This window comes from Haliotis rubra, unplaced genomic scaffold (assembly GCF_003918875.1).
Source record: "Haliotis rubra isolate DU_JTF1 unplaced genomic scaffold, ASM391887v1 Scf178, whole genome shotgun sequence".
NCBI lineage: Eukaryota > Metazoa > Mollusca > Gastropoda > Lepetellida > Haliotidae > Haliotis > Haliotis rubra.
The window spans coordinates 891445-1035623 of NW_025765758.1; the positions used below are offsets into that span (position 1 = coordinate 891445).

General features: G+C 38.7%; 2 protein-coding genes across 2 annotated transcripts; one reads left to right on the plus strand and one right to left on the minus strand.

Annotated features, from left to right (window-relative positions):
* Nucleotides 1-656: 656 nt before the first annotated feature.
* Nucleotides 657-9873, minus strand: LOC124273212 (myoneurin-like). The gene is given in 10 exon segments (XM_046708427.1): nt 657-1729; nt 3316-3461; nt 4313-4448; nt 4777-4952; nt 5251-5545; nt 5547-6064; nt 6620-6688; nt 6904-7159; nt 8269-8475; nt 9783-9873. Coding segments are annotated over 9 exon segments (2073 nt in total). The 5' UTR covers nt 8407-8475; nt 9783-9873; the 3' UTR covers nt 657-1390.
* A 366-nt stretch (nt 9874-10239) lies between these two features.
* Nucleotides 10240-118344, plus strand: LOC124273213 (EH domain-binding protein 1-like). Its single transcript, XM_046708428.1, is given in 26 exon segments — nt 10240-10368; nt 45686-45885; nt 47779-47836; nt 48237-48386; nt 50439-50617; nt 53806-53990; nt 58067-58475; nt 59305-59377; nt 59696-59856; nt 59994-60042; nt 60515-60847; nt 60850-61397; nt 62031-62094; nt 63020-63115; nt 65032-65166; nt 67425-67596; nt 69742-69786; nt 71999-72150; nt 72859-72919; nt 74689-74777; nt 76258-76377; nt 78863-78883; nt 78886-78962; nt 95214-95287; nt 107949-108063; nt 112943-118344. Coding segments are annotated over 25 exon segments (3552 nt in total). The 5' UTR covers nt 10240-10368; nt 45686-45784; the 3' UTR covers nt 113028-118344.
* Nucleotides 118345-144179: the final 25835 nt, after the last annotated feature.

Genomic DNA, 144179 nt, shown 5'->3' on the forward strand with positions numbered 1-144179 from the left:
AGGGCCATGACAATAATAGATCCCATAATTAAACTGACTGACTGACTGAGTTTGGTTTTACGCCGCTTTTAGCAATATTCCAGCAACATCACGGCAGGGGACACCACAAATGGGCTTCACACATTGTGCCCATGTGGGGATTCGAACCCGGGTCTTCGGCGTGACGAGCAAACGCTTTAACCATTATGCTACCCCACCGCCCCCCCATAATTAAAGACAGATTTATAATAGTAATAGTATGAAGGTGGAACAGACCCCTACAGCAAGCAGTTGGTTCTCTTACAGGTATGTGTTTCTTTCTTACAAAATGAATCAAGATCATCTAAATAAAGGCATGGTATGTGTAGCACAGTACCTGAAAACCCTCAGTTCTGATGAGACTTTTATATTGCAATATGTATCATAACCTAAGCTGCCATTGTCAGACCCTGACAGTTTGGGTCACAAAGCTGGATTTGTTCTTGTTTGTCCTTGGTCTCCTTATTTCAGATCTACTTCAGATCTCACTCTTAGAGCCACAACGATCCACCTTGTGGATCCATCAACAGTATCAGGTTTGCCAGAATACTGATGCTACTGCATAACACAACACCATGATATGTGTTGTGGCATGCATTTCACCTCTTTGAGGTCAACAGGTAGCTCATGCTCATTTCTCACAGAACATAACATTCAACTGCCCTAAATTGAGAAGACTGCTCCAATGAAAAATGACATCATTATCAACATACACATAACAGTCATGTTCTCTCTGTTGGTTAAATAACCAGAATTAGCACTGGATATAATAACAGTCTTGGTATACACACAGTCTTGGATGGATGAGCTGTTCAGTCACAATCACAAATCCACCAGCTATTGTTAATCTCCTCATAAAGCATATACTTGGATATTCATACCATACAGCTGCTATAGTTGGGGATAAAGCGATGTGAGAAAAACAAGATTATGCAACTGCGAAGAACAGATCCATGGATTGACAAGCAAGACTTAATACTACCACCTATTGAAAACTCATGTTTCATCATCCATGAACATAGTCCCTTTGCTTTTGTGCTAAAATTTCAATGACTTACCTTCAACTGATATGCAAAAGCCTAACATTTATAAGTAAATTACAAGAAGTTACTGTAGACTGAGTACTTGCTTGGTTCCCAAATAAATAGAAGGGTATATTTGGAGAAGGGCCAATCTCAAATATTTGTCTCATGCTTCTTCATGTGTATTTCAGTGTGGAAAGTACAAACCTTTTCCAGAAAGGCTAACAGATGGCAGAGCAAATCCTGGCAGTCTTTGATTTTGTTTGTTAACTGTCACAGTATATATGTATAAATGAATGCACCACATTGTTCCTTGTCACTGTCATCAACCCATCCACCCTCCCTGAAAACTAGGAGTTAACAACGATGCCGAGTGGAACATACAGGGATGCTTCATCTCCAACATCAGCAAAGTCTGTGGAGTCTTCACAAGGGGAGAGAGAGCCAGACTCTGACCCTTCCTGCTTTGAGTTGCTGTCATCTTGATCATCGTCTCCAGACAACTTCTTGTAAGGCTTGGTCCGTACCTTGAGAAATTCCTCTTTGCTAAGCATACGTATACCTGTGGCTGTGAGTAGCTTTCCGTGTCGAGTTTTCAAGTGACGCTTGTACGTGTTGCGTGTTTTGAACTTAAGAGGACAGTCCATGCATTCAAAGGGTGTTTCACCTGTGTGTCTCCGCAAATGTTCCTAGAAATGCAAGAGGCACATCGGTTGCGTTACACTGCTCTTATTGAAAACAGAAAGGACAATCAATCCCAGTCCAGCAGGGATAAGTAGCAACAAACATGAAGCACTCATAAAAGAGTCTCAAGATGTTTATATATTTTCTTCAAACCAGATAATGTGATGGTTTTACACCATAGGGATTCATCACAGGCTATAAAACAAGAGTGCCTTTGGCAGGTAAAGGGGAAACTAATTGTTAGATTCTTCAAATTTGGGATATTGTTAATTTGATTATGCATCAGATAATGAAACTGCAACCTCCTTTACTCTATTTATTGCAGTGAAATACAAGTCACCCCTACACTGTCATGTTATCAGTTATAACTTTCACAACAAGAACAGGGAAATAATAATTTTTGACATTCTACTGACATTGGCTGCAGACTTGGAGCCAAATATATGCCTCTGAAGGTGTCTAGATATTTCCTGTGCCAGTCGATAACTGCACTGACTGATGCATATGTACAGACTGTTGTTCTTCTGTTGGTTGTGAAATTTTATTGACCTCACAAATCCAGGTCTACCAAAGAAAACTTTCCCACTGTGCAGAAAACGCAGAAAAGCCCACATTAATCGTGGAAATAGCAACATAAACACATTACCTCGCTACTGAAACAGTAAAAGGCAACGAAAAACTATGAAACTGCAACATTTTTATATCAGCTAACTTTGACCTCTACTGCGCAAATGGCGTTACCATGAAGGGCTTACGCCCCGGATGCTAGTCGATCCTTCTTTCCAATTTCGAAAGCAACCGTGAATCACCTCTTGAGATCCAAGCATTAGGAAAAGTATTAAACATGTCGAAATAGACACTGTCAATGCGTTTCATCTGAATGGAAAGTAAAGTAAACAAGTGTGCACACAAATATCATGATGATAAATCATAAATGCCAAATAACACAACAGAAATACTTAAAAAGGAATGTAACTTTTGTCCAAGCTCGAAAATGTCAACATGCGGTCGAGGGCGTCCCTCTTCCATAATGCGCATCATAAAATCGAAGTTCTTGGATTAATTCGGGCTCCTCGCTTTTATGATGCAGTGTTAATGCGATTTAAAGTTGCCATTTTACTGTTTCAGTAGCGAGGTATTATGTTTATGTTGCTATTTCCACGATTAATGTGGGCTTTTCTGCGTTTTTCTGCACAGTGGGAAAGTTTTCTTTGGTAGGCCTGATGACGAAGGCCCTTGGACGGTATGTAGATAGGTAATAATCGGTTTCTGCTATCCTCTCGGGGGCTGATGCTATTCCTCAATGGGGAGTACTTTTCCACTGGTAATGTAACCCGCTCTAGCTTAAACCGGAAGGTATTCCTGATTCGATGTATTGGGATGTGCAGATAAGCATCTTGTAGATTCATACTGCCCATGTAGTCCATAGCCAACTCATTCGTCAGAAGGCGGTAGATGTAATCATAGTCGAAGAAGCTCATGTTGTAAAATGAGTCTGTATTTCTCCTTGGAGTTCTCTTGGGTACTAGGAAAAACTGGGGAGTAGAACCAACTATAATGGAATAACTATAATGGAATAACATTTACTGACCTTGAAATGACTGGGGTGTCTGAATTTGCGTCCACAGTCCTTACAAGTGAAGCGACTCTGGTTGTTGTGGATGAGCATGTGGTAGTTAAGGCTGTGTTGGCGGGTGAAAGTTGTGTTGCAGATAAGGCACACAAACGGTTTGATTCCTGGAACAGACAGAACAGAAATGTAGTAATACATCAAATACATCAGTTTTCTGAGAAAGAAGCAGTATCCCTACTGTCTATTTCTGATGTCAAAACATGTGAAATTTGGCTGTTGAGTGAGTGAATTGGATTAAACAATGCTTTGAACAGTAATCCAGTTATATCACAGCATGTCTGGTTCAAGTGACAAAGAAAGCACATAAATGCAGGTCTCAGTCATTTATCATTTTAGTTAAACCCATGAGCACCAGTATGGTTCTGACAAACCTAAGAGAACATAATTGGGTCCAACCGAAATTTGAACCCATTGTCATATGTTCTTGGCATGCCCAAGGGGCACAACTCTGTACAGCAAATGGCAGCTCCATAAGCAACTGGGCTACCCATGCCTTCTTTTGTGGAACAGGCTAACCATACCAGTTATTAATCATATTATAACATGTGCCACAGCTATTGTCATATACAGGCCTGCATGTACCGGTGCATTTTAGTGTACATTATGTGTAGTTCAGTAACAACACTTGGACTGTATCATGCATGCTTATAGATGAACTTACAAGACTGCAAAGAATTTTCCTAGACTCACTGAGATAGCAGCAAAAGTCACAGCTTGGCATAAATGATAAAAGATGAGGTAATGGTTACTTCCAAGTTACAAAACACCTATTCCATGTCATTCCCAACAAAGTCAGCACCCACTGATACGTTTCCACCACATAGAGACAGGTTGTCATCTTTGCAAACACCACATCAGTCACTACTTCAGAGGGGTAGTTCAACTTCCCCTGACTTCTCACCAAGGTCAAAGGACATTTAGTAGTTGTTTGAATGAATATCAAAGTGAGTGGTACCTGCATGGCTTCGGTAGTGATACATAAGGGTAGCACTGGCAGTAAATGTCTTGTCCTTGCAGATCTTACAGATTAAGGGCACTTTATCATCCTTCCTCCTGTTCTTTAGCTCACGAATACATTTCAAAGCCATTCTCTGAAACAGACAAATAATAGAATTCTTACAACAAATATAAAGTAATATCTTTGTAATACAGCTGCATGTTCACATTTTCCAACATGATATCAGATATTGTACAGAAGTATCCTCCTGCATAAGCAGAAGAGATTCTCTGATCTAAGTCCATATGATTCATTCTCATATGTGGTGTCTGATATAGTAAATTATGCACTCTGCATACTTTTTCCAAAGCAATTTCTCTTCAAACCATTAACATAGCAAATATTACAATTTAATTTAGAATTGCCCCAATGTTTTTAAATTAAAAGAATTAATGCAAAGGTTGACATGTTTGTAAACTTACCCGTTCCCATTCAGGTGTTATCTCTGCCTGCTCCCCTTTCTCCACGGCAGCAATTTTCCTCCGCTTCCTTGGACTGATGATATCGTCCTCATGGTCACTGTACAGGGCATTCTCCTCTGGCACAATCAGACGCCCCTTCTTTGCCAGGTTTGACTTTGGCATTGGTGGGTATGGCTCTAGTCAACCAAGACATTCATCTCAATCAGTTTAGTAAAACACTGTACCTAACATCACATCATTATTTATAAATAAATTAACACATAGAGGAAGCAATTCAAACAATTACTTCCAATAATTATTATGCTTGGTCTGGATTTACTTGCAGCATACTTTAATGGATGCATCCCTTAGCATTGTCATGGGTTTGGCCTTATGTATCAATCTTAGATTTGTACTGAACATGCTGAGTGTAGTTGGCAGACCATTACAGAACTCAGAACCTACTCGCTCTCTTAATACAAGCAATACACTTACTTTCACCATTGTGTCCTTCGCCATCCTCGTCTTCATCATCAGTGTTGCTGGCTTCAGACTCGTTCACCACCTCTTCCATGCTCACCATTGGGAGCTCAGCGACTGCAGGAAGCTGAAGCAACATGATAGGTTTGGTAGACTTCCTCTTTTCACTGTCCTCAGACGCATTGTCACATACATCTATCACTCCATTCTCCTCCTCTCCTGAGGACTCCAGATCAAAGTGCATAGTTTCAATGCCACGTTTCTTACCAAATATGGTGGTGTAACAGTGGTCATGATGAGGCTGAGTCCGGGCTCAGCAAATCAATAATAAACTGTTCGTTTTCTTCAATACGCCGTTCAGTCTCTTCATGTAAGTTATCATCACTTTCATTATCAGATCCTTCTCCCTTCTCTCCACTGTTTCCATGTTTGCCTTTCAATTTGTCCTTCTTCACTTTTGTAGCACCACTTTTAGTGTCTTTTTGATTGCCACTGTCAGCACCAACAGTTTGCAATGTTGACTTTTTGTGGGCATACCGTCTTGCCATGTCTTTTTTGTTTGGAGAGATGGCTCTATTGGTTTTCTTACGTTTCAATGAATTCTCTTTCACTTCCTCCTCTTCTGAGTTTCTGTTGAAATTGTCAGTTTTGGAATGTGACTTGGCCTTCGATGCAGGGCTATTAGTTGGCTTTCCTTTTGGGTCTGACACTGTCTTTCTACTTGGCTTAAGTGCAGTGAACTTGGCAATCGGACTGGTGCATTTTTTAGCCTTCCCAGGACTTGATGATGTGGTGTTCTGACTGGGAGTTTTCCTTTTTTTGGCAGCTTCTACAAAAAGAACCATGGTATCAAAGTCAGTGCAACAATCATTCTAGTGTAACATGTTATATTTGACATTACACATTCTGTCAATAACTCAGCTGCCGAATCTTCAACATAACTGAAAGTCACACTACTTTGTTTATGCATTTGACCTCTTCCTAAAAGTCATGTGTATTCACAACAGTTCTGGGGCAGTGGGGTAGCCAAGTGGTTAAAGGGTTCACTCATCATGCTGATGACCCGGGTTCAATTCCCCACATGGGTACAATGTGTGAAGCCCATATCTGGTGTCTCCCACTGTGATAGTGCTGTAATATTGCTAAAAGCTCATCCACTCACAACAGTTCAAGTCATTTTAGTGGTGCTTCAAACTGAAACTCTGGGCCTAATGGTCTTATTATAAAGCAAAGGGACAGATATTCTTGACAGATTGTTCTCAGTTTAACTTCCTATATCTTGTACCTGTGTCATCTTAACATTCATGTTTGTCATACTTTTAACTGACAAACATTTAAGATTCTAAATGATTAACTTTGGATCAATGAGAAGTGTCATTCCCACCTGCTAACTTCTTTTTTCGGACTGTAACAGGTACAGCAGAGAAAACAAACAACTCTGTTAGATCAGGATCTGAAAAAAGAAGGGATTTGTAAGTATACACCATAACACAACACAAACGAGAAACCATTCGTCTATCTTCCAGTGATAATATGACATCATTACCAGTCTTACTGAAACCTTTTAAGTCCAGGATTAAAGGCACTTTACAACATTTTAGCATTGTCTCTAAAGAAAAGGTATTGGGACAAGGTTCACAGAAGATAACTGCTCACTCAAATTCATACCATTTGCATCGTCAATCAGCTGTTCAATGTGACTCAGCAAGTGTGTCCTCATCTTCATACGTGCACGTGTCTCATTGCCGAAGCTAGTGAACTTCTCCTTGCACTTGTCTGGCATGAGATAGCAAGTGTATGTGTAGTTACGAGTCATCTCGTTTGACGTCATATCGCTGAACAGGCTGAGCAAGGCCTTGTCGGAAAGTGCTTGTATCTGATCAAGGTTCAGAACGTCCAAAGACTGTATGCTACGCTTGGTCAGCTGTTGAAAAAATGTGAAAATAAACTGGACTGTTAAACAATGTACTCCCCGCAACAGAAGATTATGTCAACTAAATATGGGAATTAGTATGCACTCTAACAAAACAGAGTCGCGCTGAAAATCATCAAGTTTCATCATCCTTGAACAGTGTACTATCAGTCACGCATTGTGGTCAGACTGACTGACTGAGTTTGGTTTTACGCCGCTTTTAGCAATATTCCAGCAACATCATGGCGGGGGACACCAGAAATGGGCTTCACACATTGTGCCCATGTGGGGATTCGAACCCGGGTCTTCGGCGTGACGAGCCAACGCTTTAACCACTAGGCTACCCCACCGCCCCATTGTGGTCAGAAAGGAGCACAACCTGCAACAAGGTCTTTTATCACAGGGCTGGATTTAACAAAAAGAAACCTGCTTGCAAAATATATATAATACTTAAGTTTGGGTAATGATTTTGATTGTTTGTTTGTTTGTTTGATGTCTAATGCAGTAATTTTCCAGCTATGTGGCGGCAGTCTGTAAATAATCGAGTCTGAACCAGACAATCCAGTGATCAACAGCATGAGCATCAATCTATGCAAATGGGATACAAAAACGTGTGTCAACCAAGTCAGCGAGCCTGACCACCCGATCCTGTTAGTCACCTCTTATGACCAGCATGGGCTGCTGAAGACCAATTCTAACCCACATCTTCAAGGGTAGTTTGGGTAATGATGATTTAGAAGTAGAACATCATAATTTTATAACAAAATTATTCTGGATCTGATAGGATCATTATCTTACTTAAAAAATGTCATGACAAAAGCAGAAACATTCAATCACTGGCTGTGTAGTCATCAGAGTCACTGCTCCAAGTCAGTTCCGCATCATTCTGTTTCCCAGCCAAAGTCTGGTACAAGTTCATAGCACTATGAGGTTTGCAGTTTCAGGTTGCACGTTCTAAATGCTTAAATCAAGACTTGTATCACAATTCATCTCTGAATAAATTCATTTGAAAAACCACTATGTGAAAACAAAGCTATTGCCTTCTAATGAACTTGTTTATTAAAATAAAAGAAATCATTGTCATAAATATGATAATGAAAGGATTACCAAATGATTTTTACCTTTTTAGGTGTGAGTGATTTCTCATTAAACTTGGGTTCTTTTTCCAAAGTGGCAGATGCCACCTGTGCCAAAACATCCAGTGACATGTACGAGGTCTGTTCTTCTGGCTTCACTGTCACTTGTCTCAGCATCACCATTGTCAGTGGTTGATGTTGTTAATCGGTTGGATGATCGTCGAGTTTCTCTTTGTGATACCTGTGGTCCAGCTGACAAGAAAATGCACAAAACAGAGATGAAATCAGCCACTGATATGACAATAACTGCATTATTGTAAAAACTTTTACTTGTATTAAAAGCTTCTATTTTATAATTAGAGAAATGTTCAGAAACAATATTTGCTATTTTTCCCAATAACATAATGCATCTAATCATTGTTCGACCATATATTTTTACCATTTACCACAATAAAAACAGTTTTCACATGATTTCCTCATACTAGGACTGTCTGACTTAATTTTTTAACACTGAGTTAGCAGTCCACAAAAGTTTATTAAATGAACTATCAACTTAATTCATGCTAGAATATTTGTGTATGCTTCAGTGAAAGTCAATATTAAAATGCCATGTTATGTTAATTGCTCTGTGATAGGGTTCTGTGTCCATTGTAATCTTGAAGTGCCTATTCAGGAAATGTAGATATGTGAGGTTTTAACCAACAGTCATGTTAATATCTTTTAAAATCTGATATATTTTTTTCATTAACATTTCATGAATACAGTGGAGGTGGTCTTCTTTGACAGTTCCAGGAGAGGCACACTGTCATATTGCCATACCTGATGATGTGAGCTTTTTTCTTTTAAGACAGTACCTGCTTCAAGATCTACTGTAGTATTATTTTAAACATTTAAATGCCTTTGCAAAATGAAGAGAGCATGTTGTCTGTGTCAGTTCGCTCATGTTTTCTAATTCTGACAACTAAGACACTGAACAATTTAATGTTAATCAAATAATTGTATACCTGGAAGAGCAGCCAAGAACTTGAAAGTCTACTAACACAACCATGTTCCTAGAAGAGGACTTATAATGCTTTTAACAGCATGTTTAAGGTTGGCTTCTCAGCAGATCCAGGTGTATTGGCATGTAAGAAATGAACGGACCGGAGCAACTGTTGTGACGAACTATGCACAGTAATTGGAGAATAAGCTGAATCTTTCGCGCCGAAAAGTTGTAATTCTTTCATCCGCCATTTTGGATTCGTCTGTCACAACACGCCGCTCTTCGTCTCGGAACATTGTAGCTTTTAATAGACGCATCGCCTGTGAGCGACTGTTTCCTATTGTAAACACGGTTATATTTTGTGTAAATATCACAATACTTGTCCTTGATTAAGATTTGAAACATTGTTACCAATGCGAGAAACAAATGACAACAAAGTAACAAATTACAACATGGCCCCGTAGCAGCCGACGCCTTGCTCCATATGTCTTAAGTCGCAAACAACAGCATTAATGCGTTGCGAATTTCACTCAAACGTGTTAATGGTAACTCGATTAAAATGTTTAAATTGTTATACCGCTCTTTTGACGGTCCCTTAAACTTCTTTTGGCAGCCTTTTCCTTCAGTCTCGTCGTCGCCATTTTCGCGTCTTCTGCTATCACAATTTGGGCTGTACCCTAGTCATAAATGTACGGCAAACACGAACAATATTTTACAATAAAAATCCCATTAATCTAAAATGTTTATATCGTTTTCCCTTTCGTTTCAATCATAAAAGTATATTTATGTGATGTGAGATGAATAAGTTCAAAATGAATTACTTGCAGACGATAAGATAGTTTTACTTTTTACTTCCCCGTCGAACCCAACAGACTGAGGTACATTGCTGACCTCAAAAGAAAAGCAGACGATAATCATCAATATTTCTGATATTTTTCTCAGTTCTCCAATAATTATGATTATGTGGCAAATCTATATGGCCAAGTATAGTGTACGCATTTTATAAATATAATATCATGTTTGGCATTTAATTCGATTTATCACGTGACAAAAATAACAAAATGGCGGCTCTCATTAGGGCCTAGAGGGCAAGAGCCCGAGCATTGGTGTTACCGAATTATTTGACAGCACAAGTAAGGTTTTCATGCGCCGAGTTATCTGAGGTAGGTTAAATTGCATATCTGTAGAAGTGCTTGTTCTTTGCTTTGTCGCATGTATTTTTAGTGTTATTCTTAATATCTGTTTAGCCCAGGTTGGATACTGATATGACTGTCAGTGACAACCACATTCTCCACATGATAACAGACATTCATGTGTATCATGTCACGATTGTCCAGCTAATTAATATTTACCACTTATCATGTACTTTTACACTATTCAAGGAGGCTCGTGAAGTAAACACGAAAACACATGGGAACTTAGCATGGACTGACAAGATGACTATGACCGACATTTATGGTGCAGAATTGAGAGTAATTGTGATCTGTTGTCACTTATCGAATTTGCAGATCCAGCTCAAATTTACTCCAAGTGAACAGGTGAATGGCGTAATTTACTTCAGCGGTTCGTCATCATGTTAGTTTCCATTCTTTCAATACAATTTTCAATGAAAACAAACATGTTAACGCATAATACAAGAAATAGTACTCTGACTGGCATGAATGTCAGAGACAGGCATTGGGATTTCTGAATAAAATCACTGGTATGGATGACAACATTTTTGTGAATTAACAGTGTTACAACATTTCGATTCAGATATTTGCATCTTCATCAAGTGTATGAACCGCAAGAATAATATATATCCCTCAAGTCACACAAGTTTGATCGTCATGTAACTTCGATCGCCCATTTTGAATGGTAATTGTCGCAATACGTAGCGATAACTTACGGTATCTGCAGCTTTGATCTTCTAGTGACACCACTTTCATTCGTTTGGACCGGAAAATTTTTCGTGTCAAGTTATCAAATGTAAGTTATAGCTCATTTTCAGCAAACAACTACTTTTTAACCCTAGATCAATAATGTAACTTTATCAGCTCAAATAAAATGTAAACAGTATAAATTTCACATGTTGTAAATTGACAGCACCCCAGTCTTCTGTTTGTTTACGTTGCTGGTCTAATTGTGACATGTCCAGACATGTAATATCCTTGTCAAAATTTAAAACTTTGGAAACAAGTAAGGGCCATTTCTTATAGAAAACGTAATGCTTTTTGAGAATTTCCGTGAATTTGTACCTGATGAAGTTCGAGCTATTGCCTCATTGATAAATACACCCTGGGCACAATGTACCCACCCTACATGTCAGTACAGAACACATTTACGTTTCTGCAAGCCAGTTCGTGGTGTTTGTCGACATTCTGAGGTTTGTTGCCCATCAGGATGAGCCTGAAGAATAACTCCCTGCATAATAGTTATATATAAGCTGAATAGTTGTGACTTTTCATTCTTTTTCGAAATATTGAAACATAAAATGAATGTTTCATGGACATAAATACCATAAAATTACTTGGGACTGCTCTAACTCTGAATTTGACACAAGAGATCGTCCATATAAGTCATCCTGTTTACGCCACAAGCCAGCCAATCATATGATCGAACTTATGTGACGTAGCTTTCTGGGTCACTTGTGTTGACAGTGAGAGGGCGGCCATGCCGCGATTGTGAAAAGCAGTAAAAATACCTGGATTTTTGAAATGTTTGACATAAATAAACAAGTTTAGAGGTAAGAGTTTTGAAAATAAGATTATATGAATATAACTTTGAAAATTCAGCGACAGTTCTTAAGCGATCGAACTTACATGACACAAGGGTACTATATCACTACATGTTTGTGAAAACTTAAAAGTAATGACAGGTTCTTAAAACACCAATTTGATTACATTTAACAGCTTGATTGGCATTTTAGAAGTTAGTGAGTAATCTGAATGCAATTAAATTACAAGCAAGTCCGGTAATTCTGCGCGTCCGGTAATTCTGCGCAGCTGCAATGGCGTACTTCCATATCAAAGGTAAAATCGTCTGCTACCACATTTCTTCATTATTCATAATTGGGTTTAATATGAAGCACTCTTCCTTTCATTGATGTAGTTATTTTGGAAAATAATCTGGCCCTAAAATACGCTTCCATACTTCGGCTGGATGTTATGCGCATCAGCATTCTCTTCCCACAGAGGTTACTTGTTATATCTTCCTACGAACCTCTGTTCTAATACGGCCATATTTCCCGGTTCTCGTAAAATCCCCTAGCGGCAAAAGATCGCAACACGAATTATTTCCCTTCTTTCTAGGGGTGTCGCGATACGCGAATGTATCGATGCATCGATACATTTTTACTGACTTTACGATACGCGATACATGCTTGCGTGTATCGATTCCTATTTTAAAACTTTATCGATTCAATTTTTATGCTATATCCATCTCATTTAAAGTCTTGATAGTAAAATTATACGAGATCGCTCCGATAAATAGATGTAGCTAGCTTTACTTGAAAAATAGGTTGGAAACTAACAGCTTTTGTGATTGGCTAGACTATTTTGATGGACCAATCAGCGAGCGCGTACGTTGCCGGTAAGGTAATGCTATGAAAAGGCGCGAAAATTATGTATCGCGATACGTATCGTATCGTGACCTTAAAATCGTGATACGTATCGTATCGTGAGATTGGTGTATCGTGACACCCCTACTTCTTTCTATCCAATCAGAACACGTGTTACATCGACTTAGATTCGACTTGACTAACACAAGCAAATGTGGGGCTACAAATATCCCCCATCTGCCGGGGACTTGTGTTGATGTTACACACAAGACGTTTAATGGCTAGCTTGTCCGTTGTCAACGAGGGCGATGGAGACGCCACTGATCCGCCATAACATGACTGAGTTCTGTCTAGAAGAAACGTTTGCGCATCGCGCAGGGGAAGAAGTTTAGTTTTCTCGAAGCATACGGAAATTACCGAGGCCTTGCGAATGATCACTTTTGAAACAACGTCGCTGATTGCACAACTAAATCTGATTGTCTCCAATCACGAGTCTTGAATGCTCACACCATGAAAGGGCTGTATTAGAACAGAGGTTACGTAGGAAGATATGACAGGAGTAACCTCTGTGGGAAGAGAATGGCGCATCAGTTGCTGCGTAGAATTACCGAACAGCAAGCGATGTCGTCAGAACGCCGGTAAGGTCAGCCGTATGGCATAATGCAACGTTAGAATCTTATAGTTGTTAATAAAACTTATATGATACATACCAGCATGTTTAGTCACGTAAACCACAAAAAATAAGAGACTTTAGTTGCCGTGTTGCGATTGATGTGCTTAGATGCGTGGAATTACCGGACGGCATTGTACAGTTAAATTGATACAAGTTGAGTTGAGATAATATTGCTTCACGTCGCATCAGCAACTTTGCAGCTTTTCACTATATAGCTATAAATAGATGATTGACAATCAATCAATAGTTGTTGTAAGTGATTATTAGTGAGTCATTTGGAGGTATTAAAAGATGGAGGGTATATGGTTTGATTACCTAATGGGTATTGATAAGCATGAGGAATGCAATAACTAATTGTACGTATAATTTCACCAATAAGAATTTTATGCTTCATGCATCTTATGCTTTGTAAAGTTGCTAGTAGCGCAGAGAAAGGCTGCAACATGATAGTAAATAATTTCTTGAAATAAACTGAATTTTGAGGTCTTACAGTTCAGAGGAAGTTGTTACCTATTCTGTTATTTTTTTAGACTTTTAATCAGCTAGTAGTCATGAAATATTGCCTGAATGAATGTTACTTAAAATGTAAATGTAAGTTTATTAAAACTGTACCAGACTACAGACTTGTTCATGTATAGTAGTAAATGTCTGTCTTGAAAAAGGAAATGTAAGATATTAATACCATAATTGTTAAGTTAAGTTTCAAATCTCCAGAAAGTATTGTAGTAAGTTAAAGATACATACAGGCTTGTAAACACTATATTTTGTGTCGCAGACTGTTTTTAGAAGTATATTTGCCTTTTACCACCAACTGAATACCAAATGATTTCCACTGGTTGGTGCTCTTTAAAAATATTGATTCCAAGATTCTCCATTATTAATGACCATTGGTTTGTCAGCACGATACAGTAAATGCTTGAAGTTCTACATCACTTCATTTTTCATTCAGCACATAACATACACATTGAGAACTGGCAAATATTTTGTAAAAATACTAGTTTCTGTCACTGCTGTAAGATTCTAAAGATTATTTTGTCGGTGATCATTTGTACACAAGACGTAACAATATAGGATAAATGTGATTCATGACGTTATGTATTTTACAAGTAGATATAGATGACTGTTCGGTGTATTCCCAGAGTGGCGGCCCTCCCTCCGTGGTGTAGTGGTTAGAGCCCGGAAGAGCCGGAAGGTCGTGGGGTTCGATCCCCTGACGCGTCATACCAAAAGACGTTAAAATATGGTACTTGTTGGTCCCTGCCTGGCGCTCGGCATTAATGGGTACAACAAGGACTGGTCGGCTCGGAGTCAGTATACTGTGTCTGAGTGGGGTATTCATGCTTCACTGCGGCATGGTATCTCAGTGGGCTAGCACTATAAAACCAGCTTCAGTCTGGGCTAGTACAAACAGCCGCACATACACATACACACGCATACACGTCATATGAGCGAAATATTCTCAAGTACGACGTAAAACCCAATCTCACCTCACCTCACCCCCAGAGTGGCCCCTCAGTCTATTACGTAACAACCAAATTCAGGGGCCACTCTGGGACAACTCGTTAAGAAGGTGTGAACGTAGGGGCCGGTGTGGGACAACTTGTTAGTTGTCAAAACAAAGAGTTAATCTGCTACTGTGAGTAGAAGGTGATAACTTCAGAGTACAAAGTGAGAGTCTGGTTACCATTAATGGTTTGTGTAATAATTTATCTTTAATTTTAAATGTTGTTAACTGCCGATTTCTCAGATTGTTGAGGAGGAAGTTTGTGTAATAGTCTATCTTCAATTTTTGTGTGTGTGTTTATCCTTTTCTTGTATTTTGCTATAAGTAGACTTCTGGGTGAATGTTGGTCATATCAGCCATGGCTCTGAAGGGAGAGATTGTTCCTGGTAGACAAAATGGACTTGATATTTTGATGGAGGGTTTTAGGTATAACAAGAAGAAGGAAAACAAGAATGGCACAGTAGCGTGGCATTGTCGTCAGCCAGGTTGTCAGGCAACTATCGCTACTGAAAGCATCTACTTTCAAAGCATCACACTTCCCTAATTAGTCCAACACAGTTGGTAATGAAGCTGATTGAATTAAGAGAGGCCAGTGTGGGAACACATAAGTGTTCAGGGGCCACTGTGGGAAGGGCCACTCCGGGCATAAATCGACTGTTCGAACTTACCAGGTTCGCGCAGTTTTTAAGAAAGTAAACATGTTTCAACACAGTAACAAACGGGTGTGCGTTGGTGTGCCTCGAAAGCTGCATATATATTTTGAATCTGCGATGAATGAGCTTTCAGAAAATACTAAATGTAAGTTTCTGAAAAAAATGCACATAGGTGAAATTCGCTGTTCAATATTGTCAAATTTTGCTTAAATTTTGCACATTTTTGTCAAAATTTGACTATCTAATGTTTTCTTTACACGTTTTCATTCATGTCAATCAATAACTTGAACACCTATTAATGACTGTAGCAAATTTTGTTTAATTATTGTCATAAATAACACTTTTAGACGCGTTTTTGTGTGACATGCAGAACTTCCCTGTCTGTGATCAGGCAGTCAGGAAGTGTGACCTCTCAGGTAGTCACTTGTACGCGTAACGGGTACCGTCTCGTGTACATGTTACGTCCTCTACTGCTTACTCTCGAAAAACTGTACATGTTGAACATGTTGAAAGACCAGGTACAAATACATTATGCCCAACAGATGTAATGAAAATCAATCATGGCCTCATGTAATTTCAGACTAAGTGTCAATCATTGTCAGTGCTGTGGATATGGATTACCGGTACTGTATTTTCTTCATGATATGATCCTTCCTTGTATAGTATAGCTAACTGAATATCATTTGATATGGAAAACATGGGACAAAATATCCAATGTTATTTTGGACACAAAATATTGATCAGTACCAGTTTGCTTAGACTGTCTGTTGATCTGTTTTTAATTTTATAAAACTTAATTGAAATGAAAGCTATATGAATTGAAACACAGTGACATATGAATGCATGACATATTTTATGAATCACAACTTCTTTTCTCTTTGTAACACCATTTCAAGGCTTCTTCTTGAACCTTCATTATAGTAAGCAGTAACAAACATCTTTATAATCGATAGAAGTGTACAACCTGGGCCCCAGTGGGTTTCAATGATACATATCATGTATTGGTGATCCTTCACCCCATAATCGGGGCCAGTGTGGTAGCCTAGTGGTTAAAGCATTCAATTGTCACACAGACATCTAAAACCGGGTTCGATTCCACACGTTAAGTGAACACTGTAACAATGTGTGTAGTTAAGCCCATTTCTTGTGTCCCACCCCATAATCAGGGCAGTGTGGTGCCTAGTGATAATGCTGGAATATTGCTAAAAGTGATGTGAACCTAAAATCACTCACTCACCCTATAACCACCAGAAGAAAGGAACACAGGGCATCTGTTCCCTAATCTGACATGAAACAAAAAAAACATTACAACCATATTTCTTGGCAACAAACCAAGATCCTCCATACCACCGTCAATTTCTGGGAAAGGGGAAACTTGCTCAAAATTGAAATCCTTACAAACAAACCAGGGATTGACAGACCAAGGCATCTACCTACCCAGCATGTTCTCCACTGAGCTTTCACCCTATGATTAACTGCAAATGGATTTCTTGATGGCCCTATTGTTAGTGTTACCACAATCAGCTCCATGTTATTCTACACCCAGACGCATCACTGCACCTTCATGGTACCCAATTAATTGGTTTCTCTTCTGTTAATCTCATTAACTTTGTCATGATATTGTTATAGGGTACAGTGCTCCTATCATATGGAAATATATCAACTTGTATTGAGTTAATCAGTGTTAACAGATATCTGATGCAGGTTAGAATTGGTCTTCAACAACCCATTCTTGTTGTAAGAGTCAACTAAAAATATCTGGTTGTCAGCCTCGTTGACTTGGTTGTCTCATGTCATCTTAAACCAGTTGCGTACGTTGATGCTGATGGTGTTGATCACTGGATTGTCTGGTCTGGTTAAAGCATTCACTCATCCGGGTTCGATTCCCCACATGGGTACAATGTGTGAAGCCCATTTCTGGTGTCCCCTGCCATGATATTGCTGGAATATTGCTAAAAGCAGTGTAAAACCAAACTCACTCACTCACCTTAAATAGTGTCATGTATTCATGATTGTCCAACATCCCCAAACGCCTGTAAATGATGCCAATATCATGCCATAGTGATACTTGTGTCATATAACACCGATAACCGGGTTCAGTACCACCTGAGTGGTACTAGTTTATCGTTTCAGTATTATGTATTTAGTATCTATCCCCACATATATATCCAGTATTTCACTCAAATGAAATGTCACTTCATGAGGAACTGGTATCAGGCTACCACAGTGACAGTATGGTTTTCAGAGAAAGATCGTTGAAATCATGTGGGAAACTACATAATATATGTAGAACATTTATCTTTTTCTTGTGATCTTCAAAGTTCACATTTTCACTGTGGAATACTACTCATGAAAATACTAACTTGCAGGTCACATGATAAGGTAAATGTATTGTTTGACAAGAAAAGACAAATATCTTATGCATGATTGCTTGGCAGGATGTGAACCATGTATGTAACTTGGAACTATCCTGAGTCATGATGTCAGATAATCAAGGTATTCCAAGATCTAGTAGAATTTCATGCATTTTAGGAGCTGTCCATGTAAGTTATGATTAGTTGACTAAGAAAAAGTTTCAGTTCAGCTGCATCAGTGTGGAGTGTTGCTGGTGAGTGGAATGATCTGTTGAGCTGAGAATAATCTGAGTTTGAGAAAGTTATCTCCCTTGGTACTGGAATCTGTGAAATCCTGGATTGTCGTCTAAGCCTACTACGGGATCAGGTGGTCAGGCTCGCTGACTTGGTTAACACATGTCATCGGTTCCCAATTACGCAGATTGATGCTAATGCTGTTGATCACTTGATTGTCTGTTCCAGACTCGATTATTTTACAAACCCCCGCCATATAGCTGGAATATTGCTGAGTGCAGCGTAAAACTAAACTCACTCACTAATGTGTCAGTATCGGATCTTCTCCTCCAGCTGTTCTGTATGGTGTTGAATTATTTCAATTCCATTGTTTCAAGATTTAACCATATGTTAACATTCACAATGTTATGATTCAAGGGAGTAAGAGCTAGCCATTACCTAAATATGTTATATGTCATCATGACTCATGTGATCTATCTCAATCTCAGAACCATGTTTGATACCTAACAGAGCCTTGTACACTTAAAACCAGCCGTCCCCTATATCTCCAGGGCTGTTTTTATTACCAAACAGAATCTTGTTCACTGAAAACTTTCATTCTCTGTATGTCCAGGGCTAGCATTTTAGTAAACCTACACTAACCCCTGGATAGCTTCCTGTGGTTCTCACAATCTCAAATACCTGGTTTTGATTTCTATCAGCTGATTGGAATGACTGTTCCTTGGTTTAACCTACCAATAAGAATGCAAGTTACCAGAACAAGACATCCTGCAGAGCTTTCAGGCCAGTGGTTGATGCAATTAATTAGGATTGGAAAGAAAACATGTTCCTACCAGAGTTAAAAGTCTGAGGACTAAGTGATGCCGATATCTGATTTTGAAAAACACAAATCTGGTTTCAGTGGCATACATAATATTTTAAGAATACTTTCTGAAATGTTTTAATGAATACAATCAAATAGTAATCAGTGGTAATCAATGTGAGGGTTAGATTCTACAGAATGAATATTCAGAGTTGAGTTGAGTTTTACGTCACATCAGCATTATTCCAGCAATATAGCAACGAGACCAAGTCTGCATTTACACACATTTTAAGTACAAAGTCCAAATGAGTTTCTTGAAAAAATATATATTCATTACATTATTATGTACAAACAGAATATGTCATAGCACCAAATTCAAAAACAAGCAATCCTCAGAATCAGACCTCTAAACATTCAGAAGCACATTAATCATAAATTGAGTTGACAATAAGTGTGATGTGCGAGGAAGTAGTTTTCAGTTTGCTTATATAAAGCTGATGTTGATACATGTCTGAGACATGATAACAACAGCAATCTGACATTTGGAGTTATTGACTTATATTGAAGTTTCAAAATCCTGTGTATTTAGTTGTCTTGTGTAATGTTTCATATCCAAAGATTACTTGTAAAACTTCTCAACACGTTTTAAACTCAGAGGGTAATATTTCCCTTACTTGTGTGCATGTTAAGGTAACTGGTTTGTTTACAGGAAGATGTGCTACTGCCAAGTTTTGTGCTATGCTTTAGGCAAAAACTTGCATTTGATCGTGTTCGTGGGATCAAATCCTAATTTTCATGCCAATTTTCATGTTTTAAGGTTTGTCATCACCAAACCCATGCCAGGGGATTTCTTCAAAGTTGTAAACATCAGTTCGTGTTTTCCTCCTACATTAAAGGATTTTTAAAAGGTCACTTCACATTGTTTATTTTCGCTCTTAATGAATCCCTGGGTATATATAATACAGAGGCCCAGATAAGCTGCGTATCCGGGTAAAATATGCATAGAAAATTTCCATTTACGCGTTGAAAAATATTTGTTGCGTACCAATTACGCATTTAAAATGTTAGATACTCAAAAAGTTTAAAACAAATGCGTACGGAATATATTTATAAAAATTGCTTGCGTAATGAACAGACATCGATTGCTATCAAGTTGTACTGTTAGTATAGGGCAAGTATTGTACTGTCAGTATAGGATGAGTGATTTTTTATGAAATCATTTCCATTATATTTAAGTTAGTTTTGAATAGGTATGACACAAGGCAGAACATATCTGTTTAGTAAACTTACTCAATGACATAATACTTAGGTGAGTAAAATGACTGAAATACACACATATTTGAAAGCAGTGGGTAACGGAAAATGAAATACCCACTCAACATTCATAATACCCACTCCAAAAAATACAGTGGGTACAGTACCCACATAAGCTAAATCTTATCTGGAGCTCTGTAATATTCACAAAATACAGTTAAAAACGGTAATATTTCATTATACAGCTTGTATTAGGAATCTAAAACGCACCTCCATCGAAAGCATTTCGCGATTACGCAAGATAATGAGGTAGCTGGTCACGTGGTCGCGTGACGTCATACCCGAGAGTCGCTACATCAACACACGGAAAATACAGTGGTACAGAGCCTGTTCGCTTACTGAGGTCTGCTTCTAGTTTAGCAAAATCAATCCATGAAGTCAAACCTGGATTTGGATGGTATATATACTAGATACAGATAATATCACATACATGCAACATTTTCAATTTGAAAGTATTTCTAGCGGCAAGACCGAGAGCAATATTAACGACGATTCCACCAGTTGACAACATACAGCCATGGGACAAACCCGACTATGACTATGTTTTGAATAGACCTACTGCAGACTGGTATGCAAGCCACTTGCCTATCACATGTTCATGGAAAACTGATTAGATACTGAATTAATTTTTCCACGGACACGGTAACTTTTGCAGTCATGATAACGGCAATGTTCGATCAATGTGTTGAGCCTGTCTTCCGGTATACATCAGTATGGGAAGGTAAACACTGAAATAGTTACGTTCGAGGTTCATGATTTTGTGAAGGTTATTAAGTAACTTTCAGCTTTATTTCATAAAATGCGTCTTCTGCTAAATTTGTCCATAAAGGTTTAAGTATGGTGATAATCTTTTCTATGAAATATGTACCGTTACGGAAGTCGATAAGTTCGATCTCACTAGATCTACTGTATACAGTACAGAAGTACCCTAAATTCGTTAGTGTATGTTTTTCGGAGAAGTCGGTGTATCGTCTCTGATATGGTGCATCAAACATCAGTTGTATTACATTTTCGATTTCCATTCACGTGTAAAGCATCGGTTATTTGTCGTGATACTTAGTCATATAAATCTGCAAACTATACATAAAATGATAAAGACCTGTAACCTCCTTAACAGCTGATAATAGATATAATAAATATATATAGATGCAAAAAATAGAACTGACAAATCTTTATCTATCTCTTTAACTGTCAGCTAGTGAAAAAGAAAATCCTTCATTGTGTTCTAGTAGTAATGTGTAAAGTGTGATCAGTCCCAAAGAAAGACCATCAATCAAATCAAGAATCCAGCACACAAAAATTAAAGCAAATAATTTATTTGCATACAAACTGTTTATGACAAATTAATGAATACAATGTGTACACCAACATCATGAAGGCAAAGACTTGCGTGTAAATTATAATTAGCTGGATGGACTTGTAAAAGCCTAAGAAAACAAGATTTTCTTGAGGCACAACTGTTTTCAGTTCACACCCTAGACACATAACATGATTTCATTTTATATCTTAATGTCAGTGAATTCACCAGTTCCTGTTTACTAGTTATATATGAAAGTGTCTGGCAGAATATCCAGGAAAAATAGGCTGTTGTGTCCTGCAAGTCTGTAGGAAGGAAACATGTTTCTTCTCTCGAGAATGGCCCTCAGTAGGAATTCCACAAACTCTGTGAATAAATTTTACATTGAATTAGAGACATATTGTAACACAATATCAGTATATTTTGTTTTGGCAACCATAATAATAATTTTCTTTGAAATCTGCACTAAAAAAGTAAGTACTTTTGTCTTAACAAATGCTGCGAGGGAAAATAGATATGATGATTAAAAACCAGTGTCTTTGCAAACAAGACTTAGTGTTGACTCATTAGTTTGGGAAAAACATGCAGTAATAGGAACAGTGTGTGTTTTTTCAAACTGGAGTGCACCAGTTCAACAAAAGATTATTGATTGTCTGAATTATATTTACCATGTGTTGGTTTCTTGTTCACTGGCTTGGCCTCTTGGTTTAGGCTTAGGGGTAGCTGATTGCCCAGGTGGGTTCTCCAGTCTTGGTCACTTCTAGGGTATTTAGGTTGTTTTCATTGATGTGAAATGCTGCCATGTACATCCTAAAAATAGCATTAAAGTAGCATTTTTACATTTGCCAAAAACAAAACCCACAAAGAAATACATTATCTGAATGAACATATTTCCCTGATTTCCCATTTTTGAAAGTGGGTTAAAAGTTACCTATATATACAGCTGCCATGATGTTTTTACAAGGGGTCCATAGATACCTAAGTTTTATGCCAGTGCAGAGCAGTCATTTTCATTTTATTTATTGTACATTGCCTTAAAGAGAGAAAGAGTGAGATTCAACATTTTAATCATGCCCAAACACACGCCACACACACACACACAATTCACATACTATTTTAACATGGTAGGGGACCAGTCCCTGGTGGATAATTATCTGATATGACTTATTTTTGATTATGTTTTAATAATTATGTGCTCTCTCTCACCACCGCACTCATATGTTGCAAGTTCTCATTTGTCCATGCCCACCCCCATCCCATTCCCTCCACACACACTCACACCACAAAACACCCAACATTCCGTCTCGGGAAATAGATGACTTGGCCCTACTGGGTAACAGTAACAGTGGCTGTGAAAATATATCTCTGATCGAAAATAGGACATGAGCGCAAATTATGACGTACTTTTCCATCAGCTATTTCTTTATATAGCTAGCTGGTACTGGAGTGTTTATGTTGCTCCAAAACAACTACATCTTAAAACTCAGAGAAAAATAGAGTTGCCTCCCATGTCAGAATCCAATGGTTGTGGGTTTCAATCCCTTAATTTACCTGATTAGGATCATACTAGGTTGTTATGAACACATTATTTGCTTCATGTAAGTGGTAAACTTCTTGGCACTGCATCTCTTTGGGCTGGAGTAGCCTTGCGGTTAATGCTGCAATTGTTTATCATGCCATGATGGTCCATGGTTTGATTCCAAATTTAACATAGATACAATGTTTAAAGCTCATTTCTGATGTACTCTGCCATGATATTGGTGAAATATTGCTAAATTTGGCATTAAACACAAATCCATCTCTTTTGGGTTTTTCCCTCACATTAGCCAGATGCATCTTGATATGACAACTTCTTTGTTGCAATAGTTGTGATGTTTCTTTGTAGATACATACCCTGTTATCAAGCAAGTGATGTTTATATTGTTAACATCTAAGGGACTGTTCATAATTTATGGCTTTGGGGGAGGGAAGAAATGATGATGTTTTAAGGGGGGGTCACCCATTTTGTATATAAAAATATTAAATAATTATGCTTAAAAGTTTTGGGAAGGGTAGGGGGATGTCATTGAATTTGTACATGGTATGCAATTACTTTGTACATAAGTTTTAAGGGGGGGTCATTAACATTGTACATGCTTCTGCATAAAAATAATCATCATCCCCCTTGCCATAAATTATGAACGGTCCTTAAATCCACATCTATTGCAATAGAGAAGTAGTTTATCCATAAATAATTGTGCCTCTTCGTCATACCAGTTTCTGAATGCCACTCAAAGAAGTAGATATGACGGACAAACCTTGATATTACTTACGAACAAATGATGTGACTGACACACTGGGATATGACTGAAACTTATACATGAAACAACACTCGCACTTGATTGATATGGTATTGATTGATGCAACATTTCAGTCTGATTTATGTGCTTGAATGTCAATATTTGTTGCTTAGAGAATCATTTATGACCTGGCTGCGCTATGTTTACAGTCTATAGAAACATACAAGCACTGCTATAGTTTGTGCCACATCAAACATTCATTAATCTGTCAATGAGGGCAAGAACGTTGTACACAAGCAGGGATCAAGGAAGGAACCTGTATTTTGGTCAGTCAATGAAGTTTCACATGTGCAGTATTTTTAGATAAAGGAAGATGATGTCTTTTCCTTATTTCAGAGGTGAATTTACTGTTTCTCTACCTGTAGTTGGTTAAAATATTTGTTCTAAAATATAAGATAAAAATGAAGAATTTTGAGCAAGTATAGAAATCATGCAGTATGTTGAGTTTGTCATTTGAAGCCTCTGCAACATTACCTAATACCATGTGTATTGATGTATGCTGTTTTATCCAGACAAAATATTTAGAATATTATTCTGGCATCTTATGTTGTATACTTAAGAACTGTCATTTCCTGTTATGTGTTCTCAAGTTGATACTCTGAGCCACTGTAAAAGGAACTGTAACGGTACCTGATTTAAAACGTAGAGCTAGCTTTTCTGAACCTCACAAAGAGCATACGTGAGAGCTCCACAGTAAAACCAGCCCATGTGTTCATGTGTTCTTCTGAGTTGTCATCAGATGGTCATCAGTTTGTCAGGCTAGTCATCGCTTGCCAACCTTGGTTGACACAGATCTGGTTTAGAATTGGTCATCGTAACCCATGCGCGTATTGCCTGGGATCGATGCAGGCTCGCTGACTCATGCTGTTGATCACTGGATTGGCTTGTCCGGACTTGATTATTTACAGAATGCCGCCATGTAGCTGGAATATTGCTGAGTGCAGCGTTAAACAACAAACCAACCATCATCGTTTGTCACCATGTCATCAGTTGTTATCATCAGCTGGTTATCAGTTTTCATCTGCTCGTCATCAATTTTGGTCAGCTGATCATTGTTTGTCATCAGCTGGTCCTTGTTTTGTCATCAGCTGGTCATCAGTTTTCATCATCTGGTCCTTGTTGGTAATCAGCTGTTATCATCTGTCATCAGCTGGTGTCGACAGCTAGTCATCAGCTGTCATTAACTGGTCATCAACTGGTCATCAGGTGGCCATAGTTTGTCATCAGCAGATCTGCTTGGTTCAGTTGGTTAGCATAGTGGTGAGTCTGATCCTATGTCTATGTCTGGATGGAAACTGAAAGCTTTAAATCATTACTTTCTGTTTCTTCGTAGTCCTGAAATATATAAACAAATGATGCAACAACAAGCAACACAAATTCTAAGCTATTGTGAGAGGCAGTTTATAGGAAGTGACTGAAGTATGTTTCCGTGTGTTAAGTGGGACTGGGTGTGATCTACAGGTTGTGGACACATTGCACACAGTACTTTCACAGCTATGCAATGGAAGGTGGTTCATAGATGCATCTTTGTAGAAGGAAGTGGAGATTTGGAAATAGTAATCGCAAAAGATTTGCAGTCAACTGTCTCCTAAGTGCAGTATGTAAGTTTCACATGTCCAAAGCCTGTTTGGTAAAATTACTCATTTACTGATAGCAGCCCACAATGTTTAACTCTAAATTTGATGGGAATTTGAGTATTTCCATAGGACTCATATAAATCAGGGCTCCAGATAAGGGCCGGTATCGGCATATGTACGGATATAAAATAAGCACGATACGGTAGGAAATAATTTTAAAAACGTAGCAGATACGGACCACAGCAATGGTGTTCGGTTTCAGAATCATTTACAGACGTATTTATCTGAAAAAGTATTGTTTTATTGTTTACTGACCTGTTTACACAAGAGTAGCAATGATGTGGTGCATATATGAAAGGAAACACAAGATTACTGATACGCCATTAAATTCCATTCAGTACTCTAAATGTACTCTTATTGTTTTCCAGTACTCCTATATTGAAAAAATAAGGAGTACGTACTCCTGATCATGAAAAATTATCTGGAGCCCTGTAAATAATGTGTCTTAGCAAACAAATGGAATTGTTTCTTCCAGCTCTTGACCAAATAATGATATATAAGCATGAAAGGCAAACTTTTAATAATAATAAACATGATGAGAAAAAGTATCCACTGACAGAAGGATACCTTTTACATGGGAGAGAATGCCTCATGCTAGTTCTCTAAGTTTCTCCCAGGTTTACATCCATTAGCATTGATAAAACTGATGTCTGCTGTCCAGACAACTAATCATGTAGAAACATGATACTCCGCAGCAGGGGTTTAGTGAATCAAGCATCTGTTTTGACCAGTCATTGCAACACATTAACACCCATCATGGTTTAACAGATACGGGCACTGGTGGCCAGGCATCATCTGAGGTACTGAACTTTGCTGTACAGAGTTGCATCCCTTGGGCATGTGAGAGGCGTTTGATTGTGGGTTCGATTCACGTTTTGCACCTATCGTGTTTCTAGTCGTAAGCACTGCAATGAGTTCATGGGTTTCACGGACGTGGTAAACAACTCTGAGACCTGCATCAGTACGGGCATTCGTCACACATTAAGCTGTGATATAATTGGAATACTATTCAAGCAGTGGTAAAATCAGTCACTCATGGGTAGGATTTCATTGAAATGTCTTATTTTCTAGAGATTAATAGTTTATGATCACTTGAGGTAGCAGATTGCAGACAGAATGGTCATTGGTTAGGTGTATTCACAGGTTCTGAGCTGACTACCATATTCAACCCATTTGTGTCCCACTGTGTTAGACCAATTTGTAAGCAACCTATACATGTGGCCCAACTAGGGTGAATACTTACATGACTACAGTACAGATTTGTAGGCAAACAGAAACCTAAGAGGGGGTAATTTTGATGTAACAATTTTTAAAGTTTGAGTGTCCTCAACATTTGAACTCAGTTTCTGTCAGTTGATTTAGTGCATAGTGTATGATATTAATATGCATCTCTCTCTGTCTCTAAGTCATAGAAGCTTACTTCGGCTAATACAGTGTTTTCGTTGCTAACAGTGTTGGAGCATCTGGCATTGTCCTGTATCACATTGTATTTCTTGCTCAGGTTTTTTGCCTACTACATAAAGAGCAGTAGTTCATCAGTTTACCATTTTGTTGGTAATCAAACATGATCAGGCCTGATGTAGGGAACACTTTAGAAATCAAACATGATCAGGCCTGATGTAGGGAACACTTTAGAAATCAAACATGATCAGGCCTGATGTAGGGAACACTTTAGAAATCAAATATGATCAGGGCGGGTGTAGGGAACACTTTAGAAATCAAACATGATCAGGGCTGATGTAGGGAACACTTTAGAATCAAATATGATCAGGGCGGGTGTAGAGAACACTTTAGAAATCAAACATGATCGGGGCTGATGTAGGGACCACTTTAGAAATCAAACATGATCGGGACTGATGTAGGAACACTTTAGAAATCAAATATGATCTGGGCTGATGTAGGGAACACTTTAGAAATCAAACATGATCGGGACTGATGTAGGGAACACTTTAGAAATCAAATATGATCTCGGCGGGTGTAGGGAACACTTTAGAAATTAAACATGATCGGGGCTGATGAAGGGAACACTTTAGAAATCAAATATGATCAGGGCGGGTGTAGGGAACACTTTAGAAATCAAACATGATCGGGGCTGATGTAGGGAACACTTTAGAAATCAAATATGATCTGGGCTGGGTGTAGGGAACACTTTAGAAATCAAACATGATCAGGGCTGATGCAGGGAACACTTTAGAATTCAAACATGATTTAACTCTGCCCTTGACCGTGAGTTAACAGTTACTGTTCAGTTTTACCTGATGATGGGGCCAGAACAAGCCCTGAAACGTTGTACTCAAGAATAAAAAGAAGATGTAACCCAGAAAAATCTCTATGTTCATCAAATAGCATCTTCTAAGATGCCAATCAAGCATCTTATGTTTATGCCAGTTGGATGCTAATTGAGCGTGTTGTTGAGGTCAGTGCTCGGTGTGACAGCATCGTTTCAGAAGAGATTACCTGTGAAGCAGGTTTGTGACACAGCAGCACCTCTCAACACGTAAGGCCTGTATCCAGGTATGCAGTTTGGCGGACAATCCCTCATACCTACTGTAGCCCCGCAGGACATCACATACCTTACTGCCTGTTCATTGATGAAAGTGCAGGCTCACTAATTCTATTCTTGCAGTGAACCTTTATGATGAAAACATGACCCAAAGAAACATGTTTTTAACATCTCATTTAAACCATGTTTAGCCAAGCCAGCTTTGAAATGAGGCTCGGTTTTTGAAGTGAATGAAAGTCAAGGGCCCTTGTGTTATGTAAACCATTACATTTTTCATTTGTGAAAATATTCCTGTAGACGTAGATTTGCTTCGTCAGCATCATGACAGCATGATCAACTGGGAAGTCACTCATTGTTGACATGAATGTTTGTTTGTGAGTGACATACCTGTACACAATGTAAATCAATATGATCCAGTCCTATGCAGCCTGTTGAGGGAATTGAGCTGGCAACAGTTGTGAGGCATGCACTGTATATGTATGATTGGCTGATGTGGATGTTCAGGGGCTAGTTATGTAAGTCAGTATGTGTTTACAGGTATTGCTGTCAAGATGGATGGGTGAGTGAGTTCTATACCTCTTAGCAATATTCCAGCAATATCATAAGAGGACACCCAAAATGGGCTTGACAGTCATTGTGCTTATGTGGGGAATGAAACTCGGGTCATCGATGTGTCAAGTAGTGGTGGGAATCGGTTGAAATTTCATAATCGATTATCGGTGCTATCGGATTGTCCCATCCGATCAATGATTGATTGTATATTCGGTTACACTGATCAAGAATTAAATATTTTTTACAATTCCTAGGTAAACATTTGAACTCTGTTACAATACTGCAATACTGTGTATTTGTCATTTTATAATGATAATAGTGAGCATTAAATGAATTATGTCAGCTTTTGTGGTTGGTTTCTGTGTAAAACGTGACTTGAGGGTGCATCTACAAGTACAAGAACCTAAAAACTCCTGAATATTACTTATTTTTCATAAGTTTTAATTGTCATTTGAGGCAAGATTGTACAAAATCACAAACAACCCAGGTCTACATTGATCAACAAAAAATGTGTACAAAAATAAATACTGACAGGCTACCAAGATATATACTATCCATCAAAAGTTTAGACTCACTTAAAACACTCACTATATGTTATGTATGTATATATATGGTTACATCAAAGATGAATTTCTTCCCTAACTTAGGGGAACCAACTGCAAACCTTATGCAGATGAATTGCATGAGGATCATGCATCAAATTGCTGAAAAGCATGTGCAAACATCGTGCATGTGAACGGCTGCGTTTTGGTGTGAAGTGTTGTTAAGAATTCACCAATTTTCACTGAGTTTCATCATTTATTGAATTCATGACAATAATCTTTTCAATGTTACGAATTTGTTTTACAATACATCAGTTCATGTGTAAACAGTACCTCTAAACAGTATGGAATATTTTACAAAATCTAACTTAGAACAGTTGCCTGAAGTAAGTGGCTACATTTACACTATAGTGCGTTTGGCTCAAAAAGCGGACCGATGAATTGCAATCTAACTCAAAAAGTAATAAACATATAATACTCAATGAAACGCTGATCATAATCAAAACATCAAACCAACTCTGTGATATGTTTACAGAATTTATGTCCTAAAATTAAAAAAGTTGTTTAACAAACTATCATTAAAATATTGACACAGTTCACTATTTGTTACGAGGGAGGAGTGCAGAGAAAGGGACAGCCGGGTGTGCGAGAAAGGATGGAGACGGCACAGCACAGGTTAATGAATCAATAACTTTTTCGGCACTTGTGTACGTGCTTCTCTAACACCTGGCTGTCCCTTTCTCTGCACTCCTCCCTCGTAACAAATAGTGAACTGTGTCGATATTTTGATGATAGTTTGTTAAACAACTTTTTTTATTTTTAGGACATAAATTCTGCTGACCTCTCAGCGTTGGTCTGACGTTTTCATTATAATCAGTGTTTCATTGAGTATTTTATGGTTATTAGTTTTCGAGTTAGATTGCAATTCATCGGTCCGCTTTTGAGCCAAACAGACTATAGCGAGTCTAAACCTTTGATGGGTAATATAGAAAAGATGACTGTTCAGTTCACTCATTTACAGATTCTCCACAATCACAACAAATCCTCATAATATTTTCAAAATTGACCCACTTTTTACACTAATGTACCGTATATTACCGTAGATAAGCCGAATTTTTAGGACCAAAATAGCAGTCTGTAGAAGGGGGTCGGCTTATCTATGGTTTACATTTTCGTCAAACTTTTGTTCAGGGGGTAAGAAAACGACATCATATCGCTTTGTTTGAACAACAGACAAGAGGAGATGACTTTGCCAGTAAAGACGTCAAATTTGCAACTAAACATCACTAGACAAGATTATTTACCTTTTCAGTTCTAATTTGTTTTGCTAGGCATTGTATTGTATGCAGGGATTAAGATACCCGTGTGTATTTGTCTCGTATGTAAAGCCGGAAATTAGCTATCAGCTGTGCACACGCTTCCTGGTGATCTATTAAAACATACCCAATAATATAACGGGATGAATTCTGCCGCAGTGAACATCTAAAACTATTATTTTACCTAAAGAAATATATCCTAGCATTGTGTTATTTTACTTACAGGTTTTGCTCTATAAATGTAAAATATGTATAATCAATGTAAAATATGTATAATCAATACTAAGGTTATATGGACCCTCACGAACATGGTAAGCTGAAGTTGTACGCGCATGGAATGAGGTGAAATACACATGCCAGTTTGTTGTGATCGCCAGATGCAAAAAATATGTCATTTTGCAAAACGAAATATATATGCGTAACCATTTTCTGTCAACCACACTTCATTTTGAGGCGTGAGTAGACACAATATGATTGTGATTTCTGTGAATAAAGCAGATAGAAGTTATGATTATCGGTAACTACCAGTTGTCTTGTGGTCTGAGTTGGGTATTCATTAGTGGTGGTCCGATTAATTGAAATAATCAAAGATTGGTTGCAGTGACTTAACGACCAAGCAATCGATCATGTTTTCTCATAATCGAACACAAACAATTCTGGAACACTTGTTTTCATAAACAATATTTTTCACAAGGTTGGTTTTGTCTGTTACATTTCATAAGCACTACAAGCTCGTTTCAAGTCATGATTGAATTTATCTTAAGGACTCCCAAAAATAATATGTTCCTGACAAACTAGTCATCCTTTAAAGATGTGAAATTTTGCCAAAAGAACTACATGTTTATTCCTTATTTTTATGTGCATTAACAAATTTCATTAATGACGCTAACCAATTTTTTTCTATAATTGATCGGTTGTCATAAACCAATCATCAATTATGAGGTTTTAACCAATTCCCAACACTAGTATTCATTACTGTTTTTAGTAAGAATTATTAGCGACAATCGATTATGAAATTTTGCAATCGATTATCGCATCGAAAAAGGGTAACCGATCAATTATCGATTATAATGATCATCGGAACACCACTAGTGTCAAACAAACACTTTAACCACTAAACTACCCACCACCCCAATGTCAGGGTAATGTCAGGTTTGATCTAACCACATGACTTTTTAGGCTTGTTGTACCTCTGGTATTTCAATTGTGAATGTATGTTTCATGGATGCATATCTGTTTGTTGTATGTGTTGTATATGAGAGTGAGTCTGTGTGCAGGTTCAAATCCAATAGTGTTTTTGGAACGAGCATGTGTGAGTCTGTATCAGAGAGAATTGCTACTTATCATGCATGTACTCACTTATGTTTGTTTAAATAATCTGTTTTCCAGTTTCATAATAATTGGTAGTATTGATTGTTTTATGTGTGGATAGATCATGTTACTTTAATGGTTTAATGATTGTAGAAATGTTTTCCATGTCTATTGTCCCCTGTGAGCATGAAATATGTAAACTTCAATGGATGATGGATCAATATGTGGTGACATCAATTACTGATTAATTAAGGTCATCCGAAAATCTTTAGTTGACAACAGTGGTCACATGTTATGTATTTACAGTGGATGCCTCTAAAGATGTGTTTAAATAATGTGCTTTTCAGAAAAGAAAGAAATATAGCTCTTGTCAGTTTTGGAATAACCAGTGTGTACAGAAAACACCATGCAGATCCTAAACCAGTATGAGGAAGCTGTCTTATCAGTTAATTAGACCAGATGTGGTTAAAATTAGATCAGACTGATCAATGAGACAGTGATGTGCAGTTTTCTAGAAGTATTCACACAGGATTCAGTATTATCCAAGAAAAGGACCCATACAGGGACATGTGGTGCATGTGATGTCAGTTCTAAACGCATCTGTCTGGGATGGTCACTGCCTGACCACAGCTTACCAGGCAGCTCAGTAGGAGTCAGCATGGTGCAGCATCGTAGGGAAGATGTGTACACACTCACACGCATCTAGCATTGATTGATGGATGGATGTAGGTGGCGTGGTGTGCATACTTCACTGTTGACCAGTCCACATCACTTCCCTGGCCGGACCAACCACTTGGGCCACGTTCAAACAAACGCTCCCACTACATACAACACTTCATGTTTACTATGCATGTATCTTTCCCACACAATGGAAATTAGGAGAGCTTAATTCACCATCACTTGTGCTGGATTCGTGGATACTGTTTTGGATGAAACAAGATTGTCTTTGCCGGATTACAGTTAGTATGGAATTTACAAATGAGCAAGTTTGCTGTGACTGAATGTAAGTGTATATGACATAGGCATGGTGTTAGTTTTCGTTGATTATTTCTCGACTTCTATCTCTGTGTATTAACATGCTGTTCATGAGCATAAGGGATCAGTCAACAGAAAATTTGTTTCCGTTTTGATTGTTTGTGTTGGAGGTTGGTACAGTAGGATGTCTGACCATTGCCTATTCACAAATATTATCATATTAATGAAATGGTTGAAAAATAAACCATTCAAAATTTCTTTCATTTGTGGTAAAAATCTAATTTTCTGTAGATGTGTTATCCGTCAGCATATTCAGTGTTAGTGGCATTCTGTTGGAAGCCATGTTTTTATTGTTTATTACATGGGTTTATCTGGGATTCCAAACTAAAGTGCCCTGGACAGGCAAATTAGGATAAATATATGATAGCTGATTATATTAAAGTTATTATTTTTGAACATTTTGAGGAATTGGGAAATTTTTAATTCATATTCAGTATTTTTGCTATCATTTGCTCAAACTTTGGGTGGAATTAATTAGTCTATGAGCAGGTCAAAATACATCTCTTGTTGGTTTACAGTTGCCTGTCATACTGACCCTGAAACTAATATTATATGCAGCCCATGCATGTCCATAATATTTTGCAAGCCTAGATTACTGCAGTTGCAGTTCTACAACTGCAAAATATGTGAGCCAGATTCCATGGTAATTTTAAAAAGAAATTTGCATTTTTACTGTAAAATATGTTCATTTCAGGACTACTAAGATGTTAACATGATTTTGCAGCTGAATGTCTAAAACGGTTTATTGCCTCAGACTGAATGTGCACATCTTCCTGAAATGTTAAGTGACTTAAGTTCAACACATAGCCATGAAGTACCCTACTTCAGTTATTTTGAAACTTTATATGACCCTCATGCTCATATTGCTATAACAAGCATCTATTCTTCGTGTTCATAGGATAGATTTGACCAGGTTGTATTTCGTCACTGTTTTTTGCACACTTGTGTTATGAATATTACAGTGTTGATGATAGTTGACTTCCTGTGATGAAGAGTTTTGTTGATGTTGTGAGGACCACACTGTGCTGTTGCAGCCTGGTTTAAATGGCTACAGTTGTCTTTATGCAAATATGTGGAGCTAACATGGGATTGAGGAGCCCATTTTATGGATGAACATTAATTAAGCTGTGATTAGTGATTGGGTCTTCATAAAATACATCTGTAGCAACATTATTTAGTCTAATGTAGAATATGTTTTCATGCTACAGTGGAAGCTGTCTAAACCGGCACATGTTGGGACTGAATAAATAATCCGGTTTTGACAGCGTGCCGGAATGTAGAGCTGACATGGTTACCTGCGACTAGAACTAAACCAGTTTTATCACCCTCATATACATTGTTGTATAATGTGGTTCTCTCAACTCACTAATTACATGTACAAGTACACCCATACTGAACTAAGATTAAATTATCTTTGTCGCAACCCTTCAGTTTCAACACAGGATTACTGACTCCTTGCCACGCGCCGGATTAGACAACACTGATTACTGTATAAACACATATTCGGGCGGCTCATTTTATGCCGAGATCCTGAATTGACAGCTGCCGGATTGCAGAGCTTTTAGATGATGATAAATGTACTAGCCATGGACGGGACTGAGGTTTAATGCCGATGTTGACAACTTGCCGGATTGGACAGCTGTCGGTTTTGACAGCTTCCACTGTGTATTTTGGTTGGTCAAACTTCTGACAATCCTTGGTTGAAACTGAAATGAATAAATGGATAGACGAGTCTCAGTGACACACTCTATGCATAGTTTTACTTGGCAGGCATTTAATGGGTTGGTAGTTTGGTATTTGAATTTTATTTACTTGATTCTCACAGGTATAATGTATACTGATACACTCTTTGACATAGATAATCCAGATAGCCCACCATGGTACATATAACTGATATACACCATGACCCAGATAGCCCACCATGGTACATGTACCTTGACATATACACTAATGACCACAATAACCCTGTTAGCCCACCATGGTACATATTAATGATATACACTATGGCCCAGATAGCCCACCATGGTACGTGTAACTGATACATACCATGACCAAGATAGCCCACCATGGTATATGCAACTGATATACACCATGACCCAGACAACCCACCATGGTACATGTAACTGATACATACCATGACCCAGATAGCCCAACATGGTACATGTAACTGATACATACCATGACCCAGATAGCCCACCATGGTACATATAACTGGTATACACCATAACCCAGATAACCCACCATGGTACATGTAACTGATACATACCATGACCCAGATAGCCCACCATGGTACATGTAACTGATATACACCATGACCCAGATAACCCCCTAAAATGCATATTAATGATATACACCATGATCCAGATAGCCCACCATGGTACATGTAACTGATATACACCATGACCCAGATAACCCACCATGGTACATGTAACTGATATACACCATGACCCAGATAACCCACCATGGTACATGTAACTGATATACACCATGACCCAGATAACCCCCCAATATGCATATTAATGATACACACCATGACCCAGATAGCCCACCATGGTACATGTAACTGATATACACCATGACCCAGATAACCCACCATGGTACATGTAACTGATATACACCATGACCCAGATAGCGGTACATGTAACTGATATACACCATGATCCAGATAACCCCCCAATATGCATATTAATGATACACACCATGATCCAGATAGCCCACCATGGTACATGTAACTGATATACACCATGACCCAGATAACCCCCCAATATGCATATTAATGATATGCACCATGATCCAGATTACCTACCATGGTACATGTAACTGATACATACCATGACCCAGATAACCCCCCAATATGCTTATTAATGATATACACCATGATCCAGATAGCCTACCATGGTACATGTAACTGATACATACCATGATCCAGATAGCCCACCACGGTACATGTCACCTGATACACTACATGACCCAGATAACCCACCATGGTACATATAACTGGTATACACCATGACCCAGATAACCCCTCAATATGCATATTAATGATATACACCATGACCCAGATAGCCTACCATGGTACATGTAACTGATACATACCATGACCCAGATAGTCCACCACGGTACATGTAACTGATACACACCATGACCCAGATAACCCACCATGGTACATATAACTGGTATACACCATGACCCAGATAACCCATCAATATGCATATTAATGATATACACCATGACCAGATAGCCTACCATGGTACATGTAACTGATACATACCATGACCCAGATAGTCCACCATGGTACATGTAACTGATACATACCATGACCCAGATAGCCCACCATGGTACATGTAACTGATACATACCATGACCCAGATAGCCCACCATGGTACATATAACTGGTATACACCATGACCCAGATAACCCCTCAATATGCATATTAATGATATACACCATGACCCAGATAGCCTACCATGGTACATGTACCTTGTCATATACACTAATATACACCATGACCGTTTTAATATAGCCCACCTTGATAAATATATACACTATATACACTATCACCCAGATCGCACACTATGAAAATACACTGATACACACCATGATCCAGATTATAGACCATGGTATATACAATAATTGTAACTCTTTGACCCTTAGAGCCCACTGTGCTATATGTACAGGGTATACACAGTGATAGCTCTTGAACTTTACAAATGCTAATTGTAACACACAGATAGCAAAAGGATGGTACATAGACTTTACGATACCACAAAATATTTGCTGTGCAAAAAAATATGTTATTGTATTCACCTGTGTTTCCTATGAGGTCTTCGGAACTAAATGTTGGAAACTTGGGTCAATAATGTTTTTATTTTTGGTACAAACCACTGCCAGCTATGCAGGGTTAGACACCATTGGTAGTATTCAAATAATTTCGGACAAGTAATGCATGTAAAATAACCAGAAGGATAAAAGGATATCCTCTCATTGTTTACTAGTTGCAGAATACCAGAATATTGTCTGTTTATCGCTGCCATGTAGAATAGTGTGTTTATCCGTACAGTGATACACTGCTTGACACAGACAGCCCTGACGAGAGCAAGCTGTGCACTCACTCTGAAGTGAATCATATCAACGGCTCGAATCAAAACATTGAGCCATGTGATGATACAGTGAGGCCAGTGTGAGGTCTGATGAACACGATACCTGCTGCTTGACTCTGGATTCTTTCTACATCATTCCAGACAGTGTAGAGATGATTCCACGAAATAGGGGATTGTGTTACAGCATGACTGAGTTCAACCTTCATTCATAACAGCCAGCTTTGTACGCAGGAGTGTCTGCCATTACAACCTTAGCAACGCAGAAGTACTCGACCGTCTAGAACTTGGTAAATACAGATCGGTGAGCATGTGTCTGCCATGTGTATTGTTAACATACTGACAATAATATATTTGAATGATGATCATTAAGGAAGTATATTGTTTCGTGTCAGTCGTCAAAGTGCACAAATGTTCACATGATGGTACAACTGGTCTATGTTCCTGATACTGGGTTATTGCAGTAACATGTTGTGATCATCCTTCCCTTACCAGGCAAGGTACGACACGCATGTTAGACATAGAGTTTTGTCTTCACTGTATATTCATTGTGTTTGTCAGGTGGTACATGTCAAGTACAAAGAGTCAGTCGTAGTTTCGGTGCAGTCAGTGAGTGTTACAGAGTGTAGCTGTTGTATGTAGTCACAGAGGGTGTGGCCATACAGAATGTTGAGACAGAACAGCTGGGGACTGGGGAACTCCTGAGAATCTGAGTATAAGATGTTAGTGTAAAAGTCATACACATAAAGGCACATAAAGGCAAGAATTTATGGATGTCAAATTCTTCATTTTGAGGAACACAACCAGAGTTACCTTTCAGAGTATATTCTTCATCCTTCATCAGGTGAAAGAAACATTATGATGAAGGAGTAAGAATATACTCTGAAATGTCGTGTTCCACAAAATGAAACAGTGGACATCCATAAATTCTTCCCTTGAGATGTTAGTGAAGGAGGCTTTTGTATAAAAATAGTGAAACTGAAATTTGTTTTACAAACTTTTATATAAACAAATATATTATTATGTTATGTTGATTGACCATTTATATTTCTGTACTACAGCATCTAAAATCTATGCTACAGTCCAAGACATATATCCATGCATAAAACACATTAATTCTCAATAGTTATAATATTTTCAAAATATTCTTATCAGGGTCATACTTTTAAACTCGTATAAGCATGATAAATGGAGTGTTTTCTTTAAAATAGAAATATTAAAATATGTGATTGTACTCTTAAAGATTATATAATGAATGCCTTCTACTTAGAACTTTATTTGTGGTCTGCCATCCCATATGCAGCTGAGTTCACAGCATACAAAGGGAAGTAATTATTTATCAGTGATGAAAAAAGTTATAAAATTGCCGTACTTTCATCTCTCAGCCATGATAGTTTATCTAGGTCACAGTGATCCTGATTTTATTATCTCTCTTAAAAACAATAAAAGTTTGTGATCAGTTCTCAAATGCTTGTACACTGGTACCAACATAACCTTCCACAAATGTGTTAAAATCGAACAAAGGAAGTACATACACAGGGTTTTACCTTGACACACAAACATGGGAGTCCCAGGGACCCCGAATTGGTGGTTTTTAAGGGTGCTTGCAGGCAGTATGAGGGTCCGTGAAGTAATGGTGTAGAGAACTGTATGTTTTGATAATTTCTTAAATAGAGCCTCGAATTTATCATTGATCATGTGGACTGATGGGTGAAATAATGCAGGTAACCATGGTAACTGCTTTGAATGAAACAACCCAAAACTTAGCTAAGTCATAGATGTGTTGTGGTTACAATGAATAACATTGTACATCCCTCTGGATGCAGTGATTATTTTTCTGCGTCCATTCTCTACATTTGTGAGTACTGGATGCACATTTGTGCGTCCCGTAAAACCCTGTATACATCATTATCAATCACATTTGTCAGCTAAAATCCCAGGATATGTTTTCAGAAAAGAAATATTATTGATGAGAACTTTGTTGATGATCCTCTCAGACTCTGTAGAAGCGTACATATCCTGTTTATATTTCAGTGTGTACGTGATGGTGTTTACTGTTGTATTCTGACAACACCGTCACAGGCTCACATCCTTCACACTACAGCCGTGACCTTTGTGTGTCCATTTTCTCTAATTACGCAATTACTGACACAGTTGCCACCAGAAGAGTTCAAGACACTAAATAGTATGTCCGGAATATAATGGTATCTGTTCCGTATGATTTTCACATTTTGATTGTGAGCTCGCACTGAAAATGCAATGAATCGCATCCTGTATTAGAAGAAACAAACTTTACAGAATGAGCATGTTTCACTGTATTGTTGATATGAATACATAGATTTGTGATTAATATATATAAACTTGCACAAGTCTCTAGGTGATAACTGACTGACTGACTGAGTTTGGTTTTACGCCGCTTTTAGCAATATTCCAGCAACATCACGGTGGGGGACACCAGAAATGGGCTTCACACATTGTACCCATGTGGAGATTCGAACCCAGGTCTTCTGCGTGACGAGCCAACGCTTTAACCATTAGGCTACCCCACCGCCCCAGGTGATAACTAATAGTTTAAATGAAAATGTCTGAAAATTATAAATAACAGCTTATATCTACTATCTAGGCTAGAATTACTCTGCATTCATTGGCTAACTTTCAGTACAGCCTTGGAGCAAGGCTAACATATATATTATATATCCAGTAATATTACACTTTGCTCTTCCCAATACATTAATAAACAATATCATATTAACTGACAGCTGGAAAACATGTGATCACCTTTTAAAAGCTGCATTGGAAAATTTGCAATCACATTTTATTAAGCTGCATTGGAAAATTTGCAATCACATTTTATTAAGCTGCAATTATTGATCCCAACTGACAAGCAGACTGACTCCACCAAGTGTGGACAAGGCTGTTCCTCTCCAACCCATATGTACGTGGTGTACAACATACTGTACACCTGATACAGCAGAGGTTAACTGTAGTCCAGCCAGTGAATCAGATCTGTCTACTGGCTGATTGCACTTTAAATAAGCATCTCGGTGGGAATATCTGTCAGATTGTCTGTCTGATGAATCGGTAGCTGCACTTGTTAGCTGGCGTCTACTCTGACAAGTCTTTGTGTTACATTTGACAATCTGTTTTCTGTCTTGGTGTTTTTACATTACCATGACTTCAGTTTTAAATAATTATCATGGGAAGTTTTGTTAATTTCAAATAGCCATGAAATGCAAAGAAATAAGATTAATTCTATCAGCAATTCACCCATCTTGTTACAATGATGTTTGCAAGATATACTGTACCATAGCCATATAAAAGATTGTTTATTTCCAAACTCAAGAAGGATTTACCATTGGTCAATCAAACTTGGTACTTCTTTTGGTAATGCTGAGATAATTTAACATAATATTTTTAGGCAGCCCAATGTAAATAGTCATGCAATTTTTGCCACACTATATGATTAATTTTTTTAAGGGTCAACAAAGATTTGTTTACATCCTAACAGCAAATTTCTAAATGCCTCTCAAATAAGTTATTCTGAGAAGGAATTACTCTAGTGGGTATTTCTTTCGATAATACATGGCAGAATCAGAATCAGAGACTTATGAGTGACCAACATACAATGTCAACGTTGAGGTGCAGTTTGTTTTAAATGCAAGTTGTTTGTAATGTTCTCTAAACTGTCTTTTCCTGAACTGGGGCGGTGGGGTAGTCTAGTGGTTAAAGCGTTGGCTTGTCACAATGAAGACTCGGGTTCGATTCCCCACATGGGTACAATGTGTGAAGCCCATTTCTGGTGTGCCCCTGCAGTGATATTGCTGGAATAAAAGCTGTGTTAAACCATACTCACTCACTCACTTTTCCTGAAGGTATCTTTAAAGTCTTGTTATATCATTTTTATGACAAGGTCATTTTATATTGAAAGGTCACAGTGACCTACATTAAGTGAGAAGCATATATGGATATTTTGTTACATTGAATTCCACCTGGAAACCAACGTGTGGTAGATGCTGGATGGCTGTTTGGATCGTTCTTGTCTCAAGGTCATATACTCAGAATGTATTGTAACTTACCATATGTGAAATTGTGAAATCATGATGTTTACTCTACCCTTACATGACCTTACAGTGGGGGCAATGAAGTGGCAAGGGTTTAGTCATTTGAATGATCTTTGAACATAGTTTTGCTTACTTGTGTACTCAACCAATCATTGTTCATAAGCGATAATGCCCTTCTGAAAATAATTAGAAATGTGATTATCTAAAATTGAAGGTCAAGGTCATTAATGCAACTCCAACACTCTTCTAACGTTTGCTACAGACATGTAACTTTCTTGTTTGTCTTGCAGTGAAGATGTATTTTGCAAATGAGAAGTGATTTCCTTAAAACTAAAGTGTTTGTGACAGAAGCACATCTCAAGATTACTTCCTAGGATTTGTTGAATCCCATAACGGAATTAATTATGACACTTGCTCTGTGAGAACTCAAAGTTTTAACCAAAATGGTAAACATCTATGCATGTATAAAATTCCACCCTCATATTTAACTATTTATGACAGCACAAACTATCCTAGTGTATTAGCCTGTTGTCTCAAGCAATAATATTCCTCCAACATAATTTATCATGATAACTGTGCAGTATGTACGTTATGTGAGATCCTCTTTATTCCATTGACAGCAATGGTATATGTTTTTGTGAAACCAAACTAATCTGGAAAACTGGAAAAACGAGTCCAGTCAAATCATCCTTATCAAGGAAATCAGATAAGAGAAATGTACTGTGTGATGAAGTACAACACTGATTATATATGTTTATAAACTTGTTCAAAAGGTGTTAAATGTGCATAAACACTAGCATAAACATTCCCTTTGGATTATGGTAGCCTTTATTCCTGTAGTTCCACAGATACGCACAGAAATGAAAATGAAATTTTAAACAGTTACAGTCATAGCTTTTCCTAGTGGTAAGCCTAACTGATTACTGAATTATCACCCCTGACCATGATGTCATGTACAACATTGACTATATGTTAGTCTATAAACTAAAATGTGCATGTTCCCTTAGCTAGTTCCATCCTGGGGAGGATCATATGAAATGTATCTACTGGCGTTCTAACAAACTACTGCATTGACTGTTCTACAGATCCATTCATAAAAAGAATTCTTTATTGTCCCTCCTGTAATTTTCAGTGCAACCGACTATGATATTTCCTCTTAAGTTGGAGGGGCGGGGTGGGGTAGTCTAGTGGTTAAAGCGTTGGCTCGTCACGCTGAAGACCCGGGTTCGAATCCCCACATGGGTACAATCAGTGAAGCCCATTTCTGGTGTCCCCCGCCGTGATATTGCTGGAATATTGCTATGAGCGGCATAAAACCAAACTCAGTCAGTCAGTCAGTCCTCTTAATTTGGGCTGTTGGCTGTGTTCAAAGACATGGTACCAGTGAAGATCCGGGTTAGAACTTTTCCTCAGTAACCCATGCTTGTCGTAAGAAGTGGCTTAAGGGATCGGGTGGTCATGCTCGCTGACTTGGTTGACACACGTCATCATATCCTTTATCCCATGTTGTGGGTCTTTACTGTTTCTGTGCCACAGTTATCACGGTTGTGGATCTACTAGACTGACATTTAGTCCAGACAGACAGAATGACTCCAAAAGGAGCGCAGAACAAATCTTAATTTCAGGACTGAGGCTATCTAGTCTAATTCTAGACTTGAGTTTGACTCCTTTTTCAATTGATTCTTAGGCGCACTAAGATTCAGGCATAGCTGAGTGTCCCCATTATAATCTGGTGGTAAATATCAGACATTAGTTTATCTGCTCCTGGTTGAATAAATAAGTGGACAGGGATAGACACAAAAAGCCAAGTCCAGTTGCTTTACATCCCATTTTGGAATAGTTGTACCCACCATGTGTCTTCACAATGTTCTCATTCCTTATAAATGTCTGTGTGCTTGTCAAATAACTTCTTTATTCTTGTAGCAAATGTTACAAAAATGATGATACTTTCCAAGTACAGATTGTAGTGTTTGGTGGGGGGTTGAGTCCCATATGGGATTTGAATCCATACTCTCAGAGAGAGGCACCAAATCACCAGCTGTACTCCAATCTAGTCATATTCTGATGAGATGACCTTTTTTGTACCTGTTTTGTACCCTTTTTGCAACTCTGTGCAGAGTTGCACCCCTTGCTTCCATGATCTTCTGATCTGGGTTTGAGCATCAATATTTAACTCAATGAGTCTGTACTCACCATGCTTGCAGGGAGACTTAGTGTCAAAACTCAAACTTGTCTGCTCAATGTTCTAATTCTCATGATTCTCTGAAGACAGGTTACAGTAGGTGAAAATTTCTTACTTGATTTTATTATTTAGCCTATATCTGGAAAACAAGACATAGGGTTAACTCTGCTCTCACTGACCTACATTCAACTGTGGTCTGACATTTCTTGGCCCAATCATAGCCCCTAGACATATGTGGTGAGTGTGTGAACATGGTGAAAGGGGTTAACGTTAACTATAGAATGTTGGTCAGTGGTACCAGAAGTTCTGAATTCACACACATCAACCATGCCTGCAGACATAGATACACACAACATCAACCATGCCTGCAGACATAGATACTCACAACATCAACCATTTCTGTAGACATAGATACACACAACATCAACCATGTCTGCAGACAGATACACACTTCATCAACCATTTCTGCAGACAGATACACACAACATCAACCATTTCTGCAGACAGATACACACAACATCAACCATTTCTGCAGACAGATGCACACAACATCAACCATGTCTGCAGACAGATACACACATCAACCATCTCTGCAGACATCATGTACCTACGGTCAGTCCAAACATAACTAGGAGCTTTATCATATTGTTATAATAGCTAACAGCACTCCAGAAAACTGGTCTTCTGTGAATGTGTCAGTTGTAAACTATACAAAATTAATGATATAAATACTTCAAAGCATTATGAAAACCATGCTGTAGATAGGAATATGTACTATATGTAATATATACTAGCATTCAAAACTAGGACAATATCAAAGCAAGTTGTAATTTTGATCTGAAGCCTCACAGTAAATGTTTTATATTATCACTTTCAACATGTTACACGTGAATGTGACATGATTAACATACCAGCGTGACATCTCCATGAGCATGACAGTGATGAATGACACCTGTCACTCACTCACACACACATCGTCACATCACATGCGGCTTGTTCCAGGTGTAGCCTACATTCACTGATCAATGTGTACCATTGCCTTGGGGTGCTGGCTAATTAGGGCAGAGCGTTAACATGACAAACATACCAGTGTGTTGTATCAGCTATAAACTTGATTTCTTCATGCTGTGGATCGTCTTGATGTTATCTGTGGTCAGTTAATCTAATCGTATGTGGGTTGTGTAATGCCAATAACTGTCAATAAGCACCCTTTAGGATGCCTGTATATTTGTATGACAAGGTATATTATGGATAAAAATGAATTAAGTGTTAAGTATCATATACTGTGTACGGCAAAAAGTTATTTGACTAAACAAGGCTCTTACATAATTTTCGTTGATTTAAGTGTAATATATATCCGGATGACTATTAACTGAATTTACCGGACCAAACAGAATTTTACGAGAATCCAACTTTGGACTAGTGGCTAAAGCTGTAGGTTGTACGTACATGTACTTATTTTTGTTTGTGGAATAAGTCCTCTGTGTTTTCTGCTGATGACAGGTGCTTGTGTGGCAAGTCACAGGTCTGATGAATTGTAGTCTGTCTCCCAGAACCTAGACATTAGGAGTCTAAAACAGCCTTGAACAGTAAGACAAATCTGGATTGCTTCAAACCTTAATTGAAGAACTGTTTGGGCCTCCCTTTGGATGTTATATACTCATTTTTTGGTAGATGTATATTTTTCGAAAAGAAAATTATGTTTATGGAATCAAATGTAAGCCTACCTGAATGTTAACAAAGTTGACATATTATATATATACAGTCAGAACATTTAACAGAATTTTTTTCAAAAGATGATGGTTCATTTGGTATGTGTTGAGGATGATTAGAAATTCAAAGAACATGTTGAAATGAATGTTCTCTTTGTTATTTATTCAAACAGAGTAACTTTCAGGAAACTGAAACTTATGGATGTAATCTGAACATTTGTGGCATCGATTAACTATGATTGCTTGGAATTTGGATCAGGTTCCAGCCGCGGCCATCCTGGCAGCAGTATTGAAAATATCATCTTACCCGTGGCTTGCCTAATCTTGTGTAATCATGTGATTGATTTGCATTCAGCATCCGCAAATATGTCATCCTTTAATGTCTTCATCATCAGGTTTTTTTCATGTTAGCTCTTATGAAGGCATGTTCAGGTTTATCACTGTACATTAGGCCTGGGCAGGAACAAAGGACACAGGTGGTAAAGTCGGCCATGATGCAGCAGTTCGTGATTTCGAATCACAGATTTGCTGATTTTGGTTTTTCAACACCATATCCATGCACACGATTTGCCAAAGCTTTAAATATCTTTTTCAACTTGAAAGTGACAAGTTGCTATATAACCGTCAAATATCAAAGTGTGAAGCCCATTTTCTGTGTGCGGCCGTAATTATATATTGCTGAAATGTTGCTAAAAGCGGTGTAAAATTAAACCACTCACTCACTCAAATATCAAAACAAGTTACTAACAGATTAGCAATATACATTTGTTCCTTATTGCATATGTTGAAGGAATTTACTGATAAAGTGTACTTTTGTTTTACAGATTACCTGACAATGTTACAAAGTGATTTACGCCAGTTTGACTTCCACCGTTTACAAGAGTGTTGCATGATGGGTACAGTAGAGTGATATCTGTCTCACTATGAGTGTGTGGAAGAGGCTGCAGCGGGTCGGCAAGGCCGCATCCAAGTTTCAGTTCACAGCATCCTACCAAGAACTTATGGTAGAATGTACAAAAAAATGGTGAGTTTGACCGCCTTTTCTCTGACTGCATGTTACATTTTGTCCCTGATTATAGAGAATAACTCATATTATCTTATCTTACATATAATGTCTGATTTTGATTGGCTATTTATATGAAATATACACCACTAATATGTATGGTTGCTTTCTTAAGTTTGTCGCTAAAATTGCTAAACTGTAGGCATTACATTTGTTAGAATTGGTCTTCAGCAACCCATGCTTGTCTTAAGAAGCGACTAACAGGATCGGGTGGTCAGGCTCGCTGACTTGGTTGGCACATGTCATAGTATCCCAATTGTGTAGATTGATGCTCATGCTGTTGATCACTGGATTGTCTGGTCCAGACTCGATTATTTACAGACCGCTGCCATTAAGCTTGAAATTTACAAAGTGCGGCGTAAAACTAAACTCATTCACTCACTCACTCACTCACTCACACAAATTGCCGAAGTGTAGGCATTACATTTGCAACATACCAACAGCAGTGATGTATCTCAAAGTTGTTGACATAAATGACATTCTCCAGATACTTCAGATATTTTCTGAATGAAGTACATCTGAGGGATAAACTCCAAGTTTGTTTCTGCCATACGATGTGGATAAATGCCTAATGGCAGTAGTCTTACTTGAAACTGGGAGCTTGCTTGAAACATAGCAGCAGTGTAAACTGGTGTGGGCAGATATATATATACATTGTACAGCAGACCTTTGGGTGACAGTCTTACATGTACATTCATTAACGAGGGTGGTGTTGTACAGAGCGACCTTAGCACAAAGACGATCATGACCTTATCATGGACTTATGATAGTCATATTGCTGAGGTTGCTTTGTGCAAGTGCACCATGGAGGGCCCATCAACCCATGTCCCGTCAAAACTGGTGGACACCCTATGTTCCATGGCGCAAATAATCAAATAATATAAACTCATTCAATAATATAAACTTCGGGTTCTGTGCGATGACTGGTTAAATTTAAGTTTGAGTACATTTTGTAATTTAAAACTTTTTGTTGTTTAAAACTACGCAGTTTAATGTTTGCCAGTTAACTGCTTAGTGCTGATTAAATACTGACCTACCTTAACTTGTTTTTTGTTGTAATTAAACAATCACAGTTGATGTCTTGATGAAAGTTCCAAACTGAAGCTGACTCCCAAAACCGTGTCCATAGCTCCCTCTCATGACACCAGGGAGTCATGATGACTCCTAACTTTTTATTCCTTGGGCAAACACTGGCTTAGTGGTTAAGGCCTTAGCTTGTCACACCGAAGACCCAGGTTCAATTTCCCATATGGGTACAATGTGTGAAGCCCATTTCTGGTGTCCCCTGCCGTCATATTGCTGGAATATTGCTAAAAGCGGCCTAAGACCTATCTCACTCACTCCTGATGCCTTTCTGATGTTTATATCAGTCTATTCAGTCTTTGTTTATACTTGGTTCATTGGAACGTTTTGAAATCTTATTCTTCAAGGTCAGTGCCATTTGAAGTTATGTCATGATTCTTAATCTATAATCAATTCAATGATGTCGAAGTCAGAATAGTTCCCCAATAAATTATGTCGTAAGAGGCCACTGAATGGATTAGGTGTCAGACTCAGTAACATTGTTGATAGCTTGTTTTCTTACCGCTGAGTGACCGGACTAGTGCTCATGATATTGATCACTGGATTTTTGTCTTGGCTAGACTCGATGATTTACAGACTGCTGTCAAATAGCCTGATTAATTCTAGGTGCAGTGTTAAAGAAAACAGACAAATGAAATCAATTAACCTGACGACACCTTCTATCGATTTTTTAAAATGAGATTGAAACTGAGCTGTACTTTTGTCTTAAATTACTGAAAGACAACATTGACTTAGTGATTGTTCTTGTTCCTAGGCAACCTCTAGCTTTGTGCAACCTCAGAAGCTTTGTGTTATCTGGACACGCAGGAACCGGCGCAAATCTTCACAGGTAATAATACAAGAAATTGTTGTGGCATCTCAGTTAGGGGGAGATAACTCACTTCCACTTTATGGTACTTCCACATGATAAGTGAATGTTGGCATTATGATACAGGACAGTTGTAAGAATATACAGAATAGTTTACAAGTACTTATGACAAGTGTTCCTGTTCTCTGTAATAAATTCATTTATCTATTGTTTCCTGCATCATTTTTTCTCACAATTAATGAGATGAATTTTTTATTCATCAGTTCTAATTTTGCACATGCACACTTTCAAAGGACAGTTGGCTCATTGCCATTTATTGCTGATGTAACCAATGCTCTGTCTGCAATGTATTTAGTTGATAAACGATTTGTGTACTGATCTCCATGCTGCATGATGAAGGTTTTGTGTCTGTCTGTTTCAGTTGTACACCTGGAGCCCCACCATGCAGAACCCCTACAAGGGACTTGTCACCTGGACAGTACCAGAAAATGTGGAGATAATGGTCACGTTATTCAGAGACTCTCGCCAGGCAGAGTTTGAAGACAAAGAATGGACATTTGTGATAGAAGATGTAAGCCATTTTATTGAGCTTTAGCTGCTTATATCTCTAATTTTAAGTTCAAGGGGGCTTACTTACATTTTATCTGCTGGATCAAGCCATGAATGTTTCATATAACCACAAAAAACGTGCCGTTATCTACCAAACAGTAGATTGTCTGAGCTGTTGCTGTTCTGATGATAATGTTTATCAGGTTATTGTTGGGGTTATATTCACTTGTGATGGTCTGGTTTAGAATTGATATACAACAACCCATGCCTATTAAAACTTTAAAAGGTATCTTCCCATAAGACAGACCTCCCAAAAGACAGACCGCTTAAAACAACACTTTTTATGGTTGGTTGCATAAGGCTTAATTAAGCTGTACCCTTGATAATAATGGAATGTGCCCAGATAAAAAAAAGACAACATTAGGTATTAACTATATTTTTATCAATTCATGTAATGAATGATGTTGTTGTTTTTTTAATTAAGACATATTGCATGAACATATATATATGTACATCAACATATATTTGCCAGATCACATTTACTTGTGATTTACTTGTGAATATTATCAAAAACAAAAATGTATATAAACATATGAGACCAAGCCGTAAGTCCCAAAACATCAAAGTCAATTTAGCTTTACCATACTTTTAATCGTAGTATGTTTGTTATATGTTTGTTATTTTTAATATTGGCTAAAACTCAGCATAATCGCCAGCAGCTGAAGGGATGGTGTAAATAAAAAAAAAATAATAAGTAATAAAAACATCCTGTTCTCCAGTTATTTGCAAAAACTAATTCAACAACAACAAAAAAGTCATGGGAAAAATAACTATTATAAAACATCCCATTCTCCTTTTACTTTTTAAAACTGTATTTTATAAATACTATTTCACTTTCACCATCAAATAATCTTAAGTAATAAAATCATCCTGTTCTCCAGTTATTTGCAAAAACTAATTCAACAACAACAAAAAAGTCATGCGAAAAATAACTACTATAAAACATCCCATTCTCCTTTTACTTTTTTTATACTGTATTTTATAAATACTATTTCACTTTCATCATCAAATAATCTTAAGTAATATAAACATCCTGTTCTCCAGTTATTTGCAAAAACTACTTCAACAACAACTGTTATAAAAACGTCGTGTTCTCCAGTTATTTATACTTGTATTTTGCTTGAATAAATACTTTAATTTTATAAGTTAGATTCAAATGTGGTTCAGAGAAATTGATGATAATATTGTTATGACTTGTTGAATAAATACATTATCAATACTGATCTTTTTAGTTTATGACTTATTTTCCTCCCCAAATCAATGAAATTTTTCCTATGACTTTTTTTCCTACAACCTCTAGAAGTACCTGGGGCGCACCTTTCTGGGATGGGACATCCCTCAGCTAATTATTGTACTCATTGAGTCTGTCTTATGCGAGTTCTGTCTTTTGGGAGTGAACCCTTTAAAAGAGGTGACCAATGGGACTTTGTGGTTTCACTCTCTGATTTCGTTCATGCATATCATTTATCCCAGTTGCCGTCGGATTAAAACTGATATCAATCACCGGATTGTCTGGTCAAGACGAGATTACAGGATGCCATCATATATCTGGGGCATTGCTGAGTGCGCTGTTAAACAGCAACCAAACCAACAGACATGACCAGACCATTTTTGACAGCATGGGAAAGAGAAAGTATTTTGGCAAATGAAAGATTGGATTTCAATGCATATGTTTATGTTTGTTTATTTTGTTTGTTGTTAATGCCTCACTCAGCAATATTCCAGCTATATTCAGTAAATAATCAGGACCAGACAATCCAGTGATCAATGCCATGAGCATCATAGATCTGCGCAATTGGGATATGATGACATGTGTCAACCAAGTCAGTAAGCCTGACCACCCAATCCCATTAGTCACCTCTCACGACAAGCATGGGTTACTGAAGATCAGTTCTAACCCAGATCTTGATGGCTTCATGTGTTATGTAACTATGGGGAGTTTCCAAATGTCATTCTGAGCCACTGTATGAGTTTGTTCACTGACAAGCTTATGTTACCCGAATTCTATATGCAGCAGTCGAAGGGTCGCCGGAAGGTCCTGGCCACCGGCAACATCAACATGAGGGAGTATGCCAGTCATGTGCCCACACAGAAGACCATCAAGGTCAATCTGAAACCAGCCACTAAGAAAGTAGTGTCAGCGACACTGGAGCTCACCATCTCCTGCACCTTCATCAGGGAGGGCAAGGCCACGTGAGTCCACATATGTACCCTTCTTCAGTGCTGCAGCTAGACTGTGTAATTGCGGGATTCCAGCAAATTGTACTTACCTTGGCGCAAATTTGTTATTTATAATGTGTCTTATGTATCGGGTGCGTAATCCATTTCACAATATGAATATTTTCATTGAAAGCAATGTCAAACATTTGGAAATTAAAATCAAAATATTGAAACTTCCAGAATTCAAAACAAGGCTTCTTAAGCTTTGCACATTGCTAGTACGTCTATTTGCATACAAAACTGTAACATGAATCACTGTAAGGAGTTTGTTTCGCTGTACAGAGCTCAACTTGATTCACAGTTTATCATCGAATCTTTTTGGCTGTCAAAATGTCAAAGAGAAGCATTACAGATTTTTTTAGATAAAATATGACACAGGGATGGAAAAGCAATTGTTTTCAAAGAGAGCGATTGGGCACCTGACAGATAATTTATGTGTGGCTTTGTGAAAATAGGTGTGCCCATGCCTTTTAATTATCCACTTAAACTTAATACATCACAACGATTATGTCATGTCAATTTATTGTTTTTTAATCCACCAGTAAATATCATGTAAACTTTTAGACTTGAGAGCAGGATTTCCTGAACACTATCATGACTGCAAGAATAGTTCAGTTTCATTTGTCCTGGACCCATAAACCCATAAACTATGTTATCATCCAGAACATGATTTCCAGTTATGCGCACTGGCATCCAATGCATCACGCCTATGTTTAGCTGTGACATTGAGAGTGCCACAACAGTTTGATTAGGTGCAATAATAGGTTTTGAATCATTTCAGCTGGTCAAATGTATTACATTTTCCATTGAAGGAATCATGGTAGAATTTTAGTTGTGTTGCTTGGGCACACTGAAAATATTTCATTTCAATATTTACCATACCATGGCCTTCAAATTAAGCATGATTTATTTCCCTGTAGCACTATCTATACAAACCATGTAGTGTGTGAGTGAGTTAATATTTAACGTCCATCGGCAATATTTCAGCCATATCGTGACGAAAACAATTTATACAATATAAAAATGAAACCAACCATGTAGACTCTTACTGACTGTTTTATCTTAATGTGAAATATAACTCTGTATGAATGATGTAGAGCTTCAATGATTTTTCATCATAATACAAAAAATAACAGTATCAAGACCAACCATGTAGACCCTCAATGACTTTTCATCATAATGTGAAACATAACACTATCTGAACCAACCATGTAGACCCTCAAAGACTTTTCATCATAATGTGAAACATAACACTATCTGAACCAACCATTTAGACCCTCAAAGACTTTTCATCATAATGTGAAATATAACACTATCTGAACCAACCATTTAGACCCTCAAAGACTTTTCATCATAATGTGAAATATAACACTATCTGAACCAACCATGTAGACCCTCAGACTTTTCATCATAATGTGAAATATAACACTATCTGAACCAACCATGTAGACCCTCAAAGACTTTTCATCATAATGTGAAATATAACACTATCTGAACCAACCATTTAGACCCTCAATGACTTTTCATCATAATGTGAAATATAACACTATCTGAACCAACCATTTAGACCCTCAAAGACTTTTCATCATAATGTGAAACATAACACTATCTGAACCAACCATGTAGACCCTCAGACTTTTCATCATAATGTGAAATATAACACTATCTGAACCAACCATGTAGACCCTCAAAGACTTTTCATCATAATGTGAAACATAACACTATCTGAACCAACCATGTAGACCCTCAGACTTTTCATCATAATGTGAAATATAACACTATCTGAACCAACCATGTAGACCCTCAAAGACTTTTCATCATAATGTGAAATATAACACTATCTGAACCAACCATTTAGACCCTCAAAGACTTTTCATCATAATGTGAAATATAACACTATCTGAACCAACCATTTAGACCCTCAAAGACTTTTCATCATAATGTGAAATATAACACTATCTAGGCCAACCTTGTAGACCCTCAGTGACTTTTTAACATGTGAAAAATAACTACCAGGTATATGATCGATGTAGACCCTCAATGACTTTCATCATAATGTAATTAAGAAATAAAGTATCAACGTCGCATTTCTTCTACCAACCGTAAGTTTAGATCAGTATATCCAGATGAAGCGAGAGTAGTCATCACATTCCACGATTGTGATTGTGGGAATGTAAACATTCGCGAACACTATCTAGGCTGAACCTTGTAGACCCTCATAGTGACATTTTTAACATGTGAAACATAACTACCGCCAGTGATATTAACTGCATGTAGACCCTCAATGACTTTTCATCATAATGTAAAATGTATTCGATTCTGAGTATTTTTACTGTAACAGTATTTTTACTTATTCGTTAGACTTCAAATGAATTTCATCATAATGTGAAATATAACTGCATCTAGACCAACACTTCAGACCCTAAATGACTTTTCATCACAATTTGAAATATAGCAGTATCTGAATGGACCATGTAGACCCTCAATGGCTTTTCATCATAATGTAAAATGAAACTATATCTATATAGACCATGTTGAACCTCAATGACTTTCCATCAATGTAAAATGTAACATTATCTCTTCTCACCATGTAGACCCTCATTAACAGTTGATAAATCTTGGAGACATTGAGAAGAGAAGAGTTTGGATTGTTAGTCTGACCACAATGATTCTGTCTCAGTGTATGCGAGACAAACACTGTCTAGACTTCATTCGACAAATATAGATTTTCTGTTGTGGAAATAACCAGGTGTTAGGCCTGATAAGCCTTCTAGTGTGACAGGGTTTGTATCTACTTAGCATTGCATGGTAATCATGCAGACTAGTTAACAAGGCTAACCGTTCCTTGGTGACATCATGGCATCTCTGGCTGAGGGTGCAGGGTGTGGGTTACATAGAGAAGATGCCCATGCTTGTGGATCAAGTTGCACATGTTCACATACATGGTGAGGTTGCAGCAGTCAGTTCCGTGTTCTGATTCAATGTTTCAATATTTACAATCATGTGTCCACAAGGTTGTAGATCAGACAGGGTCAGACTGACAGATACATACTGCCCGTTAGCACCAACTGTAAGTGTATCAGTTATAACGAAGACTGTTGTGTTGGTATGGTCTCTGGTATCACTGTGTATTTGGGATGAAACTGAGACTTGTTTTTCAGAGATGAGGACATGCAGAGTGTAGCCAGTCTCATGAGCATGGGGAAGGCTGACATCGGCAATCTGGACGACCTAGAGGAGGAGGAAGAGGAACCTGGTGTTGCCAATCACAAGCGAGACGACAAAGCTTTGAGCACTCAGATTAAAGATATCACTTCCCAGCTAGATAATCTGGAGGCACATCATGGTAATCCGTTTGGAGATGACGAGGACGAGGACTGGGCATGTGACACAGAGGGCAATGGCGACTTCGCTTAACCCATTTGGTATTGTTGGCATGCTGTTTCTGTTTGCTGCTTCTTGTTGGAACACTATCAGTGGAACGTCTGTACCACATACAACATGGCACTTAGGGACGATGCAAGAGATGAATTGATTATGTGTTGATATTTTCCTGAACAGTTGGTTTGCATTATATTCATATTGCATATGTGGATAAGAAAAACTGAACAAAGGTCAAAAGTGATGTTAATTCTGATAATTCCCTATATATTATTGTCACATGGTACGTACATCCACTGATGGTGTTTCAGCCTGTTGTCGGTATTGTAATAATACATTGTTCAAAATGTATAACCACAATGAATAGTACTTTATTCTATCAAAAACATGAAAAGTTGCAGAAGAATAATAATGAGTAAATTTGAGATTTGCCGTGAAAAGGTTTAATCAGTATTGACAACAACGCTACCAGTTTCAACTCTTGTTTTGTTTCATACCATCTCCTTGCTAGATTTTTATTTTATTTTTTTTATTAATTTCTCCTATGCATGAATATTTTTTCTTGATCCCAACTTGAATTGTCTCTACCCATGGTGGTGTATTTTCACTACTTGATGAAGTATGTCTTTAAAGATTGTGAATGTTTTCCATCCTCTCTCCATGCTCATGTCGTGGTAGATGTTTGATGTGGCTGTGACCACTGTTTCTGATACTGCTGATGCACCTGCTGTCAATGACTGTCGACACACTGCACACATGGACAGCCTGTTGAGTGATGTATACTGACTGTTGGTGGCATGACTGTTCCATGCTAGCTGTGCCCTCTGACACTAGTATCAATTCTTCAGGCTTCATCAGCAGGCCTACCATACAAACGGTGAACAAATCATCAAAACTGAACTCATATACACCAAAACAGAACAAAAATCACCAAAACTGCAACAATATCCTCTAAAACCGAAACGAACGAAACTGAATGCGAGGCGTCGAGGCGAAGAATGCCGATGACTGACGATTTTGCGTGCCATTTCGGGATGCTATGACTGCCGTTTCGAAGGCTCGGCGACCGTTCTCGGCCGCTCTTGTAGCAGATGCACGATTTTGGTTTCCATTTCAAACGATTAGTTAGCAATTACAGAGGCGTTCATTTCAGTTTTAGAGGATATTGTTGCAATTTTGGAAGTTTATTTTCCTATTTTGGTGATATGTGGTCTGTTTTGGTGTATATGAGTTCAGTTTTGATGATTTGTTCACCGTTTGTATGGTAGGCCTGACCAGTACTAACATGTCTGTATTCTTGTTGTATGTGTTTGGTCCAGGCAGCTTGTAGATGACCTCAGGTTGATAATGAAGGATACCAGGTTCTGGACACTTTGTTGCATCCCCAGTGATACAGGGAATTGTATCTTCATTCTGTTAGTTTAAATACCCTGGATTCCTTTACCACTGTAGCTTCACTTTGGAAGTGATGTCATCTGCTTCATCTCCCTGATCAGCGACTTAAACTTAAACTTCCTCATCCAAACAGGAGTTTCAGTGTATATCTGCCTTTAATACCATAGCCTTACATGAGAGTCAGTGTATTTGATCAGAAAAATATTATAAATGATTTTGAAGATAGAAAAGATGCATATTGTGTACTAGAAAGAGAGAGAAAAAAACCTTTGCTGCAAGACATCTCACTTTGAGACCACACACGAAAAGTTGAATCAAGTGCTGGTGATATCACCACTTGTTCCAACCACCAAAAAATGGTTGTACCTTTTCTGAATATGTATTTACAGTATCATTTCAATCAAACTAACGTGTGAAGATCTGGGTTAGAATTGATCTTCAGCAACCCATGCTTGTCGTAAGAGGCGGGTGGTCATCGTAACCTAGTTGCGTATGATTGATGCTCATGCTGTTGATCACTGGATTGTCTGGTTCAGACTCAATTATTTACAGACCACCGCCATATAGCTAGAATATTGATGAGTGAGGCGTAAAACCAAACTCACTCAAATCAATCAAACTGAACTTGAAGCCCCAGTGATGAACTGGTCCAGGGTATTTATCATGACAGATGGGAGATGTAATATTCTGTATTATCTGGGGTGACATAATTGTAAAGAATAATGAAACTGTCCAGGTGTATTTCTACAGTTGAGTCCTGATTTCACACTCCCAGTAGTGATACCAGTGCTGACCCTGTCCTAAAGCTTGTGATTTGTCCACTAATAATGGCTGCTGTGTAGGAATAGTAGTTGGCAGGCAACTACAGCAAAATCCAGCATTATCTGCCAGTCTGAATCAGGGATAAATCTTGGATTCCACTTTAAGTCCCTTCAGAAGCTAATAGGGAATCAGGGCCCTGTTCCACAAAGCATTTGTAGCGCTAAAGTGATCGTAATTCCCATACTTTAACATAGACTTACGAAGGTCGTAGCACTTTGATCGATTTGTGACATGGGCCCCTGTCCTAAGTTACTTCAATGGATTTTTATACATACTTAAATTCAGAGGTCTTTTGACTTTGAATATTATTATTTCATTTTGGTAGTAATTTAAATTAAAGTTTCTTCTTCTTTATCATTTGTAGATTGGCACTGTTATCAGTGAAATACCTGTCACTTCTACAAAGCCATTACCTTAGCTATGACTTAACAATTTATTTCATCAACATAAAATTGGATATCCTTAATTTCGGAATTATTGGTTACTCTTGCTGTAGACATGGGACCGAATATCGTCCTTTAAGCATGTTTACATACTCTCCACCAGACAGTGGGGATCACAGCTGACCAGTTTGATCCCCTGTCTGGGACCTGACTATGGTAGTGTTTCTGACCATGTATGTGAGTAAGGATTCTCATTGTGTAGGTTATTATTGTCAAGGAAAACCTGTCCTTTGAGTCATATTGCTGGAACTTGGGTGGTAGTAGCAACAACAAAATAATACTCACCCACTCCTTTAGATCCCCACATGGGTACAATGTGTGAAGCTCATTTCTGGTGTCCCCCTGCCGTGATATTGCTGGAATATTGCTAAAAGCGGAGTAAAACCATACTCACTCACTCACCCTTTAGAGTAGATGCAGCTGGACAATGTTGTTGCTGGTTCTTGTGTGCCTGTTCACAGGGGCTTGTAACACTAAAACTGCCATCAAGGTATGTACTGTCACTAACAGGGTCTTATCACTATATATATAAGACCCCGTTACTGGCGTTAGTGACAGTACATACCTTGATGGCAGTTTTAAGCGTACAAGCCCCTGTGTGTCTGTTGTCACAGTTTGGTGTTTGGTCAACAGCAATCTCATCCCTGGACTAACGCTTAGTCTCTGAATATATAATTTTGATAGTAACAAACAAACCCATATAAATTGAAAAGGCGCCCCAGGGAGACCAGAGATTCAAAAGACTTGCTTCATTTAGGGCTTTAGCATTGCAGAGAGAGCTAGGCAGCAGGGAAAATAATGTAGTTCAGGGACTGTGAGACAGACTACTTTAACCCCAATGTGTCTGCAAGTAACAGTGGTTGAAGGGGAAATATCAAGTAAACTATACAAGTTTTTTTAACATTCATAGAGATGATTTATTAGGCATCTTTCATAATGATTTTTTAATGAGATGAGCGTTAGAATTCTTGAGTTCCAGAGTAAGGTTGTGGGTAATACATGAATTCTTTCATACGTTTAGTAAAATCAGTATGACGAACACGGAGTGTAGTAATTTCTTTATCATTCATTATTATTTAAACCGTTCAAGATCCCCATAGAAAAATATACTGTTCACAACTGCCATCCTAGAGAACCGTTGTTGTAGAATGACATCAATAATCTCCAGCAATAAGATAGCATCATTGTGTCAACATTTTATGTAGCTGGTCTGAGATTAAGTCACAAGTGCCTAAATAATGAGCAGGGAAATATCTGTGGTAATTTCTACTGTCATTAAGAATATGTTACCTATATCTCTTTCATTTGTCATTGTATACATATTTATTGATCTTGTCTGAGATTTCTTTTTTATTCAGTGTTAACATTTTGTTTTCTTTAGTTGAGCCAGTGTTTAAGAAAACTGAAGACAAAAAGGAGAAAAAAACTGTTAATCCATTCGAGGACTCAAGTGAAAAGTCAGAAGAAGTCAGTCACCAAACAGATGAGGACATTTTCAGGAAACTTGATAGTGCTAGTATATCCAAACAGTCTGGTGCCAGCCAGGGAGATCAGCTGAAGTACAGGACTCTCCCTGCTTCCCTGTCTCACAAGGATGCCAGCAAACATGGAGCAAAGAAGAAATCCTCAATGACTCTGAAAATGAGCAAGTCATTATCTCCTACGGATCGGCCAATATATGAAGGCACACCGCCATCTACACCAGAAGAAGAGAAGCCTCCAACAAGGGCCATAACTCCTCCACCTCCACTGGATGAATCACTCAACTCCACACTAGATGTCTCGACAAGGTAAGGTGTTGTCAGCTGGTACGGAGTAGTTGCAAGAACGTAAGATGTAATTAATTTAGTTTTTTATTGGAGTGAAAAAGATTTGGCATCAGTGGTCATTTATCTATCCTACAATCACAACCTGATGGATACACACAGTGGGTCAGTCAGTTGGGTTATATGATGCTTTGAACAATTAAATATTCTAGTTCTCTGTAGTGGTGGTCCAATTAATTGAAATAATCGAAGATTGGTCATAGTGACTAAACGACCAAGCAATCGATCATAATTTCTCATAATCGAACACAAACAATTCTGGAGCACTTGTTTTCATTAACAATATTTTTCACATGGTTGGTTTTGTCTGTTACATTTCATAAGCACTACAAGCTCATTTCAAGTCATGATTGAATTTATCTTAAAGATTCCAAGAAATTTATGTTCCTTACATACTAGTCATCCTTTAAAGATGTGAAATTTTGCCAAAAAACCCCCAAAGAACAACATTTTTCCCCTTATTTTTATGTGCATCAACAAATTTCATAAATAATACTAACCAATTATTTTCGATGATTGATCTGTAGTAATGAACCAATCATCAATTATGACATTTTAACCAATTCCCAACACTAGTTCTCTGTGTAATGTGAGAGAAAGCCCAACGTGAAACAGGTCTCAAATGTTTTCCACTTTGGTAATGGTACACAAATGGGGTTAACCACAATTCAAGCCCAAGATCGTAGGTTTCTTGCATGCCCAAGTGATGCTGCTCTGTACAGTGAAATATATCACTTTTAACTGTATACATGTAGATGGAATGCTTCTGATTGAAGTGACTTCTTTGTTGCAGGTCTTCACTTTCAGAAATATCTTCTGCCAATGTCAGCACCTTCTCACAGACTCCTGAAGGGGAGACGAGTCTGGTATGTTATTTCAAATTTACTCTGAAATTAAAATACTCTTTTGGTGTTGCAGTATGTTTGTTGATGATGAAGACATCTGAAATTGCAGTCATTAAATAAGTTTGTGTAAGATTATTTCTTTTGCACTGTTTTTATCAGTAATTCAAATTTTTCTAAGAACTAAGGGAAATAATTTTGATCCGTTTGTCTTTATGGCTGACTGTACCAATATATCCCAGTCACCTACACGTTAACCATGTGGTGCTGTAGTCGATCTTGTTGGATGAAGTTCTTTACTCCCTGGAGTGAGTGACTGAAAGGGAGATAACTGTTTTACAGATGGAGGCAACCAGCCCTGGCAACCTGTCGCAGGACCTGTTGTCATGGTGCCAGGAGGTCACCAGTGGTTATCGAGGAGTGAAGATCACCAACCTGACAACATCATGGAGAAACGGGATGGCATTTTGTGCAATAATCCACCACTTTCGACCAGATCTCATGTGAGTCCATCTCATGTTCCGTGAAAATCAGCATCTTCGTAAATTTAATTTTGCCATCTAAAACTGAACTTTATGAATTTGTATCTTCAGTCATACTAGTGTGTATGTTATTCATGATGAACACTTTCTACTTCCAGTGATTTTGCGTCTTTAGCACCGCATAATATAAAGGGTAACAACAAAATAGTAAGTATGTTGTGACATAACAATTAACTTGGTTTAAGATGCATCTTTGATGTTTCACATAAACTTTTCTGAAGTAATGAGCTGTGATTGTTTCACATATTTTGCCTGTATTTAATCATTCAGAAGCCTTCAGGTCATTCACAAAAATAAAGTGCATCTAGGAAGTTCTGAGATATTCCGTACCATGCCATGTTCTTGACCTGCTTGAGAGTTGCACAGATAATGATCGTTTGGAGTTCTGAATGTAGAGTTTTGGGGCGGTGGGCTAGCCTAGTGGTTAAAGCATTCACTCAACACCGAAGACCCGGGTTCGATTCTCCACATGGGTACAATGTGTGAAGCCCATGTCTGGTGTTCCCCGCCGTGATATTGATGGAATATTGATTAAAGTGGCGTAAAACCATACTCACTCACTCAAAGAATGTAGAGTTTTATTTTTGACTGGTTGTTAGGTAGATGTCATTTATTTCAGGCATTTGACTCAGCTGCCAAACTTGGAATCCCCAAAGTGATTGAGCCATCTGATATGGTGCTACTTGCGGTGCCAGACAAACTGTGTGTGATGACATACCTGCACCAGCTACGTGCGTACTTCACAGGTCAGACGCTTGAGGTGCAGCAGATTGGCATGAGCACCAGCGAGAGCACCTACACGTGTGGGGAACACGATGAAGTCACTGACCAGAGAATATCAGAGGAGATGTATGGCAAACATTCACCAAAGAAAATCCTTACCCTCAGTCTCCAGACAAGATCAAGGACTTTGATGTGGCTAATAGGGAGAGTGAAACAGTTACAGTTAATGGTGGTGATGTAGAGCTGAGGCATGAGCCTGTGAGCAGTGAGAATAGGACATCGAGGACCAGCATGGAGCTGAACAGAGACACTGTTCCTAAGGATGACAGCTCACGAAATTCCAACAGTTCTCGAGACTCAGCAAGTGTTGAGTCAGACCGTAGCTCAGCTTCTCCAGCAAAGGATTTGTCCCGGGAATCATCAGCCTCTCCTGCCAGTGCCAAGAAGATTCATTATAAGAAACGGCGTGCACCAGTTCCACCAAAGCAGAAGAAGCGCCGGGCACCTACTCCACCCCAGAAGTCCGATTCAGATAAACCAATGCTGATGACAAGAAAGCAGCTGTACAATCCGTTTGACTCTGATGAGGAGGATGAGGAAGAAGATGATCCATCCAACCCCTTCTCCAGCAGCTATGTTGAAACGGATCAAGCTCAGGAGGAGGAACAAGTGAATGGTGCTGAGCAGGAACCTGAGCCTGTACCAGAACCAGAACCAGAACCAGAACCAGTCTCAGTTCCAGTCCTTGTCCCAGTCTCGGTCCCTGTCCCGGCAGAGAGGTGAGTGAGGTGGGACGGGCTAAGTGAGATGGGCAGAAAGACTAAAGGGAAAACTCTGGGAACCAGAATGCATGCAAATGTAATTTTGACAGTAGGTTAGTGAGTTTGTTAAAATATAACAGCATTATTTCTGCCAAATAGCGACAAGGTAAGTAGGTTCAAGAAGGAGAGCAGGAAGAGTGATGTGCCGAGCTTTGGCAGTCTGGGAATTAGAAAGAGTGTGATGAAAGTATGTGTGATGATCTTAAAGATGTTGGGAGTCAGAGATCTGTAACTATACCATAGATGTGAGAGTAGAGGGTTGAGTGTTTGTTGGAAGGGTAGGCATATATATAACATATATTTCTAGGCTAAAGATCAGAGCTCCATCTTTTTTTTACCAGGGCTCTACTATAGACCTGGTTGGGGGCTTGCGGCTTATGCATGCCCACTCCAGGACTAACTGTCTTTTTTATCATCCCCAGTCACATGCCTGGAAGATTAAGATGAGTTGTCATAGAGTGATTGGTGGAACATGATACTGCAGAACTAGCAGAGTTAGACAATTGGTGATTAGGGACTTTTGCCCTCTTTCTTTCTACCAGGAAAGTGATATACATCATAACATTTTCTCTTTCTGCTCTCTGCTGTCAGGAAGAAGATCCCAGTGGATATTAGTGGCCTCTCAAGTCCAACACCAGAGAAACAGCCACCACCAGTAGGTTTCTGTGTTCAATAGGAAGACATCACCTATAGCTCTTAGGTGTTAGTAAAATGGATATATAATGTGAAGAATGTAAAGCAATCCTGCAGCTGGTGATAGAACAAAGTTACTGGACACTTTATGTCTAGAAGTGAATCTTATCCGGGGTTTTTCAATATTGATGGCAAATAGTGAATCTGATTGATGTGTCTCTTATCCTTTGGTATATCTTCCATCCCCGTCAGGATTTGAGAACATTATATGTCACGATTATATAGCAAGAATAGTGCTGATTCCAGCATAAAACACTCACTCACCCTATTATATACTGCTCAAAAGAACTTACTTGATCGGCATTTTAGAAGTTGAGGTGATGAAGAATGATGACAAGTTTTATTGACATACTTTTATTCTGTGAAAGGGGGCATTTCGCCATAGATTCTAATGTTGTTGTCAAGGAAGTTACACTGTGACAGTTAAAACTTGTAACTTTTGTCAGTTTACCAAGGCCCCTCATGATACTGTCAGCTAAAACATCAGGCTTCAAGTGACATTGTTGCGATGTATGTATAGTTAATTGCAGTACACATTTGTTGGTTTTAAACATTAATTAGCTGGACCTTCAACATGATTCACTCACTCATTCAAAGACTCCCATATGATGTATAATTACATAGTTACAACATTGTGCCAGTCTGATGTTGTGGAGAAGCAATCTAGTAACACCCTTAGCAAAGGAAACAACTCAAATTTCGGGTTATAAACAAATTTTTAAACAGAAAACATGTTTCCTGTCTAAATTGTTGTTTTAATGCTATTTACACTGACACTCACAAGCAGAAAGCCCCCAAATTTGTTACCAAACACAGATTATTCTTTGTTCATTCTATCCGTTAGGACCTTCCTGTTAAAAACTCCACTAAATGTTATTCTGTTTCAGGTTGTAAAGAGACGCAACCTGCCTACGTCTCCGACAGACATCACTGCCACACAGGAGGCAGGTAGCCCACCTGGTCCTGCGGTCTGTACCAGTGATGTGAGTATTGTCCTATACAGATGTCCTATATGGCCTGCAGTGTTCCTCATCCTCTTATATCCATCCTAAAGGTTCAGTGATAGTCTGAGAGTACCGATATTTGGAACAGGGTACTTTACAGGGATTTATTAAGGCTTGAACAACATCTTTTGTCATTTGAGTATTCCCAATGAGAATATTATCTATACTACTCAGAAAATGTAAGGATCAGCTGATTCTTTGATATACCTGTATTTTATCTCTCATAGTAAATTAATTACAGTAATATGAAAGAATTTGCTTATCCCCAGGCTGTGATACCATGATGAATTTTGCATCACAGAACACAAAACTGGAAATTTGATTTATATTCTTCAGTGCTTAGCAATAAAAGTTTGTAGAAGATTTGTGACATTGCCTGATTTGGCACACTATATTATCATCTTATCAAGGGTAATTCCTGAATGAGTCCCTGTTTGCCCCCCTCATACACACCTATCAGTCTTAAGCCATCATCCAGTTAATCAGATGATTTTGTATGCATGTACTGTTATCACAATTATGCATCAAATTCTGTAGACAATATGTTTTTAAAATATTGATTTTCATATGTTATGAGTAACTATGAATTAAGTATTTTATTATCTTATTTATTTTCTCTATTAGCTTAGTCTATACTCTGTTGTTGCATCATGTCCATCACATATAGTCACATTGAGACACATCCCAACAAGCTAGACTGTTTCTTTATGCTTGCACAATATGATGCTGCGTACATGCAAGTCCCCATTGACTTCAGAACTTTATCAGGGCATTGGGGTAGCCTAATGGTTAAAGCATTTGTTCACCATGCTTAAGGCTCAGGTTCAATTCTCCACAAGAGTATATTGTGGGTTTACTGTATTTTATGCCCCCAATACGATATTGATGGCATATTGCTAAATTATGCTTAAAATCCACTCTTGCACTCACTCAGAGCTCATCCTATGTGGCAGGTTAGCAGACATTTACAAATCAATCACCATTCCAAGTAATGGAGAATTTGTCAGGCCTTATAATTGTTGTAATTATCGACAAAAATGAGGGTTGCAATTTCACAGTATGTGACAGGGCGGTTTGTTTGATCTGCATCTTTACAGACGGCTGTGATCTACGGTAGCTGCAATATAGCTGACTGTGCCATGAAACAACAGTCAATTACTTACCTTAGATATATTTGGGATAATAATTTATTACACTGACATATTTTAAACTATTTATACTGTTGTGTTTGACTAGCGCACATACATACATTTGACATTTATTTGCAGTGTTTGAAATATCTTGTTTGTGTTTCACTGTCACTTTTACATGATATATGGACTTGTAAATAGCAATGTTATACTCCGACAGAATTAGTTCTTATATATCCTTCAGCTGCTTGCATTTGCATTAATGTGTGTGTGTGTGTGTGTGTGTGTGTTAGCGAGTGTGCTCTGAAAGTGTTCCCTAGATAGAAACATGTTCTGAAAATCCTATTGTTACCTTTAATATGATAAATGGAAGATCTTTCAAGGTTAAAAGAAACACACATTTTATCTGATGTTTATATGACAATTTGCCATTTGGAAACTTGGCGGATGCCAATGGTTGAGTTAAGACTATTCTGATAATTCCATGACTATTTATTTCCTGATTCAATGTATGATATTCAGATCAGATTGTTTACTTTTGGATGAAGACATTACTGTCAAAATGGTCTTCAACAGTAGTCATTTCAAAAAGCGAACTGCGTGGAGATTGTCTTTTATATTGTCTGTCAGAGTATACATTGTCATTTACAGTCTTGATTTAATCAATGATTTGAATTTCTTCTGTTAACTGTAGAGGTACTAACTTTTGTTTGGTCTGATTTTGTTTTCTGGTTTCTTTCCTTCCTTTGCCTGCATTTCCGTTAGTCTCGTCCCAAGTCTCGACACGAGGAGCTCAAAGAGCGTGCTAGACAATTACTGGAACAGGCCAGGCGTGAAGCCACCCTGAAGAAGTCAGTATCGACTGAATCAGCTCCCGGGGCGGAGCAGGAGGATGCCAAGGTGCCTAGGCATGACTTGGGCTAGGAAGGGGTTGGGGCAAGACTTGGGCTTGGGGGGGAGTGGGGCATGACTTAGCTAGGATGGGGTGTGGGGCATTTGGGCGAGGAAGGGTTGGGGCATGACTTGGTTTGGAAGGGGATGGGATAACTTAGGTTAGTGGAAGATTGGTAGCATGGATTTGGACAAATGAGAAAGGGACTAACTGGGGATAGTATGAGGGTCGGGCAGCTTTTGGGATAGGAGGAATGTGGTGGCATGGCTTGGGCTAGGGAGAAGGTGGTGGCATTGCTTGGGCTAGGGGGAATGTGGTGGCATTGCTTGGGCAAGGGGGAAGGTGGTGTCATTGCTTGGGCTAGGGGAAGGTGATAGCATTGCTTGGGCTAGGGGGAAGGTGGTGGCAGGACTTGGGCTTGGGAGAAGGTGGTGGCATGGCTTGGGCTTGGGGGAAGGTGGTGACATGACTTGGGCTAGGGAGAAGGTGGTGGCATGGCTTGGGCTAGGGGAAGGTGGTGACATGACTTGGGCTTGGGGAAGGTGGTGGCAGGACTTGGGCTTGGGGAATGACTTGGTGACATTGGGCTTGGGCTTGGGGGGAAGGTGGTGGCATTGCTTGGGCTAGGGGGGGAAGGTGGTGGCAGGACTTGGGCTTGGGGAAGGTGGTGACATGCCTTGGGCTTAGGGAAAAGGTGGTGGCATGGCTTGGGCTAGAGGGAAGGTGTTGACATGACTTGGGCTTGGGGGAAGGTGGTGACATGGCTTGGACTTGGGGGAAGGTGGTGGCATTGCTTGGGCTAGGGGGAAGGTGGTGGCAGGACTTGGGCTAGAGGGAAGGTGGTGTCATTGCTTGGGCTAGGGAGAAGGTGGTGGCATGGCTTGAGCTTGGGGGAAGGTGGTGACATGACTTGGGCTTGGGGGAAGGTGGTGACATGCCTTGGGCTTGGGGGAAGGTGGTGGCATGGCTTGGGCTAGAGGGAAGGTGTTGACATGACTTGGGCTAGAGGGAAGGTGTTGACATGACTTGGGCTTGGGGGAAGGTGGTGACATGGCTTGGGCTTGGGGGAAGGTGGTGGCATTGCTTGGGCTAGGGGGAAGGTGGTGGCAGGACTTGGGCTTGGGGGAAGGTGGTGACATGCCTTGGGCTTGGGGAAGGTGGTGGCATGGCTTGGGCTAGAGGGAAGGTGTTGACATGACTTGGGCTTGGGGGAAGGTGGTGACATGGCTTGGACTTGGGGGAAGGTGGTGGCATGGCTTGGGCTAGGGGGAAGGTGGTGGCAGGACTTGGGCTTGGGGAAAGTGGTGGCATTGCTTGGGCTTGGGGGAAGGTGGTGGCATGGCTTGGGCTAGGGGGAAGGTGGTGGCATGGCTTGGGCTTTGGGGAAGGTGGTGACATTGCTTGGGCTAGGGAGAAGGTGGTGGCATTGCTTGGGCTTGGGGGAAGGTGGTGGCATGGCTTTTGCTAGGGGGAAGGTGGTGGCGTGGCTTGAGTTAGTGGGTGGGTGAATGGGGGCATGACGTGATAGAAAGAGGGTGGTGCCATGGTATGGGTTAGTGAGTGGGTGTTGGTCATGACTTGGGAAAGTGGGTGGGTGGGTGTTGTCAGAGACAACATGTAGGTGATGATAGTTGAAAGTGTGTTGATTTATGAAGGGACCTGGATGGGATACATGTGAGGCAGGATGATAAAGGTTCAGGGCACACAGAAATTAGGGGACAGCTGTTGAGGGGTCTAATTAACCTTCCTGATATCCCCCATGAACTTGATGTAGTTGGGATGCACCAGGTATATAGGTGTATCTGTATTCAGTTTCAGTAGGTTAGAGATTTTGTATGCTGTAGAAGAGTGTCCATCATTAGCCTTCCAGTGTTTCTATCACAAATTTGGTGGCTGTTCTCATAGTCATCACATTGCACATTTGCTTTGCCAGCATCACAATGTATTTTCCCATCTCCGTCCATAAATTTCTTATATCAATTCTTTTTAGCTACAAAAATAATGTTTATGCTCATATACATTTATGTACAGTATACAATTGATATGAAATACTTATATGTAAGATTTCATGTATTCATACAATATAGAATAAATACTGCTTGTATGTTAAAAACAAATATCTGTCAAGCATGATTTGATGTGTTTCAAATGTAATCCATATAAGCATATAATGCATTTTGTATCAACAGTGAATATAACTATATTTCATATGGATCAAACCTATGTGAAACGAGTAACATTTGTGGAGAATTTTCATGATCTGCAGGATGAGGATCGACAGAAGCTCTTACGAGAACGAGCAAGGAAGTTGATTGCTGAAGCCAGAGCGGGTATTGGAAGTCCTGAGCCATCATTTGACCGCCAGAGTAGCACAGATTCAAAATCAGGGGAGCCAGACAGCACCACAAAAGTACTGAAACCATCCACAACTGAGCCAGGTAGGTTAAGCTTGCAGTGGTGGGACCCCAGGTGGGGACGGCCTCCATCATGTCAATTTGACCCTGATGTTGTAAAGCCCCTGTATACTCTGTGTGTGTGTCTGTCTAGCTCAGGCAGGTGTACAGTGAAATCCTGATTGTCCATTCCCTGATAGTCTGATATGTGAGTGAGTGAGTTCAGTTTCAGTTTCACGCCACTCAGCAATATCCCAGCTATATGGCGGCGGTCTGTAAATAATCGAGTATGGACCTGACAATCCAGTGATCAACAGCATGAGCATCAATCTGCGCAATTGGGAACCGATGACATGTGTCAACCAAGTCAGCAAAACTGACCACCCGATCCCGTTAGTCGCCTCTTACGACAAGCATAGTCGCCTTTTATGGCAAGCACATAGGTTGCTGAAAACCTATTCTACCCCGGATCTTCACGGGTCTAATCTGATATGTGGTGATACAGAAACATAAATAGTCTACAGCCGCTGTGCTGATCCAACTGGGCGACTTAATGAAATGTGGTCAGGCTATGTGACTTGGTTGATTTAGTGTCATCATTCCTTGTTACCCTTGAAGGTCCAGGTTAGAATTTGTCTTCAGTAACCCATGCTTGTCGTAAGAGGTGACTAATGAGATCAGGTGGTCAGGCTTGTTGACTTGGTTGAGTCATGTCATCGTATCCCATTTGCGTAGATTGATACTCATGCTGTTGATCACTGGTTTGTCTGTTCCAGACTTGATTATTTACTGACCGCCACCATATAGCTGGAATATTGCTGAGTGTAGTATAATACATCAAACCAAACCAAATCAAATCATTCCTTGTTTCTGTGGATTGATGCCCATGCTATCAATCGTTGCTTTACACTTTCCTATGTCGATTATTTACAGGCAGTTAACGTAGAGCTGAAATGTTTTTGATAACAGCAAAACAAAAAATATAATAAACCAGATTCAACCCATTCCAACAAATACTATTGGCAGTATCCATGTGTATTGAATGGATGAAATTTATGGATTGTTAATCAGAATGATATTTATCAGATAATGGATCATTTCTTTGGTAATGATAGTGTCTGGACAATCAGGGTTTCACAGCATATACTGCTCAAAAGAAGTTAGAGACCACACATTTTTCATATTACTATAGTTAATCATCACAGCCATGACAGACTATAGTTTCATGAAGAAATAAGGCTTCTGTGACAGTTTGTTGTGTGGTATATACATGTATGTATGTATGTATGTATGTACATATAAATGCTGATGTTGTGAAGTTGATGTTGTTGCTGTTGATGTTGTTATCTTTATATAGTACAGCATGAAGCTCTGATTTCCAGTCTTAATGCACAGTCTGCAACTGAAAGAAATATTAACAAAGGAACCATGTGATCCCTTTAATAAGGCTTTATTTATGTTGCTTATAATATCATTCACAAGCACTGAGCATGACAAGCTTGTACACCTCTCTGAGTAGCTCACCTGGTCACAGGTCTAAATTTTTCTATTGATGGATGTGGGGTCAAAAAACAAACAACATCTTTGAATGCCCATGGTCATCAGATCCTGGCATTACTAAGGGACATAGCTCTGTGATTAACAGTGCTTTATGACTGGGCCTACCTGTGAAGACCCAGGTTAGAATTGATCTTCTGTAACCCATGCATGTTGTAAAAGGCAACTAACGGGATCAGGTGGTCAGGCTCGCTGACTTGGTTGCCACATATCATCATATCCCAGTTTGGTAGATCGATGCTCATGATGTTGATCACTGGATTGTCTGGTCAAGACTTGATTATTTACAGACCGCCGCCATATAGTTTGAATATTGCTGAGTACGGCCTAAAACTAAACTCACTAACTGACTATGACGTGGCAACTCATGTTCCTTTTTAATGATAACTGACATCTACTGTTTTATGAAAGAAAGTTAAAGAGGAAAAGATTTACATTGTATTCATAAAACACACCTCAACACACATACAGTTTACTTATATTTACTGTTTCATGTGTACTTTTATTCTTAAGTTCTTTGTGTTTTTAAAGCATTCTCTTAATCACTGTACTAGTTGTTAATTTATTGCACTAATTGTTTTGCTTCTTTGTTGTACGACATGTGGCTGAACTTTGATTTTGTGTGCATGGCAGTTTCCATCAAGGCGTACCGCCTTGCTCCCAGAGTGCACTACATTGGTAGGTAGCTACGTTCTCTGCTGTAGGTGACCCTTACATCAGACACAGGCAGCACTGTTTCATGGACAAGCTCTTTCATTTGTTTGTAGCAGTTTCAGGGAAACTTTGTGCCCTGAACTGTTGTTACAAACAATGTAGAAATAATTACATATAAAAGTGCTTGACAACGACATTAGAATCTATGATGAAACGTCGCCCTTCGCAGAATAAAAGAAGTTGTATATCCATAAAAATTGTCATCATTCTTCATCAACTCAACTTCTAAAATGCCCATCAAAGAAATGTAGAAATAGTTACACATGAAAGTTGCATGTCTTCATATTCTTTGAAGAAGAACAGATCTTTGATATTTTTGTGTGTACAACTTGCACTTTGTGCACGTGTTCTGGACAGTTCTTCCAAATTTGCCTGAGTCTGATGCATGAGCAGGAAGGGTCACTCTTGTGTTCCTTCCATAGCCGTTCTTGATCAGTGTTTGAAGTAAAGCATGAAAGTCAGGGATCCTTGCTGTCTTTGAAAGAAGTGTCTGCCAATAGACCCATACCAGTAGACCTCATGGCAGGCCTGTAGTTTGTACAGGTCTTTATGGACCACAATAAGTTTATGTGTCTACTTATATTTCACAATAGGCTGCAGTTTCTTAAAAGAGGTCTTGAAGAGTTTAGTCAGTACCTGCAGTTTCTAAATTATGTGGGTCCTGATGGCAGCCTGGGAGTTTCTTTTTAAATACTGTGTCCTTGTCATAAGCTCAGTCTTGAAGATTTAGAGGGTCCCTATATTCAAATACTATAGAATACCTCAAGGACCCAATGACATCACTTAATTTCAAACACTGATGAAGCTTAATTGCTGAACAAATAAGATGTGCATTTTTCTCCTGAATGCTTTCTCTGTGATTGAGGACTGCTTTCTCTATAATGTTGGACAGTGATGTCCTGTGATAAGTTGTTGATGTATACTGACTCTATCTGCCTCGTCTCTGTTCTCACCTACATGCATGCTCCTCTCACTGTGTGCCTTACCATCAGTGTGTCATAGTTACACTTCTGGTATGACAGTTTGTGCTCTAAACCACTCCCAAGCCACCCATGAAGATCCTGGTTAGTATTGGTCTTCAGCTACCTATGCTTGTCGTAAGAGGCGATTAATGAGATCGGGTGGTCAGGATTTCTGATTTGGTTGACACATGTCATTGTATCCCAATTGTCATGTCGATGCTCACTGGATTGTCTGGCCCAGCCTCAATTATATGCCATCATATAGCTGGAATATTGCTGAGTGCGGTGTTAAACAAAACAAACCACCAACCAACATTCCCAAGCCTCAAGTCAGATACATGTTACAGATATATGTACAGTGAAGAAATGTCTTCACCCAATCTACTGTCACAAAGAATGATAGATCTGTGAGGATTGTATAGTACTGTAGTTGCTGTGGTTTGATCACTCAAGTTGCCTCAACCAGCTAGTCCTGGGCCCCATTAGTATTAGTCATGCCATTAAATGTCTGTGGAATACAGAGGGTACTGAAAAATATTGTTGGCAGTAACGTGTGTAGATAACCTTCAGGTCTTGTACGGCGGTGAGTAAGGCTTCATGCTGCTTTTAGCAATATTCCAGCTACCTCATGAAAGTGACACCAGAAATGGGCCTAACATATTGTATGGATCCATTTGGGGAATTGAACCTGCATTTTCATGACTAGCGACCACTTCAGGTCATCCCCTCAGATCTTGTTTACATCACTGGGAGTAAAACAGCCTTGAAGACTATTAGATGTATATGCAAATCATGAATTTTAATCATAACTGTGTACAATTATATTCTGTTATAAAGTGCATATTGATTGCAGTTTCAAGTTGAAAGTACTAAGAACTGAGCTGTGATGAATATTTTTGCACAATTTTGTATGAAAATGTGAATAAGTCATACATTATTTCAAAGTTAAATCGGGTCCATTGTTATGCTGGTCGGATGAGGCAACTGATCGGGCAATTAGGCTAGATGGTTTGGTTGATGGTGTGTCATCATCCCCTGACGAGTATGGTCGATCACAATATCATTCACTGAGTTATCTGGTCCAGACTCAGTTATTTAGAGGCTGGTGTCATATAACTAGGCTATTGCCAAGTGCAGCATTAAACAACACATGCACAAAGTAGCACACTCCAAACCCTTATGGCAAAGTGTGACTCTGATAATGTCCAATGCAGAACGCCGCCACTCTTCAGGGGATGAGGAAAACAAATCCACTGATGTCAAGCTGAAGAAGATCACCCTGGCCAAGCCCAACCTGTCTGTTGGTCTGTCCACGAATGGTTCTGCTGATTCTGAGGAGAGAAGACGGACACCCGAAGTGGAACAGGTAACACTAGATTCGTTAGGGGATGGCTAGGATATCTTATTGCTTCAGGGATCTATACAAGTGAAAGTTTCAACTCTAATACCTGTTCCAGAAAAGATATGTACATTCATAAAGACATTTGGCAACCCGGTAGTATCAACTATGACCCGAATATAATACGCATCATGAATACTGGTTATCGAATATGAATAGTAAGTACGATAACAAGTCATTATATTTAGTGAAATTATAACTAAATAATTATTTGATATGTTTTGACCATGTTGATAGTGTTTGTTGCCTGCCTTGGATAGATTGCATTTGCATCTCTCGTTCTGATAAATAATTCCCAATGCAAGAAAACCTACTCCTTTTTAAATTCATGAAATTCATGAATATTTGATTCTAGTGATGGCTAATAATGAATTAAATTCAGTTCACCGAATACTTGAGTGAATCATAACAGCCCAAATAATTACACAATGTAGCTTTTCCAGCTTGGTACATTTTTTGTCATGCACATCCTACTTGACAACACATATGCATGAGTTATACTGCAGTGATTAAGTATTCATGGACAATGGTCAAAGACAGCTAACTATCCTTGAAGTGGACGATAACATGGGAATAAATACTCTGTGTCTCTGGAGCCCTGTGTCTGGTTGTGACAGTAGTCACTGATAGCTATTGCTAGCTTTGTTAGTATGATTACCTGTATATGTTTTACAGAGAAGTAACCCCTTTGATCGTGAGAATGAAGTGGTGGACCGGGTATCTACTGGAGATCAAGGTAAATGCTTTACATAAGATGTTGTTTAGTTGTGGTAGTTTGTATATGAAGGTGGATGGAGGTATCTTCTTGAGTATCATTTTAGAAGTTGGGAAGTACAATACTGTAAACTTTATGAATAACGACTTCTGTTTTTTTATCCCCCTCAAGGCGTTTTGCGGGGGGTATTAAAATGGACTCAGTCCGTACATGCGTGCGTCCGTCCGTGCACATTTGTTTTTTCCGGAGCAGAACTCTAAAACCGTTCAATATTTCTTCACCAAACTTGGCACATACATGGATCTGGTGGTGTACTGGTGCCTTTTGGTAGTTTTGGAATTCTGAATAAAATATTTTTGGCATTTCCATGGCAACAAGTTGGACTAAAACTGAAATTGGTGGTAGTGCTCTTTTCCGGAGCAGAACTCTAAAACCGTTCACTATTTCTTCACCAAACTTGGCACATAGATAGATCTGGTGGTGTACTGGTGCCTTTTGGTAGTTTTGGATTTCTGAATAAAATATTTTTGGCATTTCCATGGCAACAAGTTTGACTTAGACTGAAATTGGTGATAGTGCTCCTTTCTGGAGCAGAACTTTAAAATCCTTTCAATACTCTCCTTCCACTTTTCTATATACACACCTAAATATTTGACATAATCATAACTCGTAGACATAATCATGAAGAGTATTTTGCCATTGCGGGGGATATTGATGACTTTGTCTTCTTGTATTCTTAGTGCAACATTTTGATACAGATTCTTGTACAGTTGTCAAGCAGGAATGTCCCCTGATAATATAACAGGGACCACATTGAAGTCTGTTCAGTGTGAGATTGTGAACCAACAGTTTCTCGGTTTAGTTAGGGGGTGATCACGCCACATTGGGACAGATGGTTCTCTTCAACTGGTTCGGGGTCTGTACTGAGGCTGCTTTGTCACTGTGGTATATTCACTGGCTGACTAGAGGAGGACATCCATGATGATGTGTGCAGTCATTACTGTCATGCTTTTCAAGTGATAAGAGTAACATCTGTTTGTTAGATTAAAGGTTCTGAGTTACTCATTTAGAAGATCAGAAGTGTTGGGATTTGTCTAGACTTATATATTTGAAACATGTGTTGTATCTGATCTATTACAATGAAGACATACGAATGACGATACACTATTAGTATCACTATTAGAGTCCGGTTAACTAAACTTGGATACGTAAACAATACCGCTTAACTAAACGTCTTCTCACGGTCCCTGGAAGTAAATTACTTAACAAAAGAGACTGGATAACTAAATTAGCGATCACCACATAATCCGACATGAGGGGCAGTCGTGTCAGTCTCCAGTCAAACAAACATCCTACTTACAGCTCGCTGGCGTCAAGCAGTTAACAATACACTGACAACTGGAGGCCAGCCCTGATAAGTTGTTTATTGTTACATATGCATACATGTACATGCATATGGTTGTCATTTGCAGGTTTTTATAAGTTTGGATATGTAAAATACCTGACAAGTAAACAATTTTGGCGAGTCCCTTGAAATTTTACTTATCAGGTTTCCACTGTATTTTAAAAATCAAGTTCTGAAATTTTGAAATTCAACAATATGACTGTGTACCCTATATGCAGATTATTATGATGGTTAGGAACATATATTGTAAGAAAAATCACCAATAGGCTGATATGTTACATTTGTAGGAGCCACAGGTTGTAATAGGTGGTGGTTTAAATCTTTGTCCCTCTCTCTCTCTCTATGAACCTCCTGTGTGTGTACTGACCAGTGTGTTTGGTGGCAGGAGTCGGGTATGATGCTAACCTTGGTAGTGATGGAGAGGAGGGCGACTCGGAAGGATCTGAACTCAACCTGCATCTTACTCCAGACGAGGTGAGTCTCCACTCACATACAGCAGAGCTGGCTAAAAAAGTCAATAATCGGAAATGTCAAAGAAATATCAACATTATCCAATGTGGAAATTGTACCATTGATAATATTGTGATGAAATCAAGTTTGAATTTACTCACACAATACCCAAAGTTCCACCTATATTCATGTCCACTTCCAAACTATGTTTAGAATGTTGTTTTTGTTATTAGTCCATGCCTAAATATGTCACCACTCACCATTGATGTGAAATATGTTGATACTTTTTGATTCTATTTTTATTTCATTTTTGGATTTACCTCTCCGATATATATTGATAATCAATGAATATATTATTGATGACAACAATCTGTTTTGGTAGCCAGCCCTTGCATACGGTACATGGTTTCTACCACATCTTTGAATTAAGACTTTTGTCTGTGATCATATTTTAATCAAGGGACACACTAAAGGTTTGAAGGGACGTCTTGCCCATTATTTTCGGTTTCAACAACATAAATGACCACAATGCTATATATATTGTAGTTTAGTAAATCCGGTAATCTCACATGACATTAATGTTGTGTTGTCACAAATGGTGAACATTCATAAGTTTGTTTCCCTCACATTATATTTGTGAATAAATCCAAATTACCATGATACTTGAATACTTTCTGGCTCTTAGATTGGCAAGATTCTTGTTTCTTTGACTCTTGGTATTCCATGGTTATCTCCCTTGATGTGATGCACGCCCAATATCCAGTGTGTTTGTTTAAGGCAGGTCTTTGTCAGAGCTGTACAAACATGTGGGCAAGAAAACAGTATGTCACTGCACAAGACGTGGGATACTGTTAATATCATAATATATAGCCACTAAACAATGTTGCCTTAACTTCTGTTTATATATGATAAGAATTCAGTGAGTGAGTGAGTTTTGTTTTACGCTGCTTTTAGCAATATTCCAGCAATATCATGGCGGGGGACACCAGAAATGGGCTTCACACATTGTACCCATGTGGGGAATCGAACCCAGGCCTTCGGCATGACGAGCGAACACTTTAACCACTAGACTACCCCACCGCCCCCGATAAGAAATTCAGATATTAAACTAGGCTCACTTAACTGATCACTTAGCTGTTCATGTCCTTAGATAATTAATAAAACTGGCAACCTTTAGTCATTGTGAATCTTGCTCAGTGACATGGTTGCTCATAGATCCTCGTGTTCGCATACACAAAACACATAACTAAATCAACAATGTCGACATTACCTCTGTTGATATCTGACAAGATATATTGTTGATTCTAATAAATAAGAGATAAATAAGCCATAATGATTATTGGTCAGTGGTTTGGTTGACTAGAGGTCGTCATGTCCTGACGATATGGTCTGTTGCTCATAGTATCAACCACATGTTTGTGACATACGAAGTAAATTGTATTGGCTGTACATGCATGTATGGTCAGCTGGTGTTGATGCCACCGTGGTGTTGGGAATGTTGCAGGACCTGCGCAGCGCCAACCAGTATGTGAAAGCGGAGATGGAGGCACTAGAGGGGGAACAGCGCCAGATAGACAAGCAGGCTGCCCAGCTCGAGAAGTCGCTCCAAAAGTCATGGAGAAAGGTGAGCAAGTCCACCCTGAAGTCAGTCCCGCCAAGAGCAGGCACTGAGTGTAAAGATGTGACTGATTTGTAGGCTGACTGAGTGTGGACAGCAAGATAAGAAGTAGCACAATTCATTAGTTGCATGTTCCTGCATATTCTACCAGATGCCTGTGTGTAGTGTGTATGTTGAGACTAAATGTATTGTATGATAGTGGGTTCATTATATATGATAGTGGATACATTATATATGATAGTGGGTACATCATTTATGATAGTGGGTACATTATGTATGATAGTGGAAACATTATTTGTGATGGTGGGTACATTATTTATGATAGTGGAAACATTATTTATGATAGTGGGTACATCATTTATGATAGTGGGTACATCATTTATGATAGTGGGTACATTATGTATGATAGTGGTAACATTATTTATGATAGTGGGTACAGCATTTATAATAGTGGGTACATTATTTATGATAGTGGGTACATCATTTATGATAGTGGGTACATTATGTATGATAGTGGGAACATCATTTATTATATTGGGTACATTATGTATGATAGTGGGTCCATCATTTATGATAGTGGGTACATTATGTATGATAGTGGTAACATTATTTATGATAGTGGGTACATCATTTATGATAGTGGGTACATTATTTATGATAGTGGGAACATCATTTATTATATTGGGTACATTATGTATGATAGTGGGTCCATCATTTATGATAGTGGGTACATTATGTATGATAGTGGTAACATTATTTATGATAGTGGGTACAGCATTTATAATAGTGGGTACATTATTTATGATAGTGGGTACATCATTTATGATAGTGGGTACATTATGTATGATAGTGGGTCCATCATTTATGATAGTGGGTACATTATGTATGATAGTGGGCACATTATTTATGATAGTGTGTACATCATTTTATTACCCACGTGGTCAACGTATGGGTAGTTGCATACTAATCTCGTACGTCACACGAGTGTCGTATCGCGTTGACCTGTGTCGTAACGACTTGAACTGAGATTCTAACAATTTGATTGGATAACCGATGACCTCTCAATTAGATCACGTTGTGACAGAACTACTTTTTCATTCATAACAAACACGTGAATTCATTCATTCTACAACTTAAATGCATTGTGGGAATGTAAACATTGCGAACGTTGCCTTATCGTTGTTTAATTGGGCGTCAAACTGAGACATTATATGCGTCGAAAAACATAAACGCGAAGTTTCCACCAGTGATGTTAGCCGAGTGAAGCAACTGCAAACTAAGAAACGGGGTGCTACGGAGTAGTTTAATGTAGGAGGCTGTACAAGGCGATGACAGCTGACATGCATCGTGACGTCGGTTACCAAGGGGGCCAGACGGGCAAGGTGTAGTGACGTCATTTCAGTGTGACGTCATGCAAAAAGTGTACTCCAGAACAACATTCTTCCGCAACCTCTTTATGAAACCGGTTTCGGTTTGAAACCATAAAAATAACAAAAATACGCTATTTTGTCAATTTAAAGCTTGTAAGATGTGGGTAATAAATAAAATACCACACTCGGTCTCATAACATACGAATTATACGAATTCGCTCGGTCAGATACCATAGGAAGGTCACGAGTTTCGTATAATTCGTATGTTATGAGACCAAGTGTAGTATTCTCTATTAGGATAGTGGAAACATTATTTATGATAGTGGGTACATCATTTATGATAGTGGGTACATTAATTATGTATGATAGTGGGAACATTATTTATGACAGTGGTAACATTATTTATGATAGTGGGTACATCATTTATGATAGTGGGTACATTATTTATGATAGTGGGTACATCATTTATGATAGTGGGTACATTATTTATGATAGTGGGAACATCATTTATGATAGTGGATGCATTATTTATGATAGTGGGTACATTATTTATGAAAATAGGAACTGTATTTATGATAGTGGGCACATTATTTATAATAGTGCGTTCATTATTTATAATAGTGGATGCATTATTTATGATAGTAATTTATGATAATAGGAACATCATTTATGATAGTGGGTACATCATTTATGATAGTGGATGGATGCATTATTTATGATAGTGGGTACATTATTTATGAGAATAAGAACATTATTTATGATAGTGGGTACATTATTTATGAGAATAAGAACATTATTTATGATAGTGGGAACATTATTTATGATAGTGCGTTCATTATTTATAATAGTGCATACATCATTTATGATAGTGGGAACATTATTTATGATAGTGGGTACATTATTTATGAAAATAGGAACTGTATTTATGATAGTGGGTACATTATTTATGATAGTGGGTACATTGTTTATGATAGTGGGTACATTATTTATGATAGTGGGCACATTATTGATGAAAATATTGATAGAAATAGGAACTGTATTTATGATAGTAGGTACATTATTTATGATAGTGGGTACATTATTTATGATACTGAGTAGATTTGTTTTGTGTTGTATTCCAGGGAAGAATAAGTCCCTGGAAGAGAGGCTGATGCAGGACTGGTTTCTCCTTGTCAACAAGAAGAATGCCCTCATCCGTAGGCAGATGCAGCTGAATATACTGTGAGTATTTCAGCTGCTGTGTCTTTCACTTGCTCACCATGAACTCCAGGGTAGACCCCTTGTGTAGAATTGAGGACAAGCTTGCTCCTAACACATGTTGGCTGGCCACCTCCCTGCTGATTACAGGAATTGCTCCACACATCATATTTCCTTTTCAAAATGACACTATATTATTGTTGAAGAGCTTATTTGCATACATAGATGCTACTTAATGGAACTTTCCTTGGCATGAATATGACTTGAACGTTTATATGCACACCTGAGAGATTTCAAAGTATGGCTTATGGCAGGGAAAGTCCTCAAATGTAGTTTGTTGTGTTAAGTATCTGTTTGACAGTAATGATAATACACCACTTTTGTTTGTTCGGGTAATGCTGTGAAAGAATCAGTGAGAAAATTGTTTTGTTTCTCGATACCAGTAAATATTAAGAAATTGTGCTCACAATGCAGTTGCACAAATACAGTACACTATGTCTTCATATATGGTTAGTAATCCTTTGTTTTGTTCAATGAGAAAATTGTTTTGTTTGCTGATAGCAGTAAATATTAAAAACAAGTGTATGCTCACAATTACGCTGACAATAGTGACAGTGTATTTGCACAAATGCGGTAAACTGTGTCTCTGTACACAGTTAGTAATCAGCTGTTATAAGGAAGCAGGTAAGTTTCTTTACAAGTACAAGAACCTGATTTGGTTTGTGTTGAATAGAGATAACCCCAAATACCCCAAATGAGACCACATATATTTCGCATGCATCAGATTTCTGCCCTGAGCTCGTCGAGGGTGTAGAGAATAACAAGCTTCGGGAACTACAGATGATCAGTCCCGGGTGAATGAATATTGCTAATTTCAAGCCTTTGTTTGGCAAGGCAGGCTAATGTCCTGAAGACGTTGTATTATCTTTAATAATTGGTGACATCATGTCATATTTTACTCAACAGTGAAACATGGCGATATATTATGACTAATCAACACTGAGAACCAATAAAATGAATATATGCATTTAATCAAAAGTGACTACACATCGTCATTCTGTCCTTGTTGGTATCATTTTCTCAATGATTATTTCTACTGTTATTGAGTCCAAATACATACCTCTCAAAACATTTTTTGCGAAATATTATTGCTACATTAGATTTATTTTTTGAAAATATGAAGCTCATAAACAAAAGTAGCATTTGCATTTATTAATTTGACTAACAGCAATTATTTTGGATTAGATGATTGTAACTGTAGCAAAACAGTGTATTTATGTTTGTAGAATTTCTTAATATTTGGGGATGCTAATGTTTTTCTCAAAATCGTCACATATGTGGTGTCAGTCGATTGTAATGGGCATACTTCATGTGGTGATTATTTATCTTTTTAAATATATGTATTCACAAAATATAAAATGAAAATGGAGCCCAGAGCAATGCTTAATTTCAAGAGCTGAGTCATTCTAGAATTGGCAAAACCATTCTAGACTTGGATTAATTCTTTTCTATATATTCGCTATGGTCTGGGAGACAGACTATATTTTCTAATACATGCTTGTATGTTTCTTTTCATCACTGAAGTCTTCATGGTCAGATATTCAACGATTATGAGTGTCTATGTTTATAACATATAACAGCATGCTGGGATGAATCCTTGTTAACCTGAAGTAACCTCCCCTTGTGAGTCGTGGAAGAGTTATGTCCCTTTGACTAGGTATCCATTCATTTCAATACTTGTCCACAATATAGGCGCCCAGAATTTGTGGCTGTGTTTGGCATCATTGGTAGTGACTTTTGTTACTTATTAATACAGGATATGTGACAGTACTTAATAAGGATATAATTCTTTCCACATATATTTTCTTCTGCCACTCTGACATATAAATAGAGCTGCTTGAAAGAGCACAAGGTTGTAAATTCAAGCCCTGGCCAGTTCATGTTGGAAGACATATTCTTGCACACACCCATGCTATTTAAGTACAATAACTCTTATTCACATCACTTTTCACCTTAAAAGTACTGTGAAAACTCCTCTAACTGCAAGTTGAGCAGACTAGACTTGTGTCAGTACTTCGCATATGCAGCTCAAGCCACACTGTTGTGTATACTGTATAGGTAGAAGTATATTGTCATGATGTAACTGCAATGCAGGTTGGTTCAGAGCTTTCATCTGTGTTGTAGATAATAGACGTATCTGCTGTACAAAGTATCGCTAAACTTGGCGTGATTAATCTTTAAAACAGGTATTAATTTGGGATAGTTTTCTTTCTAAAACATTGAAGATTTCATACTTTTGTCATGTCAGCGTGATCGAGTGACTATCGCTGTAGTCAAAAAAGGATCTGATCACAGCTCATCATATTCACTATATGGCGGAAGTACTGCCGATGTAACTTTGAATTTAACTCACTCACTTTGTATATCTCCATACAGACACATGTCAACCTCGACTAATATTGCACCCATTATCAATGTACAGGCCCCTGGCAATATTTTTGTTGCGTCACCTTTGTGATTTGTACATATGAAAGTAAATTAAGAAACCTAAATACAGGATCCTGCAACTTTAATTTCCTATTCAATTGACTTATTATGAAGCACACATAAAATCCGGCAACACCTTCCTGTACAACATCTCAAACTCAAAAATAACAATTTTCAGCAGTTTTTCCAAAAAACAGAGACAATTTCATGTTGGAATGTATCAAAGCAAACGATTGTGTTACCTATATGATTTATTTGACTGTTTTTTAAACAAATATAAATGGAAACTCGTTATCACATGCAGGAATCTTGCTGTGGGTGATAGGTTGTGGTAACTGCGCCTGTTACAAAGTCGACTTGGCATGGAAATTGTTACAGAGTTATCTCCCATGGACTTGGATGGTTTATCAGAGGTGCCTCTCTATTCATGGCATGTGTATATCCAGTGAGAAACTGTTAGGTTATGTCACAATGTTTTTCTCAGGTGCCAACAGCTTCCGTGTATTTACAGTACACAATCAGAGAACTTTTTAAGAAAAGATTTTCTTATAACTCACACAAAAAATATTTAAATGGAGCTTTGGAAGTATGACTATGTTATCCCAACCTTTTGACAGCTTTGCATTTTAAAAGAAGAATTTAATTGTACTTAATGTGTTTGAATAGCAGACACTCGAATGACAGCTGTGCCTTGAAATGTGCTTATTGATGGGAAGTTGTCATAAAAAAGTTATAAAACATGTTTCACTTACTCAATAGATACAAAATCTGGGGTTTCATTTTTGATTGGATTAAGGTCTTCAAGAACAGGTTTCATTGTCTATTTCTTTGAACTCCTTATTTTACGGAAATAGAACAGGTTTAGTTATTGTGATGATTGAATCCTCTTAAAGAATTATTGTGACAAAGCTTATCAAGAACTGTTATGTTGATGAATATCTAAGTTTCTGTCCATAATTCCTGATAGAGCATTTGTACAATGTCACCTTCACAATAACTGGTATGAATATGTAGTGATTGTTTCCTTTGGAAGTAAAAAAAACAGAGGAGGGTAGGCTGGGCCCAAATATTTATTCTTTCATATTCCGTTGAACATCTATCAGTGTGAGAATTTGTTGAGGATTTTGCTCAGGATTGTTTTGAAAAAGTATATTCACTTGGTTGAAGCTGTTATGTGTATTTTAGAATGTGTTGGATATGGATGTTTGTTTCACATTCCAACTTTATAGCCAGTAGTGCCTTTGCCATGTACTAATGGAGCCAGAGCTGACCATACTCTGTAAAATATGGTTTGGTCTTGCAATCTGGTTGCTCTTTTTTGCAAACACCTTTGACATTTTTGGAGAGATCAATGTGACAAACCTGAGCCCAAGCTTTGCCTTTTAAATTCATCCAAGCGTTTTGTCATTCATGGGTAAGAACATATGTAAAATGGAAACTTACAAAATAAAACAATAATTAACACTCAACTTATTTAGTTCTAATTGATCATGTCCCTTCCATGTAGCCACTAGTGTTGGGAATTGGTTAAAACCTCATAATTGATGATTGCTTCATTACAACCGATCAATCATCGAAAATAATTGGTTAGCATCATTTATGAAATTTTCCTGTTTTTTTGTTGTTGTTTTTTGTTAATGAAAAAAACAAACATAATGAAAAAACATGTAGTTCTTTGGGTTTTTTTGTGTGGCAAATTTCACATCTTGAAAGGATTACTACTTAACTAGTATGTTAGGAACATAAAATTCCAGGAGTCTTTAAGATAAATTTAATCATGACTTGGAACAAGCTTGTAGGGGTTATGAAATGTAACTTACAAAACCAACCTTGTGAAAAATATTGTTAATGCAAAAAGTGTTCCAGAATTGTTTGTGTTCGATTATGAGAAAACATGAAAGATTGCTTGGTCTTTTAGTCATTGCGACCAATCTTCGATTATTTCAATTAATCGGACCACCACTAATAGCCACTGGCCACTCCAAAGACATTGTAAACAGAAAAGAGTGATCTTCAAATGAAAGTCAAAATAAATATGACAATTGACGAAAATTAGCATTGTTTTTCCCACTAAACACACCCAAACAACTTTAGGTCAAAAACAAATTGTTTATCTGTATAATATTTGTTTGTGTGAAAAACTGGGCTGATAGAACCTGGGAGTCCAAATAGGAAAAGAACCAAAACACATAGTATCATGGAGCAGGAATGAATAATCAGTTTAAATTCACTCACATATTTAGTGAATCGAACTGTATCTCTTCATGAATTCTATTCATTGTTTGTGGTCACTGGAATCCTATATTTACAAATATTTTTAAGGGAGTGTTTTTACTTGGATTTAGTGTTTTGTTCATATAAGTGAGATGCACAAAAAGAATATATCCAAGCCATGCAGTAGTGTAACTTGTGTTGTTTTGAAGTATGACCATCATGGCATTGTCATTAAGCTATTTTTCGTTGACAGGGTTTTATATTATATGTATGTATTATGAATTTGGAACTAGTTTTAGTCACGATATTGCTGAAATATTGCCGATGTTACTTTAAATTTTAACTCACTAACTCACTCATTAAGGTATTAGCGGCATTGTTCGCAATGTATTGGTTTTTGCTTTATTGAAAATATCATTTGAATCTTTCAACTGAAGCAATTACATGACATGTTTGTTATTTTAATTTCTTGATATTAAACAAAGTATTCATAAATAATATTCGTCAGTATATGTTCATAAAACATATCGTATTCACCTCATAGTTTATTCATTGCAGCCTTTGTGGTGTTTATCTAAAGGAATAAGTTTTGAACTTATGACAAAATGTCTTTATTAACCACTGTTTATTCCTAAACTGTTTTCTTGTGTAGCTTCATTTATCTTTCTATTTGAGGAACGGTGGGGTAGCCTATTGGTTAAAGCATTCACTCGTCTGACCAAAGACCTGGATTCGATTCCCTACATGGGTACAATGTGTAAAGCCCATTTCTGGTGTCCCCCACCGTGATATTGCTGGAATATTGCTAAAAGCGGCGTAAAACTAAACTCACTCTTACTCACTCACTCACTCACTCTTTCTATTTGAGGATTGAAAGAGTTTGGATCTCATAGACAACCCAAACTGGACGTGCCATTCAAATCATTAGGAGCAGTTACTTGAGAAATCTTGCAAAATATGTAGTGTAAACTCTGAAAATCTACTCAATTTTTGTTAATCTCGAGTAAAACAGTACTTGTAATTAAATTCACTTCCAGAACAAGGATGCCGTTGCATTATATCATGTGTGCATCTTGACAATTTCATCTGTATTTTGTTTCAACAAACACAACTAGGTAAAAATAGTGATGACTTATTTGAAAGGATTGTAAGTATTCTTTTGATCAAATATGTGGACAATGTACATACTGTGAAAGGAATGGTAATGTTCAGTATTAAACGCTGTCAAACATTTATTATAGGACTGCTGGCCACAGAATAGAATCATAAAGACTTGTTATATCATAAGGAAAAAGATTTAGTTAGAGTAAGGGAAGATTACTCAGAAATCTGTCTATCCTTACCCCTATGATCCTTGAATATAGTGGTTAGAGCGTCAGCCCAGAGAGTGGAAGGTCGCGGGTTCGATCCCTGACCGCGTCATACCAAAAGACGTTAACATTTGGTACTTGTTGGTCCCTGTCTGGCGCTCGGCATTAATGGGTACAATAAGGACTGGTCGGCTCGGAGTCAGTATAATGTGTCTGAGTGGGGTATTCATGCTTCACTGCGGCATGGTATCTCAGTGGGCTAGCACTATAAAACCAGCTTCAGTCTTGGCTAGTACAAGCAGCCGCACATACACATACACACGCATGCACGTCGTCATATGAGCGAAATATTCTCAAGCACGACGTAAAGCCCAATTTCACCTCACCTCACCTTGAATAAATATACCCCAGCATTAAAACACTTTCACGGTAATCAGGAAGATATACTAACACCAGAGCTTTTGTCATCTGTTTTAAGACAGCACTGAACATTCTGGCCTTATGTAGCTTACTTCTAAGACTAATTTAAACATGACCCTTCCTTGCCACCACATGCATAATATTTTAGAATATCTGACAGCATTGAAATGAAAGAATAGATTATTAGGGACCATTCATAATTTATGACTAGGGGGGCTGATGATGATTTTGAGGGAGGTCACCCATTTTGTTCTGGGGAGATAGGGGGGTCATCAATTTTGTACACATGTACTAGAGGGGGTCAGCAATTTTGAACATAAAAATATTTTAAAATTATGCTTAAAAATTATGGGAAGGGGAGGGGGTCCTTGAATGTGTACATGACATGCAGGGGGGTTCACTTAGTTTGTACATAAATTTTAGGGGGGATCATTCACATTGTACATGCTTCTCCATAAAAATCATCACCACCACCCCCCTAGCCATAAATTATGAACGGTCCCTTAAAGCAAAATTTAAACATGCCTTGAAAAACGCTTCAGTGCTATTTTAAAGTGCATTTTATAATATACATTTAAAATTTTAGCATGCATAAGTTTGGTTGTACCTAAACTACATTGGTAAGATACTTTTACACTTGAGCTGTCAGTGATCTGAAATAGGTCCGTCATGAGATGAGGGTTGTGTGGCTTCTACTGGTCGGGGCAATGGCACCACTGACAGTCATTACTCTGACTAAACATGCTTTTGTGTTCACCAAATGTCTCATTATTAACATGTTACTGTTACAAATTTCCAATTCCGCAGAAAGAGCGAGAAATTGTTGAATGATTGTCATAAGCCAACGTAAGATTACCATGGCTGGTGGGTTGGATTTTTGTGAGCAGCTGATAAAACCATGTGCAAATATTGATACAATTATGTTATTGGGATTCTGTTTCATTCCCACCATGTTTTTCCCCCGTCTACTTCAATGTTTCATTTTGTAAGCTGGGATGCACATAAGATCCAAAATCCCAACAAAATTGGGCTCTCTTTGAACATGCCCATCGAATCAATAGAGATTTTCTTCTTTGTAGAGAATCTCTTAATTTGACGTATTTTGAGACGAAGTGAAGATGGGTTTGTCGTTGCGGAGGGAGACGACGAGCACCATACCTTGTGGGGACAAGACATATCGCAACTAATCACAGCGTTTCTCTATTACTGCGTTCAAAACAGAAATCTATATATAATAGCACTTGATTAGAAATGTTTCTCTTCCACGATGTAACAAATAGCCATCACTATTTGATCGAGATTACGCACATAATTCATTTTCGCCACTTCCTCAAACTGTGACCGGAGGCCATGTTGACCGTCGCCCTGGACATTGTAGCGTAATTGAAGAGAAAAAACCTTCAGATTTGCTTGTATGAGGATGAGCCCTACTAATCAAGCATATTACAGGCCATGGGAATCTTTCTTCAGGCAGATTTATTTCAAACTTGCACTTTTTACCCGTACTGAGACTTAATCATCTGTGTGACAGGATTTGTGAATGGCAAAATTTGAGAGCTATAGAAATGTATCTTGTGAAAATATTTCTTTTTGAAATGACATTTGGAAATCTCTATGGAAGTTTTCATATCACAAAATTATATGATTATTGGTGGCGGAAAAGCATATTTGTCTGAAATCCATACCATCTAAAATGATTAGGTATTTGGTCCAACATAAATTATGATCATCTGTGCTGATTGACATGCCTATGAGCAGCAATGTAATCTGTATGATACTTTGACATTATCTTTGACACAATTTGAAACAAGAAGTGCCAAACATCAAAGAATGGATGGTAAAATGATAGAAATGTCACAGCAGAAATTTTGTGATAATTTCTAAATTTGAAAACTTCAATACATTGTCAGTGTCAGCTTATATCACAATTTAATATTCTGTCATTTTTCTGTGCCAGTTTGTAAACATTTTCTTTCCAATAATGATTCTGTATTCATGCAGTAACGAATGGTGCAAACTGTTACTCCAGATATTTTTGTACCTCTGATGAATAAATATAAGAATAAAGTCATATTTTAAAAATGTTACCACCCTAAGCCTACGATCATGGTTCAAAAACAGAATCCCTGAATTATATTAAGTGCATGGTGAATTGCCGAAACCATGCCAATAAGGACACAATTTGACAATTGTCCTTCATATAGGAATTAAATTTCATGGATTATATCTTCCTTGTTTAAGTGTGAACAGTTCATACCAGTCACGGTAATTGGTGATTGGTATGTTATCTGGTTTACTTTGGGATGTTATCATATACAATATACTAAGGCTGTAACGATTTACTCACATATTCGGTGAATCGAACCGCAGCCCTTCATGAATTCCATCCGTTATTCGCGGTCACCAGAACCGAATATTAACAAATATTTACAATTTTTTTAAGGGAGCATGTTTTACTTGAAACCTTATGTACTTTTTGAAAGTGAGATATGCAAGGATTGAACATGTACTAGCCTTGCAGTAGCGCAAGTCATAATAGTTTGCCAAGGCCGCACATGGTACTGTCAACTATAACTATTACATACCAAATTTGAGTGTCATGAGATCACTGGTTATTGCTGTGACAAATGAACACTGTCAACATGGGCGTCCATATTGTAAATCAATCACTAAACTACAATATTGGATTCGTGAATAAATAGAGGATACTAAACAACCTTCTGTGTAATACCATTTTTATTAAACGAGTTAATGATTTGGTATTTGGTATGCTAAATCTTTCACGAGTTTGATAAAAATGGTATTTGATGGAAGCGAGTTTAGTATTCTGTTTATTACTCTCCAACATAAATTGATAGAAACTGCCTACGAAGTGTATTGACTTTCAACATTCCACGAGTCAAACAAGGTCTAATACCATTGTGACAGAGGTATTAGCATTGTGACGTCATAACTGTAAACCATTATGACATCATACGTCTAGCAGTATTACACTAGTGTAATATCGCCGTAAAAATATTACACTGCAGTATCTTCCACGGGCGAGTAATAATTATTCGTATTCGCTACCCAATATTCATGACACATATCATATTCGCCACATAGTGTATTTGTTGCAGCCCTACAATATACTACAGTTATAATGATTTCAAAGGAACCACCAATTTTAGTTTGTTATAACCATAGTTCATTATTGTCATTTTGACTAAAAGATACAGTAAGTGTCTTGGACTACCAACACAGATCAATTATATTCTTAAGTTCATTCTTATAGTATATGTCATATTAATGTCTTAATGTTGATACCATACCAATTCAAATTTATGAATATCGGTACTAAATAAATAATTCTCTGCCACAGAAATGTTTAGATTTGTTAAGGTTTCAATGGTTCCGATGGACCATGCAAAGACTTTTAAAGGCAAGTTTTAACTTTAATGGGTCAGCCCAGTTCATATTTAGCATTAAGTGGCAGGTCATCATGGGTATTTTCTGTCAGTACACATGCTTTATAATGAATCTTGTTATAAATCAGTATATCAATATATCATTGTACTATTGCTACATCAATACTATAATGTCAATTCAAGGATGTACTAATGTAACTATGTATGAACATAAGGGGACAGATTTCTTTAAAAGTGCTGCTTTGTCAATCTGTAGCAGAACATAGGCTTTTACATGACAGATGAAAAAAGAAGAAGAAAGAAAAATGTTGCATCTCCAAGTGACACTCATTAAAATTGATTTTGTTAAATGTAAGTAAATATAAAGGTACTGTATTTAATACACCATGATTTTGCTATACAGGACTCTTGAAATTAATGATTGGGTGTCTCTCAGACCTCTGCTTCCAAAAGCTGGGCTCCATGGAACCTGCAATAATTATTTTTAATACTCATGTAAGATAGAAAAAAATGTAACGATCAAATGGGGTACATACAGCTTCTCAAAGCTTATAGGGGCGGTGAGGTAGCCTAGTGGTTAAAGCGTTGGCTCGTCACGCCGAAGACCCGGGTTCGAATCCCCACATGGGTACAATGTGTGAAGCCCATTTCTGGTGTCCCCCGCCGTGATGTAGCTGGAATATTGCTAAAAGCAGCATAAACAAAACTCAGTCAGTCAGTCTCAAAGCTTATATATATCAACATAGGACAGTTGACTGGTGTTTTATGTGCACCTTCTTCCAGCTGGCAGGTGATTTGGGTTCACGTGAACCTTCTCACAACAAATAACATTCTCCCATAGCAAATGAATCTATACTAGTTTGGAACGAATGTACCATACATGCCTCTTCAATCACTGATGAGAAATATGGACCAACTATCATATAGATATTACACGAACCCCAATCATGATGAGACCTTGACATCACATTCATCTTCGATCAGGCCTATTGCTTGTTTCAGACAAATACTTAGTAGCTACAGAAACAGTTATCTCTCAGGGTCTTTCTCTCAGGGTTAAATTATCAGGGTTTAAATTACAGCAATTATCAAAACTTCCAGTACAGAATATACACCAATTTTATTCTATCTTAAATGAGGATTAAAAATAATTATTGGAGGTTCCATGGAGCCGTGATATTGCTGGAATATTGCTAAAAGCGGCGTAGAACCATACTCACTCACTCAACCAGCTGAATGGATAGATACATAACTTGCAAGAAGTACATCAATTCACTGCTGATGGCTGTATATAGCTACCGGTATGTATCTATCCATTCAGCTGTTAGAGTGAGTGAATATGGTTTTACGCCGCTTTTAGCAATATTCCAGTAATATCACGGCGGGGGACACCCGAGAAATGGGCTTCACAAATTGTACCCCAAGTAGGGAATCGAACCCGGGTCTTCGGCGTGACGAGTTGACACTTTCAGCTGTTAGAAGCTGCATCTGTTCATTCAGCTGTGAGAAGCTGTTATCTATCCTTGCAGCTGTGAGAAGCTGTATCTTTCCTTATAGCTGTGAGAAGCTGTATCAATCCTTGCAGCTGTTAAAAGCTGCATCTTTCCTTATGGCTGTTAAAAGCTGTATCTTTCCTTATAGCTGTGAGTAGCTGTATATATCCTTGCAGCTGTAAGAAGCTGTATCTTTCCTTATTGCTGCGAGAAACTGTATCTATCCATGCAGCTGTTAGAAGCTGTATATTTCCTTATAACTGTGAGAATCTGTATCTATTCAACTGTGAGAATCTGTATCTATTCAGCTGTGAGTGGATGTAAATGCAGTCAGCTGTGTATATCCAGCCAGCAGAGTTCCACCAAGATGTGGTTTGATGTGTCAGTGTTGCCATAGCTCAACAAAAAGGCGTGTCATCTTACCAACTGTAAACACATGCTTCAAAGGAGGAACTATCTTTCTAATTATGAGCAATCCCACATCCCCCATTTCCCACAAATACAATTGTTCATTTTGTTGACACTATTTTTGATTTGCCAATTGCAGAAATTTGATCGTGACGACAGTGTCATTAGCCTGGGCAAAGTAATTACTTAAGCCGTGTGTCCCCGCGTTTCGGGCCTCGCAAACTCCGCTAATCCCTCTCCAACTCCCCACAACAGATAGTAACCAAGATTTCAGATACACACCAACATTCAAATGAATTTTTCGTATTCACACAAGGCGAAAATGATCAATTTTGTGGCTTCCCTAACACCCAGATTGTTGGTAGACATTGATTATATCGACTGCTTCAACCCCAAACAATCGGCACTGGCCAACATATGCATAACGTATTGTGAGGGGAACAGGCCAATAATGCCCACCCAAACTGGGCCGAGATTGGGTTAGGTCCACACACTGTCTGTTCCCACACATCACCAACGTCATTGTTTGACAATTATTTTTTCTTTTCACTCTCACTATCTGTGCAACCACAAGATAATTAAAAACTGCAGATTCATTTCAGGGCTAAAAGTGAGCAATGTTTTTGTCTTGTCACCTCGCCATGTGCTGCTGGGATCGTTATTTTCAATGTCTGTTTGGCAAAAGTATAGCCCCCAGTTGGTCTGTGGTCACAGTATTGTCAGCATAAATGCAGAATTTTGTGAAAAGACTCACTTCAGTTAGGGATTTATGCTATATATCATATGTTTCTAAGCCATGGACGTATATTGCTCTCTTATGCTGACATTTATGACTTAACAAATACTTATATACTCTATTGAAAATATGTTTTGGTTCCAGTTTTCAAGAACCTTTTTACAGAATAATTTGTCAATATGTCAAGATGAATTTTTTTCACTGTGTCGATCCATGAATATATTCCTTAAAATAGTTATTGAAATAGACAAAACATAGGGAAATAGATACAGCTCTATTTTTTTTTCTAAAAATATAATAAAATCAACCAAACTAATAATGAAATTGAAAGATTTATTTAGGTATTCCAAGATTTGAGGATTTTCTAGAAGTGAAATGTTCTTTTTCTGCTTTTGTCTAAAAATATGTGAAATAAGTCTTTCATTTCTTAAGTTGAGCATTATTCGTTACAGTGGGAAACAGTTTTAAATATTATTGCATTCATATTTTGTTCGGTACAGCCAATAGGTTAAGCATTTGTTACCGATTTGACCTTCCCTTTGAGCACACGTGTCCAAATGACATGGTTGAAATGCTGACCTTTCTAATTGGGTTCTTGTACGTGTATGACCAAATAAGTCCCTCGGACTTACATAAGTCCCTTGTTTGCCTGGGGCTGGACTTATAAACAACAATAAAAACACGTGGAGTAAAGGTGTAATCTGCAGTGTGCAGATCGGTGGACGGAGGAACTCCGTGCATAGGGACGTAAGCAGTGAATACTGACGCTTAGGAGAGGATTTGGTAGTTAGCTACCGCCGTCCCTAACAATCCACACTTACACTCACTCCCCTGATCTGTACATGCGTTAAGGAAATTTGACAAAGAAATTATTAATACTCTTAAGAGCTTGTTTATGGTGAATTCATTGAGTAATTTGCTGGAAGGTTTTTGGCGTCAAGGGCTGGGGCATGCAGGACCAAGAGAGCGGCGAGCGCCCCGTTGCCTGCTGGAAGCATTGCTAAATCCCTCACTCCTGGCGCTCCCACTAAGCTCCGATTTTCTCTGATGTATTGCGTTTTGTCTTCGACACATCTGACATGAAACAGTCTTTGAAATTTTCCCAACTCTCATGCCAAGCGGAAAACTGGATCTGGCATAAGAACATAAGCCCTATCAATTTTTTGGCACTTTGTACTGACATGTTCTTACAAATTAATTTTCACTTTGTAAGGCTCAATGCTTTAAGACAAAGACAGCGTACATACGTTTTAGATTATTTCTCTTTCATACTGCAGATTAAATATTACACCTTTTAAACAAACATGATTATTTTGGTCACATGCCAAAAAATGTATAATAATAAAGGTATAATAATAAATTGGATTTATGAAAATAGTATTTCTTTATTACTTCTTGATATGAATTTAGGTGAACATGAAGGTCAGGTTTCAGCAGAATATGAATACTGATATATAAATAAATGCAAATCTGTACAAAGAATGCAACTGAACTAACAGGTGCACATGCACTAATTACTCTGATCTTCTTTGGTTCTGAATATTTTGTGTGTGCTTTTGGTGAATGTTATTGTGTTTAAATTCACTAAAAATATTGATCATAATAAATGTTACAATTTTGGAGTGTTACAATGCTAAATAATATTGAGAGAAAAGTTAGAGTCAATGACAGTTGCAGCTTAAATTTGGCATATAATTTATCAAGACTTTATGTGAAGTTACCAAAATATTTCACTGGGGATTATTGTTGTAGGATATAGATTTACATCCTGTTCAGTGCCAAATGAATGAAATATTATTTTGCTTACTTTCTATCAATACCAAATGTTCTGTCAGGAGTGGCCATGTGGATATCTTATGTCCTGTTTCTGTTCTAATGTTTACTTGACATTGTTGTTGGTGTGAACATCTTAGGATAAAAATATAATTCAGCTGTGATATTTCTGAGAACATAAGAATGATGACAATAATCTATGACTATTTTAGGATTGAATCAGTTTTGTATGTGTTGGACAAGGATGTTATGAACCAAGAAAATAGTCTTAATGCTGTCTTTATTTTGTCACTTTTCAAATGTGTTTCTATAATATCCCATTCCACCTTTATTTTGAGAATTTTGTTACATTACCTGTGCTTGAGTTTGTCCATTTTATTATGGATTCATTGTGAACTATAAAATGCTGTTTGCTGCTTATGCCATCTTAGTTCTTACCCGAGCTTCCATATTGGATAATGAAATTATTGAATAGTATTCACTCACTTACTCACTCACCTTCTGGTCTGTAAATAGGAACAATACCACTATCTGACCTTGTTCATATACATTATTTTCATAAATTGTACATTTCCTGTATATTTCTGAAACATCTGTTAATGTTCCTTCCCCACACAACTCAATTTGGTTAGTGAGAGTATTTTTCTTAAAAAGAATTGTATTATTTGGACATGTATGGTTTTTGTATTTACAAAGAATAAAATTGATTTCTTCAATATTCCATAGGCCATAAGTATCTCTGAGAGTAACTTGAGACAAGTTTAGTGGGAGTATGTTGATTAATGTGGGCATGCTGTGCAAGTCAGTGCCACCATGTCTAGAAAAACATGAAACAAGATGTGAAATAAGCTCAAGGAAAAGCATTTTCAGTTGATTTATTGAGATAAATTTGCTGAGTATGTATCATTTACTTGTTATAATATTTTTTAGAAAATATGCTGAAATGAGTTATATCATTTTTAAAATTGAGGACATAAGGAGCTGGACAGATATTAATTGACTTTTTTTAACACAAACTACATCAAAAGAAACAAACATGTACGTGTTCTTGTGATCTTTCCCTGTTCAAATTTCCAGTGTTTGCTCTTGAACAGATTTTGGAAATTGATAATACAGAAATAGTTTTATTGATATTTTAAAAAATACAGCATATTGATTAAAAAAATTTGTCGCTAAATAATTAAAGTGTGTAATTGAAATAGCATAAATTTTATTAATAGGCCAAAATCAAAAACAAAATGGAATACCATCTCTGTGTCTGAATATGAGAGTCTCCAGTACTATACCTGCAAGTGAAAGCACAAGTGATATACCATCCACACTTTGTATAATCCTGTCCTTGAAGGAAACACACTTTAACATACACAAACACATAAAACTGGCCGCCACACATGTTACGATGTCTCATGTAACACACCAACTCCGTAATCCAAGCACAGAAAACACATTCCCCTTACAAGGAGTACAATATTCCAGCATTTGAAAATGATGCCTCTCACATGCATGTTCTTCGTCGAAACATATTTTTTTTCTGAAATTGCCAAAAGAATGTATTGTTAAGTTAGGGTGACTCCTGTATGTGAGTAGTGACAGAGCTTGAATGCCAGTTTCCACATGAGGACTGTTTTATAGCCTACTGCGGTGTTATCCTCTTTACACGGCTTTGGGGAGTTGGCAATGAAACTGTGGAATGATCTGTGCTCTAGCTTGAGATAAAGACATATTTAGGCATTTTGTTGACTTTTCCAGCAAAGCAAGCATAAGTAGACCATGTCAACCTTACATTGGGCTTTGTAGGCAATGGGCTTTTCTTTTATACTGGATGTGGAGCTCCCCGGCAGTTTTAGAATTAATTCTGCATTAATTTGAAAGTATCTTACTTTGATAGGTGTAAGACCATTATAGTAATGCCATAAAATCAGATTTGTTGAGTTTTAGCCTAGCCTTAGTGCAACTGTGAGGACCAGTCAGGCCGTAGGATTTGTTCCACACTCGATAAAGTGGCTTTTCTTAAATCTTCTTTACAGGGAAAAGGAAGAAGATTTGGAACAACGCTATGAGCTGCTGAATCGAGAGCTTCGGGCAATGATGGTCATTGAAGGTAGGCCAATTCTGCAGCAATTAATATTTAGGCAGAATCAAAACTGTGTTTGCTATTTTATGGGAATGAAAAATGTTCTGCTAAATACTTATGTAAACATTAGTACAAGGAATTACTGGGACTTAGCGCGGCGTTCTTGGGCGAAGGGATTGCAGACTTAATGGAAGACACTGTCCTAATTCTTGAACATTTGATAATAGCTCAGTTGTTTAAATGACAATATAATCATGTCCATGAGGAATAAGATCAGATGCTAATGATGGGGTTTTAATTAAAGCCTGAACATTTTAGAAATTGAAATTGAGCTAGCTGAAAAAGGAAAATAAGGGACGGGCGTAAAATTTCCTTTTTGTTTTATTTTATTTTTTTTATCTTTTGGCTCATATTTACTTTTTGTATACCATTTCGATTTTTAATTTTAAAATCAAGAAGAAAAATGTTTAACACCAGGGATTGGTAAAAATTTGTAGTAAGACTTTGCATATTTCACACCAGCTATAAAAGACCTAACACCCAGTTGAAACTGCTTATGTTTGAGTTCAGCCCCTGTGTGTTCTTTACCCCCAAATTGGTTGTACATTTTAAGCCATTTTAATTTTTTTAAATTAACAAAACATCTTCTTTCTATTCCCCTTTAGTGAATATGTTTTGAATAAAATTGTAATGGATTTCTGTGTGCCATATTAATGTTCTGAAAATGATTTTTTCAAGGGGTAAGACAATTATTACTTCCACTCATGCTGATTGGACCATGGCATTACATGACATCTCAGATTGGGAAATGGAGTCGGCATGCTGGCTCTTTTCGGTCTTTCTCACTGAAAATTTCATTATTGACTCACAACAAATATGTCACATGGATGCTTTTTTCATGCACAGGTATCTACCTCATCAACAGAACCCATTAATAGAACTGTAAACGTGAGGATAAAGAAATAATAGTTGTAATTGTGAAGGAATACAATTAGAGATTGGGTTTTGTGGTGAACAAATTAATATGTTTACATGTGTTTTCTCTCAGTAGAGGCCTTTGATCATATGTGCTTGTTGGATTATCATGTCAATAAAAGATTCAGGTCAGCTGAGAATTAGGATCAATGAGATGAGTGAATTTATCAACAGAGGCACTGCTCTGCACTGCCAGATGCCATCAGTTTGTGCCAAAACATTTCATGACTACAACTGGAGCTTGCCCATTGCCTTCAGTTAGTTCTACAATATTGATTATAGTTAGCTGAGCTTACATGATTGAACTCCTACAAGATTCAGGATTCAAGCTTCTGCCTAAGGTCACATATTATTGTCCTAGTCAAAGCATGCAGCATGGTTTTACTTTGACTTACAACACTGGAGGTCAAGGGAACCCTGTTGGATATTTTGAAGTACTGGTACAGGAGATATAACAGTCCTGTAAAGTAATGAAATGATGAGGTATTGAGTCTTTGCGTTTAGAAGTGATTCACATAAAGGGAAGAATTTATGGATGAAGGAGTAAAAATATACTTGTGTCCATCAAAATATAGAAGTTGGCATCCATAAATTCTTTCCTTTAATGAGGTATATTGTACTCTCCGGTATAGTTTGATGCTTATTTTAGTCTCAGGACCTCTTTATTTCTTGTTAGGGGCGGTGGGGAAGCCTAGTGGTTAAAGGGTTGGCTAGTCACTCCATAGACCCGGGTTCGAATCCCCACATGGGTACAATGTGTGAAGCTCATTTCTGGTGTCCCCGCTGTGATGTTGCTTGAATATTGCTGAAAGCGGCTTAAAACCAAACTCAGTCAGTCAGAGCTTTATTTCTTGTTAAAGATTTGGAACAATGATCACTGTTGTGCGTCCTTTTGGGCACTATTTTTGTTTTGTCTGCATCCCATTTATGCTTTTGTGAGAATGTTACACACATTCCTGCACCATGTAAACCCCCTGATGCAGTATTTTATTTATTATTAGATATAATGGAGTACCTTTGCCTCACTGGGCATGTGTGCCAGTCAGTGTATATTGTGAAACAGAAGGGTTACAGATAGCCAGGTAGGCTGTAGGTTGAGGTGACCACTACTGACAGGAGGAATGTCTGCGAGTGAGGAGCCAAGTATGCTGGCAACATTTAATGAAGTCCCTCACAATTAATGTAACTCGCTAGACTGTTTACACATGCCATACTGCGTGACATTTGTTTGCTTTGATATGAAAATACTGCTTGGTTCATTCCAGTCTGATGATCTGCCCTGGGGGGATTGGGAGCTGTCCCCCACCCCTTGACGACTGTTTACTCCCAACCCCCTGGGAGACTCGGAGCTATTTGTGTGAGGAAGCGCTGACCGAGGACCCACACAATGCTGTGGTTTTAATCCTTCTATTGATAACTAATTGTTCACCTTTCTCCACGCCTTTCTTCCGGCCTGTGTTTTCCGTGTTTCCCTACAGAAACAACAACATGTGGAGTGCTTGTGTTGGCTACAGGCCGTGGAAGACATGGTCAGATCACTAGAGTGGGCAGTCAGTGTCTTGGGCAACTTCTTCCATTGGACACTTAGGCTAATCTCATCAGATGGCCACTTTTCATATCAATGTTTCTTGATAAGACAAACCTTCCCTGAGGTTTGTTGTCTTTCTGAGGCCAATTACTTGGCTGGATTAAAGATGTTTCAAAAAATGTTATTGTAAACATAATTTTAAGATAGTTTGTCCTTTTCCTGTATTTAGATGGGCCGTGATGATGGGAAACGTCTGTCAGTCTGCCTAAAAGTGTCACTTTACTATGGTCAGAGTTCAGTTCACAGTCTTTACAGCATGACTACATATAGCTAGGGGCTGCAATGTTTGGAGTGAGTGTCAGATTATATATATCTAGTTTTATCATATTGATGCAGACTAAACATATAACCTGGTTTGCTAGTTTACAAAAAGTATGGGGGAAAAAGATGCTGGTTTGTGGAGGATTTTCAGCTATAGAGATGCTGGTTTGTGGAGGGTTTTCAGCTATAGAGATGCTGGTTTGTGGAGGGTTTTCAGCTATAGAGATGGTGGTTTGTGGAGGATTTTCAGCTATAGAGATGCTGGTTTGTGGAGGGTTTTCAGCTATAGAGATGGTTTGTGGAGGATTTTCAGCTATAGAGACTGTGGTTTATGGAGGTTTTTCAAATATAGAGATCTGGTTTATGAAATATCTTCAGCTATAGAGATGCTGGTGTATGAAATATCTTCAGCAAAAGAGATGCCGGTTTATGGAGCGTCTTCAGCTATAGAGGTGCTTGTTCATGAGTAATCTGTCGGTCATGGTGTGAAGAGACGTGGATAGCATGAAACTCAACACAGTTATCATGTTCCCAACTGTTTCATGACTTGCAATAAGATTGCTTGTAACTGATCCTCTGATTCTAATGCATTTGGGAAAATCTGAACTCCCACTGTCTTGACAGTAAAGAGCACTTAGGAATATGTTTACATTACAAAGTTAAAAATTCCAGGCAGGTGTGGTATGTACCACAACGCTTGTTTACTCCTTGTATAGATGCCTTCATCACTGCTCCTTGAGCGTTGTTTGTGTGTTTGTGATGAGACCACACCTCGGTCTGTGTGTAGCAGGTGGCCATCCTGTACAGTATGGGCCTGCATATGCAACACTGACCTATTGACATCCTTACAAGGAACAGACCAGGCGGTTCAGGTTACTGGCATGGCATGGGGATGCTGTAACACCCAACACAAACTTGCCTCATATCGCTGTACAGGTCAATTGACCGTCTCCTCCTGAAGTGGATGACCAACACAGAGCAGGGGATCTTTCACCCATGAACCTGCTCATTAGCGAGGACCAGGTGGCTAACTCTTGCCTTCTGCCTTTATTCAGGGGTCATATTATCTGGACTTTGTTAAGTGGGGGAGTTCTGGGCTGCACCCTCTCCCTACAGGTGCCTCACCAGGATGTGCTATCTTTGTCCCATGTCACAGAGAGGGATGTCCAGTCAAACAGAGCAGTTCCTCCTCGCACGCAGGTGCGTGTAAAATCGGGACCTCCATTGCGATGTTATTGGCTTCATCAACCTCTGCCTGCAATTTTACTTCATGTTGAAGTGTACTCCCATGGCCTTAGGTCTCTGCCTTGGTCGCCAGCTCTTCACTAGCCAACGTAACATATATATGGATATACTCTCTGCACAACTATCTTCTGATTTGTGTATACGCTGCCTTGTCCAGGTGTTTCGAAATACCTCTTTTCTTCCATCTCATGATTCTGTATATAGGCTGTCCCAGCCCGATATACTCACTATCCTTCTGCTCAAGGCTTCTGTATACTGTTATTTGCTGCCTGTCGTTTCCCAGCCAGATATACCCACTCTCCTCCATCTCATGATTTCTGTATATAGGCTGCCTGTCCAGCCCCAGCCTAATGTACCCGCTCTCCTCATGCTCACACTTTCTATACATATGCTGCCGATCTAGCCCAGCCCGATAAACCTACTGGTACTCTCTTCCAGCTCACAGTTTCTGTATATATACTGCCTGTCTAGCCCCAGCCCAGCTCTCTCCTCCATCTCGTGATTTCTGTATAAATTGCCTGTCCAATCCCAGTCCAATGTACCCTCACTCCTTGAGCTCAAGGTTTCTGTATGTAGGTTGCCTGTCCAGACCCGGCCCGATATACCCGCTTTCTTCATGATTTTGGTATATGCTGCCTGTCCAATCCCAGTCAAATACACCCATCTCTCCTCCAGCTCATGATTTCTGTATCTATGCTGCTTGTCCTGCCCCAGCCTGATGTACCCTCTCTCCTCTAACTGATGGTTTATGTATATATGCTGCCTGTCTAATCCCAGTCCAGTATACCCTCTCTCCTCCAGCTCATAGTTTCTATATATGTGCTGCTTGTCCTGCCACCCCTCAGCCTGATGTACCCTCTCTCCTCCAGCTGATGGTTTATGTATATATGCTGCCTGTCCAATTCCAGTCCAGTATACCCTCTCTCCTCCAGCTCACAGTTTCTATATATATGCTGCCTGTCCTGCCCCAGCCTGATGCACCCTCTCTCCTCTAGCTGATGGTTTATGTATATATGCTGCCTGTCCAATTCCAGTCCAGTATACCCTCTGTCCTCCGGCTCACTGTTTCTATATATATGCTGCCTGTCCAGCCCTAGCCCAATACACCCACTCTCCTCCGCCACCTGATCAGTTATCTGAATGTAAGCTGCAGTGTCCAGTGATCCGCTTATCCCCCTACAAATGATGGAGACCCATGGTCTGTAAGAGCATTACTGTGTTAAGTCTACACTGTTTAGTTTAGCCAGTGCTTACAGTCAAATACCATTTAAGGAAAGAAGGGGCAGTTTATTTTAGTGGTGTGCAAATCAATTATAGTGGTAAATCCCATTATCAGATAGATGTACACGGGCTATATGTCCGGCAGTGACTCAAGGACTTGGGTTGTTAAACAGGGACAACTGTAGCCTATTCATACACGCAGGGATCAGAGGGACAATCAGTATGATTACATTGTGGGTTAACATTTTGACGAGACGAAGTTAGTACAGATTTGAAGTAAAATAGTTCCAGACCAGTACACGACTGCTAGGGCTTGTATTCTTGTGAGGACTAGTAAGGCAAATACTTTATTTAATCAGCTCCTAGTGATTGCTATTTCAGATTTGGATCTATTTGCATGGACATGTTTTGAACATGAAACTGGACTGTTTAGAACTTCCTTGGTGTTTTGTTGCGGACGCATTGCAGCATGTTGTGAGGAAAATATTGTTACAAGAAAAAGTTACAATAGACATTTTATGTCATAATAATTACGGATATATGACAGGATTAATATCTGAACCTACAGGAAGTCAGTCCACCAGGAAGCAACTTCTGTAGTCAGTGAGTGGCTCTTCTTTGTACCAGTCACTACAGAGGGGTTGAGGTGTCTGACTCCATGTTGAAAGTATGTTACGAACTGAGTGAATACAAAGCTTGTTATAGAGTCTTAACATGGGCCAACAAAATGGGACTTACTGTTTTCTACAACTCTATTGAAGTCTGGGTGAAGGAGGAAACTTATTGAAACCCCAGTTTTATCTGTCTTGTGTCACCATTGAACATAATTGTCAAGATTTGCTACCCCTATGGGGAATATTTCAGTTCTCTGTGTAGGAAAGTCTGTAGGAATTGGTGTTGTTTGATTGACACAAGAATGAATTTGTAAAATAAAACAGTGATTTTAGCATATGATATTGATGTATTGATATATATTTTTTAGGTTGAATTTTTTTGCAACAAATTTATGAAAATTGATTCTTTAAAATTTAATTACACAAAAATGAAAGATTACCAATGTTCAGACACATCATGATAAAAGGCAGAATATCTAATTTTAAACATTTCATGGATCACTCTAGTGTATACATAGTATCAATTTGATAAATTACAAATCTAGATTTTTTTCATCTATAAACATACAGAATAGCAGGGTTTTGTATTCATTAATATATCAATTTTCACCTAATGAAATATATCAATGACTCCCGCTTTCTCGACTCAAGGTGTGAAAGTTTACCTGTGTGTTTATTAATGTTCACAGGTCTTGATACCAGGATTCAGTGACACTATATCCCTTCTACCTTGAATCACTTTAATCAAGTATTATTTCATACACATTAATGGACTGGATTGAGGCTTCAGGTTATTGGTTAACGATAGTGTCACTGATTCAGTACAATATGCATAAGACAGAGCGCAGTGGATAATAGATCCCTACCTTCCTTTGTTTGGTGATCAGCACTCATAACGCTATTGTTCTTGACTTAATGAAATGTCAACAAGGATGCAGTGGCAGAATTTCTGTCATGTTAAATGTAATGCTTTCAAGCATTGATGGCACAATTCCATGGAGAATATTAAACACAACTGTTCTATATATTTTATAGACAAGTGATTGATAATTATTTAAGGACTCCATTCCTTCTAAAATATAGACAGAATTGATATTAAAATAATTTATATTTATATTAATATCAATAAGCAATAAATATTTGAAGTTTGTTACTACTAGTATTTATTGAAAAGACAAACTGTTTGAAATGAATGCTCTGTGGCACTGCTATCATGGAGAGGCAATAGTGGAGATCAGCCGTTCTCATTAAAGGAACATATGGGCTTACTGTATACGCACACTCGAGAGTGAATGAGGCAAGACTCTACCTCCTTGCCAGGAGAGCTGCATCTATCACGCATGACAGGTACAAGATGAGCGTGCAGGATAGCGGTACACAGGCAGCAGCGGTGGGACATGGCCGAGGTGGTGCAGGAGGAATCTACCCATTGTTTCTGGGCTGTCACAGCCAGCAACTTGAAAGGGATTACGCCGGTCTTCAGTCACAGACGCTCAGCCTGCTAATTGTTTCTCTAGCTACCATCAAAACATTTAGGCAAGACGGTAGCAATTACGTGATTGTGTTTGACAGGAAGACAACACAGCCATATGGCGGAGAGGGGGTTGAGTGGCAGGAGACCAAGAGGATTCCACAACGCCTCGGCCAAGTCAACTTATTCCTCGGTCTACCTGACGTTTAGCTCTGTGCTCAAAAGGGATTGATGCTTGAGGTAATTTCTTGAAGAATGCTTAGATAGTTATTGGTTGATCTGAGCTGGCGGCATCTCACTGATGAAAAGGATCTTGATAGGGGAGTTTATGTGGCAGACATCAACACTCTTCAGCGATGACCTCACTCACCCTGCCCTGGCGGCTTGTCCCAGCATGCTTGGCCGTGCTTATACACAGGTGAACATTACTCCACGTTTGGCGAGAGAATTGACTGAGACTACATATAGCCTGGGCTTATTTGCAATGGATGGACATTTTTATTTATCCCCCTGTTATTGTACCTGAGTGTGCTTTTATACAAGTCCAGTATCCTGTCTAGAGTCACATCATATGTATTCATACATACCGTTACCATGGGTAGGAATTATACCTGTTCCCCATGATTCGGCTAAGAGCATTGGAAACAGGAATACTGGTTACAATATATGTAACTCTGAGCAGTGTTGCTGATTCTGTCAATCACATGTTAGATAGCCTGGAATCAACAATTTTCAGCTCATGATTTAGTCATAAGATGACAGACTTCAGCGTGCAACATTCACAACAGTGCATAGTAGACAGGAGTGCACAGACGAACATGCGCAAGTCACTGCAGGCAGAAGAGGAAGCCATCCTTTTAAATTAAACAAGTTTCAAATGTTTCAACAAGAGGAAAATAAAATGCTTGTCTGTCAACATGAAGAATTGGTGGAAGGGAATTGGGGTTTAACTTCTTTTTGCACATATGTAGTGATGTAGGTGCATTACACACGTTTATGGGGGCAGGGTTTGTTTGTTGTGTGTGAGTCCGCATGTCTGTCAGTCCATCCAGACTAATGCCATTTATAAGTTCAATTCCCCTGAAGAACTATTCTGTGGTGGAACATGGGTTCCCCTCTCAACCTGTATACTGACTCCTGCCACCATCAGTCCTTGTTGTACCCCCCTAATGCTATGCACCAGGTAAGAAGAGAATAAAGTACCAACTTGTACCATTTTGTACCATCTGTTGGTATGATGCTGCCAGGGACTGAACCAGGACCTTCCTCTCTCCACCAGACCACCGAGGCAGTGATATGAACATATGAAGCTGGTAGCCATTTATCACTATTCAGTCCACAAACAAAAACTAATGCAACATTATTCATCCCAACTAAAATAGAAGATGTGCCTGCCTTAACCAGGGAAAGGAAAAAAATAGATGTTTGCATATACAGACCGAACATATATCTCTCACTGAAAGAGAGTGAGAGTGCATAATATTAAATATAGAAACATGAGTGTCATACTGAATCCAATCACTACAACCAAATTGAGAAACGTGTCAGCATGGTGGCTTAAAATGTAAGTTGTCTTTCAGAGACATCTATGGACATTGAAAAAAGCACCCTGCTTTCTTGACATGTAGATAAAATAGTGTTTCGTCCATTACTTCAAATAAGTTCTACTCCCACATTCACTTCATGTTGAGTAACGAGTGCATGTTTTGTGTTTAGGTCTTAAATTTATTAAAAAATAATTTCAGAAATGTTTATAATATTTTTGTAAATGGTAGCATTACAGAAAGTTTTTGTGTACACATCTGTCTGTCATGCATGACAGATATTCCAGCAAAGATCTGCTGGTGTTAGATGAGTATCAGTGCTGATTGTTTCCTGGTCCTGCCTGGCTGTCTGACATGCCGGTCTGGAGCGGGAGGCCTGACACCTACCTCAAGTGTGATTGAAGATGTGCAAACTGTGTGCCAGGCTGATTGTACCTGCACGTTACAGTGGTTGAGAGTGAGATGAATAGGAAGAAGCCAGGACCATATGTCCCCATGTTTCCTCTGGACTGTCCAAGCAGATCAGGTTACATCTTCTGACACCGGCCCCCCTTCTTGTTGTTGTACAATAATGGCCTTGTGTTTAGTGGGTCGTGGCTGCAAGGTGATATGTGTTGCTTTGTTTTTGACACAAGCCACGTTGGTCAGCCCTCTATGCTAGAGATGAGCTTAGGCGGAAGCCGACACCCTGCGCGCGTCCGCCGTCGATTTGTGTCAGTAAAAGTGGACACGAGAAAATTAAGTCGTCAGCAGACTTGAAAGGGAAGTTGGATTGTCAGCAAGGCCCTGGTGGAACACCTGGCTTAAGGAATATACTGTTACATGTCGAAGTTGTCGGCGCAGTGACTGACGCGTGGCCACTACCACCGTTACACCGACATAACAGTAAAAATGGGCAAAGACAACACAGTAGTAAATTAAGACGTGGGGTCTTGATACCCTTCACACACAGGCCTTTGTTTTGAGCAGAAGGGACAAAACATCTTTATCCATAAAGTAAAGTTTATGCCTCATAATGACAGTTGACTCCTCCGGCAATTTATTCATGATAGACAAAGTACTGCCTTTTTGGTATAACAAAAGTTATTAAGAAATTGTTTTGGAGAAGTAATATGGGTTATGGAGATGAATAGGAAATTGTTCAAATAAATTATTGGTATTTTATGGTAGATATGTTACATTATCATAAGATTGTTTCCATTTTTGGGGTATGACAAGAATTAAGAAAATGTTTTTAAGAGGTAAGGCCAGACCAGTTTTTTTTACTGATTTTTGTCCTCAGAAAACCTAAAGGCAGGAGGGAAAAATCAATAAAAATAAAATCACCAGTCAAAGTAATATTCCTTCTATATGCTCAAAGTATTTTACTTTTGGCAATTTATGAAGTGTACATGGAGCAAAAAACAGTTCTTCTTGTAAGTTTACATTTCAGGCCAATAAAAACATTAGGAATTTTTTTTTGAGCGGGGAAAATTAATTTTTATTTTTTTTCTTATTCTTGAAAAAACACGACTGGCGGATCCGTAAAACAAGAAATAAAATTGGTCTGGCCTAATGACATTTTTTGGTGTAATCATTTTTTTTATTGTTCTGGAGAAATAATGTGTCATTTTTAATGAATTTAGTATTGTTGAAGTGGAAATAATAATTATTCAATAATAAATATGTTATCATAATTCTGCCTTGTATCTTAAATGGAATTCCATTCCTTATCTCACATCATAATTAGCATTGTTAATTTGTGGTTTAAATTGCAGTTACTAAGAAATAATACACACATTACATCTTTGATAACCTCTGCTGCATGTTAGTATTGATTTATTGATAAAAGATAATCCATGTGTGTGAGATACAGCCCTGTATCCAGGAACAGTGAGCCTGTTATGTCAGTGGACACCCACAACTGTTAATTTGTCCGTTCCATGTGCTGGCATGTATCGCAGGGTGTAAGATAAGATCGGACTGGCCTGTGTCATATCATCCCAAGTTACAGCTGTCACACCTCACAGTAATCAACACCTAATTAACACTAATTTGTCATATTTGATGGCATATTCAACAGCCATATGCTTCCTGGCTTCTTCCCCCATATGTTCTCCATTTGGACAAATCTCAACTCCTCAAATTGGCAACTAAATACGCTTTAGTGTGAAGTTCAAATATTGACAGGTATTTTTTGTCAGCGCTCAAATCCATGCTGTTCTATTGTTGCTGGCTTACAGCGTATGTTTGAAATAGCCCTTCTAAGTGGCCCACAATGCCCTGTGCACACCTTTCATTAACTGTTTCACACCGTTTGGTCAACAATGCCGATAGTTTATTCTGTAGTATTTGCATTGCTACACTAAATCGCAGCTAGCAGTGTGCGCGCTTCATCAGCATATATTTGTTTTCTGGCAGGTGACAGTAAAAGCAACTCTAGTGTTAACCCTTTGCCTGGTCGCACTTGGCAGTCAGTTGCAACTAGTTATAAAATCATGGAAATATGCGTCGCTAAACTGTCTATCTTGCGTCACATTTTATAACTCATGACAAATAAATCACACTGGTTTATTTATTTTATTTATTTTATGCTATCTCCCTTCATCTTGTATTCTGTGACTGTCTTAAATAAGTCGTGGAAATGTTTATATTAAGATTAAGGTAATGTAAAAAATACCCATTCATGTTTCCAGGTTTAGCCTGTCTATATATGTCCTGAAGCATATTTTTAGTGAAATATATCCTATTAAAAACCCACTGTAAAAGTGAATTTGTGTAGCATCATTATATGGGCTATGCTTTGTGTGTCCCTTACTTGTTTTGGAGCGTTGGCAGCAGTGCATATATCTGCCGTCATTTTGTAAGGAATTGGTAATTTGATCAAATTTGATGATTCACAGAGCAAGAAATTGTCACCTCTCTGATTGTCTTTGCCAAACAGTTCAATAGTTTGCCATTTTTGAGTGTTTTGCTAGATGATCTTATTATGAGTACAGGACTAAAAATGTCAGTTTCTGCCGCTGAGTTCATAGATATAATTGTACCTTTAGATACTTTCACCACACATACATTCAACCCCTTCAACAGTTTTGCTAATGTTAAAGAATACAGTTATGGAAATGATGATGACTGATGCTTCAACTTTTGTTGTAAATGTGTGTATTAATTACTGTAATTTGGTATCCCACTGTCCTTGATATGATGAGATCTGCTGTATTGTTGCAATATAGTGTTGGAATTTCCTTATCTTACTTTGTAAATAATCAGTTAATTCAGCTAATTAGTCATTGGTCAATTAGGGGACATGCTTGGTACTTTTCTGATCCTGAATATTTGGTTTGGTCACTCTTTTAGAAACCTACAATTTTAAAAATATACCAAACAAAATATTTTTAACCACAACACATTCATTTTCCAAACACCCAATGTGAATGACTTTCCCCTTCTTTCCTTTTAAACCCAAGGAGAAATTATTTGTTCCAATCTTTTTCATGAAGAGAATATTATATTTTCTTTTTGTATTTATTTTGTGCATATTTTGCAGGTGTTTTGTCGTAGTCCCCAAAATATATTCCTTGAAAAACTGTCTGATTGGTTGTATTTCAGGGAGTTTATTCTATTAATCATTTATGGATTTACTTGTATTGAAAGGTTATTTAGTTGATTGTATTTCAATTGTTAATGTGGTTTATTTCCAGACTTCTTATGATGAATCATTGCAATCATATGCCAATGAAAACAATTTTATAATCAATTATTGGAACATCCCTGCTATTATGTTTTTCAGACTGGCAAAAGACGGAGGCCCAGAAGCGTCGTGAGCGTCTATTGCTGGAGGAGCTTGTGTCTGTGGTCAACAAGCGTGATGAGCTTGTGCAGCACCTCGACACTCAGGAGAGAGCGTAAGTGACACAGTCATGATACCTAGACTTTAAGAATCAGATGTAGGCAACGCAGTCATACTAATCACATACTCAATACAAGTACATGTATCACAGTCGTAACCACTGGACACTCAAAATACATTGGATACAGTGAGCAGTGACCTGATCACTATTTATGCTTTCATTGTAACCTCGAAGAAGTGGTTGATCTAAGTGCTGTTTTTTAAAGAAAAAGCAACTGTCACACATTGTGGAGACAAGGGAACTGTCACACAATGTTGAGAAAAAGGAACTGTCAGACGTTGTGGAGGAAGAAGAACTGGAGAACATTGTGGAAGAAAAAGGAACTAAGATAAGATAAGATATGACTTAATTATCCACGGAGGAAATTTGGTTTACATTCATAAAAGCTCTGGAAGCATTTAACGGTCATAAAAATATTACATTGACAATATTAAAACACAATAGTAATATTAAGATTGACAACATTGTGGGGGAAGAAAAACTGTCACACATTGTGAGAGGAAGAAAACTGTCACACATTGTGGAAGGAAAACTGTCACACATTGTGGGGGAAGAAGAACTGTCACACATTGTGGAGGAAGAAGAACTGTCACACATTGTAGACAAAGAAGAACTGTCACACATTGTGGGGGAAGAAGAACTGTCACACATTGTGGACAAAGAAGAACTGTCACACATTGTGGGGAAAGAAGAACTGTCACACATTGTGGAGGAAGAAAAACTGTCACACATTGTGGACGAAGAAGAACTGTCACACATTGTGGGGAAGAAGAAGAACTGTCACACATTGTGGACAAAGAAGAACTGTCACACACACATTGTGGAAGGAAGAAGAACTGTCACACATTGTGGACAAAGAAGAACTGTCACACATTGTGGACAAAGAAGAACTGTCACACATTGTGGGGGAAGAAGAACTGTCACACATTGTGGGGAAGAAGAACTGTCACACATTGTGGACAAAGAAGAACTGTCACACATTGTGGGAAAAGAAGAACTGTCACACATTGTGGGGGAAGAAGAACTGTCACACATTGTGGAAGAAAAGTGACCAGGCGCACATTGTGGATGAAGAAGTAACTGACAGGCGTGGTGGCAGAAAACAGAATACTCACACATTACAAAACATCACAAAGTATCTGACAGACTGTGGACAAAAGGAACTGTGAAACATTGCCAAGAAAATGGAACAGTCTTGCAATGTGTAAGCAAATGAAACTGTAGTTTTCTAGTCCATATTTCACCGAAGTTAAAAACAAATGCATTATTTATATCATTTGCAGAACTTTACAGTGACTTTATAGAGTTATGAATTAAATATGCAAAAATCAGTATAAAAACTGTTTCCTCGTTTATCCAATCTAGGGATGGTTACAGATGAATCATGTACATCAATCTAATTGTGTGTGGGAACACATTAAATCGTGATCACTGGCTCCAGTACATAGATCTACCTTTACGTAGAAAGTCCACACCTTTGACAGTAATCCCTGATCAGTAATTAGTACCAGTCGATATGGAATGACTGCATGACGTACTGACGATTGAAATAGCTCAGACTGATGGAGTAAATGAAGGGATTACAGCATAAAGATGTCTATTGATGATTATAGTGTAATCTCTTTCACATATTTGAATGCCAGATGTATCTTTCAGGGATGTAGATGCAATGGTTGTGACCACTAAAAAAATAAACTCAAGAACAAGAAGGCCTTATTTAAGTTTTTTGACAAAATGCTTTTGAAGGTAATGAAAACACCTGGTAACAGGTATACGGAATGTTACATGTAAAGTGATATCATTGTGGACAGTCCGGAATGTTCTGGATCTGGTGGCTGATGGAAACAGACATGCAAGGAATTCTCAAAATGTTCATCTTGTCAAGTCCATTGACAGAACATGAATACAGCTGAATGGGCCACTTTGCCGAGTCAAATGAAAACAATCAATTGTTACGATCAGTAGATGTTTGGTTTCTGCAAAGGCCTGAGTGTTACTTTGTCCCTCCATTAGTGAAGGAGGCTGGTGGAGTGTTTGAGTAGGATGAGACCAAGGAATGTTCCTGGTGTGGGAATGTCAGGGTATCAGGACAGTGTTGTAGCTGTGTTTGAAGATGGAAGCTATAGAAATTCCCCTCTTCACGCCCCCTTGGGGCCCCTTTTCAAGGAGCCGTGACAGAGTTTCACACCCAGCACACCCATATCAAAAGTTAGGGGGACAGTGTTTGCTCTCGTCAGGTCTCATACTACCAAAATTGGATATGTACTAATGGGTAAACAAGCATGTCGCAAGGCAATCACACGTGTTTATTAGCACAGTTTGCTGTTTAGTGGAGCCAGGCTGAAGTGCACGTCCAGAGTTGGAGTACAGCGGCTCAACTTTCACTCTTGCCGTCGCTATGTTGGCTCGGGGACATCCTATACGTGTGCCACTTAAAAGAGCAATGACGGCCAAGTTTACGTGTGTAGATTGAAGGCACAGTGCGATTGTTCCCTAATTGTGTCGGTAGTGTGTAACTGAAGGAAGGAATGGTGGCGAGACAGTGTGGCACCAGCGTCCCGGCCGTGCTGTCCTCACATGGACATCATACACAAAGTAAACACCGCAGACTACAGGAAATCCACCGCTTTAAATTCCAAACTGTTAACTTAGAAAGGATCTGACAATAGGGCTAGTGGATGATAGGTAGACAGGGCGCTGGTGTCCGATTATCTATTTGTTTGTTAATTATTGAGGTGAGTGGAGGACAGGCTTCAAGATTCATGCAATCATAAACGAGGGTATCTGTTTCCATCTTCGGCAGATCAATTTTCCAAGGGCAGATACGAACAGGTCTTGAGATGATTCGACACCATATACCTACTCACTACTAAAATGGAGCAAATATTGGTAGTCGCTTCGTCTTTTGATGTATGAAAACAAATCTGAGAAATCCTGTTTTTCACAAGTCGACAAGAGGATGTGTAAGATGATTCTCTGCTGGGAGACTGGCTGTGATACGAGAGAAGACGCATCAGGCTGAAGCAGAGTTCACATCAGGTACCTCAATATCCAGCAACAAGTGTGCTTAAGGGACTTAATTACCTGTAATGAAATTTTACACTTTCTTGAACCTGAAAACTTTTTTCTTCTTGAAGTGAGATTTCTTATCCCTCTGTTTTATGAGGTTGATGAATTGTTCAGCCAAGGTTTCCTGACATGGAATGGGGTTGCATACATTGGACTGTTACAACCTTATCTCATCAGACGAGGGGCTTGTGGAATGGAAGCAGATGTTATGTCATCGAGACCTGGACATATTCACTTTGCTAATGAAGAATCTACCCAACATCTAATCCATAGAGTCGCTGACAAGACAGGCTTCATCACAATAAGAGCAGAAACTTTGATCTTGTAATGGAAATCTTAGAGTGAGTGATGTTTCAAGGCCGATTTGTCCATCCTCTTACTGAAGGTCATTTTGTGCTTTGAGTTGTGATGGACTTTGACATATACATGTCTACCTTTACTTTACAGCATGAAGAAAATAGCTTCAAACTCATTCAGAATGTACATATGATGACATACACATATTGCTTTTCCTGTTTCCTAGGAGTCCAACCATGAATAACATAGGCATGTATATCAAGCAAGTGTATTAAATATATTGCATATAGAACTTTGTTGTTTAGTCTAAATTCTGTCATTTATTCATCACTTCAATCATCAATATAGCCAAACCTCTGAAAGATATGTGTTCCAGTAAGTGTTGTAATGGTGTCACTGTTGTAGATCCACATCTGAGGCCTACAAAAAAAATTTGTGGTTCTGATTACCCGACCGACCCTTGAATTCTGGTGCCGACCCTATTTTTTTTAAGCGGTATGAATAAAATAAGCTTTCAGATACCATTTTTTTTCCCCGGCACCGACAGACATCGGTCATTCCGATAGAGAACGTCGACATGATGTCTGCAAGCTTGATTAAATAAACAATTACACATTGATAAATGTGTTATTAGTTTGTACTTAATTCTAAAACCATATGTAAAAAAATAAATTCCTACCTACCTATCCGATATTTTAAAGAGGTGTAATAGGAATCACAACTTTGTTTATTTGGCCTGATGTCATTTGTAAGGACTGTGCCATTTTAGTTTACTGTAACATGAACATGTGGTCTCCACCCAACTGTAATGTAGGTAACATGTGGTATCTACCTTACAGTAACATATATGAACTTTGTATAACATATGAAGCATGTGGTCTCCACCCAACTGTAATGTATGTAACATGTGGTATCTACCTTACAGTAACATATATGAACTTTGTATAACATATGAAGCATGTGGTCTCCACCCAACTGTAATGTAGGTAACATGTGGTATCTACCTTACAGTAACATATATGAACTTTGTATAACATATGAAGCATGTGGTCTCCACCCAACTGTAATGTATGTAACATGTGGTATCTACCTTACAGTAACATATATGAACTTTGTATAACATATGAAGCATGTGGTCTCCACCCAACTGTAATGTAGGTAACATGTGGTATCTACCTTACAGTAACATATATGAACTTTGTATAACATATGAAGCATGTGGTCTCCACCCAACTGTAATGTAGGTAACATGTGGTATCTACCTTACAGTAACATATATGAACTTTGTATAACATATGAAGCATGTGGTCTCCACCCAACTGTAATGTAGGTAACATGTGGTATCTACCTTACAGTAACATATATGAACTTTGTATAACATATGAAGCATGTGGTCTCCACCCAACTGTAGTGTATGTAACAAATGGTATGTACCTTACTCTAACATATGATAGTACTATAACATATAGAACAAGTGGTCTAAAATTTTTGTTACATTTGTTTTCAGAATTGAGGAAGATGAATTTCTGGACAAGCAAATATCTGAGGGTCGCATTCCATTGAAGGATGAGAAGAGTTGCTCCATCCAGTGATATGTTGGCACAGAGCTGCCAGGAGTTAAACTGTGATACTGAGTGCTAGATGATCAACAAGACATGGTCAGTGTGCTGGACGGATGGGGGTTGGAGGGGGGATGACAGGACATTCTGGAGGGTGTGGTGATCACAAGGCACGTTTGGCGCTGGTAGGAAGGTTTGAGATGGGTCCAGTGTTGATATGAAAGTGTTTTTCTTTATATTGATTTCATGCATAAAATTGATCTTTTGAAATAGAAGTTTGTGTATTGACTTGGAAGATCTTTTATGAGATTGCCGGTAACATTCATGACAGTGCTAGGGCTTGGCAAACATAGTGCTATGAGGTCCTTGAGGACCTTGAGGACTACTGGTCCCTGAACTTTGACCTGGAGTCATTGGGATGTAGGTGAGGGTTGCATAACTCTCACCATCATCTTTGTTTTGCTGTTGTCCACTTGGCAGAACTCACCGAGAAAAACTTACAGTGAGGTTTTATCTGGACACTGGGAGAGTTGTCTCTGGTGCCATAGGTTTATCTCTTCATGTAATGCCAACATTACCCAGTAAGATCAAGCCAACCATATGCTGCCTCTTGCTTCTTCCTCATAGTGTTGTACATGGTGTTCTCTTGCATAATATCACATGTGTTGCATGGTGGTGTTGGTATATTTTGCATATCTAAAACAGAGAATCAGCGTCATTAGCATCTTCTTGTGTGTCTTGTATTATGGTTAATGTCAATGAACTTCATCAGTATCAGTTTAGACGAACATGTTAAAAACTGACATGCTGCCATCCGTGGTAAGATCTGTATGGACCAGCAGTGTTGCTGTTTGCCACGATGCACGGTTCCTGGAATCAAAACGTTGATGAAATCAGAAGAAGGAGCTTTCATGGAGGAACCTAAAGACCAGGGGCTCCTTTCACGAAGCAACCTTTACTAAGGTTAACCTTAACTCCCATTCTTTAACATTGGACTAAGGGTACCTTAGTGACTTACGATCACCTTAGTGCTTTGTGAAAGGAGGCCCAGTACTTCTGCAAGATGAAAGATGTGTAATTATGAACTTGTACAAGTAAAACATGGACTGTATTTGACCTTCACTGTTTCCATGGACATTTGTCACTTAGTGTGCTGTGAAAAATCAATTTTAACTTCTGAACACCCAACCAAATTCTTTACTTTGCAAATGCAAATACAACTTCCTTGCCCTCACCATTGCATACAATCTCAATAGAGAGCTGATTCACTCTTAACCATTGGGTGAAATCCTAGTCCAGGTGCAGCAAAGGACCAAATGCAGTCACTGTTTGCATAAACAATTGACACTTTTTGGAAATTTGTGTCATTGAATCTTTATTGAACTGGTTGTTTAGCAAGAACTTTAAGTTTTGTATGGTAGGGTGGTGGAAGAAATATGGTAAGGTACTGTAATATGTTCTGTGATAATGGTTAGCACCTTCTTTCTGATGGTGGATGAAGAACTATGACCATGTATTCTACAACATATAGATACCATGATGTTTGTGTGCTACTGAAGTTATGTACTATCATTTATCATCATGTACCATATTTGTGAAAGAACTCCACATTGGCCTCAAATCTTGGCTTGTATGTTTGTTAATGTCTACGTGATTGTTTGATTATTTTATCTTTCTTGGACTTGGTCCATATATTCATGTGCACTGCACAGCAGGCATGTATGGCCAATCAAGATTTCAAATGTTAAATAATAAAGTTTTCCTGTTTCTTATAAACCGACGACAACACACTGAAACTGCCTGAAACCTGAACTTACTGAATGAAATGTCTGTACGTGGGTTGTAATTCATTTATCAGGACAGTTTAAAAAGCAGATCATTTTCCTGTGAATAGTACCCTTAGAAATGAGAGTTGAAATGTATTTATTCGGCAATGTTTATTCCATGTACTGATACATAGATTCTTAAGCCTAATCAATACGGAAGTATTGGCAAATATGTTTTGACAAAATATATAAGTTTGAAAATCAGTTGGTGATATTTGTGATTGCAGACAAATATATTGCTGTTAAGATTAATGGTACTGTACTCAGTTCTTTCAGTATTTCTGAATTAACAAACAAAAACAACCACATATGTTAAGACATTTTTGTAAGTCAGATGTTAGGGAACTACTATATGTCATGTTTTTTAGTTAATATTTTTAAAAATAATTTGTTTAATTTTCTTAGGCACGGTTTTGCATAACAATATATACAAGAAAATAAGCATGACATTTGGACCAAAGTTTGTTAAAGGAATTTCTATTACAATTAATGATAGAAATATACCTTGTTAATTTGAGCTCCTGTATGAATTGGAATGTTGGTGAATAGTTGATACATGATATTTTGCAAACAGGTTTATCGTCAAGGCATATCAGTACAATTGTACATGTTTCATGTCTGGTGGGAAATAGTGATTCACTGTTGAATGACTCTGTATGTTAACTTACCATATATTGTTCTCATGGCTTCCAGTAATTGTCAGGAACTTAGTGGCACTCTATCACTGACGTCTCAATCAGAGAACAGGTTATTGTTATTAGATGTTTATTTCATTTGTTTGGAGTTATGATTGTTTGGGATCTTTTCTCAATATTTGAGCTGCACATTTGCGAGTGAAAACACTGCACTTTTTACTGTAATATAATGCATAGCATCATATCATCTCAAACAGCATGTGATGTTACAGCTGTAATATTGCCCTTAAAATATAGAGTTCATATATCGTGACAAGTGTATAAATAGGATTCATAGCCAAGCAGAGCTTAAATCAGAGAACAAAGACTGACATGCTTAGGGCAGGAACTTGATTCTCTTTATCAGGATGTTATTTGTTATATAAATTGTTTTGATCAAAGTCCAGGGTCTATACATAATTCACTGCTGGTATTTTAAGCAGTGTTCAGTGAACAACATTAAACAGTTTTAGTTTTCCTGAATATTTTCAAAGACTTTTGCCAAAATGTTTTCCTGCTGCTGTATTATTGATATTTTGTACCTGACAACCTGTTGACAAAACTGAAATATGTAGTCTTTAATATAATGGAGGTATTGTAACATAGGCGTGCTTCCTCCATCTTGTCTCACAGAAAAGACACACAAAGGGACTTGGCATACACTCTTGTTAGGTACCCAGAGCTTCTGCCCAGTTGTGTGTGAGTCGACAGGTTTTTATAATATGCAACTATTCCATTTCAATGTCACATATGTTCTCGTCACGATATGGCTGAAATATTGCCAATGTGATGTTAAATAATAACTCACTCACTCTGCCCAGTTGTGATCTATCTTTAGGGGAGGGTTATCATGATGTACGGTGTAATTACATGGAATATTACTTACTGGGCATCGTGAAAAGTCTTGATTTTCTTTCAAGCAGTTTGAAACTCTTTTGTTCTTTGTTTTTCTTGTTTTGAGAGTGTGTTTATATTTCTGTTTCTGTTAGATAAGCTGAACTGTCAATTCATTTATTGTTTTATTGCATTTAATTTGATACATGATGTAAATATAAAATGTGAACGCCGGAGAGTAATCAGTCAAAACATCTGATGATAATCATTACAGGTAAAATAGTAGGGAAGACTATGCGATTGGATCACTGATTTTCAGTGATGACATCAGATATTTGTGGAAGGTGAAGCATGTCCTGCCTTATTGGTAGCACCTGCCACTTACATGATTTGCTCGTTGCCCAACTCTGTACAGCATTTCTCTTGCCATGAGGCAGGGCCATGTAAACAAACCAGACAATCTAGTGACAGACCATACTGATGTTTCAAAGATTTTGTCAGTGAGTTGGATCAAAGCAATTTCACACTATGGCCATCTTAAGGTTAGCGTATGGGAGTTACGATCATCATAGCTCTAAGATCACTTTGTGCAGGTGGGACCTGAAGAATAAGATGTTCAGGATGGGGAGGCAGATGTCAAGGTCATGTTTAGTTTCAAAACATTTTTGGTAATAAACATACCCCAATGTGCAATCTTTGGCGTACTGAGCCCTGGTGATATTATATTTCATGCTTACAAGTATCCTGACATTGTATTGCTATATCTCATACAGTCACAAATAGTGTCCTGAGTTGCCTCATCATCATAATCATCATCATATAAAATCGCACATTTTTAACAATGCCATAGCTATGTGCATGTATATTATGTGAATATATCGTATGATATTTTGTGTTTTATTCCATGTTTGTAGATTTTGTAAGTAAAGAAATGTCTATTTATTCTCACTGCCTGATGTGGCGTTTTTGTTTTGTTTGACCATATTCCAGCAACTACAGAGTGAAACAGGACGACAGTGTTACAGAGACTCCAGTTCCCATGGCAACAGATGTCATGGATTACTGACTAATATTATTCACAGTTAAATATTCAGTTAATCTTTTATAAGAGTGGAGACAAGTTATGTGTAATCCTCCACTAAAATGTTATTGAAATTGTAATATTTTCACTATCCATCTTACAATGGATTCATGATATTGGAATATGATGCTAAGATTCACAGTCTTCATGGTTGATGTAAGTGTTTCAGAATTTTCTTAAAGGTCCTTTACCTACCCTTATAAGGAATATGACACTTTGTTTTAAAGATTGTATTATTATAAATGGTATAAGAAATATAGATGTGTCTGCACTGCCTCAAACCCATCACTGTAGCTTGATTTTTAAACTGAAGTTTGAAATATATAACCTGTTCAATAGTGTTCCCATACTGCAATGCAATGCCACAGCAGCTTGTGATGTTGATGTGCAGTGGTACACGATGTAGCAGTCATGTTGCAGTATCTGCCGCTGCTGCACGCAGACAGGACATCACAAAGCATCTATCAAGCATGGTAGAAATGATTTTCTACCATATCACCAGCTGGTTTTGAAAGATTGTCCATCAGAATTTTGGAAAAATGTTTCATCACAGTTTGTACTCCTTTATTCCAATTAAATATGTTCACAACACATATTTTGGTAAATAAGACAATATGAAGCATTTTTGTGCAATATCATTTCAAAGAAAACGTCCTATGTGTGTTATTGGCCACATTGTAGTGGCTATTACTGTAGTAGTGTTAAAGTCACTGTATCTGAATACCATCAGTGTGTGGTTATTCAGGGTATTCACAGTTTTGTCTGTGATGTCACCGGTCTTGTAATCAGTATCGAAACTCTGATGTCATCAGTTGTCATGCAGTGTCTTTATATGATATGCTTGTCTGAGAGTCACCGTCTGCTGTCTGCTTTGGCATATTTTTATAGTTTTGTGAGAGTGTGTATGAGAGCCTTGTGAATAAAGTTGTCCACTTTATATTCCTTATCTGTGGTTACTCACTGTTTCCTATGAGGACACACTAACATCAATGCTTTGCCAAGCTGCCAACAGCTGCACCATGAGGATGGTCCAGCTCCATTGTCTCAAGACCCAAAAACCTTCAAATGATTACTCGCCCGTGGAAGATAGATTCTACTGCAGTGTAATATTTTACGGCAATATTACACTAGTGTAATACCGCTAGAGATGACGACATAGGGCGGGGGTAGCCTAGTGGTTAAAGCGTTCGCTCGTCACGCCAAAGGCCCGGGTTCGATTCCCCACATGGGTACAATTTGTGAAGCCCATTTCTGGTGTCCCCGCCGTGATATTGCTGGAATATTGCTAAAAACGGCGTAAAACCATACTCAGTCAGTCAGTCATGACGACATAATGGTTACAGTTATGACGTCACAGTGTTAATGCCTCTGTCGCAATGGTATTAGACCTTGCTTGACTCACGGAAAATTGATATGAGAGTCATCACACTGTAGGCAGTTTCTATCAATTTATGTTGGAGAGTAATAAACAGAATACTAAATTAAACTAATACCATTTTGATTTAACTCGTGAAAGATGTAGTATCAAACTCGCTTTCGCTCGTTTGATACCAAATCATTAACTCGTTTGATAAAAATGGTAATATACGGAAGGTCGTTTAGTATCCTCTATGTATCTCATGCTTATCACAAGGGATGAGTGACACAGCGGCTGGCCATACGTATTGCCCTGGTTTTACAGAATGCGGGAATCTGGGGATGAAGGTTACCTGACTTCTAAGAATCAGGTTGTACAATGCACGGAGCCAAACTGTATGTGAAATGCGGATTCGATGTTTGTGGAAACCTTTTGTCTTTAATAGTTTGTCAGATTGTCAACTTTTCAACATCAGTAGTAAAATAGTAACTAACAACACAGCAAGACAAAAAATTGAAATAGTAACAGCGTTTGAACGCGAGAAGGAAATGACGTCATAGTTCATCTGAAATCACGTATTGTACAAGTCCATCCCAAACTAAAAATGACCGCTTGAAGTACATTGGAAACAGGCTCTTTGATGTCAAATTCCTTAATATTCCTTATCGGAGTAACACGCCTGTAGAATACGATCCCGCATCCAAATTCGTTCGTTCAACTTTCGGAATGTAATTACAGCGTCTTTTATTGCCTCCAACTTTATTCTTTGAAAAGTATCTTAAGTTTAGCATTTCATTTGAACTTATCTGCCCCACTCTATAGTACTATCTCCTGCAAGCTGGTCATGCATATCAATGACGCATTATGATAGCTGGGTTTTTTATCTGAGATATGAAAAAAATCTTAATAATAGTATGATACGATCCCCGTCCCGTGTTCGACGTTACCGTTAACAATGGCGTCGACAAGGTCGCTGTTGCCTGCTTCCGCCTGTAGCCGATTACCGGTTATTGGCAATGTAAGCCTTGTCGCGCCATTGACCGCCATATGGCATTGGACGAGGCTGCACAAAACAATCACCATCTCTCAACCATGTTGGAAAATATTAAATGATCGGAATCTTGGCTGCCGATGCATAAATTAAGCATTTGAGGGTAAAAGACATAGTTGTAACAAAAACCAGTAATCGATAATAAGCGATGCTGGGGCGATCAGCCCTATCTCACTCGTCCAGGTGGGACGCACAATCAACGGCGACTTCAAAGGTGACACCGACAGGTAACACAGGTGCCTTTAAAAGCCGATTGTCTTTGATTTATGAACCTGGGACTTAGCTGGTTGGGCATTTTACATTATTTCACGTCGGAGACGTGCACATTATTCTTATGGATATGTGCACAAAATGGCTGGTTTTACAATGATGGAAAATTAGATTAGGGTACACCTGATCTATACAAGGTGAAACGATTTACGTCCGTCTTCATTACAATGTGTATTAATTTAACAGAAACGCATAGAATCAATTAAAATAACAAGTACAATTTCAGTACGATCACACACGCTTCTCTCACTACCCATCCAAATGAAATAGGTTTTAAGTGCACACTTCTTGCAAAATTTAAATGAATATACTAGTGGTAATTCGTTTCAAATAGGGGCGGTGGGGTAACCTAATGGTTAAAGTGTTGGCTCGTCACGCCGAAGACCCGGGTTCGAATCCCCACATGGGTACAATGTGTGAAGCCAATTTCTGGTGTCCCCCGCCGTGATGTTGCTGGAATATTGCTAAAAGCGGCGTAAAACCAAACTCAGTCAGTCAGTCGTATCAAATAGATCAACTCAAAATGAATAATCGAATTATAATAATTATTTCCCATTGCAAATTAATTTAAAGGAAATTCCGAAAACCTTTTTTTGATACCTAGCCAAGCAAATATTTAGCCTTGATGCTTGATTTCAGCGACGCTGGCATAAACCATTAACACAAGTGAATCGTCATGTATACATCCAGAGGTTGATAGAATTGTTTCAAACATCGCTTCAACCACTCCTTTGTGTTGACTGTACCGGGACCACAGACATTGCATGTACAGTGAACGGCAAACCCGAACAGCCGGGCTAGATAGATTTTTCACCCACCAGTTCAGATACAGTAGCCAGTTTGTTTTGTTACAATACCAACTACATGTACAGGGAAAATGTGAGAGAACTTGCAGAACGAGTGACAGTGGAACAAACAAGACGAATGTTACGGTACAAATCTCTGAAACAGATGTCATTAAAATTTATTTAATGACCTTCCAGGCTGGAAATGACCATTTCGAACGTCCTGCCATCTAAATAACAAAGTATTTTTACTGGATAGAAAGTAAGTTAGATTGTCACTTTCTCTTAATTATATTGTCACTTGCATTACAGATAAATATAAAGACATTTAAGTGTTTAAGATAGGGTTTAGTTTTATGCTGCTTTTTATTCAATAATATTCCACCAATATCACCAGAAATGGGCTTCACACATTGTACCCATGTGGGGAATCGAATCCGGGCCTTCGACGTTACAAGCGAACACTTTAACCACTAGGCTATACACCAAGGTCCTAAATGTTTAAGATCCCAACGGCGGGGGACACCAGAAATGGGTTTCACACAGTGTACCCATCTGAGGAATCGAACCCGGGTTCAAGAGAACACTTTAACCACTAGGCTACCCCACCACCCCTCACTGCCTGCAACCAATGACAAGTGGCTACATAGCTACATAGCCTTACCTTGAGGTAAGGGTGATTATACAAGTCGTTTCAACTTAAAGCCTAGAAGTACCATCTTTCTTTCCACATTGTTTTGCCACAGAAGATATTAGTATGTTTGTGACATCTTTCCATATTGTCAAGAAGATTTCTTCCTTGAGTTCTGACTATTTTATAAACAGGTCTGAAAGTAAAATTATCACAAAAATATAAAGGAAGGATTTCCTTATCATTTATTTATGTTAACTGGGCCTTGTTCCACAAAGCAAGTGGTAGTACTAAGATTATGGTATCTACCATACTTTAACATAGACGACTGTTGTAGCACTGCGTTCGCTCTGTGCAACCGGGCCCACATCTTTACACTAACGGTTGACACAAACACAATTTGACTTCTATCCATACCAACGAACAACAAGTCAAATAAAATCTCTTGATCACTGACATTTCTTTGAAATGAAAACTATAGGATAATAAATGTCGAACCATATTTGGTTAACATTTGAATGAAAACGGTTATATTTTATGTTAGTTTTTCAGAGACTATCATTCCTGAATTTATTGTTATAGAAACTGCCTTGCAAAACGAAGTATACACTTGAAAACGGGTTTGGTAAGAGGTATTAGAAACGCTTTCTAAAACGTTACTCGGCTGAAACAGCTAAAGTCCAAACCTTCAATTAAGATGCTCATATCACGTCAGCATCGACCGCAAATATTTTGTTTGCTTAATTCCAGCCACAAAAGTGTATACCTTCATTTACCTGGTAATTTTATTATCATCTAAAGTGTAAATACAAACAGATGACGCTTCTTTCATTTATATGGTCGTTCTGTGTTGTTGTTGTTGTTGTTGTTGTTCTTGCAATATACTACCCATTAAAAGTTTAGACTCATCTAAAGCACTCACTATACGTCATGTATATATGGTTACATAGAAGATGAATTTCTCCACTAACTTGGGGGAACCAACTGTAAACCTTATGCAGATGAATTGCACGAGGATCATGCATCAAATTGCTTAAAAGCATGCGAAAATATCGTGCATGTGAACAGCTGCGTTTTGGTGTGAAGTTTTGTTAAGAATTCACCAATTTTCACTGAGTTTCATCATTTACTGAACTCATAACAATAATCTTTTCAACGTTACGAATTTGTTTTACAATACATCAGTTCATGTGTAAACAGTACCTTTAAACAGTATGGAATGTTTTGCAAAATCTAGTTTAGAACAGTTGACTGAAGTAAGTGGCTACATGTACACTAGTGAGTCTAAACATTTGATGGGTAGTATGCTTAAATACATGGAATAGTATAATGTGCACATTTAAAACATCATCTGTTTTCCTGCGTTCTACCCATGCGGGCTGGGCCGTGGCGTGCGGTATGGGTGCATGGGTTAAACGTTCCCTCATTAAGCACAATGCCCGGGTTCGATTCCCAGATGGGTACAATGTGCAAAGCCCATTTCTGGTGTCCATCGCTCCGAATAATGCTAACAGCGGAGACAAACACACAAACACAAAAACACACACACAAACACACACACAAAACAAAACAACACAAAACACACACACACAAACACACACACACACACACACACACACACACACACACACACACTCACTCACTCACTCACTCACTTACACACTACCCGATCCTGGACCCACCCCTAAACAAAAATGCGATGTACTTAAGCCTAAAAACCAAACAATAGAATTATATTGTAATGCATATAATATGGAACAGCGGCAGTCTATAATATGCAGTTCTAGATATCATCATCTAAGCGATCTCTGCTCGTTTATTGTTTCCTGGGTGAGATGTTTGTTCTTGGGGATAATAACCATTAGAATGTATTCTTATTTTGTCTCTCTAAGCTGTAGTGAGTGAGTATGGGATTACGCGGTTTTACAAGTGAACCACTTTGTTCAAACTGAGGGGCAAAATAATTTCTTTGTTGATATGTCTTATTTTCATTGATAATATCTCAAACTAGTGACATGTCTGACTAATTAACTGAACTGGCCTTTACTCAAAGAATACTTCTACATGGTGTTATTTAAAAAGAAAAGAAAAGAAAAGATAATGAAAGTTCTTTAAGTGACATTTAAAAGCTGGTATGACGAAGAGGAGTGAGTGAGTTAATATTTAACGTCACATCGGCAATATGACGAAGAGGAACATTTGCTTGATAACGGTGTTAGGATCTACACCGAAACGTCGCATCTACTGCAATAAAGAAGTCGTCTATCCATAAAAAGTCCTCTTCAAGATCATGAAAATCACTACTTTTAGAAAAAAATAATAATCGTATACTCCACAACTGCTGGTAGTTATTTGAGATGTCTTTGAAAATCTATAAAAAGAATTACGGCAGAAATGTTCAACATTTCAGAAACGGTAAGGTGATGTTATTGCAAATATTTCTTACGTGAGTTGTCAATGAACCAGTTAATTTTACCCACAAAATTATTACCCGCCGAACAGACCTTTCTGTAAAGAAAAAGGGCTTCGGGAACACTTGCTTGCCGTAAGAGGCTACTAACGGGATAGGTTGGTCATGCTCGCTGATGGATGCATTTCATGTTATTTGTTTATCACACATATTCTTTGATCGATCCTCGTGACACCCTGAGAGTGATATAACCCCGGTCGGCTTGGCACCATAAAACCGGTATTATCCCGGACTTGCTCACAGTGGCGCTGAATATCACTTAACATCAGTTCTAAAATGTACCTTTAATTTTTTGTTTTGTCTGAACATGTGCATTCATACTCTTTAAAGTTAAATATAAATTCAAAACTGGAATGATGTTTGTTTATATATTTTTATTTTTAGTGATTTCGCACTGTATTTATAGCCTTCGGTTCTTTTTGTCTCTTTGTGTTTTTTTACCTGTTTTGTCTGTTTTGCTTTATGCTTCATTGATTCAAATATGAATTCAAATACTGGAATGATATTTGTATTTGTTTTTATTTCACTCATTACGAAAAGTATCGCATTGCCTCCAGTTCTTTTTGTTAAATCTGTTCTCATCCATGTTTAAATACAGAGTCACGTAAATTACTGTCTATGCTTCATGTAAATTTAGCGCCGTGTTAACCCAGCCGTCCCAGCGTAGCAATTCGCAACGCAGAGTTAAGTCCCTTGGACGTGGCAGAACTTTTTTCTTGGGTTCGAATTTCCGTTCTATTAATAATGATTTTTGGTTTGTAAACACGCTGCTTTGACCAAAATAATTAATCCAGCATCATTTAAAATGTACCTCTAAATTTGCGAGTTGTAAATGCTGCTTAAAGCGGATAGCCAAATTTACCCCCTTGGCGGATCCAGTAGGTGTGCGCTCCAACCTTTTCCAGATATGTTTTAACTGCGTCCTCGAAATGAACACTGGATCAGCCTCGTTACACTCCCCCATGAGGAATAATATTTCATGCCATCTGTAACCATCGGGAGAAACGGGCCGGTGGGGTAGCCTAGTGATTAAAGCGATCGCTTTTCGCGTCGAAAGCCCGGGTTCGATCTACCAAACATTCATCAATAGTATTTTAACTTTCTTCTTTCATGCATGGTCTGGCAATCTTCCTCTTACACAGAAAAACAAACTTGAAAAATTCTAAACATATCCAGCAAAATTTGTGGCTTCTATTTCGAACCTCTACCTTTTCAGTATGAGTCAAGAGTTAAGCTTTGGCCATTCAATCGGATCCATCCCACTTTTTAAATGAATGTTATGAATTTCTGCCTTCTGGCCGCCGTTCCAAAATCATGTGTTACAAAACTAATAGAACTTTAAAATCATTTGTCCCACACAGCGTAAAACTTTAAAAAATTCTCCAAAATTGTAATAGTGAAATCAATGATGTGGCACGAGTGATTATTATATTTTGTTATTTGATTATGATTCGTCATTAAATTGTGATTAATTAGACATTGTGTATATATATATATATATATATATATATACCTTGAGTATTGTTGTTATATGCTTGGTATTGGCTCTTTGAATGCAAGACAAATTTCCCTTGCGGGACAATAAAGTGTATCTTATCTTATCTCTTATATTGCTGGAATATTGCTTAAGCGGCGTAAAACTATACTCAGTAAAAGGCAGAAGAAGCATTTCATACAACGCGAAAGTAGTTGAGGAACAGTCGATTAATAGACGTTCATATGTCAAGCCGTAAAATAGTATCTATTAGATAAGGTAATGTGAGAAATAAATCAGGAAAAAGCTACTACTGAGTTACATTTTTGGTTCCATTTCATGATATACAGATTTTTAAAAGAAATTGTTCATGATTTAGAATACAAAAGTGCGCCCACACCGTGAAAGCCCTCCATCTTTGCTATGCTACTTTGTCTTGGAGATGTCGCCATTCTGTGTCTCCCTCCCAGAATGGTTAAATGGATCGTCAGGCAAATTAATATTTCATTTACTCAGGCCATGAAAAATGACGCTGCCATTCCTTGGTGAAATCTTTAGCTCTGCGACTCTGTGATGTCCCGTCTGGTGCCTCGCTGCTGCGACTCGGCACCAGTGCTGACGGCGGCACATGACGCCGACATCATGTAGCTCGCGAGGTGCACGAGACGGGAATAGTCACGTGATTTAACGAGAACTAAGCGAGACTTTGAAGACATGACGGTGAAGGGGGAGGGCAGGATGTCGTCACAGCGACAGCAGGGAGGACAATACGACATCGTCCAACGCCAACATCTACAAGTGAACCCAGCCCGGCACAGTCGGACTAGATTAATCGTAGCTTATACATCGCACGTGCGCCCTCTGCCCTTCCACACTCGTAACTGGTTCTACCAACGGGGGGCGGGCTGCGACTTCACAGCCTCTTTGTTTCGCAGGATCCCGTGTCCGCCTTCAACCCCTCAACACGCTATTGGAAATTAATTTGATTTAAAGAGGATTTCACCCTATCTTGTCATTACTCCGGCAATATGTTCTGTGCCGGCTTAACAAACTAATAAGTTATTAATTACACGCGTGCCCCTTGGTCCCAATTTACCTGGCTAGCTAATTATCCGGCTGAAATCCCGACTTGGGCGTTCAATGTTGCCTCAACACGATATCACCAGATCGAGTCTCGGACCCACGGTGCCCTCTCTCTCGCCTCTACAAGTTCGTCTTGATTGAGGGGGGTTTAACGCCCTCCCTACTCCCCTCGCCTCCTGCAAGAGGATCGGAAGTTAATCATTCGGGAGCGACTGACAACTCCTGCCTTTGCCTGGGCAGTATTCCTCGTATCAGCTTAATACGATAATCATTGACCTGTCATAATAAATTAAAACAAGCAAATATCAGTTTCACTATTCTCACTAATTTCATCCTAGAATTGTAAGATGGTAAATAGCAACGCCTCGTCACGCGCGGGCTTGACATTTGGCGATAGGTATGACAACTGGCCTTGTCTCACGCGAGTCTATCATGAACCCTGCACGCCGCGTGTGTTGCGCGGATCTAAGACCAGAAAATCATTGTCAACATTTCCGACGTTTATTGTCCTGCATTATATATATATTACTCAAAGAAGTTAAGGAACACTTTATTCTTTCGTAATTGCATAGTTAATATGGCATGACACGAGAATAGCATATGAAAGTATCCTCTGTCTATTGACGTACATGTATTTCGAGTAGTATATATTCTCATGTCAGAAGTTAAAACCGAACTCATTAGATGCATTTTATGATGATGATGATGATGATGATGATGATGGTGATGATGAAGTAACTAATTTTTTTAAATATAATCTCCCCTATGACTTATTTAAACAGAATAGTATTTCTTTTTTTAGTTTTATTTCAAGTTGAGTGGCATATATTCTAATTTCAGAAGTTGATTATTAGATGTATTTCATGATGATGATGATCATAATGACGGTGATGATGATGATGATGATGATGATGATGATGATGAAGAAGTTATGCCACAAATTGCATCGTGGGAACGCGCCTTTACTAAATTTCTTTTAAATAAATCTCCCCTATGACTTATGTAAACACAGTTCTATTCCTTTTCACAAGTTATTTGCTTTAAATGAGAAGTATTTTTCGTTAAAAATTGCAAAAATGTGAAAACGGTTACAAGCCACAAGTAGGAATGTATGACATCCTGTCTGGAGATCGGCGTCAGGTGCCAAGAGGTCCGTCGCGACGTCATGTTCGATGCGAAGTTGCATACTTTTTTACAGATCCGTCATTCCTAAATTTCGAATTAAAGGAAAGAAATCCACAAATTTTGTGCTGCATTTTAATCTTTACTTCAATTCACGCTAGAAACTTTAAAATCATACTATTAACGTTAAAATGTTAAATCAACCCAAATTATGATAACCAATATTTCATATTTTACTTTGAATCATTTCAATAATCTGTACAGCAAATCTGTACATCTATACAAAATATAATTTATGACCTTGCTGATATTAATGTATCCATACAGAAGCAGAAATAGTATTTCACAAAGCAATTGCATCTACAGTGTGAAAAGATGAGCACTTAGGACAAGCCGGAACTGACAGTATCAGAACATGATCGTCACTTGGCCGTGAATTACTTTAACCTAGAGGAGTGGAAGTATGCTCTCTTGAAAGCGACGTCAACGCCAACTCACGCCTCCATCACCTCATCACGCGGCAGGTGTGTTTGTGACCTTCCGGCCAAAAAATCACAAAAGCGAGAAATATCTACTTGAAAACAGCAATTCACAAAAAAAATATAAATGACGTCATGAAAACGTCATTGTACTGAAAAAAGCGCTGAAACATTGTAAGTTAAAAAAACTAAACTCGGATATCTTTATCAAGTGCTTCACCATCGAATAACGGTTAATTCTTTCCCTTTCTATTCCCTCTAACGTATGTGTATACTCTTCTTTCGGCCGTTAATATTGAATATAATATTAAAGCGTTCGCTCGTCACGCCGAAGACCCGAGTTCGAAACCCCACATGGGTACAATGTGTGAAGCCCAGTTCTGGTGTCCCCCGCCGTGATATTGCTGGCATATTGCTAAAAGCGGCGTAAAACCATACTCATTACTCACTAGTTGATACTCAAAAGTTTGGGCCCCGAAGAAAATTATGTCTTTTCCCGCCACATCATAGATTAACATTTGGTGTCTCATTTTCTTCAAATAAATGTTTACACGAACGCGTGAAAGCTGTTAAAGTTAAACTGTTTCTGTTAAATATACAGTTGTTCTCTTCCTAAAAGCTAGGACAAAATAGCATGTACGCGAACAGACATAATCAGTTTAGAATATCTGCATTGGTTCCTTTCCAGGCAACCGTTAATGTGTAGGGTCATTATTCAGGAATTGTTTTTTATTTAATAGATATACTTTTTGCTAATTATTCGTAGAAATAATAGGTTAATTAGAAAGGTTGTACAATTAACGATCATTTCATTCCGCCAGATCATTGATATTGATGTTTAGATATCATTGAAATATTTATCTTCCAACTGTACTGTTATTTTGTCTCTTTAAGCTGTGAGTGATTATGATTTTAAGCCACTGTTAGCAACATTACAGCAATGTCACGGCGGAGACACCACAAATTGGCTTCACACATTGTACCCATGTGGGAAATTGAACCTGGGTCTTCTGCGTGACGAGCGAACGCTTTAACCACTTGCCTACCTCACCGCCTCTGCAAAAAATATTTTATTTCGATCACTAAGAAATTATTAAGCAGGCAAATTTTTCCTTTATTTTAGTATTTCGTATTTTGCACTTATAGAATAGGATAAAATTTATATTGCACCTACAAACTATTACAAATACACATCGTTCAGCTTTTGCAGGTAACCGCAATTAAGGTATGGGACACAGGTGTTGCTGGGATTAAATGCGATGCAGGGTTGATAATTGTCACCTTGCCACACACTCCTTGTCAGCATCCTCCAGCAAGTTCTAAGAATCCGACTGTCTTACTCGACTTAAATGTGGATCAGGTGGTCAAAATGTCAAACGCATATGATTTTGTGTCGTCGCGCCTTACGGCTTTGAACGTTTAATAGAACAAAAATCCAATCTAACCATTCTTAAAGAGTGAACTCGCCCATATGGTGCTTCCAGACATTGAAAGTGTTCCAATACAGTTGTGCGGAACATGCAGAATTTCTGCAGGAAAATATCCTCTTTCCGAATGTGTTTCATAAGAAGGTAATACATGTATATTCCGATTTGATTTAGTATAAATAATTTCCATGAAATCCGTCTCCACAATGTACATGTTTAATTGTACTTGTCAGGAGGATTACACAATACAATTAATACAAAAATAAATACAATTTATTATTTTTTTACAGTAACATTTTGGTTCAAACATTATGCTTAAATATTTATCTAGTCGATTATTAACAAGGTATACAAGCGTAGTCATTGTATGTGATATAATGTAACGGTGTACGCACGGAGGTTAATGTGTTTATGTGATAACTTATGATAACTTGTGATAACTTGTGATAACACGTGTGCTTGTGATAACGTCTGACAATGTCCACCCAAATTTGTTGTTACATGTCATGCCAGACACATATTGCCCTCCCCTGTTTTACTTTTGTTTTCCCCAGGTTTATCAACACACCATCAACAATTTCATTCTTGTCAACTATTCTTATCTATACATTCCTCCCAAACTTGTGTCGAACAAGATGTCTTCTGTAAATAGCTCATTAGTATCCAAGTGTCTCTGTGTTCGACAGACTCGAGCGGGAGGGGGGTTTACGGGGAGGGAGAGGGGTATAATTAACACATCTGTACTATATACGTCCCCGTATCGTGGTGGGAGGGAAGACTGCGACAATGTTGATGATGTCACGAGACTATGACCGCCTTGCTCAACCGATGACATATTTACGTGGGTCTATTTCCACCAGCATCTCTGACCTGGATCTCACCTCTATTTTCCCCAAGTTGTCCACTCAAATTCCGCCATTGTGACGCAAAACATAACAGATATTAGTAAAGAGCTAAAAACATCGCCGATTGTACCTATTTTCGTGTTGTGTGTCGCTCCGGCACACATTCGTCACATGTTTGGCGTTTTTGAGTCGTCAGCACGTTTGAAACAGCGCTGGTTTCTCGGGGCGCACTTGTCTCCGTCCCGACGTGACTTCGCCTTAGTCTTCTACTTCCAGTTGGTCCACAGTCGACACTAGAAGCAGGTTGAGCTTTCATTTTAATAATCAAGTACTTTATAACGACTCTACTCCTGCACCTGTGGGTCCTTATCGAATATTGGGCGCAGTCTATAAACTTTGTGAAAAAGCTGTCAATGCCGTGAGGAGTATACTAACACTGGCGACATCCGGGTGTTGTGCAGATTGTCTCCTGCCATTCCTGCACCAGTGTCATTGAACCTACAGTGCCTACACGTATATACCTACTGTGTCATTTGCATACCGTGTACCTACCTTCGGTACGTACCGTGGTTCTACCTGCTGGCATCGTCCAAACACACCTGTCTCAGGTAAGTTAATCACTGCATTAATACTTTGTCACATTTGTACATTGACTTCAACTAGCTCCAGTGAAGCTCTGTGTTAGCGACATGTGCGCTGTGGTCATTACACCAATCAGCTGATTGTACGGTATGAAATGGAATGCTGGCAATTACTTTGGGCATATAAAGGTTTCATTTAGACTACACAAAATGAACAAGGATGTTTTAATATAAATTTTAAATATTTTAAATATGAGACACATACTGCTGTCACTCATAGACATAGCCCAGTCTTGATAATTCGAGTCGTTGTCATTCGACTACAGCAACGCCACAGACAGTTCCCGATTAGTTCCTTGTGAGTGAATATTGCTTAACGCCGCTTAGCATTCCTGCAGCTCATCAATGCAGCTCTGTTTGAATCAGAAAGTGACGTCACATTGTGTAGTGGGTGTGTACAGGTGGTAGGACGACGGGAACTTGTGCCTTGTGCTTGCATGTTACCAGATCCTGTTCTGATTCTTTCAAAGAACGATGCAACATAGGTACAAGATGACATCCGCATACATGTAATATAAACCACAATGATAATAACGTGCCAAAGTCTACACCAAAATATTCTAGAACGCAGATCAATATACACTTAATTGCATTCTCAGCTCCCTGGGAAGTATGCAATCGGTTAACATCACACGAAGGCAGAGAAACAGATGAGGGTGTAGTTGTATACAAATAGAGATTGTAAACTTCGTAAGAGGTAGACAGTGTTGTTTTGCTATCGTCTAAACAATCTGACACCTTCTATGAGTTTCTCAATAATTAACCATGGGTCAAAAGATGCATTTTGTCTCTGACGCAAATGAGTCAAAAGTATTGTGGGAACTCACGACACAATATGCTTTAGAAACAATGCAATGGGTTTCAGAACACCCAGTATGATGGGGAATACTTCGTTATGTTACTCAACAACCTTTGTCTTAATCATGTACTTCAACAATATACTTCAACTAACCTTTTTCTTACTCAACATGTCATCAACAACCTACTCAACATGTCAAATACAACAACCTTGTCTTACTCAACATGTCAATATACGTCAACAACCTTTGTCTTAATCAACATGTCAAGATACTTCAACAACCTTTGTCTTAATCAACATGTCAAGATACTTCAACAACCTTTGTCTTAATCAACATGTCAATATACGTCAACAACTTAATCAACATGCAGCAGAATTGTCTTAATCAACATGTCAGCATACTTCAACAACCTTTGTCTTAATCAACATGTCAATATACTTCAACAACCTTTGTCTTAATCAACATGTCAATATACTTCAACAACCTTTGTCTTAATCAACATGTCAATATGCTTCAACAACCTTTGTCTTAATCAACATGTCAATATGCTTCAACAACCTTTGTCTTAATCAACATGCCAATATGCTTCAACAACCTTTGTCTTAATCAACATGTCAGTATGCTTCAACAACCTTTGTCTTACTCAACACGCCAATATTCCTCAACAAACAAAGTCTTTGTCTTAACACAACATGCCAATATACGTAAACAACCTTTGTCTTAATCAACATGTCAATATGCTTCAACAACCTTTGTCTTAATCAACATGTCAGCATACTTCAACAACCTTTGTCTTAATCAACATGTCAGCATACTTCAACAACCTTTGTCTTAATCAACATGTCAGCATACTTCAACAACCTTTGTCTTAATCAACATGTCAGCATACTTCAAAAACCTTTGTCTTACTCAACACGCCAATATACCTCAACAAACAAAGTCTTTGTCTTACTCAACAAACAACCTTTGTCTTAATCAATGTCATACCTCAACAACATGTCAATAATCTTTGTCTTAATCAACATGTCAATATACTTCAAAAACCTTTGTCTTTCCTAACATTCCAATATACTTCAACAACCTTTGACTAACTCATCATGCCAATACACTTCAACTGTTATCACTTCCCACACATCAACGTACTCTGGCAATAGTCGTCGAACCCAAAGTATCAATATCATTCAGCACCACCCCCTAATCACAACTGGCACCCACCCTACATCTCAATCAAAGCTTGTCCCACAAATGTCACCCCGACCCGACTCCTGTCTGTCCACCCCACTACTGTCTGCCCATCTCGCAACAGTCCTCCTCTCGCCAGACCTGATTGTATCTCCACCCTCACGCTGACTGACACATCGCTACTTATGCAAGAGACGAAAGTGTCTGCCGCTGTATGAAGGCTGATGGCGGTCACCGCTGCCCCCGTCGTCACGCCTGGTCCCCTCCGCTCCTCACAGTACATAATTGACGGTCTCGTCATATACATTACGAGGAGGGTCTTTAACTGTAATCACCGTATTCACTGGAGCAGCGAGATGGTTTTTACCCCCAACACAAAGCTTCTGATTCCTTTCTGGTCCACCCCATGTGGTCATTTGGTCACTGCTGGACATTGTCAGTGCCCCTCTGTGCGTGATTGTACCCCGGGGCCTCCGCACCCCTGCTGGGATCTGACGTGCCGACCCCTTTCCCCCTCGAAAAGCCACTAGTCACAGACCTGGGTTTGACTGTAGCCTCGCATTCCACAATCAGGGATGTGTCAGGAATGTGTGTTGAAATTGAGCAACATCTGAAATACCATGTTAATTGTCAGGCATATCAAAGAGGCCTGCTTGATTCTAGGGTGGGGTGGACGTCGGTAACGCAACCCCGCCATCAACAGGTGCCTGTGTCCTGGGTGTACTCTTTCACTCCTGCCCGTGGCTAAAAGACTTTTGAAAGGCATGCACACTTTGTCAACAAATACTCCCTTAACGCAGTTCAGTAACCCCATACAGTAGATTGAGAAAGAACATGCATCTCCCGCGCAGAGAATTAAGGCAGACAAACGTATCAAAAGTACCAATAATTAAGGCAGAGAAAAAGTACCCCCGTACTGAGAATCAAGCAGAGAAAGGGTATCCTTTCGAACATGACACAGAGAACATATACCTCCAATGCCGAACACCAGAGAAAATAATTCAGATATGGAGATCCAAATATCTCCAATACCAGAAGAAGTATCTTCCCAACATCAGACCAGGAACAAATATCTCCAAGTACCCAAACATCAGACCAGACCATGAACAAATAATTCAACCATGAACAAATACCCAACATCAGATATGGACCACTTATCTATAGAATCCAAACACCACAACAGAGGAACAATTATCCCCAATACCAAACATCAGAAGGAACAAGTATCTTCAAACATATCCAGTACCCAACATCAGACCAGGAACAAATATCTCCCCGATCTAACAACATCAGACCAGGAACAAATATATGCCAGTATCCAACATTATCTCCAGTACAACATCAGGAACAAATATCTCCAGTACTTAACATCAGACACGTAACAAATATCTCCAGTACCCAACATCAGACAAGTAACAAATATCTCCAGTACCCAACATCAGACAAGTAACACATATCTCCAGTACCCAACATCAGACCAGTAACAAATATCTCCAGTACCCAACATCAGACAAGTAACAAATATCTCCAGTACCCAACATCAGAAAAGTAACACATATCTCCAGTACCCAACATCAGACAAGGTGCCAGTAGATAGAGTCAAAGCTCAGTATTACCATCAGAACATCACGGAGAAGCAGGCGGCCGCTCAATAGAGATATTTGTCTCATGTTCACGTAATCAAATCGGCCATAACAATCTATTGGTGTAATTTCAACTGGTCAATTGAGAGTGAAATTGATTGTCACGGCAATCGGAGTCCATGGCGGAACCGCATTGCGCAATCTGCATCAGAGTTGGGAACAGAGGGGGATGACATTAATTGCATCTATTGAAGCGTTGTCTGACTCTGTCAAGGAGATGACGTGTGATGTCTTCACCCACAGAATGAGGACCCGTCACCCACCACACACACCCGTCCCCCTCAACACATATCTCACATTATAGAGGCAAGTAATGGCTGGCCTCTGTCTCCATCAATTGTTAACGTTTTTATGATCAGGAGTCAGTGAATCTGACTTTGGTAATCGAATGTCCCTTTACTTTCAAGGGATCAGGGTTGCAGTTATGTCACAGAGTACGATCGCTAGGGATGGCACTCTGCCACACAGTACACACGATCAAGTTGGCACTCGATCACACAATACATTCAGCAGAGACGGCCCCTATCACACAACATGCTAGAGTAACAAAAGCTGAGGGATCTGATCCATGTTTTGGCCAAGGTAGACTGAACGTTAGGATTTAAGTTTAATCCGGGAGTTTAGCGTTTGGATTTCTTGCGCGTGTCTGGTATTATCGTGCTGAACTGGTCCAGGGACAAGTTTTAGCGACTTTGGTCACTTTGCTGTTACAAGAAGACAGATGACCACAACACTTAGATCACGAGCTGAAGTAACATACAAATCATTGGTTCCAAATGACCCTTCCAAACCCTAGCAGCTATAGACGATATTTATATTAGATGGAGGTTTTATCCTCAAAATCCCGAAACTCGCGAGAATCACCTTGCAGAAGTCCAAAGTCACCCCTTGTCCTGATCCAGGAAGTAGTCTCACAGAGTCGATTATATATATTCTCCACTCCATACTGATAACCCCTGATACTCAATTCTTGTTTAAACATAGATATTTTGTTTACATAATGTATGCTCAACCAACCCCACTACGTGGTCACTAGTCCACCTTCATGTCATTTCACTCCTTGTCATGCCAGTCTTATTGCTTGTTTGACTGTGGTCATGGTGTCCAGCCCGTCGTCATGATTGCTAAATCCTTTTTTATTACGAGCCCTTTGACATAGTTACTATCCGTCTTTATGGAAGCACTGACTGACTGACTGAGTTTGGTTTTACGCCGCTTTTAGCATATTCCAGCAATATCACGGCGGGGGACACCAGAAATGGGCTTCACTCATTGTACCCATGTGGGGATTCGAACCCGGGTCTTCGGCATGACGTTATGGAAGCAAATATCCTTCTTGATAAGTAGTTTCCTCGCCATTGTTACGTAACATTTGACATCGTTATTAGATTCTATCATGGTAGCTAACTCGCCGTCATGAAGAATAGCTTCCTCGACATTGTTACTAGTCCTGTCACATCGTTATTAGATTTTGTCACGGCAGCTAGCTCTTCGTCATGACAGATAGTTTCCTCGACATTGTTACTAGTCCTGTGACATCGTTATTAGATTTTGTCACGGTAGCTAGCTCGCCGTCATGAAAGATAATTTCTTCGCCATTGTTACTAAATCTTTGTCACCGTTATTAGTTTTTGTCACGGTGGCTTGTTCGTCGTTATGAACGATAGTTTCCTCGCCATTGTAACTAAACCTTTGACACCGTTATTAGTTTTTGTCACGGTAGCTAGCTCGTCGTCATAATAGATAGTTTCCTCGACATTGTTACTAGTCCTTTAGATTAGTTTCTAGTCTTTGTCGTGACCGCTTTTCTTTGTTATTACAGCTCGTATTTCTCGTCACGACTGTAGGGTTTAGCTTGTCCATTGTCGAGGTTTATGGACTGATTTCCCCTTCAGTAAAGTAGATTTATGATGCCGTCGAGTGGAGGTGTTGCACCGTTGTAGGTTATCTCATACCTCTTGATCCACGGCCCCTACTTCTCCCCGTCACGTGCCGCCCGACCCCTACCGCACCCAGGCACCTTGGTGCACAACCTTCACCCTGTCACGATCGTTGTTTTGTAGAGTGAGCGAGTTTAGTTTTACGACGCATTGTTTTGTAGAACGGGTGGGTGAACGGTGCACATGTATATAGTGTTGTCTGCTGTGTACGAAAGCGTTTAGGTGTAGACTGTTATATTGTCTTCACAATAAGTAGGTGAACTTCATTTTTAATTTACGATTGAACAAAATGGGAGATATATCGGAGTCAATCAATGTTGATATGATAATAATGAATGTTTTGAGAGTGCATCACCACTTGCACTTCCTTATGACCATAGTTGTTTGTACAGTAATCGCTCTTGAAAGATGATTGGTCTATGACGTGAAATTTGCATGTGCACGATTTTCATTTTCAAACAAAAAACCCGGCCAGAACAAACACTAACAGCTGTCTGATGCAAGATGATAGTCAAAATGTATGGTCTACAGTGATTTATCGATCTTCTTGAAAACAGTCAAACTAAAAAAAATTCAAAAAGCACGTGCATCTCATGCGTTGTGTTTAGGGGTGGTGATAAAGAGAAATGGTGGTCTTTGAAAAGTTTGTTAACGCTTATACTTCCTATCCAAATTGAAAGTTCAGGTTTCCCTACTTTTGCTTCAAGAGTGTATATTAGGGTGTTACGATTGAATTGTGGATATGGACGTGATTTAGCATATGTAGTGGTTTAACGTAGACGGGTAAATGTTGACGGATAAATGTTGACAGCTTGTAAAAGTGATGTAGCGTATGTAGTGGTTTAACATAGACGGGTAAATGTTGACAGCATGTAGAAGTGATGTAGCATATGTAGTGGTTTAACGTGGGGCAGTGGGGTAGCCTAGTGGATAAAGCGTTCGCTCGTCACGCCGAAGGCCCGGGTTCGATTCCCCACATGGGTACAATTTGTGAAGCCCATTTCTGGTGTCCCCCGCCGTGATACTGCTGGAATATTGCTAAAAACGGCGTAAAACCATACTCAGTCAGTCAGTCAGTGGTTTAACGTAGACTGGTAAATGTTTACAGTTGAATTGTGCATATGGAAGTTATGTAGCATTTGCAGTGGTTAAATGTAGACGGGTTTATACGGAAATGTTTTTGTGCAGATGTTTTTGTATATAATGACGATTGACAGTCCGTGTTTGGAAGTGTAAAAGTGTGAATAGCTATGAATATAGATAAATATTGCCATGTAGACACCTGAGTTGTTGGGGTCTAAGAGCTGACAGATGTGTGCTTAGATGACAGATGTGTGTAAGCAGGAGTATAAGGAAGGGTCTAAGTGTAGACGTGTAGGGTGTTATATTTGTCTATGGACGTGTGTACGATGAATAGACACATATATATGAATATGTATTGGCGTAGATAACTGCATATGGCAGTGTTTTAAGTGTAGATGAAGCACGCGGAAGTGTTTAAATGTAGAAACGTGAGTATGGATGTGTTTGTGTGTACAAATGTGAATATGGAGGTGTTTGAGTGTAAACAAGCGTATATCAAGTGTTTAAGTGTGGATAAGTGTATGTGAAAGTGTTTGAGTGTAAACAAGCGTATATCAAGTGTTTAAGTGTAGATAAGTGTCTGTGAAAGTGTTTGAGTGTGTACAAGTGTAGATGGAAGTGTTAAAGTGTGTATATTTGTATGAGGAGGTATGTGAAGAAAAACGAATGTATATAAAAATATTTTAAGAGCAGGCAGTTGTATATGGAAGTGTTTAAGTGTTGACCTGGTGTATGGAATTGTGTTTAAGTGTATATGGTTGTGTTTAAGTGTAGATAAATGTATATTGAACTGTTTACGTGTAGTCAAGTAAATATGGTAGTATTTAAGTGTAGACAAGTGTATTTGGGAGTGTTAAGTGTAGACAAATGTATTTGGAATTGTTTACGTGTAGTCAAGTACATATGGTAGTATTTAAGTGTAGACAAGTGTATTTGGGAGTGTTTAAGTGTAGACAAATGTATATGGAAATGTTTAAGTGTAATCAAGTATTTATGGAAGTGTTTAAGTGTGGATAAGTGTATATGGAAGTGTTTAAGTGTGGATAAGTGTATATGGAAATGTTTAAGTGTAATCAAGTATTTATGGAAGTGTTTAAGTGTGGATAAGTGTATATGGAAGTGTTTAAGTGTGGATAAGTGTATATGGAAGTGTTTAAGTGTGGATAAGTGTATATGAAAGTGTTAAAGTGCAGACACGTGTAGATGGCAGTATTTCGATATAGACAAGTGTTTATGGAAATGGTATCTTAGTGTATACATTTATATATGTAGCTGTTTTAATGTAATTGCCTGCTACTCTATAATTGTTTCACTTGTGTAATAAGACATTAGCCCCAGTATATTCCTTTATACGGTGAGAACATCCTAACGTTCCACCTTACTGTTAGCGTCACACATTTGTGAGTGAGTGTAGTATTACGCCGCACTCAGCAATATTCCAGCTATATGGCGGCGGTCTGTAAATAATCGAGTCTAGACCAAACAATCCAATGATCAACATCATGAGCATCGATCTACGCAGTTTGGATATGATGACATGGGTCGTCCAAGTCAGCGAGCCTGACCACCCAATCCCGTTAGTCTTTCTAACTGAGTTTAATAGAAATCTTGTACAACATATCGTAATCCTATACTGAAATATACAAGAATTAAACACACTATATAACTGATGGCATTTTTGAGATAATACTTACATCGTATACGTTAACAGAATTGCTTTTTAGAAAATGAAATGTTTAAAAAGAATCATAAGTTTCGTCAGATTAGAAAATATGTATTTGCTCATAATTATGGTGGTTTTTTTAAGCAGTTGGCAAATACTTTAAATGTACACACATGTGTCTTAATTTTAGCTTATGAATGAAAAGAATCAACTGTTGTGTAATTCTTGTCCCTTACAGAACTATCCCTTGTCTGTCCGTTACAGAACTATTTCTTGTCCGTCTGTCACAGAACTACCCTGTTGCCCGTCTATCACACAAACATCCCTTGTCTGTCCGTTACAGAACGACCGCCTCCGTGGTGTAGTGGTTAGAGCATCCGTCCGGAGTGCGGAAGGTCGTAGGTTCGATCCCCGACTGCGTCATACCAAAAGACGTTAAAATATGGTACTTGTTGGTCCCTGCCTGGCGCTCGGCATTAATGGGTACAACGAGGACTGGTCGGCTCGGAGTCAGTATAATGTGTCTGAGTGGGGTATTCATGCTTCACTGCGGTATGGTATCACAGTGAGCTAGCACTATAAAACCAGCTTAAGTCTGGGCTAGTACAAGAAGCCGCACATACACATACACACGCATGCACGTCGTCATATGAGCGAAATATTCTCAAGCACGACGTTAAACCCAATTCCACCACCACCACCACCACCGTCACAAAACTATGCCTTGTCTGTAACAGAGCTACCCTGTCATAGAACCCTCAGTTGTCCGTGTGTGACAGTATTATTAGTCGACCGTCTGTCACACAGCTATCCGTCAGTCCTGTTGGTCAGTGCTGTTGGTCAGTTGAGATTGCCGGACAAACTCTGTTGCCTAATGATGTCGTATTGGCATCCGTAGAGGGCAGGGTGGAATGGCAGTCGACAACATGGTGGGAATGTGGGAGGGTCTGATAGGGGTACGGGAATGTCGGAGGGGTGGGATGTGACGTCATCTTGGCGCAAGGAGGGAGGTGTAGTGACTGTGGGTGGTGAGGGGTATGCTGGACGGACGGGGTGTATTTGTAAGGGTGGGGATGCGACGTCATCTTGGCGCAAGGAGGGAGGTGTAGTGACTGTGGGTGGTGAGTGGTATGCTGGACGGACGGGGTGTATTTGTAAGGGTGGGGACAGGGTGTGAGGTGACACCAGCCCTGTTGACTAGGGGTTGGACGAAGAGTAGTTCGGGTGGAGCTGTGACCGGGAAAAGAGCATCAGGGGTAGCGGAATGTTTGATGGGGGTGGGGATAATGTCGCTTATGACATCATCCAGGTCAAGATGGGGAGGCTGACATGTGATCTAAGATGAGGCACGCATAGATATGGGCACATGTTATGAAGGAAATGGGACTGTTGTGTTATGGTTGGGAGCATAGGACGTGTCTGGGTAGGTCAGGCGTGAGGGGGAGGGGTCGTGCAGGCACAAGGAGGGATGGCGACGGTAACCATAGCAACGGCAAGGTAAATGTTGCCCACACTATGTAAAGTGACGGAAAATGTCACTCATAGCTCGATTGATGAGATGTCGCCTTATAACACCATCATGTGATTCAACAGAGCTCGGGCCGAAGCACCGTGTCTTTGTACGCCATCTTTAAATACACACCATGAAAGAGTATAAGAAAAGGATCGGCCCAGATCATTGTTGGTCTTGTTTACGAATGACCCTCATACTTGCCTTCGATACTTCAAGGAGTTACATTGCTCCATTAGGAGGATATATATATGTATATAAAAATAGAAAAATAATTCTCGTTTGTATAACGGATCAAATTGACTCACATACTGGATATAACCTTTTCCGGTCTATTTTGAGGATAATATACTATATAATAAATTTTATATTGCGTTTGGATTATATTATATTGTTTATTCATTAATCTCAAAAAGACCCTGAACAATATTTGGTGTTTAACCTCCTGTGTTTTTGCTTTGGAAATCGACGAAATAAGTTTAAAAAGTGTTTTTCTTTTCGAAGTAATATGGTTTGTGCTTCATTTGAGATAACGACTCTGTAACGGCAATGACGTTGGAGTTGATGTGAGGTTGATCAGTATTTTCAAGGAGCCTTTTTCCAGACTAGTCACAGATGCACAAGAATAGGCACGAACTGAAGGCTTTACAGACTGCTGGCGAATTACTTCGACAAACATCTCAAATACCTAGATATGAAAATGTCATAGTTTATTGATTGCATTCATGCTCTATCACTCGTCGGGGAACATGTCAGTGAGACAGAACATCAACCAAAGCCTTTTGCAGAACTTATGCATGTATCGGCTTGGGCCAAATCTCGTTGACAACACGAGATCATCGCTTGACTTCTCGCCTTCGACACGCCGCCATGACACTTCAGCGGTGACCCACTGCGACAGAACGTGACAAAATTCAGTTTTCGAGCTGACGTGTGTTAGTGAGTGACTTTAGAGCATGTTTTCATGGCTATGTCACATATCGAGCTGATAGTGTAACCCTCCGTAGAAAAGGTGGCTACTTCCCCGTTGGAGGAAGACGGCGTGATACAGATGGAAGACGACTGCGGCAGCGGCAACAACACGACGGACGGCGACGTCTACATGGCCGCGTGTATATATAGCGGTGTATATATAGCATGGCTATGTTTAGGTGGAGCGCCGGTGGGACACGGAGCCCGGCAGGAACTAGAGAGAGAGGCATGTTTTGGTAGACCTATTCTGGAGAAAGGGAAATGTCGGTCCCACTCAGTTTTATTTGTACTTTGTATTTCACAAGACGGAAATAATTAGAAGCAGAGAAAATAAAGTTCTTTGATATAAACCGGAAAGAAAATTGTGGGAAATGCACTGTTCAATGAGACAGCACTATTTATGAAATGTATCAATTAGGTGTTATACTGTTTGAGACGGATGTGAGTGAGTGAATTTAGTTTTACGCCGCTTTTAGAAATATTGTAGCAATGTCACAGCGGAAGACACCATAGTAGGCTTCGCAAATTGTACACATCTGGGGAATCGAACCCGGGTCTTCGGGTCTTCGGCATGACGGGCGAACGCTTTAACCACAAGGACGGATGTAGGTATATAACAGAAACTGTGGAGTGTACCCTGACTGAGTTTCCTCTAAATGAGTAATACGCGTTGTTATAATCCAGTGCCATCCTAGAAGAAATGTCCCCAGTATGCTCCCAACAAACCCTAACCCGTGAAGATCCGGGTCAGAATTGGTCTTCAGCAACCCATGCCTGTCGTAAGAGGCGACTAATGGGATTGGGTGGTCAGGCTCGCTGACTTGGTTGACACTCGGTTGATCGTATCCCAATTGCGTAGAACGATGATCATGCTGTTGATCACTGGATTGTCTGGTCATGGCTCGATTATTTACAGACCGACCACTAAACCATCCTCCCATAGGCGGATCCAGAGGGGGTGCACGGGTGCGCCCCCCGCCCCCCCCCCCCTTGTCCTGAAATTTTATTAAATGACCATTGAAACGCTCGTGAAAGTGAAGTGTGAACACACACACCCATTTCTCAGTAAAGTGCACCCCCCTTTCTCAAAAAGCTGTATCCGCCCCTGCCTCTCCACCCCAAACCCCGCGCACCTGTCACGTTCTATTTCGCATATGCCGCTATGTGAATCTGCGTGATAATTACTACATCTTATCTTGATAAAGAGGTGCAAACTTACTTCGCCCCCTCTCCCCCTCCCTTTGCCAACGTCACTATAGCCACTTCCATCTAGTGGCCGTGTCCAACCCCTGCTTCCTTCGAGGGTGTCAGGGTAGCTATAACGCGCAGGGTGTTCTTTCCAAGTGTGAAGGTGGCCTGTTGGCATGTGTGTGTGTGTTGATGGCAGTCACGGTGTCGAGAGGTCTCATCTACCGGTGCATCAGTTGTACAACTCCATGTAAGATGCGCATGTTTTTGATAAACGTATCCCAAGTAGGTCACATGACATTCAACCCACGAGGTACCCAAACAATTGGACGCAGGGGGTATCACACAAGGTGTCCCCCAGGCTTGACCTTTGGGGATGTTAGGTCAGGGTGGGTTAGCACCCTATGCTCATCGTAATAACAACTGAGTGGGGAGGGGTGGTTACAATGCGACCAAGGTCATTGAATCATCTTACCCCGCAGAGTAAAAACTGGCTCACGGTAGCAACCGTTTTGTTTGATCCAGACTAGATTCTTCCGTCGTAAAACAGTTCTGACGACGGCATAAAACACCATTCACTCACTCGACCCTAAATCGTAGTATCCGAGAAAAAACGGATTTTATTTAGTCAGTTTCGGATCTATCGGGGAATACTGTTAATAAATATTTTAAAAAATAATTCTTTTTTCAGCAGTTGTATTAATTTGTTTAATTCGGAAAGATGGGACGTGATTCTCGCTTGTATCCAAACCAGACAAAAGAAAACCAACACCAAATTATGGACAACAGTTTATATTTTAGATATCTTTGTGAGTCGTATTTATTGGTGTCGTATTTGAATGACTCCATTCGGAATATGCCTCTGTTCAGCCAGCAGTGAATGGGTACCCGGAAGGAGGGGGTATTAGGTTCATTATAACTTGGATTGTGTACTACCCAGTGTGATACCCATTGGCATCAATATTGTACATCCAGGCCTTTCATGATGTACATAAAATCTCCATCCCTCTCCTAATATCCTTCGCCATCAGCCAGGGAATGGGGTAGCCTAATGGTTAAAGCATTCGCTCGTCACGCTGAAGACCCTGGTTCGATTCCCTATGTGGGTACAATGTGTGGGTACAAGCCCATTTCTGGTGTCCTCCGCTGTGATA